This window comes from Podarcis filfolensis (assembly GCF_964270895.1).
Source record: "Podarcis filfolensis genome assembly, chromosome: 11".
Lineage (NCBI taxonomy): Eukaryota > Metazoa > Chordata > Lepidosauria > Squamata > Lacertidae > Podarcis > Podarcis filfolensis.
The window spans coordinates 62148587-62270482 of record NC_139613.1 but is presented as its reverse complement, the minus strand read 5'-3'; the positions used below and the strand labels follow the sequence as shown (position 1 = coordinate 62270482).

General features: G+C 43.4%; 2 protein-coding genes and 1 long non-coding RNA gene across 5 annotated transcripts; 2 read left to right on the top strand and 1 right to left on the bottom strand.

Moving 5' to 3' along the window:
- Window positions 1-3844: 3844 nt before the first annotated feature.
- PGM5 (phosphoglucomutase 5) lies at window positions 3845-102124 on the top strand. Of its 2 annotated transcripts, none has more exons than XM_083576904.1 (11): window positions 3845-4256; window positions 27381-27543; window positions 28532-28678; window positions 29561-29686; window positions 31135-31325; window positions 35940-36094; window positions 67358-67473; window positions 73086-73221; window positions 75467-75650; window positions 76468-76602; window positions 99374-102124. In XM_083576904.1, exons 1-11 carry the CDS (start codon window positions 3996-3998, stop codon window positions 99461-99463), a joined length of 1704 nt encoding a protein of 567 aa, XP_083433030.1. In that variant the 5' UTR covers window positions 3845-3995; the 3' UTR covers window positions 99464-102124. The 2 variants fall into 2 exon arrangements, with proteins under 2 accessions (XP_083433030.1, XP_083433031.1); XM_083576905.1 differs by lacking the exon at window positions 3845-4256 and adding an exon at window positions 17651-17865.
- LOC310745155 lies at window positions 76610-78046 on the top strand. Its single transcript, XR_014539995.1, has 2 exons — window positions 76610-77174; window positions 77452-78046. It is a non-coding gene; the product is annotated as an uncharacterized lncRNA (long non-coding RNA).
- A 2306-nt stretch (window positions 102125-104430) lies between the features above and the next one.
- Window positions 104431-109076, bottom strand: TMEM252 (transmembrane protein 252). 2 transcript variants are annotated; one of them, XM_083577224.1, is made up of 3 exons: window positions 109022-109076; window positions 108766-108919; window positions 104431-105187 (listed from the first exon to the last, which is right to left on the bottom strand). In XM_083577224.1, the coding sequence occupies exons 1-3, from the start codon at window positions 109059-109061 to the stop codon at window positions 104917-104919; spliced, it is 465 nt and encodes a 154-aa protein (XP_083433350.1). In that variant the 5' UTR covers window positions 109062-109076; the 3' UTR covers window positions 104431-104916. The 2 variants fall into 2 exon arrangements, with proteins under 2 accessions (XP_083433350.1, XP_083433349.1); XM_083577223.1 differs by lacking the exons at window positions 108766-108919; window positions 109022-109076 and adding an exon at window positions 107580-108685.
- Window positions 109077-121896: the final 12820 nt, after the last annotated feature.

Genomic DNA, 121896 nt, shown 5'->3' with positions numbered 1-121896 from the left:
ATATTGGGATTGCATATGCTATTGTTGCAATCACCTTTGCCTTGAAAACTTTTAACATTGATGGAATATGGAAAGCCCCATCTGAAAAGAAAAAACGCAGTAGCGCAAAGGAAAGGGCTTTAGCTCTGTTTAATACATATGCAAGATGGACCTTCCAGCCCATGTTGTGTTGGAGAAGGACTCCCAAGTATTGAAATTTAAAGACTTGGTCAATAGCTTTTCCGTCTATTCTCCAATTATAGGTTTTTCGACTCTTGGAGAAAATTAGGACTTTGGACTTAACATGGTTAATTGTAAGAAAATTTGATTTGCAGTAAACATTGAAAATTTTTAATGCCCTCCTAAGGCCGACTCTTGAGAAGGAAAGGATCACTGCGTCGTCTGCGTAGAGTAGAAGGGGGCAACGATATTGGGCAAGACGGGGGGCGTGGATCGTTTCTTGAGAATCTATCAGAGGCACCCTCATATCACTTATAAATAGAATAAAAAGGGTCGGAGCAAGGATACATCCTTGACGAACACCTCTATTGATAGTTACTGAATTTGAGAGGTCGCCGGCCGGAGTGATTCTCACCCTGGCGGCCGATCCGTCGTGCAATTTAGTTATTAGCCACAAAAGTCTTTTGTCTATTCCCCATCGGGCTAATTTTCCCCAAAGTAATCCTCTGGGGATGCTGTCAAAAGCGGCCTTTAAATCAATAAAGGCCGCACAAAGTTGGCCTCTATTTGGGGAGGAATATTTCCGGGTAAGGTGGTATAAAACTAAGACATGATCAACCGCTGACTGATTCGGTCTAAAACCAGCCTGTTCTGGCCCAATCAGGTTGTTCTCTTCGGCCCACTTAGTAAGCTTAGTTAACAAGAACCGTGCATATATTTTCCCAATTAATGACAATAAACTGATATTCCTGTAATTTCCAGGATCATCTGTCGAGCCCTTTTTATGAATTGGAACAATAATCGCCTCCTTCCATATTCTTGGTACCTTCCCACTGTTATTTACGGCATCAAACGTAGCGGCCAGGATTTTCGCCCACCAGTCTGCATGAAGTTTTATAGCTTCCGCCGGGACTAGGTCAGGACCGGGGGCTTTTCCGATTTTAAGATTAGAAATGAGTCCGTGGATTTCTTCCGGGTCAGTGGGTGGCCAAAGAGGGAGCTGCTCATCAAATCTATCGATTGTATTAATATTAAGGTCTGGTACGGCAAAATAGTTCCTTAGAAAGGATTCCCAAACTGGGGCCGGAATAACTGTTAAGGGGTATCTTTTAGATTTTCTGTTAACCAACAGCCAGAATTTTCGGGAATTACGGGTACTTGAGGCGCCCAGAATTAAATATAAACTACTAGATGCCTGCTTCTTGGGAGAAAAGCAAAGACAAACCTAGACAGCATCTTAAAAAGCAGAGATATCACCTTGCCAACAAAGGTCTGTATAGTTAAAGCTATGGTTTTCCCAGTAGTGATGTATGGAAGTGAGAGCTGGACCATCAAGAAGGCTGATCACCGAAGAATTGATGCTTTTGAATTCTGGTGCTGGAGGAGACTCTTGAGAGTCCCATGGACTGCAAGAAGATCAAACCTATCCATTCTTAAGGAAATCAGCCCTGAGTGCTCACTGGAAGGAAAGATCCTGAAGCTGAGGCTCCAATACTTTGGCCACCTCATGAGGAGAGAAGACTCCCTGGAAAAGACCCTGATGTTGGGAAAGATTGAGGGCACAAGGAGAAGGGGACGACAGAGGACGAGATGGTTGGACAGTGTTCTCGAAGCTACCAGCGTGAGTTTGACCAAACTGCAGGAGCCAGTGGAAGACAGGAGTGCCTGGCGTGCTCTGGTCCATGGGGTCACGAAGAAGAAGAAGAAGAAGAAGAAGAAGAAGAAGAAGAAGAAGAAGAAGAAGGAGGAGGAGGAGGAGGAGGAGGAGGAGGAGAAGAGTTTGGATTTGATATCCCGCCTTTCACTCCCCTTCAGGAGTCTCAAAGCGGCTAACATTCTCCTTTCCCTTCCTCCCCCACAACAAACACTCTGTGAGGTGAGTGGGGCTGAGAGACTTCAAAGAAGTGTGACTGGCCCAAGGTCACCCAGCAGTTGCATGTAGAGGAGCGGAGACGCGAACCCGGTTCCCCAGATTATGAGACTACCGCTCTTAACCACTACACCACACTGGCTCTCAGTGTGTCGGAAGAGTTGGACACGACAAAACGACTAAACAACAACAACTAACAGATGCTAATGAAAGTGGCGGATTCTCTCTACCAGACTTGAAATTATATTATGAAGTGTCCTGTCTCTGCTGGCTATGGGAATGGATGATTTAAAAATATGGATGTATTAGACTTGGAAGGGCATGATGATAATAGATTTGGTTGGCATGCATATTTATAGTATAGGAAAACGAAGGAACACAAAGGATTCCTGAACCACATTATAAGGAAATCAATTTATCTAGTATGGGAAAGGTATAAAATTTTATTAGAGAATAAAACACCATGGTGACTTTCCCCATTAGAAGCGATACCCGTTAAAGAAATTAACATGAAAGGGCAATGGGCAACCTACAAATAGCTGTTAACTGAAGTGGAAGATCAATTGAAATTGAAAAAAATGATGATATAAGGTACTTATTAACAGATTGGCTACAATATCACCAATTAAGTGACATATTTAGGAGTGACAAAGGAGTGGGCTTTGGGAAAGAATTCTCAAGGTTTGAAAAAGAACTATTGGAGAACAATGAGAAGTTATTATCAAAAATGTATAAGCTACTGTTAGAATGGAACACTAAGGATGAAGAAGTTAAAGCTGTAATGATACACTGGGCAAAAGATGTGGTAATAATATACAATTTAGCTTATGGGAGAAGTTGTGGAAAGAGGCCGTAAAATTTACGGCTTGTTGTACACTGAAAGAAAACTATATGAAAATGATGTATCGTTGGTATTTGACTCCAGTAAGACTAGCAAAAATGTATAAAAACACTTCCAACATGCTGGAAGTGTAAACATAAAGAAGGTACTTTCTACCACATGTGCTGGACATGTAAAACAGTAAAAGACTTCTGGGAAATGATATATAATGAATTGAAAAAAATGTTTAAGATAAATTTTATCAAAAAACCAGAAGCCTTTTTTTCTAGGGTTAACAGGAGACGAAATACCAAAATATTTAAAAAGACTATTTATTTATTTATGTATGCAACAACAGCCACAAGAATGCTACTCACCCAGAAGTGGGAGGAAGAGAAAGCCCCAACCAAAGAAGAGTGGATAACCAAGATGATGGACTGCGTCAAAATGGCAAAGATGACCGGGAAGATGATAAAAAATTAGTCAAGAGTTGAAAAAATTATAGAATATCTTAAAGACCATTGTAGATACTTGAAAACGTTAGCAGGATTGTTATAACATTTATAATGTAATATGATTTAAGGTAAAAAAAGGCGATAAAATGGATTAGAAAAACGTAATTAGATGTGATAGAAATAGGGGGAAATTGGAAACCAGGGGTGGGGGTGGGGGGAGGTCCGAGGGATTTAAGTAATCCCAGAAGTGTATAAATTAAAAATGATGTGGATGTATAAGAATATTGTTTTAAAAATAAAAATAAAATATTTTTTTAAAAAGGAACTTGACAATACATCCTTTGACCCAAGCGATATAAATAAAAGTGGAGGTCGTGTGAGTGAAGGCTTCGAAGGCTGGGCTTCTAGCCTGGAGCTCTTTTGTCGCAATTCACTGACAGGGCGGGATCCCCGCCAACCAACGGGCTTCACGCCGCCTCCAGTTCCCTCTCTTTCCGCCTTCTGATTGGCCGAGGCTGCTGCTGCCCCTCCGGCGCCCTTGTTCCGAAGCGGCCAGTTGCTTCGCTGGGCGCCCGGCGGAGCGGCGTCTCCCGAAGCGCCTCTTTCCCGCGCCGCCCGCAGCGGGCGAGGAGGGCTGTGCCGGCGGCGCTTCGCATGTGAGGCGCCAGGCCGGGCTGCGGCCGAGGGCGCCATGGAGGGCAGCCCCATCCCGGTGCTGACGGTGCCCACGGCGCCCTTCGAGGACCAGAAGCCGACGGGCGGCGGCGGCCTGCGGAGACCCACGGCCGTCTTCGAGAGTCAGCGCAACTACCTGCCCAACTTCGTGCAGAGCGTGCTGTCGTCCGTCGACCTCCGCGACCGCCAGGGGTGCACCATGGTGGTGGGCAGCGACGGCAGGTACTTCAGCCGGACGGCCGTCGAGCTGGTGGTGCAGATGGCGGCAGCCAACGGGGTAAGGGCGGCGGCAGCCTCGGCGCGGGGTCTGGAGTCAATGGGCGGCACCGTCAGAAAAGGAAGGGAGCCTGTCCGGAGTGAGTCGCTCGGAAGCGAGGGGCTCTTTGGGCGGGGCGCGCTGGCTTCCTCGCCGACGTGCCCCACACTTGCTCTCCCCGCTCGCCGTCGCGTACGGGGAGCGAACTCTGCGGCGGTCTGCCTAGGCAGAGACTTTCTCCCCAGGGAGCGGTTGCAGGTTCCCCCAATTTGCCTGCCTTCTCCGATGTCTAATGGCACCTCCCCATCTATGCCCTTGAGTCTGTTTAGGAGTAAGAGGCAGGTGGACAGACGTGGGATTTGCAAATGTGTGGAGTGCTTTTACAAAAGATTCTCAGCATTTTCGACATTTAAGAGGCACAGAAAGGTTCAGTATCCCAGGAGGAGATGTATCCTCATTTATTAATGCCCGACTTTAGATTTTGTCTCAACTCATCGTCTTTTGGAATAGCATATTTGTGTTTGAGGCAGTCAAGTCTCTCTGACCCTGTGCCTGCTTCCAGAGAACAGTGTTACTGTAAGAAGGTGAATATAGCTCTGGTTTGTTCCACTCAGATGGTGTCTGATATGTTTAACTTAGATTGCTGTAGTTTGGCTGCTTTTTATGCTAGAGAGAAATATTTAAATATATATATTTAATAGCATATACATTTGCCACTGGGATTTGGTGGTAACATTTTCGGAGTGGGAAACTTAAGAGAATATCATCTAAAGAGCTCTGGGCCTTCTGGTTTTTTGTTTTGTTTTGTTATGACCATGTGTTGCATGGTTTTTGTTTGGCACAAGCTAGCTCAGGAGCTTTACAATGCCTGTGCAGTTAACAAAAATAGAGCTTGATGTTGATGTGTTCCTGTGAGAGAATGTAACATTCCTACAGTTGGAGATGGCTCTAGGCACTCTGGTACTCACAAAAGCATTAAAAAGTATTAAAATTTACCCCTTTGCCTGGATGTTATTTTGGATGGTTGATTACCTCATGTCGCTTCTATGCCAAAGTCTCCACTTTTCCAATGACTTCAGCTTTGTGAGCTGGTTGTTCACTTTCAAAAATTCCCTTTCATCTGTGCTTCTATTAGAAAGTAGCCCAGACTTTCTAACAGCACACATAACATTGACCAAACCAGACACTGGGTCCTGTGTTTTGGTTTATAAGTTTGGTTTATAAGTTATAGTTGGACTTTCTAGGCTCAGTAGACCTAAGCTGAAGTTAGTATAGGGAGGTGCTCTTTTGCAGAGGACAAAGAGCAAAAAGGGCACAGTGGGCATCAAAAGGTAGGATAAGTGAAGGAAGGAAGGTTACTGGCCCCGGAGAGAGTTTCCATGGACCATTTGGAGACCCACTGTGAAGAGTTTTTGAGGCGCTTCAATGGTTAAGTTGTTCTTGATGCCATAATTGGTGCAGAAATATGTCAGGTGTCCAATGCTGTGTCTAGAAAGGTTTTGTGGGATCAATTTCAGTTGATGTGACCTGAGGATATTGTCAGGGTGTTTGCAGCAATACATCAGACCATACAGAATCATAGATTCTCTTGTCCTGTCCCTTATGATTAATAAAATCTTGCTGGCAGGGGATGGATCCAGGGTGTGGTGAACGCATCATGATGCAATGAAGTGCTGCCCACTGCTTTGAGAGAGGCAGTGGTGTTACCACATCTAAAGAAACCCAGCATTGGACCCACTCATCTGCAATAGTTATCAACCTTTTTTCAAGAAGGTGATTGAGAGGCTTGTGGCAGAGCAGCTGCTGGCATTATTGGATGTAACTCATTGTCTAGACCAGGGGTCAGTAAACTTTTTCAGCAGGGGGCCAGTCCACCATCCCTCAGACGTTGTGGGGGGCTGGACTATATTTGGGGGGGGGGAATGAACGAATTCGTATGCCCCACAAATAACCCAGAGATGCATTTTAAATAAAAGGACACATTCTACTCATGTAAAAACACGCTGATTCCCAGCCCATCCGCGGGCTGGATTTAGAAGGTGATTGGGCCGGATCCGGCCCCTGGGCCTTAGTTTGCCAACCCATGGTCTAGACCCGTTTCAGTCCAGGTTCAGGTTTTCTGGACCAAAATGGCACTGGCTACTCTGATGGGTGACCATCAAGAGAGGGGCAAGGAGGTGCAACCTTGCTTCTTCTACTCCATCTTTCTGCAGCTTTTGATACCATTGAACCTGGACCCAACAGATTATTTGTTTCTCTGCCCCTGCCCCTTCTGTTACATAAACTTTCCTTGTTCTTTACAATATCAGACCTTTGATGTTTTCTTTGCCATTCAACTTCTGAGCACTAGATGCAAGTTTACCAAGGCGTCGTTGGGAACAGAATCTCTGCAGAGCCTACAAGGACCTCCATAGCTTTGCATGGTAGTAAAACTGCACTGCAAATGGATCAAATTTTGTGGTTTTCAGATCTGTAATAATACTGGATACCAGTACCTCACATTTGGAAGTTACCATCTTATTAACCTTATAGTGCCTTAACTTGACAATCATTCCATCTCTGATTTATTTCAGCATTTTTTCTAAACTATTTTGCCCATAACCAGCATATGTTTGTAACTAGAACACAGGGGAAAGCAGAAAGCTCAGTGGTGAAGCACATTGCAGGTTCAGTCTCAGATAGGGCTGGGAAATGCTTCCATCTGAAATCCTGGAGAGCCTCTGCCTGTCAGTGTGTAGACCGAGGGTGGGGGATCCTTGATCCCACTGGCCTCTCCTAAGGCCCCACTCCTCCTCCTCAGCCCTCTTTTCCTCTTCTGCTGAGTTATAACCTCCAATGCGCTGAGTAGGGCAAGGGCTTAAATCTCCCCTTCCCACAATCTCTCTCCATGATCAGAGTTTGCGGCTCAATAGCAGGGAAAATGGCATGCAGCTGAGTCCCACTGCTGAGCTGATCATGGAGGAAGAAACAGAACAATCAAGACATAATGCTAAGCATGCAGTTGAGTGCGGTGCATGGGAAAGCGGCAGTGAATGTACTCTATTTGATTTTGTACTGTGCCAGGCCCCCAGAGCAGCCATTTATGTTTTGCCATTCCCCATGGCAGCCATTTTATGACTGGTGCCCACAGTACTCTCAAAATTCAAAATATGCCTACTGGTTCAAAAAGGTTGGTGTGCCCTGCTCTACAGCAACAGAAGTAGCCTTTGTAGTCAGTCACGGCCCATTTGTTTTAGGCCAAAGAGAGAAACAGGAACCAGATCATGCAGGTTTCACAGCTTGATGGTGCCTAGGCACTTTCAGTGGATCCTCTTTGCCCTTGCTTCTCCAGATACTTTGCTTTTTTACTGTTGCTTAGAAGCGCATCATAGGCACATTGGCCACGATTTTGCTGTTTGTATTCTCTTATTAAAAGATAACTCACCTGCACTTTTGCACTGTTGGGTGTTATATGGAATGTTGCTTATGTTGTGGGACAATTGAGAAACAGTTTTTGATGTGAATGGTAGCCATTCTCTGTGCCTTTGTTGTTTTATGCCTTTAAAAGTTTTTTAATATACCATGTTTGTACCACAAGAACTATGTGTGTATGAGCAACAATTGAAAAAGCTAAGGGAAAGCTTTTGGCAATCTGCAAAAAAAAAAAAAAAAAAATACTTATATTTTCTCCACCCTTTTAGTGGAGAATTTGGCAGAATGAAGACAATACTATAATAATCTAGAGGCAAGTGGCTTGATTTCAAAAGCAGCTTTAGGGACAGAAAACAGGTCATAAAAGGATAAAAAACTACTCCAAAACAATTCATAGTATACTTTTATTTTTTTAAAAAATCATATGTAGGTTCTTCAAAAAAGACACACACAAAAACACACAGAGATGCCTGAAAGTTTTCTGAGTTTGGGCTTGGAACTAGTTCCCAGTTTACAAACATATCCACTCCAATCCCCCCAAGCCCCTCCTCTGCCTTTAAATTCCTCTTATCAGGCAGTACAGCGGAATGATGATGGCAGTAAAACCAATGGTAATGCCCCTCCAGCTGCAAGAAGGAAGGTAGGAAATTGGATCTCTCCCTTCCCTTTCTGGCCAGCTGCTAGATCAGCCGGGGAAGGCGGCTGCTGCCATTAACTGGGAGAAGAAATGTTTCTCAAGGACCCTTGGGACTGTCTCTCCCCCGCAGCATGCCAGAAAGGAAGGAGAGGGTGTAGATCTTCCTTCCTTCTTTTACTGTGGATTGAGTGCCAACAGGGGAGATATGGGGGGGGCTAGGTGAGAAAGAGGGGACAGGAAACTTCTGAACTTAAATTGTTTTGGGAAATAAAGCAAGCTTTTCCTGACTTCTGCAAAAATAACTTGGACAGCAGTCCAAGCAGTTCAGTTTGATTTGGGCTGGGGGAGTTCATCTATCTCTAAAAAGAATAAAAAGTAGTTATTAGCACATTAAAAACTGGGAGAGCTCAGTTGGTAGCGCATGAGACTCTTAATTTCAGGGTCGTGGGTCCAAGTCCCATGTTGGGCAAGTGATTCCTGCACTGCGGGGGGTTGGCTCCATGGCCCTTGTGGCCCCTTCCAATTCTTAGATTCTATGATTCTGTTAAGGCCGTGATTTAGAGGGGAATGACATAACGACAATGGAGAATTACAAGAACTTTACTATCCACATTAAACAATCATATGAATGAGCCCTAGGTCTTTTTTTCCTGAGTGCTGAAGTCAAAGGGATCATCCTTTGATTTGTGTTTGAGCAACACCCCAAAACAAAAAGGGAGGAAGGAACAGAAAGATGGCTTCTCTGCTTAACCTAACTTTGATGTTCTTCCATTTATTGATCACCTATGCTTCCTCTTATCTTCCCTCCTTCTTTTCAGATAGTAAAAAATAAGAATCCTAAACTTTCCCAAGGAACTGTTGACCACAAACATGTTTCTTTCATCAGTCTCATCATTTGTATCTTTACAGCAATCCTGTCAGGTTGTTTGGCTGAAATGCTGTGAATGAGGTTTGAGGCTGAGTGTATGTATGTACCGTATTTTTCGCCCTATAGGACGCACTTTTTCCCCTCCAAAAATGAAGGGGAAATGTGTGTGCGCCCTATGGGGCGAATGCAGGCTTCCGCTGAAGCCTGGAGAGCGAGAGGGGTCGGTGCGCACCGACCCCTCTCGCTCTCCAGGCTTCAGGAAGCTATCCGCAAGCCTTGCGAGCCCGGCAGTGGTACCTCGGATTACATATACTTCAGGTTACATACACTTCAGGTTACAGACTCCGCTAACCCAGAAATATTACCTCGGGTTAAGAATCTTGCTTCAGGATAAGAACAGAAATCGTGCAGCAGCGGCGCAGTGGCAGCAGGAGGCCCCATTAGCTAAAGTGGTGCTTTAGGTTAAGAACAGTTTCAGGTTAAGAACAGGCCTCCAGAACGAATTAAGTTCTTAACCCGAGGTACTTTAATCAACCAACCAGAGTCCCAGCTTTACATGTAGATTCTGGAAAGTTTCTTTTGGCAGGGGCTTTGTCAGGATGTCAGCAGTCATCTCTTTGGTGCTGCAATAAAATAGTTCCACAAGTCCACTCTGAAAAATTTCATGAATGTAGTGGTACTTCACACCAATATGCTTTGTTCTTGCGTGGAACTTCTCACTCAGAGATAGCTTCATGCAACTTTGATTATCCTCTAGCAGCTTAACAGGTACCTTGCTCACCAACCCAAAGTCCTTAATGAGTTGATCCAGCCAGGCAACCTCTCTGCATGCTTCTGTAGCTGCAACATTCTCTGCTTCTGTGGAAGATAATGCTACACAGTTCTGTTTATAACTACCCCATGAAACAAGTCCATCCCTGAACATAAACATATATCCACCTGCGGATTTATAAGCATTGTCGCCAGCCCAATCTGCATCAGTATACCCAATCAAACTAGGATTGCTGACAGCTGGTAACCTTAACTTAGAATATATAGTACCCTTTAGATACTGCACCACCCTTTTAACTCCTGCCCAATCATACTCAGTGGGAGCATTTACTTTTCTATTAAGTATCCCCACAGTATTGGCTATGTCAGGTAACTAAATGCAAAAGTTTACCACTCATTGACTGATACTCATTGTTGTCTGGCAACGGGTTTGAATTCTGCTGATTCTTTAAGAAGTCGGTGGCCATGGGTGTAGCAACTGTGTTTGTGTCTTGCCTCTGCATGCTTTCAATGAGTTCATGGATCTTTTGCCTTTGGTTGAGAAGAAATGAGCTGTCTTCTTCTCTTTCAACTTGAATCTCGATGTAGTACTGAACTTCTCCCAGTTCCTTGACCTCCACTTTTTTGCTAAGATAATTTACAATTTGTGCATAGTCTCTTTCATTTGCTGTAGCAATAATCAAGTCATCAATAAATGTTAAAACATATGAGAATTGTCCATTACTTGACTTACTGTACAAGCACTTGTCAGCATGGCCTTCCTTGTAACCAAGCTGTGTCAGCATTCTATGCAATTTTTGGTTCCAGGCTCGAGCAGCCTGTTTGAGTCCATAAAGTCCCTTTTGCAGCTTACACACGAAATGTGCCTGATGTGGTTTTACAAAACCTTTGGGTTGACGCATATAAATGTCTTCCGAAATCTGACCGTGGAGAAAAGCAGTAGCAATGTGTTTCACCTGCATTTGCTTGGAGGCTGCAATACTCAGAAGCATCCTCACGCTGCTGTATCTCACGGTAGGTGCAAAAACCTCATCATAGTCTTCACTATATTGCTGTGAAAATCCTTGTACTACAAGACTGGCTTTGTAGCATTGCACTTCTCCTTCTGCCCCCTTCTTAACCTTGAATACCCATTTACCACTAATGGCCTTCTTGCTCAGTAAGAGTCCAAGTCTTGTTCTGATGCAGTGCATCCATCTCCTCCTGTGCGGCCTTCTTCCAGAGACTGGCTTGTGCAGCTGGCATCTCCTCTATCTCTTCCCATGTGGAAGGTTCCTGTGGAATCGGCGACCCTGCGAAGTAGGACAGTCTTATTGGTGGGACACCTTTGTTGGTTCTCGATGAGTGTCTGACCTCTGATACTGTGACCGCATCAGCTTCCTCATCCCCCTCCAACATTGACATATGTCCATCTGAATCTTCCTCTTCATCTCTGGTTCCGCCAGGAATCTGGTCCTCTGTTTCTTCTAGTGTGTTGCCTTTAGGAGGGGCTATGACACTGGAAGGCAGCTCAGGACTTTGCCGGGATATAGAAGGAAAGTACACAAGTTCTTTAATCTTTTCTGAGTCCTCAGAAAAATCCAGAACACTAGTTTTAGTATCAGCTTTGCTGTGTTCATGAAAATATACTGCATGGTGCACATTTGTCTTACCAGTTTGTAAGTCCATAATTCTGTATCCCTTGCCTCCAGAGGTGTACCCCACAAGGATACCTGCTTGCGCTCTGGAGTCAAGCTTGTGTCTGTGTTCTTTGGGGACATGGTAGTAACAGACTCTCAAACACACATATGTGCAACAGATTGGGAACTCTCCCATGCCAAAGTTCGAAAGGTGTGCACTTCGCCCTCTTTGTTGGCAATCTGTTCTGGAGATACACTGCTGTATTCACTGCATCTGCCCACAGCTTGTGTGACAGGGATGCATCCTTTAACATGCTTCTGGTCATTTCCACGATGGATCTAAACTTTCTCTCAGCTATGGAATTCTGTTGTGGTGTGTAGGCAATTGTGGTTACATGTTCAATTCCCTCCTTCGCCACAAGAGTCTGCATTTCACGTGAGCAGTACTCACCTCCATTGTCAGTCATTAGCATAGCTGGAGCTCTCTTGAACTTGCTTTTGACCATGGCTATGTATTTCTGGAACATTTCCAGTGTGTCACTCTTTTCTTTGATGAAGTACACTACACAATAATTGGAGAAATCATCAAGAAAAATCAGTATGTATCTGTCCCCCCCCCCCAGTAAGGGAACACTCATTTGTCCACATAAGTTACTGTAGACTATATCAAGCACTTTAGTGCTTCTCTGCTCTGTGCAACGTGGAAATGAAGGTTTTACAGCTTTCTCAGTAATACAACCTATGTATCAATGTTGGAATTGTGTTGCTAGCTGTTACCTGCAGTCCTTTTGCAAGTTTATCCTTCTGTAAGTCTAGAATAAGGGGCGCGGGTGGCGCTGTGGATTAAAATACAGAGCCTAGGGCTTGCCAATCAGAAGGTCAGTGGTTCGAATCCCCGCAACAGGGTGAGCTCCCGTTGCTCAGTCCCTGCTCCTGCCAACCTAGCAGTTCAAAAGCACATCAAAGTGCAAGAAGATAAATAGGTACCGCTCTGGCGGGAAGGTAAACAGCGTTTCCGTGCGCTGCTCTGGTTCGCCAGAAGCGGCTTAGTCATGCTGGCCACATGACCCGGAAGCTGTACGCCGGCTCCCTCGGCCTATAGAGCGAGATGAGCGCCGCAACCCCAGAGTTGGTCACGACTGGACCTAATGGTCAGGGGTCCCTTTACCTTTTAAAGTCTAGAATGACGTTGGTGTCTCTGTGTCCGAGCCTTCTATGCTACAACTGCAGGTTTGCCTCATCCTTCTGGCTTGAATGGGCCACCTTTGCGGATCTCTCTGAAAGATCAGCCTCATATACACCATTTATTAGTTTAGCTTGAACAAACACTTTACCATTCTTTGTAACCTTGCATTGTCCATTTCCAAATGTTATCTGGAAACCCTTTTTGGACACACTAATCAGATTGCAGCTGAGCTGTAGAGCATACAGGACTCTTTCCACTGTAGTATGTAAAATTTGATTGTCTATATTAAATTTCAAATTCACAGAACCAGCCCCTCTTGCTTGGACAATATTTCCATCTGCAATCTCAATTTCTGATCCTACCGCATCATTTATCTCATGTGAGCTGGCACCATTATCCAGGATCCACTTACTGCTTTTATTTTTACAATTCTGGACAGCTAAATTCCTTTCCTGTAGCAGCCAGGTGCATTCAGGTTCCCTCTTCTTTTCCCCTTTTGGCTGAAAAGGGAGGGGTATGTTTGTTTTGGGTACTCTACAGTTCTTAGCAATGTGGCCTTCCTTCTTGCAATTGAAGCAAACTACTATTTTCTGTAAGCAAACGTGATCCACCTGGAGGAGGAACCGGCAAGCCACTCCAGTATCCCTGCCAAGAAAACTCCATGGACAAAGACAACAGGCATATAAAAGTTATGACGCTGGAAGATGAGCCCCTCAGGTCGGAAGGCGTCCAACATGCTACTGGGGAAGAGCGGAGGACAAGTACAAGTAGATCCAGAGCTGATGAAGCGGCTGGGCTAAAGCCGAAAGGACGTTCAGTTGCGGATATGCCTGGAAGCGAAAGGAAAGTCCAATGCTGTAAAGAAAAATATTGCATAGGAACCTGGAATGTAAGAACCATGAATCTGGGTAAGTTGGATGTGGTCAAAAATGAGATGGCAAGAATAAATATTGACATCCTGGGCATCAGTGAACTAAAATGGACAGGAATGGGCGAATTCAGTTCGGATGACCATCATATCTACTACTGTGGGCAAGAAACCCGGAAAAGAAATGGAGTGGCCCTCATAGTCAACAAAAGAGTGGTGAAAGCAGTACTGGGATGCAATCTCAAAAATGATAGAATGATCTCGATACGAATCCAAGGCAGACCTTTTAACATCACAGTAAGCCAAGTTTATGCACCAACTACTGGTGCTGAAGAAACTGAAATTGACCAGTTCTATGAAGACTTACAACACCTTATAGAAGCGACACCAAAGAAGGATGTTCTTCTCATTATAGGGGATTGGAATGCTAAAGTAGGGAATCAAGAGATAAAAGGAACAACGGGCAAGTTTGGCCTTGGAGAGCAAAATGAAGCAGGGCAAAGGCTAATAGAGTTCTGTCAAGAGAACAAGCTGGTCATCACAAACACGCTTTTCCAACAACACAAGAGACGACTCTACACGTGGACATCACCAGATGGGCAGCATCGAAATCAGATTGATTATATTCTCTGCAGCCAAAGATGGAGAAGCTCAATACAGTCAGCAAAAACAAGACCTGGAGCTGACTGTGGCTCAGATCATCAGCTTCTTATAGCAAAATTCAAGCTTAAACTGAAGAAAGTAGGAAAAACCACTGGGCCGGTAAGATACAATCTAAATCAAATCCCTTATGAATACACAGTGGAAGTGAGGAACAGGTTTAAGGATTTAGATTTGCTAGACAGAGTGCCTGAAGAACTATGGATGGAGGCTCGCAACATTATACAGGAGGCAGCAACGAAAACCATCCCAATGAAAAGGAAATGCAAGAAAGCAAAGTGGCTGTCCAATGAGGCCTTACAAATAGCGGGGGAGAGAAGGCAAGCAAAATGCGAGGGAGATAGAGAAAGATACAGGAAATTGAATGCAGATTTCCAAAAAATAGTAAGGAGAGATAAGAAGGCCTTCTTAAACGAGCAATGCAAAGAAATAGAGGAAAACAACAGAATGGGAAGAACCAGAGATCTGTTCAAGAAAATTGGAGATATGAAAGGAACATTTCGTTCAAAGATTGCCATAATAAAGGACAAAAGTGGTAAGGACCTAACAGAAGCAGAAGACATCAAGAAGAGGTGGCAAGAATACACAGAGGAATTATACCAGAAAGAAATGGATGCCTCGTACACCCCAGGTGGTGGGGTTGCTGACCTTGAGCCAGACATCCTGGAGAGTGAAGTCAAATGGGCCTTAGAAAGCACTGCAAATAACAAGGCCAGTGGAAGTGATGGTATTCCAGCTGAACTATTTAAAATTTTAAAAGATGATGCTGTTAAGGTGCTACACTCAATATGCCAGCAAGTTTGGAAAACTCAGCAGTGGCCAGAGGATTGGAGAAGATCAGTCTACATCCCAATCCCAAAGAAGGGCAGTGCTAAAGAATGCTCCAACTACCGCACAATTGCACTCATTTCACACGCTAGCAAGGTTATGCTTAAAATTCTACAAGGTAGGCTCAAGCAGTATGTGGACTGAGAACTCCCAGAAGTGCAAGCTGGATTTAGAAGAGGCAGAGGAACCAAAGACCAAATTGCAAACATGTGCTGGATTATGGAGAAAGCTAGAGAGTTCCAGAAAGACATCTACTTCTGCTTCATTGACTGTGCAAAAGCTTTTGACTGTGTCGACCACAGCAAACTATGGCAAGTTCTTAAAGAAATGGGAGTGCCTGATCACCTCATCTGTCTCCTGAGAAATCTCTATGTGGGACAAGAAGCTACAGTTAGAACTGGATATGGAACAACTGATTGGTTCAAAATTGGGAAAGGAGTACGACAAGGCTGTATATTGTCTCCCTGGTTATTTAACTTATATGCAGAATTCATCATGCGAAAGGCTGGGCTGGATGAATCCCTAGCCGAAATTAAGATTGCTGGAAGAAATATCAACAACCTCAGATATGCAGATGACACAGCCTTGATGGCAGAAAGTGAGGAGGAATTAAAGAACCTTTTATTGAGGGTAAAAGAGGAGAGCGCAAAATATGGTCTGAAGCTCAACATCAAAAAAACGAAGATCATGGCCACTGGGCCCATCACCTCCTGGCAAATAGAAGGAGAAGAAATGGAGGCAGTGAGAGATTTTACTTTCTTGGGCTCCATGATCACTGCAGATGGTGACAGCAGCCACGAAATTAAGAGACGCCTGCTTCTTGGGAGGAAAGCAATGACCAACCTAGACAGCATCTTAAAAAGTAGAGACATCACCTTGCCAACAAAGGTCCGTATAGTAAAAGCTATGGTTTTCCCAGTAGTGATGTATGGAAGTGAGAGCTGGACCATAAAGAAGGCTGATCGTCGAAGAATTGATGCTTTTGAATTATGGTGCTGGAGGAGACTCTTAAGAGTCCCATGGACTGCAAGAAGATCAAACCTATCCATTCTTAAGGAAATCAGCCCTGAGTGCTCACTGGAAGGACAGATCGTGAAGCTGAGGCTCCAATACTTTGGCCACCTCATGAGAAGAGAAGACTCCCTGGAAAAGACCCTGATGTTGGGAAAGATTGAGGGCACAAGGAGAAGGGGACGACAGAGGACGAGATGGTTGGATAGTGTCTTCGAAGCTACAAACATGAGTCTGACTAAACTGTGGGAGGCAGTGGAAGACAGAAGTGCCTGGCGTGCTCTGGTCCATGGGGTCACGAAGAGTCGGACACGACTAAACGACTAAACAACAACACTATTTTCTGTGTGTCTTTGGGCCTTGCAAACTGTCTAGATGCATAATTGCTGTCTTTACTCCTAACATTTCTTTCTGGAGACTCAGCTCTCCGTCTGCACCCTTCCTCAAATAAGTGGTCAGGACCCTTCTTTGTGGTCCATTATACTAACAAATGCATCAAATCTTGGTCCTAGAAATGATGTCTTCATTTCCTCATCAAATGGTTTAGGAGTAAGCTGAATCTTTTGAATAATTTCAGTAAACTGTTCATATGCTGTGTGAATTCATCTTTAGAATTCATTCTGAGTCTAATACTCATGTATTAACATTCTGTAGGAGCTCTTCATGGTGTCTCCAAACATGCGCTCTATATCACTTAAAATTTGAGATGTACTATCTTCAAAATTTATCATTGAGAGGTGTTCATCGCGAAGCCCATTCAAATGATTAATCTGGCTTTACTGTTCTTTTCTTCCCAAGCTCATATCTTGATTAAATCACCCTCATCTGTGGTTGTAGGCCAGGGGCTTTTTATAGCTTCCAGGACTCCTTTTGTATCTAGGAGTGCTATTAAGCGTTGCTTCCAGTTCACAAAATTATGTTCATTTAGCACAGGCAGGCCTCGGCCTAGATCACTATCAACTAGCCATCACACTAGCCATCTCAAAAATATAAAACAGATCTTCACTGCCTTAGGTAACTGTAGCCTCTGAGGGAAGGGAGGGGGTTGCTTAATCCCCACTGGATAACCAGGAAGTAAAAAAAAATTATGCAAATCTGGGCCCATAACCCATGGTGGGAAGGTTTACTTTAGCAGAGTTAAACAATCCCCATTATAAGTTTATGCAGCGATCAGCTTGTTACTGACTCATCTGAGTTGTACTAATAAAGATGCCTTCCTGGATAAAAATCCCTTTGAATCTCTCTTAAAGAATGCACACACAAATCTGATTCATGTTAATATAAAACTAGTTTACTCTCAGATTCATGTAGGTTTACAGAGCTGTACCTGAAGGCAGGCTTAGGTTACATAACATGCTAATAAACTATACCAGAGGAAAGTTGGTCCTGAGGTGACTGCAACTGAGCAGTTATCTTTCAAAACTACCAGCAACCAACAAACTGGTTGTCACAGCAACCAGTTAGAACATGGAGGCCGTTAGTCCTCTGTCGGAATGTTGCAATTGACTGTAGCTTTAAATCCCACAATATCTTGATATATCACAATGTCTGAAATAAGGGTGAACTATGTAGAGCTGAATGGGGTCAACTGTTATCTAGGCAGAGAGAGGTGGAGAGGAAGAAGCTGCCAAACCTTGTGATGATTCGTGGACAGGGTGGAGAGGAGATGGAAAGCAGAAGAGTGAGGCGCTGGAGGGGGAACCTGCACCCCAACATCCAGATTCTCAACACAGGGCGACACAGACAAACGCATGCACATATACACAGAAGGGTAACAGGAATCGGGAGAAGCATTGACTGGCTTCATGGATTTTCCTACCGCAGTTCTGAGGGTGCAGGAGGAGGAATGCCTCCCTGGCCAGCAGCATCCTAGTGCATTTGCTTCCCACTTGGTTGTCTCCTCTCAGCCCCTCATGATGTGGTTTGACCTGGAGCCACGTGATTTGAGAGGGTGGGAGTGGAAGGGGGGGTGTCAAGCTGCCATCTTCAGTCCAGGTAGGGAGGAGAGGCAGCGGCAGGGGTGGGGGAGCAGCTCTGAGGTGAAGATGCACATCCGCTGAGGCTGCTGCTGCCTTCCTCCTTGGGAAATTGGGTGCCCTCCCTCAGTGCGAGGGGAAGGGATTGTGGCGCTGGGAAAGAAGGCGAGTGAGCAAAACAAAGAGATGGTGGTGCGCTGCTTGTCCTCCCCTTTTCCAAGCTTGGGTATGTGAAGTCCCCTTCCCTCTACAGATTTTAATCCCAGCAGCAGTGACTCTCCCCTTCCTGCCAAGAAAAGTCTCAGTTCAGCTGAGCCACCCCCCGGGAAGCTGTCAGTCCCCAACCCTTTTGTTAAAATTTCCCTCAAATTCTATTCAGATTCACCTGACAAGGTATTGCCAGGTCAAAACAGGTCATAATGTGGATTCAAAACCAGTTTTGGATGATATATTGATATATTTCCCAGCCCTAGTGGCTGGTTGAAACTGCTGAGGATGGGGGACAGAAGGATATCATGGAGAGTCTGGGACTGGGGAACAGAGAAGGATGACAGTCCTTCTCTCCTGCCCCCGCCTGTATTCAGCTCCTGCAGTTGGAAAAGCAGGACTCCCATTCCCCCTCTTTCCTCCCAGGGAAAGGAGTGCAGCACTGGGATCTGGGGGAGTGAGCATCAGCAACCCCTAGGAGCAGAGGAAGCAGAGTCAGAATCGGAGGGCATAGCCTGTTCACCCAGGACCTTGTGATGCTCCCATTGTAGGAACATCCTCCTCCTCCTCCTCCTCCTCATCACTTTTAATTTGTATACCGCCTTTCTATCTTACAATACTCAAGGCGGTTTACAAGCTGAAGAAACAAAGAATGTACACCTTATAACAATCTAATGCAACACAAAAATGTGATAATAAAACAGACACATCCTGCCCAAATTCAGTGCCTTGCCCCATCTTTAAAAGCATATGGGGGTGCATACCAACCTATTGGAACAACTCAGTTGCTCCATGCAATTCTGAACTCCTTACCCTGTTCTTGGACTTCTTAAACAGGGCAACTGCTTCTAGCCTGGCTGGCCCCACCTTTTCTGTCATCAAACCAGAACTTAGTAGCTGCTGGGACTTATACCTGTTGCTGAGCGTGCCTCCCTTTTTTGCCTTCAGTACTCTCCCCCAACAAATGGTTTACATTTAAGACTTTCTTTTTTAATCCTCTTCCACTGAGTTTACACATAACCTTAGATAAATGAATAGTTCAAGGCACTCTGAAGTTATTTCTATATTAAGCAAAAACAATGGGTAAATAAAGCTTTGAAATTATAGCTTTCTTAGTTGGTTTCTGCTTAACACCAATTTTTTGTTGTTGTAAGAATGGGTTGAACAGCCGCAATTCACACTATGTTTGGCAAGTGCAACCTACCAAGCCAAAGTGTTCTGAAGTGCACTGTACTCTGGCCTTTATTTTTAACATAGAAATCTGACGCGGTGAAAGCTGCAGGTCCCAGCAATCAGTCATCTCTTTAATCAAGCTGAAAGGCCACCGTGAAAGGCAGTTGCTGCCTGTTCTCTCTCATGCCAACTGAAGATCTAAGCATACAGTTTCAGATTCTTGCATCTTCATGGAGACTCCCAGATTTCCATTCATTGCTACCTGTATACTTCCATGTACAGTGGTACCTCGGGTTACATACGCTTCAGGTTACATACGCTTCAGGTTACACACTCCGCTAACCCAGAAATAGTGCTTCAGTTTAAGAACTTTGCTTCAGGATGAGAACAGAAATCGTGCTCCGGCGGCGCGGCAGCAGCAGCAGCAGGAGGCCCCATTAGCTAAAGTGGTGCTTCATGTTAAGAACAGTTTCAGGTTCAGAACGGACCTCCGGAACGAATTAAGTACTTAACCCGAGGTACCACTGAAGTTGAAAAGTTAATGGGGCCTAACCAGGACACTTGGATTGCCAATCTAGCCATACAGAGTTTGGCTGCGCAGTTTTTTGTGCATACCACATGGGATAAGTTCTTTCTCATTAACTTTAGTGTTGTTATGTTATTGACCAGGATAGCTGACAGCAGATTTTTCTTAATAATGTCAGGCTCTTAGCTGAATATCTGTACTTTAGAGCGCTACATAAACTAATAAATGGCTGTATTAAGAAAGGATGTAAATTAGTGTTGCAATATAATTTACTGGTACATTTTTGTAACGATAGTTTGATTTTAGTAGCATTTCTTCTTAAAAAAACTATTTGAGATTGGATGACCACTCGATGACACAAAATTTCTGGCCAGTTCTAGTCTTACTGCAAAATTAGTAGCTTTGGGTGGCCCAGATAAGCGCTAAAATGTGGATGCAAACCTCATACATATCAACTCTTTTTGCACATCTTCCTTACTGAATCAGAGTTGCTGGCATCTGTTTGTCTCAAAAGACAATGGAATGAAGTCAAAGCACAGGAGAATCACAGTGCCTGCTGTGGCTGCAGAGGCTAGTAACTTGTGACTGCTGTCCCCCGTGTTCTTTTTGCTGTATTAGCAGCACTGAAGTGACCTCCCTGGAGTGCAAGCCTGGGCAGTGTTATGGAGGTCCTGGACTGGCCAGACAACAAGACCCCTCTCTCAGCCTCACTGATAGGGTCCAAAGGAAAGCTTAGCTGCAGGAGTTGTTGGAAGGAGGTGTATGAGACACCATCTACCTGTCTTGGGGACTTGGATTTGTGTAGGGTTGACTCCTAGAATCATAGAATCACAGAGTTGGAAGAGACCACAAGGGCCATCGAGTCCAACCCCCTGCCAAGCAGGAAATACCATCAGAGCACTCCTGACATATGGTTGTCAAGCCTCTGCTTAAAGACCTCCAAAGAAGGAGACTCCACCACACACCTTGGCAGCAAATTCCACTGTCGAACAGCTCTTACTGTCAGGAAGTTCTTCCTAATGTTTAGGTAGAATCTTCTTTCTTGTAGTTTGGATCCATGGCTCCATGTCCGCTTCTCTGGAGCAGCAGAAAACAACCTTTCTCCCTCCTCTATGTGACATCCTTTTATATATTTGAACATGGCTTAACCTCCTCTTCTCCAGGCTAAACATTCCCAGCTCCCTTAGCCATTCCTCATAAGGCATCGTTTCCAGGCCTTTGACCATTTTGGTTGCCCTCCTCTGAACACGTTCCAGTTTGTCAGTGTCCTTCTTGAACTGTGGTGCCCAGAACTGGACACAGTACTCCAGGTGAGGTCTGACCAGAGCAGAATACAGTGGCACTATTACTTCCCTTGATCTAGATGCTATATGCCTATTGATGCAGCCCAGACTTGCATTGGCTTTTTTAGCTGCCGCGTCACACTGTTGGCTCATGTCAAGTTTGTGGTCAACCAAGACTCTTAGATCCTTTTCACATGTACTGCTCTCAAGCCAGGTGTCACCCATCTTGTATTTGTGCCTCTCATTTTTTTGCCCAAGTGCAATACTTTACATTTCTCCCTGTTAAAATTCATCTTGTTTGTTTTGGCCCAGTTCTCTAATCTGTCAAGGTCATTTTGAAGTGTGATCCTGTCCTCTGGGGTGTTAGCCACTCCTCCCAGTTTGGTGTCATCTGCAGATTTGATCAGGATGCCCTTGAGTCCATCATCCAAGTCGTTGCTAAAGATGTTGAATAAGACCGGGCCCAAGACAGAACCCTGTGGCACCCCACTAGTCACTCTTCTCCAGGATGAAGAGGAACCATTGATGAGCACCCTTTGTTAGAAACAGAAGTGTTAGAACCCAAAACTAAGATTTTGTCAAGGATGTATAACTTGCTGTTGAAACGGAATACTCAGGATGAAACGGTGAAATCTGCTATGATTAAATGGGCACAAGATGTCGGACATAACATTATGTTTGCTGACTGGGAACACTTGTGGACCACAGGTATGAAATTTACGGCATGTAATGCCTTAAGAGAGAATATTATGAAAATGATATACAGGTGGTACATGACCCCAGTCAAGCTTGCAAAAATATATCATTTGCCCGATAATAAATGTTGGAAATGTAAAGAAACTGGGAAATGATCTATAATGAAATGAAAAAGGTATTTAAATATACCTTCCTGAAGAAACCAGAGGCCTTTCTTCTGGGCATTGTCGGCCAATTGGTGCCAAAGAAGGACAGAACTTTCTTTATGTACGCTACAACAGCAGCAAGAATACTTATTGCAAAGTATTGGAAGACACAAGATCTACCCACCCTGGAAGAATGGCAGATGAAGATGATGGACTATATGGGATTGGCAGAAATGACTGGCAGAATCCGGGACCAGGGAGAAGAGGCGGTGGAAGAAGATTGGAAGAAATTTAAAGACTATCTACAGAAATATTGCAAAATTAATGAATGTTAGAATGATGTTGGATAGAAATTAAGTGGTTTCCAGCTGTAATGCTTTAAGAATATGGAAGAAGGGCATAAATAGGTAAAAAAAATAACTAAAATGGTGTTGGATTGGAAATAAGTGGTATTAGTAACAAAGTTAATAAGAATATGCAAAAATGAATTGATAATGGATGAAAATACTGAGTTATAAAATGTTAAGTTATAGAGATAAAATAAATGAAAGAGGGTAAGGATTTGCTGATTTGATTATTTAAATGGGAATACAAGAAGGGGAGGTGTGAGGAAGTCAAAGAAACAAGCAAATGAGTTTTAAATTATGAAAAAGAATTGTTTTAAATTTTTTGTATCTTTTTTGTGTGTGTTTACTCTTATTTTTTCTTGTTTTTTTATTATGTGTTTTTGTATATCTGTTTTTTGTAAAATATTAATAAATATTTCTTAAAAAAAAAAAAAGATGAGCACCCTTTGGGTTCGGTCAGTCAGCCAGTTACAAATCCACTGAGTGGTAGCATAGTCAAGACCGCATTTTACCAGCTTCTTTACAAGAATATCATGGGGCACCTTGTCAAATGCCTTGCTGAAATCTAGGTAGGCTACATCCACTGCGTTCCCTTCATCTACCAGGCTTGTAATTCTGTCAAAAAATGAGATCAGGTTAGTCTGACATGACTTATTTTTCAGAAATCCATGCTGACTATTGGTGATCACAGCATTCCTTTCTAGGTGCTCACAGACTGTTTGCTTAATGATCTGCTTTAGAATCTTCCCTGGTATTGATGTCAGACTGACCGGGCGGTAATTATTTGGGTCCTCTCTTTTCCCCTTTTTGAAAATAGGGACAACATTTGCCCTCCTCCAGTCTGCCGGGACTTCGCCTGTTCTCCAGGAATTCTCAAAGATGACTGCCAGTGGTTCTGAAATCACATCTGCCAGTTCTTTTAATACTCTTGGATGCAGTTCATCTGGCCCTGGAGACTTGAATACATCTAGACTAGCCAAGTATTCTTGTACTATCTCCTTAGTTATTCTGGCCTGTGTTTCCTCTGCTGAATCATTTGCTCCAAATTCTTCAGGTCGGGCATTGTTTTCTTTATCGGAGAAGACTGAGGCAAAGAAGGCATTGAGGAGTTCAGCCCTTTCTGTGTCCCCTGTTTGCATTTCACCATCTTCTCCTCTGAGTGACCCCACTGTTTCTTTGTTCTTCCTTTTGCTACAAACATACCCATAAAAGCCTTTTTTGTTGCTTTTAACCTCTCTAGCAAGCCTGAGTTCATTCTGTGCTTTAGCTTTTCTGACTTTGTGTCTACACATGCTGGCTATTTGTTTGAATTCCTCTTTGGTGGTTTCCACCCTTTTCCATTTTTTGTACACATCCTTTTTCAATCCTAACTCAGTTAAAAGTTCTTTAGATAGCCACCCTGGCTTCTTTAGGCACCTTCCATGTTTCCGTCTCATTGGTATTGCCTGAAGTTGTGCTTTTACTATCTCCCTCTTAACAAACTCCCAGCCATCATGAACTCCCTTTCCTTTTAGTATTACTGTCCATGGGATCTCACCCAGCACTTCCCTAAGTTTTATGAAGTCGGCTTTCTTAAAGTCAAGAAATTGAGTCCTAGTATGCTTGGCTGCTCCTTTCCGCTGTATAGTAAACTTCAGAAGAGCATGATCACTCGCGCCTAATGATCCTTCCACTTCTACCCCACTAACCAGGTCATCAACATTGGTTAGGACCAGATCTAAAATGGCTGTTCCTCTTGTTGCTTCTCCCACTTTCTGGACAGTGAAGTTGTCTGCAAGGCCAGTGACCTTATGCTCTTGGCTGAGTTTGACATCCAACAAATATCCGGGTAATTGAAGTCCCCCATTACTACTATCTCCCTTCCTTTTGCATGCTTGGCCATCTGTTCCAGGAAGGCATCATCTATGTCCTCCGTTTGGCTTGGGGATCTATAGTAAACTCCCACAATGAGGTCACTGTTATTCTTCTCTCCCTTAATTTTGACCCAAATGCTCTCACTTTGGCTTTGAGGTTCTAAATCTTGGATCTCTTCACAGGTATACACATCCCTGACATATAACGCCACTCCCCCTCCTTTCTTGTCTGGTCTGTTTCTCTGAAATAGATTGTATCCCTCCATTATTACATTCCAATCGTGGGACTTATCCCACCAGGTTTCAGTGATGCCTATTATGTCATATTTAGTTTGCTGTACCAAGAGCTCAAGCTCATCTTGTTTATTTCCCGTGCTTTGCGCATTAGTGTACAGACATTGAAGTCCATTAATCATTCCCCCATGTCTCTTATTTAAGGATTTTTTCCTCCCACCACTAGGTCTGCGTGCTGTTTGCTCCATTTGGTCTATGACATTTGGATGATCATCTTCATCAATTGATAGACTCCTACCTTCAGGAGCACTGTCTCACTCCCCCATATTAGTCAGTTTAAAGCCCTCCTGATGAGGTTTCTGAGATTTTTGGCAAAAACATTCCTCCCAACCGTTGTGAGGTGCAGCCCATCGCTTGCCAGAAGTCCATCTTCAAGAAACTGCAGTCCGTGATCTAAGAATCCAAACCGTTCCTGTTTACACCATTTGCGAAGCCAGCTGTTCACTTCCACTATTTTTCCCTCTCTCCCTGGGCCACATCGTTCAACTGGGAGGGCAGATGAGATGACAATTTGTGCATTTAATTGCTTCAATTTCCTGCTCAGAGCCTTGTAGTCTCTTTTGATTTTATGGAGGCTATTGCTTGCAGTGTCATTGGTTCCCACATGAACCAAGAGGAAGGGGTATTTGTCAGTGGGTTTTATGATTCCTTGCAGTCGTTCAGTTACATCTTGGATCTTAGCCCCGGGGAGACAGCACACTTCCCGAGACATCTTGTCAGGCCCACAGATCACTGCTTCTGTTCCCCTCAGTAGGGAATCCCCTATCACCACTACACACCTCCTCTTAAGTTTGGTCGGGGTTCTTCCGTGAGCCCTTTCTTCTCCCAAAGATGTCTTGCAAGGCAGCAGGTACAGGTTCTTCCTCAGGGTTTACTCCCATAGCCTTTCTCATGAATAAGTATAGTCGCAAGGCAGCAGAGGTTGGAGCCTCTATTTGTCTTGTTCCTCAATCCGACAAAGCCTGTCTTCACATGGAGGGGAAGTCCCTAACTCACCAAAGGGTTTGAAACCCAGTCGAAGTCATTTCCTGCGTTGTGGCTGCTGTCATGGCATGCTTTAAACCATATTATGGTGTTATGGCTGAGTAGGGATTTGGACTCTGGCTTCCTGTTAGATATGAAAAATGGTCCATCAAGACTTTGAGTCTTCTGGATCCTTAATAAAATGACCTTGGACAAGTTGGTGAATTAGGAAAGCTTTATTATGCTTGCAAGCGGGTGACCTGGTTACACAAAGTGTCAGAGGAGCCACACAGAATCAGGAAATTATACAAGTATTTAAAGGCTCGAAGTTCATTCTCCCCCTCCCTTACAGAAAAGGCGTAGAAAGTCCCCAGCGTATCTTGTTTGTTTAATTAGCATAACATCCCATTTCCCTTACTAATCATTGTACAAATATGGTCACACGCCCCCCTAGATAACTTTATTGACATATCAGCAGAACATTTTTATTGCAGACCACAAGCTACCCTAATTTCTATGCTCCTATCCACTGTATGTTAAATTCAAGCCACATCCTTACTTGATGAAGACAAGTGTTTAACCAACAGGCAATAGCACTGTATGTTTGTTTAACCAACAGGCATAGATGTGTGCATAGATACGTGTTCATGTTCCAACCGTGTAGCTACATCATGTGTACTTGCAAAGTTCTTGTAAAGTTCACTTTGTGGTTAGGCATCTGTTCTTTTGAAGTACCGTATTTTTCGCTCTATAAGACGCACCAGACCACAAGACGCACCTAGTTTTTGGAGGAGGAAAGCAAGAAAAAAAATATTCTGAATCTCAGAAGCCAGAACAGCAAGAGGGATCACTGCGCAGCGAAAGCAGCGATCCCTCTTGCTGTTCTGGCTTCTGGGATAGCTGCGCAGCCTGCATTCGCTCCAAAAGACGCACACACATTTCCCCTTACTTTTTAGGAGGGAAAAAGTGAGTCTTATAGAGCAAAAAATACAGTAAATAAAGCATCAATAATTGCTAATGCTAAGGTAAAGAATTGCTTTTAGGTTAGAAGCATCTTATTAAAAAATGGCCAAGCTATAGTTTACTGAAATGAGTACACTTAAATAAATGTTTGAATAAGTTGAATAAAAACATCTTATTCTAAAAGCAATGAAGAGGCAACAATTATCTCTGACACTTCCCAGATCTGCTTATGCCACCCTGGCTCTTGCATCACATCATTCTAGACAATGCTAGGTTGCAATAACTCTTTTCTAGTTACCATATCTTTTAATCTTATAATTTAGGACATGATTCTCAATCTGCACATTTTCTGATTTCAATTTTGTAAAAATGTTCATACAATTGTATCTACTATATAATAATATAATATATCTACAAAAGTTATAATCTGCAGAATTATCTCCTCACTGAAGTTATGTCTCACCCCAACATTATATTCTTTTAGATTCCAGGGTTTTAAAAAATACATTTTTTGTTGCAGAAATCATTTTTATGATTATGTTAATTAAGTAACATGAGAATCATTAAGTCTTATGACAGAGGTCAATGACAAAGCGCATAGAAGCCCATTACGCCCCTTTTCCTGCCACTTGTTGCTCGTATTACTTTATTTTTGTTAGCTGCCCTGTGACCATTTTTGGTGAAGGGTAATACAGAAATCTTTTAATTAATAAATAATTTAAATAAAATAATTTGTATACTGAACTTATAGATGGCACTGTTTTTTCGTTATGTTTGTTTGGTATCATTGAGCATCACTCAGTAACTCAACCCCATGCCAACAAAATGTGATCTTGTTCTTTTTATCTGGCTCGTCTAGATTGGAAGATTGGTTATTGGTCAGAATGGCATCTTATCCACCCCTGCTGTTTCTTGCGTTATCAGAAAGATCAAAGCAGCCGGTGGGATTATTCTGACTGCTAGTCACTGCCCAGGAGGACCTGGAGGAGAATTTGGAGTTAAGTTTAATGTTGCCAATGGAGGTATGTAATTTTAAGATTTATGTTATCAATTGTTTTGAAGAAAGCAGATTGAAAATAGACTTTTATACTTGTCTAAAAATTCAAAAATACTGTTTCTATATTTTTCTAAGCAGTCTAAGATTTTAATAGATTCAGTTATTTTAGTGGGTTGTATCCTAGAGAAACCAACAGGTGCTCAGTGATCAAATGTCCTGGAGGCTTTGCCAACTTCTTTTTAGATATTTTATACATGCCATTATTATTGTCTTTTGCACAATCTGGTGTCGTTTGAAACCTACTAGTATGAAGTCTCATTTTTATATACACGGAAGTCCTTTGGATGGTCACCCTACTTGGTCATGTAGGGTGTTGTGCAAGCCCATAGAAAATTGTATGACATTTATTTATCAAACATATACCCTTCTTTTTCTGGCAGTTCAGTTTCATGTAGTCCTGAATATGAGGGCATATTCTCATTTGCATCAATAGAAACATCCATTTCGTTCCGTAGGGCTCAAATCGATTTTGCTATGCCAGCAGATATATGCATGCATGTCAGTTTAGTGTATGAGAGGCTTTGTGTGCATGTGGCTTTATCTCACTGAATTGGGGTATTAGTTTTGGGGTCAAAGCTTCTTTGAATGCACTTGTATTTTCTTCTTTTTAGTTCCATGTAGTAGACTAGGGAAATTAACTATTGTTCACCAAATTCAAAGGGCTTAATTACATTTCTTAGGAGATCAAAGGCCAGAGACTTAGGCTGTTGACCCATTAGAATTCAAGACAATGATAAAAGGAAGCATTCTGTAGGCTACAAACATCTACAATATAACTTTCATGTACTGCTGATATGTGTGACACTATTTTAAGCTTGCATTGTTTCTCAGTTTAACACTATACCAAATCAATACTCTGATCCTGAGCATATTTTACTCCAGCAGTTTTTCTGAGTGTGTTCAAACTACCTATACTGTACTGACTTTATAAATGTATGCATTTATAATTGCAGGACCAGCTCCTGATGTTGTTTCTGACAAAATCTACCAGATCAGCAAAACCCTTGAAGAATATGCCATTTGTTCAGACCTGAGAATTGACTTATCTCGGCTAGGAAGACAAGAATTTGATTTGGAGAACAAATTCAAGCCTTTCCGTGGTATTGTATTCTTTGTCATAGCTTTGGTCTCCATGTTGTCATGTGAATATAATGTCTCCCAGCTGCTCAGCTCTTACAATGAAGTTAGATTGTCCATTCCAATCTTTAGGAGCGCTTTTCCCCTAGGACCGTTTGAGGGTTTCAGGAAATCTTTGATACACCTTATTATGCCATTTTGGAGTCAATGTTTCACAGGCTACATTCTACTCAGTTTTGATTATGGTAGGTTTTTGTTTTTATTACTTTAGGTTTCTAAATCAATTGTTTGTTTGCTTTTAAAACAACTGCTATTTTTATTTGTTGTTGCTGTTATTATTTTGTTCTATTTTAAATAGTGGGCAACATTTTTGAAAAGGGAGCATGGACATTTCTAACAGATATAAATACGATCCAGCCAGAATTAAGCACCAAATCCAATTTAATATGATGGGAAAGACATGAACATGTGCTTAACTTCACTATGGAAATCAACAGGACAGCAGTAATAAATGCTGGCTGGCTTGTGATACTTATAAATAAATGATTTTTTGCTGGAACATGGGTGTCACTTCATCTCTAATTTCATCCTAGACAATACGACTGCCCAATTTACCCTTGCCTGTGGTCCTATCTCTTGGGTATCCTCCTTGATTATGGCACCTTGCTTAGCCCTCACTTCACAAATAGGATTTTTGCTTACTCCTAGAATATCTAGAATATTGACAATAGGGGGCATCTGACATCACCCCACAATAACAGGAGTATTTTTGTGGGCACTTGGCTGCTGTATTTGCCTGAGGCATTGTAGAGGGATTAGGCCCCAAAGTTTCTGTGCCATCTATTTTCAGTTGCTGAAAGACAACATACACTAACTAGATATTTCTTGGACCTTTATTTGCACAGTTGAAATAATAGATTCAGTGGAAGTCTACCTCAATCTTCTACGGACTGTCTTTGACTTCAGTGCCATCAGAGGGTTGCTAACAGGGCCAAATCAACTTAAGATCAGAATTGATGCCATGAATGGAGGTAAGGAGGCCCATTTTTATACATGTAAAATGCTAATATAATGAAAATAAAATGTTGTTTCAAACATGAGCATGATAGCTAGGTAGTTGCTATGCAGTAATAATTTATACAGCAATCCTAAACAATGCTCACTAGAATAAACACATTAAACACATTGGGTGGTATTCAACTAATGTTTACTCTGATTAGATCTATCGAAATTAATGGGCCTAACTCATGTTCTTTCATGATACATGGGTCTACTCTGAGTAAAACTAAATTGAATACCACCCATTGGGACTTACTTCTGAGAAAACAAACAGGATTGCACTGTTAATGTTACAAGTACAGTGTTCAAAATGTTTCAAATATATTATCCAAGTAATCTTTACAACAGGGGTTGTCAACCTGGTCCCTACTGCCCACTAGTGGGCGTTTCAGGATTCTAGGTGGGCAGTAGAAAGTTCTACAGCACAAACTGAATCCTCCTTCCATCGAGCGCTGGTGGGTGGTAAGGAAATTTTACCATCAAGAAAGATGCATTAGTGGGAGGCAGATATAAAAAGGTTGACTACCCCTTCTTTACAACATAGCTCAGTATTCTTATCCCCGTGGTTGGGGTGAAGACGGAGACTGAGAAATCTCCTATGTCAGAGACAAGTCTGAGTGAAAGGAACTTTATGTAAAGATAGGATATTTCTTCAGATGAAAATTTAAGATTGAATTGAGTTGGCCCTGATCAAGAACAGTCATAGGAAGGGACAGGTCATATTGTATTAATAAACTCCATAGCTTTGCCCTGGGTATAAAAATGGAATGAGACAATGTCTTTTTTGTCTCGTTCCACAAAACTCTAATGTTATGGAATAAGGGCAGTTCTTAAAACAGAGAGTTTCTGGGAACCCCAGGTTCATGTGTGGAATATTGCCTTCAATAACTGCAGATTCAGACACTCTGGTGAAGTTTTCTTACTTGACTATGCCGGCTATGGAAGGTACATAATTGCTGGCCTGGTTATCCAGTGTCAAAGCTTTCTCATATGACTGTAATGTACAGGCACTTTTAAACACGTACTTTTCCACAAACACTCTATTAAGACTGTATCATGTGACTTTCTGCTCGTTTTGCTTTGGCGTTTGTTTATCTGAATAGAGATAAATGGCTTCTTATGAAGAAGGGATTTGAATGCTATCAAAAGGGTTATTTAGTAGAATTGTTAGACAAGTTGAGCACAACTGGATTCCTGTGCTTTGTGATATTCCAGTGCTCCCTTTCAGATTGAGAATATTTCTCATTCAACAGAAAACTGTCCTCTTTTTTCTGAAGCCTCTGTCATAACTTGTAGTGAAGTTTATGATGTCCTGTTTAATATAAATTCATCCCATTTCTGTTTGGTCAAAATGGTGGGTGTTCTATCTGGACATTAATTAAAATATGGTCCCTAAATTGGAAAACAATTCTTTTTGTAGTGATGGGTCCCTATGTCCGGAGAATCCTGTGTGATGAATTAGGAGCTCCTGCTAATTCTGCAGTTGACTGTGTTCCTTTGGAGGATTTTGGTGGCCAGTATCCTGACCCGAACCTGACATACGCCACTTCTTTGTTGGAGGCAATGAAAGGAGGAGAGTATGGCTTTGGAGCTGCTTTTGATGCTGATGGAGTAGGTATTGTGTAAGATCAGATTTGGTAGTTTAAGAGTTGTCTTTATTTGTTCAACTTTGACATTCACAGAGGGACTTTCAAGTAAATGCCTATTTAAAAATGTGGGAGAAACTGAAGATCTAGCTACCAGCTATGCCCTTGAAAATTCCTCTTCTGTTTATGAGCAGCTCAGTTTTTCAAAGATTACTCAGTGTTGAATCAATTCAACTTTAATTGCTTACAGAAAGGTCACAAGGTCACAAGTGAAAACTATCAACCAGCTCTCATGCTGCTGGAAATGAAAAATAATATTTCATATTGGCCTGAATATAACCTGCACGTTTCCCCCAAAATTCTGACCGTGAAAAGTTAAAGTGTGGCTTATATTCGCGACCTTACACTACCAGCAAAGCGGCATGACTCCCCCACCCAGAAGCAGCCGAGGTATTGTTTCCCCCCACCCCATGAATTTTAAAGTTGTGGCTTATTTGCGGGTGCAGCTTATATTTGGGCCAATATGGTACATAGATGTTAAATTCAGTGAGGCTTACAGTTTCGAACATGTACTGCAACCACAAAGTCTTTTTTTTAATGGAGGAACTAAATAAATGCAAGCTTGTACAAATATTACTTTAAAACAGAAAGATACTTTGGAGGCGAAGAGTATTTCGAAATGCTACTTTGGGGGCACACTTTCATCTTCTCTTTGAAGGGCGCAGTTCTATTCCCTCTAAGTTGCATCTCCATTTCAGGGGACAGAGTAGTGAAACTGGAATGGCTTCTTCAATCCAATTATTGCTCCCACTCTCCTCATCTAGCTTCTGATCCTTTCCCTTCTGGGTTGATCTGCCTGGAAAGACTTCCTGCTTGGTGGATGGAAGATTCCCAGGGCAGGATCTGATAGGCAAGAAGTGCTGGGAGTTCTCCCCTTTCACTACATGGTTCAAGCAGGTATAAAGGAAACAGTTGATAGCCCCACTCTTGAGTAGCAAGTTTGAGTAAGGGTCTAATTTCAAAATCTATCTCACAGATAAAGACCGTTTACTGTTTCCAAGCAGTGGTAGTTGCAGCCCAGCGCAGCTCCTGGAGAGCTGAGGGTGGTGGTGGTGGTGATAAAAAGACTTGCCTGTGCAGCAGGTTGATATCTCAGTTGGCCTCAGCCAGCCACAGGGGCTGACGGAATTGCCTTCAAAATTCAAACAGACCAATCCAGGCCCTGGTGGGTGGGGCATTGCTTTGACAACAGACCTGGCAGAGCCAGTCTTTGGTCACTTACGCCACTGGGACACCCCACCTGCCCACCTTATATGTTGTGGCTCTGCCTGGAGGTAAGAGGGCAGCACACATGTCTGGCCTTGCTGTAGAATTACTCGGTTGCCATCTTTGGGGCCAGGGAGGAATTTGCCTGCAGACAAATTGGGCCTGTCTGGAGGATTTCCCTTCCTCATAGCAGCTGTCACAACATTGGTGGAAAAAGGCGTTGGTTTTGATCCTTACTCAAAAGCTAGGAGGTGGGTTGGTGCCCCACCCCCAGATTCAGGATTAAAATTCAGGGTACCCCAGTAAAGAAGTCCAGGGGTAGAGTTCTGTCTGAAAGCCCAGGCGGGGCTAGTGGGCAGTAGAAGATTTCAAATGGTGACCTGGCAGGATTTGATTTGTGTCAAGGGGGGAGGCTTAACTCCAGGATTGACCCTGACGGAGTTATCAGCCAGCAGTTGTGTTGGCTGATTCAGGATACATATCCAATGCCTATGCCAAAACCAACTTACACCTGTAATCAATAATGTTTTGATCCCAAGCTTTTGATCCCAAGCTGGTGTCAGCCATTTTCTGCTTCTACACTTCCAAACCCCTCCCCTCAGTGACTCCTGGCCCACTGTGCTTGGGTCTGCAAAATGTTGCTAGTGAAATATATTTCTTTCCTGATTTTCTAGTGTAGAATGGTAGTGCCCTTTTATTTTAATCAAACTCCATGTGAGCCAATAAATAGACCATGATCCCTCCAGAAAAGATTTGTTTTAGGGTGAGAAAGAGACAGTATAATGTTATAAAATATAAAATTTATTATATTTTTTTAATATAATAATATTTTATTAGATTTTAACAAGAAAAAGAAAAGAAAAGAAAAAGAAAAGGTTACAAAGTCTTAAACAATAACAAAGTCATAAGTTCAACACAAACAGCATGAAAAAAGAAAAAACAAGAAAAAACAAGAAAAATAAAAATCCCTCTTTTCAATTTCTCACCATTTTTTTCTTTTTTAACTTATTTTCCTGACTCCCTCCCACCTCCCTCTTTGTATTCCAATTAAAGATATGTTCAGCAAATTCATACCTCTTACCTTACCCTTAATTATATATCCCCATATAATATCCTCATATTCTCATTTATAATCAAACCATTCTTACAAATTCTTATTTCACCTTATTACTCAAACCATTTCATTTTTACAATAATTTCATTAATTTTATCTTGTCCTCAAATCATTAAACTTTCAAAATTTAAACCACATTTTACTAAAGCCAATTACGTCCTTTCCAACATCTTTTAATGTTTCATTAGTATTAAACTAATTCCATAAATATAAGTTAATTGCAAAAGGTGTTTCTCATTCTAAGTTAATCCAGCATCCCTTTTCCTGGTTCACGGCAATGTCAGTCCATATATCATTATATCCTTGTCAATCAGGTGTCCTGATTGTCAAGTCTCTTCCAAGCCCCTTCTGCGAGTTTTCTTGTTCCTGTTTGTAGTTGCATACATCCTTGATCCCTGTTGAGTTCTTTCGCCTTTCCTTCTCTTTCTCCTTGGGGGGCCAATCACCGGGTACTTCCGTGCAGTAACATTCTTCATTTCCTTTTATCCAATTGTCCCATTCCCCGGTGTTGCACTCCCCAGTGTTTAATTTGTAATCCAAAAAATAATTGTTCCAGAAAAAATCTTCCACTCGTTTCACAGTCCCGCCAAAGATAAAAAATTTCTTAACTCCAAAGTTTAGCCAGTGTCCTCCAAATTCCATCCTCCAATATTGCAACCGTTGGTCATGTGAGGCTTTAATTCTCTGTGTCTTTTGAGATACATTCACAATCTCCTCCATCTTTCTCTGCCCTTGCAGTTGCCCTATTAATCCAGTATCCTGAGTAGATTGTTGTACAGTTTCTGTAGCTGCATTTTCCATTGGCACCTCTTTGCTGACTTTAGCTGCTGTATAGTCCATCTTTTGATTCATCAAAACCATTTTCTCCTCCAGCTGTCGCAGCCCATCATATATTTTGTTCAGAGCAGATAAAACTTCCTCTCTATTCATTTCTGTCAAGGTCAGGGAGCTAGTCCCACGGTCTAATTTTCCCAGATACAATGTTCTCTTTATAACTGAAAACAAACACACTGGCTGGCTTCCTCTAGGGGGTGTAGTTACTTTTTGGCATCCATCTTTAAATTGTATCCAACAAGGAAAAATTCCTTTCGATTTCCAAATATTTTATTTCCTTTCAATATAAAACAAACAGGCAGAAAGCAGCATTGGAATTATTTTTCCCTTTTCCAGTTCTGTATATCAATTTTTCTATTTTCAAATTGTAAATATCACCGACCGTTTCTTTCCTGTCATTCCGTCCCCAGGTTAGGGACAGTGGAAGCTTATTTTCTTAACTCTCTCTCTGCAGGATTAGAAAGTCAAATTTTCTCCCCCTTTCCTCCTGCTGTCTAGGGGGGTTTGATGGTTAAAAGTGCAGGAAACTTCAGGCTATCTGTTTTCCCGGCTTTTAGCTTGTAAAATCTTTGCTTTGATCTTTATACAAAGAACGGGAGGTGGACTTCCTTTTTGCACCTTCCCGTTTCAGGTCAAATTCAAGGCAATATTTTAATCCAAAATTTCCAATTGTCCTACTCACGGGTTGTTGTTTAAAATCCGAATTGTCATAGGAAGATGGACAGCGCTCTCCGACAACAGCTGTGCAGCTTCGCTCCGCAGAGGTAGCGATTGACTCTCAGCACCACGCCAACCCCCGTCTCACTCCGGAGCCCTTTATAGGGTTCCTTTGCCAAACAGGGGGGCGCAAACGGTGCCCGCCGAGTCCCAGGGCCGCAGGCTTCTTCCGCCTGCGGTTTTTAAAGGGTCCCCGCTTCGCTGCAGCGGTAGGACCCGATTTCCGCGGAGCTGTCTCCCCCTGAGTTAGAGGGAATCCGCCATTGTCGGAGGCGCCGCCTCCGGAAGTCCTAAAATTTATTATAAATCATGTTTCCCCTGATTTAAAATGTTCCCCAAATGTATTCAAACGAGTTAGAATTTCCCCTGAGTTTTGGAAACAACAACAACTTATTTATACTCCGCCCATCTGGCTTGGTTTCCCCAGCCACTCTGGGCAGCTCCCAACCAAATATTAAAAACACAATACAGCCTAGTCAAGCCTAATCAATAGAAATATTATTTTTTAATGGGAAGCATATACGTACATGTATCTCAGTGCTATGAGACTGGAGCCAAGGAAGAATTATGAGCCACCCTTTTGCTGGGTTGTGTGTGAGGGAATGTAGAAAGACCCCCAGCTTGAAGATGACCAATTTTACAGTTGTGGATGAACCTCTCTACTTATTTTTTCTGCCCTACCCCTAATACACTTTCTTTCTCTTCCAGGACCGCTATATGATCCTAGGTCAAAATGGTTTTTTTGTGAATCCTTCAGATTCATTGGCCATCATTGCTGCCAATCTCTCCTGCATTCCCTATTTCCGCCAGATGCCCGTGCATGGGTTTGGTAGGAGTATGCCTACTAGCACAGCACTCGACAGGTAAGGCAATAAGATTCACTAGTGTGACTGATTCCTCAGAGACTTCAGCATCGTTCACCAGAATGCCAGTAACACCAAAAGCAGCTAATTAGTGATACAGCTTTCAGTATAGACAGCAAAATATTCAAATAGGATCCCAAACAAGGATTGATGTACCCCCTTATTAAAAACCTGAAATTGTTGGTTCATTTTAAGAAGTATTGTGATTTGGATTTTTTTATTTTATTTGGCAAATATATGTAAAAGGAAGAATATATATATATATTTAAAAAATGTGATCTGCTGTGACTGTTTTCTGCCTGTAGTTTTATGGGCAGAACAAGTTAATCTTGATCAAAACAGTTGGCCAGCATCTCTCAGGTGAACTGGGCTAAGTATCTGAAAATCGTTACAACCTTCCTTTTTGCAGCTCCTTTTACCCAGAACAAGTCTATTTGCTGAAAATTGTTTTTGATTCATATGAATCTATAGACATGTACACTAACCTCAGCAATGTAGTGGGAATGATGTGCAGATCAGCTCTATTGCAATATTTCAGCTATTTCCTTCTTCTGAACAGTAGTCTAATCAACATTTCCCCCATGGTATTCAGAGGGCCTCATTTTTTTAAAAAAGTGAAAACTCAAAGCAAAAGCCTAGGTCTTGTCCTTCTGTCCACAGAAGAATAGAAGAAGAATAGAATATCATTTATTACGGCCATAGGCCCATACAGGTAAAAACAACACATAAATAACAGCTTGTGCCGTAAGGAGAAAAAAAAGCAATCGCTAAAACACTACTATAACAATAAAATACTATAAAATGGAAAGGCATACTACGCCTTAATTAGCTTGTAGAGCTCCTTGGCGTCGCTTTTGGGAAAGGACAGCAACTAGGAACCTAGCCACCTTCAGGGTCGTGTGGGTATCCTTGTCCTGCAAGATTTGGGCAAGGTGGAATTTTGGTGGGGTACCCTCTAGTTTCTGTATGATTGATCCCAACAAATTTGCCCGTAGCACATTAAACAAGGGGCAAGTGAACATAATGTGCTGGAGCGACTCCGGCGACACCTTATCACATTCGCACACGGCGGGGGCTTGACCCTTTGAGAACCTATGTCTCAGGGCATTGGAGGGAAAAACGTTAAACCTCGCTTTGGTGAAGGCCAGTCTATGTGCAACAGTCGAAAGGGAGGAGAGGTATGATGGAACGCAGTAAGTTAAAGTGATACCAATGTTCTGGGGCGAACAAACACCTCCCCCCAGCGTATAATTTCGCTGTAAATCGATGTCATCCAGTCTTTGGCGGATCAGTCTCTGAGCAGTGATTTGGTCTAGTTTTAGGGAATCTGAGGGAGAGATTCCATAACTCAGGAGTTTGGCATGAATTCTGCTAGTCCAAAGGCTGGAGAATTCATCTCGCCATAAGCATTGGGCAAGGTAATGGTTTGGTAATCTATGCCACAATGATAACCAGTAATTGAAGACTTGCTTCCACAGGCAAGTTTCTAGGGATGCGACCTTCAATTCTAGTCGCATGGCTGCGTTGCTTACGCACAGGGGGAGCATTAGGAGCCGACGTAGGAATTGGCTTTGCAGAGTCTCAAGGGGAGCAAGATCTGTCATCACGGCCCAGAGCGGGGCAGCATAAGCAAGCACGGCAACCACTTTTGCCTTGAACACCTTTAGGGCCGAGGGAACATGCAAAGCTCCGTCCGAAAAGAAGAATCGGAGGAGCGCATATGACAAGGTTTTGGCCTTATTAAGTAGGTGTTGAATGTGAGCTTTCCACCCCAAATTGTATTGAAAAATGACTCCTAGGTATTGAAATTTTAGGACTTGCTCTATTTTTGCCCCACCAAGCTTCCATTTGTATAATCTCCGGCTTCTGGAGAAGATCAGGATCTTGGACTTGGCATGGTTGATGGTTAATTGATTGAGTTGACAATACGTGGCAAAGATCTTCAGAGCTCTGGTTAGTCCAACACGTGTATAGGATAGAATTACCGCGTCGTCCGCATATAAAAGGAGTGGGCAGCGGTAATCCGCTAGTCTAGGCGCGTGTGTACTTGGAGATGAGTTGACTAGGGGTGCTCGCATGTCGCTGATGAATAGGTTGAATAGGCAGGGAGCCAATATACATCCTTGGCGCACTCCCTTGTTTATTGGTATCGAGTTTGTAAGGTCGCCCGCTGGAGTGAATCTCACTCTGGCAAGGGTACCTTCGTGGAGCTGGCTTATGAGCCATAAGAGTCTTCTATCAATGCCCTGTTTCGCAAGTTTCTCCCAAAGAATATTTCTAGGAACGCTGTCAAAGGCTGCCTTTAGATCTAAGAAGGCAGCACAGAGGTAGCCCCGGGGGGGGGGAGGAGTACTTCCGTGCCAGATGATAAAGAACTATCGCATGATCGGTTGTAGAGCGTTTAGTTCTGAACCCTGCTTGTTCATGGCCAATCTGGTTAGTCTCATCTACCCATCGCAATAATTTAGTCATCAAAAAGCTGGCATAAATTTTCCCTATAATCGAAAGGAGGCTGATGTTACGGTAGTTTTCCGGCTCCGTTGGAGAACCTTTTTTATGAATTGGTACAATAATGGCCTCCTTCCATGTTTTGGGGATGAGACCGGAAGCGTTGATTGCATCGAAGGTTTTGGCCAAGATGCCGGCCCACCATTGTGGGTGTAGTTTGATGGCTTCAGCAGGGATCAGGTCGGGCCCAGGGGCTTTGCCCGGTTTCAGCTGAGCTATTAACTTGGCTATTTCATCAGGATCGGTGGGAGGCCAAATAGGTAGGTGGGTAAACAGGTGCATCAGATGGTCGGAGGGAGCATCTGCCTGTGAGAAGCATTTCTTCAGGAACCGTTCCCATGTCGGTGCAGAGATGACTGTCCTTGGGGAATTCCTCCCCCTGTCCACAGAAGGTTTTTCGATATTAACAGAAGTGGAGGAGAGGCAATTTTTGCAAATTTCCTCTGGTACTCTTGCCCCCTCCTAAAATATAATTGAGAGGATCGGCGAACCCTCCAGAATAGGGTTACCAGATGTCCCCGGTTCCCAGGGACAGTCCCCAGATTTGCAAATATGTCCCCAGACAAATTCCATCCCCGGAAAGTCCCTGGATTTTATTAAATGTCCCCGGGAAACGTGGCAGCAGCAGTGGCAGTCTCAGCAGCCTGGAGCCAGCAGACTTCATTGAAAAAAAATCTGGTAACCATAGGCTAACTGGAAGCAGGAGAGAAGTTTAAGTGGGGAGGGAAGGAAAAACACTGAAGTGACAAGAAGCACGCGTGAGGGGAAGGAGGTGGCTAACTGGATTCAGGAGAGGGGAATTTAAGGGGGGGAGGAAAGGAAGGCAAAAGTTCTTCCCCCCCCCTTGCCAGCCCCCCTCTCCCTCCCACCTGCATGTTTTCCGGCTGCCTGCGCATCCCTGGCAGGCTTCCCTGGACGCAGCAGCAGCACCGGAGCATGGAGAGGAGGAGGAGGCGGTGGCGGCTGTCAGCTGCACTCCTGGCCACCGGAAGCTGAGCCGGGTGGGCTGGAGCCTGCGTGCAGTGCAGCTAGGAAGGAATTAGCAGGAAGGACACAATCCATTCCCCTCCGCTTGCCATGAGGGCTGGGGATTTCCCTGCTCTTTGTTGCATTTGTCTGCCACCAGTCCCCTTGCTCAGCACATCTGCTTACTATGAGGTGATGCTGCCGCGGCCGGCGCAGAGCAACAGAAGGGGAAAGGATCGTGTCTGCCTGCTAATTCCTTCCTAGCGACGTCACCTCGCAGCAAGCAGATGCGCTAAGCAAGGGGACTAGTGGCAGACAAACGCAACAAAGAACAGGGAAATCTATTGTGTTTAGCATGTGTGCCTGGTGTGCATCTTGTTTTGTTGGCGCTTGGTTGCGGGTACATGTTGTGTGCCTGTGGTTTGCTGAAGGAAAGGGGAGAGCTCTGTTCGTGCTTATTGCCCATGGTTCCGCGATGGCTTTTCAGCCGATTCCCCACACCTCACTTTCAACGCATCCTGCTATGTGAGTTTGCACCAGGGCTTCTAGAGAGGAGCAGCGCGCTGCGCTTGGCATCCCAATGCTCATGCTCATCCCTCCCCTTTATGCCCCTTTCCTCTTTGGGCCACGCCAGCCGCGCTCGGATTCTTTTGAACGCGCCTGCGTGTTTCTTCCACTGGATTTAATACATTGCATGGTGGGTTGTTGTTTTTTTAATCAACCAAGCTCAGTTTTAAAGCAAACTTTGATCTGTGGTGTTGCCTTTTTTCTTATTTTTTAAAATATATTTTCTCTTCCCCCCCCCAAAAAAATATCATTTTATTTATTTATTTATTTATTTATTTGAAAAGTGTCCCCAGATTTATGTAAAAAAATCTGGTAACTCTACTCCAGAACAGTGTGAAAGGTGGTGCAGGGGGAACTGGTGACAATCACCTCTTTCTGTGAGCAGAGGCCTCTGCTAGATCAATCCCTCTCCTGTGAGCAGGAAGACTCCTTCCATTCATGGAAGGGCACAGTTGGATGCAACCCTAGGCAAACAAAATGCTCCTATGATCAAAACTCTAGGCTTTACTTGGTTTTTATGGTAAATTGCAAATAGTGTCTATAAAGAAAAAAGTCAATTCCAGATTAATTTGGCAGAATAAACTGACACAGGGAATTTCCCAGTGTGGATTGTGACTTCTGTTACTTGGAAATCAGATCACCATCTGAGGATGAGTGCAGATTGATGTAGAACATGAAATAACTAGTTGACTCAGTAGGCTGTTTCTCTTAATCCAGACTGTAAAGAAAAATAAATGATAAGAATTTTAAGTGCCATTATTCTAATTCAGCAGTGATGGCTGTATTCAACTATGTTTTTCCAACTTGTTTATAAATATTCTGACTTAATTAAAACTGCACATTGATTTTGTAAATGTTGGTTTCTGAAAATTTTGTAAATGTTGGTTTCTGAAAATGTTATGTAGCTAAGACAGATTTATTTATTTATATTTTTAATTAAGATAATACAGCAACAGTTTTCATTAGGCTATAAAAAGAAGGGAGATCTGTGCATGCCCTGCTTATCTACTGTATTTTTCGCCCTATAGGACGCACTTTTTCCCCTCCAAAAATGAAGGGGAAATCTGTGTGCGTCCTATGGGGCGAATGCAGGCTTTCGCTGAAGCTTGGAGAGCGAGAGGGGTCGGTGCGGATAGCAGCCTGCTGCTGGGAGCACGAGGCGCACTGAAGCAGAGCGCCCCGTGCTTCAGGCAGATATTCACAGCCTAGGGAGCCCTGCGGGAGTTCCTGCAGGGCTCCCTAGGCTGCGGATAGCAGCCTGCTGCCCGGAGCGCAGGGCGCGCTGAAGCCGCGGCTGGGGGGGGGGATAATTTTTTTTTCTTTATTTCCCCCCTCAAAAAAACTAGGTGCGTCCTATGGGCCGGTGCGTCCTATAGGGCGAAAAATATGGTATATCCAGATGTCAGTGCTGGTCTTTCCCGCACAGGGTGTATACGATGGGTTGCAAAATATTCCATTACATCTGGTGGCTGTTCTCAAATAATCTAGCTTCTCACTAGAGTAAAGCACCAGTCACAGTGACTGAACAAGCATGTGAGGAACCATCTTGCTCTGTTCATATTTGAAAGAAAAGATAAGACATTCTCCCATCTTGTCTATTTTATCCGAAGAAGCTTTGCTACAAATTCTGAAAATTTCATTCCTCACATGGAAATGTTGTTGCCAGTACTTTGGTTTAACAGGAGGGCAACCTGTAAGCACTGCAGCAGCACATTTCAACACCTCCAGTGAATATTGTCTAGTCACAAACCCCCAGTGTTTGCAGCATGCCAAAGTTAGCAATAGCATTGCAGTCCTGGTTTGAAGTACTGTAAGTATTTTCTGTTCAAGTGTTCATTGAAGTGATGTGAAATTGAAATGAAGAACACTATATTAAGAACAAGCTATCAAAAAAAATTAATGATTGGAGGCCGGCCAATTCTTATTTTTAAAGAAATTCCAATCAGGATCCTGCGCAAAAGGGAAGGATACAGACAAATAATAAGTGTCCTGAAAAGAAATGTAATACAGTATAGATGGGAGTTCCCAGAAGGAATTTCCTTCTATTACAAGGACAAAAGATTTAAACTGACAGACACGCAAGAAGTGAAAAAGTTTTTGAGAAGATATGAAAAGGAACTTGGAAAAGAAGAATATATATATATATATATATATATATATATATATATATATATATGGATGTCACATAGAGGAGGGAGAAAGGTTGTTTTCTGCTGCTCCAGAGAAGCGGACACGGAGCAGTGGATCCAAACTACAAGAAAGAAGATTCCACCTAAACATTAGGAAGAACTTCCTGACAGTAAGAGCTGTTTGACAGTGGAATTTGCTGCCAAGGAGTGTGGTGGAGTCTCCTTCTTTGGAGGTCTTTAAGCAGAGGCTTGACAACCATATGTCAGGAGTGCTCTGATGGTGTTTCCTGCTTGGCAGGGGGTTGGACTCGATGGCCCTTGTGGTCTCTTCCAACTCTATGATTCTATGACCTGGAGGAAGAGAGATAAGCATGGAGGAGAAGAGAGGAAGAAAGGGAAGAGAGGCTGAGGGGATGGAGAGGAGAGGGAGAGAGGTGGAGGAAGACGGAGAGGAGGTGGAGACGGAGGAAGGGGAGGAGGAGGAAGACGAAGACATCACTGGAAATAGAAGTACTAGAATATAAATCAGGAAAATAGGGTAAAGTGAACACTAGTTAAATATAGCAATGACTCTTAAGTTTTTGTCCTGGAATGTGAACGGTTTGAATGAAAAGTCTAAGAGAAATAAAATTGAGAAGGTTTTAAAGAAAAAGAACATTGATGTGATTTGTTGCCAAGAAACACATGTAGCCAAAAAACACAAACATATTTTAATAAATAAAAAGTTGGGAACAGAGTTCATTAATTCAGATACTAAAAAAAAAGAGGGGTAGTGATTTATGTGAAGGAGAAATTGGAACCTAATATGTAAGGATGAGGAAGGAAGAATTCTAGGAGTACAAATTAATCATCAGGGAGAAAAACTCAATGTGGTGACGGTCTATGCGCCAAATACAAATAAAATGGATTTTTTTTAAAGAAATTGGAACAAATATTATTAGATCTAGAGAATAATAAATTGGTTTTACTTGGATACTTAAATGGAGTGCCAATACCAGAATTAGATAGAAGTACGAAAAGGAAGAATTTGAACCAAGGGAAACTACCAAGATCGTTTAATGACCTTGAGGAAAACTTAGATTTAATAGACATATGGAGACACAAAAATCCAATGACGAAACAATTCACTCACTTCAGCCACATCAGAGTTGGAGTAGGCTGGATCAGATATGGATCTCAAGAGAATTAACAATAAAAGTGGTGAAATGTGAGATACAACCCAGAACCCTATCTGATCATGGTTCCATAGTGTTACAGTTAAAATGTGAAACTCAGGGTACATACAGATGGAGAATGAACGATTATCTATTTGAAAATGAGGAGGTGATTGAAAAAGCTAAATCCACCTTGAAAGACTACTTTGATTTAAATATTAACAAAGAAACAAACATGGATATAGTTTGGGATGCCAGTAAGGCAGTTTTAAGAGGTTTCTTGATTCAACAAAACAGTTATAGGAAAAAGGTGAGAGAACAAAAAAAAGAAGAGATACTTACTCAATTAAGAGAATGTGAAAAGAGTTTAATAGTGAAACTGAATGAAGAAAGAAATAAGCAATTGTATAAGATGTTACATACACAATATTCAATATTAATAAATCAAGAGGTGGAATGGGGAATTAAGTCAATGAAACAAAAAAAAGAGCTTCCTTAAATTTTATGAAAAATTATATAAAAGAGAAGAAGAAGACGTAACAGAAATAGGAAAATATTTAGAAGACAACAGAGTTAAATGTTTATTGGAGGAGGAGAAAAGTCTATTAAACAAACCGATAAAAGTGGAGGAAATTCAAGAGGCGATAAAGAAGATGAAATTAGGGAAAGTCCCGGGGCCTGATGGTTTATCGGCCAAGTATTACAAAGTCCTAGAAGAACTCTTAGCTCCGGTGCTTTGTGAAGTAATGAATGAGATTTTAAGAGGAGGAAGAATACCAGATTCCTGGAAAGAAGCATACATTACACTAATACCCAAACCAGACTCGGATAAGCTTAACATTAAGAATTACAGACCGATTTCATTATTAAATAACAACTATAAAATCTTTGCAGAAGTAATGGCGAATCGGTTTAAAAAGTGTTTAGTCAACTTCATTCATAATGATCCAGCCGGATTTCTACCCAATAGGCAATTAAAAGACAATATAAGACACATAATAAACATTATCGAATACTTGGAATGTAAAAATGAAATTCCCGCGGTATTAATGTTCATTGATGCCGAAAAGGCTTTTGATAACGTATCCTGGCAATTCTTAATAAAATGTATGGAAACAGCAGGGATAGAGGGCACATTCCCGGAAGGAATAAAAGCAATTTATTCGTACCAAAGAGCTAAATTAATTATTAATAATAAATTAACTGACTCCTTTGAAATTTCGAAGGGTACAAGACAGGGGTGCCCTCTGTCACCTCTTTTGTTTATTATGGTGTTAGAAATAATTGCAAATAAGATAAGGAAAACTTCAGAGATACGTGGAATAAGAATTGGAGCAAAAGAATATAAACTGAAAGCATATGCTGATGATTTGATGTTGTCGTTAGAAGATCCACAAAAAAGTGTTGGTAAAGTGTTAGAAGTGCTTGAGGAATTTGGAAAGTTATCCGGCTTTAAATTAAATAGAATAAAAACTAAAATGATGACTAAAAATATGAAGGAAGAATTAAGAAATCATCTTGAATTACAGACTGGGATTAAAGTAATAAAAAAAGTACCGTATTTTTCGCCCTAGAGGACGCACTTTTTCCCCTCCAAAAATGAAGGGGAAATCTGGGTGCGTCCTATGGGGCGAATGCAGGCTTTCGCTGAAGCTTGGAGAGCGAGAGGGGTCGGTGCGCACCGACCCCTCTCACTCTCCAGGCTTCAGGAAGACATCTGCAGCCTAGGCAGCCCTGTGGGAGGTCCCGCAGGGATGTCTAGGCTGCGGATAGCAGCCTGCTTCCCGGAGCATCGGGCCCCCTGAAAGCAGAGCGCCCGGCGCTTCGGGAACATATCCACAGCCTAGGCAGCCCTGTGGGAGGTCCCGCAAGGATGTCTAGGCTGCGGATAGCAGCCTGCTTCCCGGAGCGTCGGGCGCTCTGCTTTCAGGGCGCCCGGCGCTTCGGGAACACATCCACAGCCTAGGCAGCCCTGTGGGAGGTCCCGCAGGGATGTCTAGGCTGCGGATAGCAGCCTGCTTCCCGGAGCGTCGGGCGCTCTGCTTTCAGGGCGCCCGGCGCTTCGGGAACACATCCACAGCCTAGGCAGCCCTGTGGGAGGTCCCTCAGGGATGTCTAGGCTGCGGATAGCAGCCTGCTTCTCGGAGTGTCGGGCGCTCTGCTTTCAGGGCGCCCAGCGCTTCGGGAACACATCCGCAGCGTGGGGAGCCCTGCAGGAGTTCCCCGCAGGGCTCCCCACGCTGCGGATAGCAGCCCGGCGCACGGGGCACCCTGAAGCAGAGCGCCCCGCGCGCCGGACATACATCTGCAGCGTGGGGAGCCTTGCAGGAGCTCCCCGCAGGGCTCCCCACGCTGCGGATAGCAGCCTGCCGCCCGGCGGGCGGGGCACCCTGAATCAGAGCGCCCCTCGCGCTTGGCAGACATCAGCCAGCCCCACAAGCTCGGGGGACAGCAGGGAGGCGCAGCGCCGCCATCCCGCTGTTCCTCGACCTGGTTCAGTTTCTCCGACCTGCTTTGGGGGGGAGGAAATAAAGGAAAAAAATTTTTCCTTTATTTCCCCCCCAAAAAACTAGGTGCGTCCTATGGGATGGAGCGTCCTATGGGACGAAAAATACGGTAAAATACCTGGGAATTTGGCTAACTATGAAAAATATAAATTTAATGGAAGATAACTATACAAACACCTGGAAAGAAATAAAGAAGGACTTGGATACTTGGAACAGGATAAAACTCTCTTGGTCGGGAAGAATGGTGGCATTTAAGATGAAACTGCCGAAATTGCTTTTTCTATTCCAAAATATACCGATAATCAGTGGAACCTCAGTATTCAAAGATTGGCAGAAAGTACTCTCCAAATTCATTTGGCAAGGAAAAAGTCCGAGAATTAGATTTAATTTACTCACGGATCAAAGAGATAGGGGAGGATTTGCGGTTCCAAATTTGAAGCTATACTATGAAGCCTCGTGCCTTTGCTGGATCAAAGAATGGATTGTTATAAAGAACACAGACCTGTTGGACTTGGAAGGTTTCAATATCAGATTCGGCTGGCACGCATATTTGTGGCACAATAAGGAAAAGGTCCACAAAGGATTTTCTAACCATATTATTAGAGGGCCATGGGAGAGAAATAAAAAATTACTGGAAAGAAGCACTCCCTGGTGGTTATCGCCAATTGACATCTTAACAACAACAAAAATAAATATTGAAGGAGAAAGATGGACTTATGAAGATCTGTTAGTAAAAACAGAAAAAGGATGGAAGATCAGATCATATGAAGAGATAAAGAATAAGCTAACAGGTTGGATTCAGTTTCATCAAATTAACGCTTTGTGGACCGAAGACAAAAAGATTGGGATGAACGAAAAAAAGATCCAGATTCCAGGTAGAAATATTGGAAGGCAAATCAAAACTCCTATCCAAAATGTACAATCAGTTGCTAGAATGGGATACTAAAGATGTGGGATAATATTTGGAGGTTGGAGCTGCTCTTAGATACAGGAGCTGGTGCTTCTTTGTAGATTCCTTCTTAATGTTGATTTTTGTGTTAATTCAAAGCAGTTAAAACAATTCCTGTATAGAGTCCTTGGTGTCCCTGAATTTTCTCAGAGTTTCTTAGTCAAGCAGACTAAATTTTTCTTGAGCCCTTCTTTTTCTTTATTGCTATAAAGGTATTTGAAGTCTGAAAAGGACTAAATTTCATCAAACCTTTCCCCAGATAAATGAAAGACTAGAAAGTGCTGAGTGTGTGGGCAGTCCTGTTTTTAGTTAATATTCACAGATGGAAGTAGAATAGCAGTTAAACTTATTTCTGCTGTGGCCTTGCATACTGAGAAGTAATTTGGTAATTAAGTTATCATAACTCTGCCTAATGTCCAGTACAGTCATACCTCGTGTTGCGTTGCTTCATGATATGTTTTTTCAGGTTGTGTCCCGCGGCGACCTGGAAGTACCGGAAAGGGTTACTTCTGGGTTTTGCCGCTTGCGCATGCACAGATGCACAAAATGACGTCACATGCATGCACAGAAGCGGCAAATTGTGTTCCGCGCGTGCGCAGATGCGGGTTGCATTCTTTTCTGGTTGTGAACGGGCCTCTGGAATGGATCCCATTCACAACCAGAGGTACCACTGTATTAAAGCTACTGTAATTATTAGAGATAGTCATAGACATGGGTTATGGAATATAAGTTTTCACAGGAGTTAAAACTAGTAACAAAGCAACATGAATTGCAATTTTAAAACTCCTGGTTATGTGAATTATGCTGTTTTGTGTGAAGGATGCTGTTTTCTTATGAATCCCCTTGCTTCTAGGTACGATGGTGGTAGAGTTGTACAGTGCAGACCATCTTCGAACTTGCCTCTGTTGCTGGGGAGCAACAAGAGGAGAGAGCTGTTGCTTTCATGTCCTGCCTGTGGGCTTTACATAGGCATCTGGTTGGCCACCTGATGTGGGAACAAGATGCTGGATTTGATGGGTCTTTGGTTCTTGCTATGTTATATTCAAGCTCTTGAAGAGAACCACTGGCCCGGGGGGGGGGGGGGCTCATAGCTTCCAGCTTGAAGCAGCAGGTTGAGACACTTGGTCTGGCCACCTCACTGGTTGCAGTAATCCTTATGTGCCACCTGCCCAGAGGTCCCAAAGTGCTATCTCTTGCATTGCCTGGCTTTTTGACCTCACATTGTTAGCATTCTTTTATTTTTTTCTTTTCTCTTTGCTCAAGATATAGGAAGTAGCTTTATCTTGCATCTGACCAAGGGGACACTGGCTCAAGGAAGCTTATACCACCAATATATTTATTAATGGTTTAAATATGACACAACTCTTAATATTTATGTAACATGTGTCAGGAAAATAAATAGCTCCTGCAGACATACTTTAGTCAGTCTTTTAAAAAGTCTCTGTACAGGGTGTTATCTCTGTTCTGCAGAACAGAAGGGGCCTGTCAACATTTTATTGTCTTGGAATAAGCCCACTATAGTTCATGAGCTTTCTTTACTTTGATTGAATGTAAAATATGTTGGAAACGATGGGATTTATGAGCCATAGTCACCACCTTATTGCTGTTCATGGCATTGATAGCTTAAAAATAATCTGTTTTCAGTTAAGTTGAGAAAAATGAGTATGTGGAATTCATACTCAGCTGACCCAGATGAAACAGGATGACCTTTTAAAAAAACTATTGCTGAGCAACTTATGTAGCACATCTCCCTCTTCCTTGTTTTCCATAGGAACATTGCAAAGTCAGGCACCAGAACTATTGTCAATATGCAGTGCATGTGTGTTTAGTTCCACACAATAGGAAGTAGGAACTATGAGCCAAGAGCTTTTGTTTTTGGAAAGCTGCTGCTAAATCACAAATCTTTGTTGGAAATGCTTGAATTTTCTAGTTTTTCCCACAATAGCACACACTGTTCCTGCCTGTGTCCTTGATTTGTAGAAAACATGTGAATGATGTTTCAAAAGCTGACAACTGCTGACACATGGAAAAGTATTTTTTTTGAAGGATTTTAGTAGTTAGAGCATTTCATGGGGAAAAGTTGCACACCATACTGAAAATTACACTGCAAGATAAAAGTGGATAATCCCCATGTATGTTTCCTGAGCTCCTGAGAAGGAAGGGCAGTATATAAATGTGATAGATAATAAATACAATCATAGGACTTGCACATGGTAGTAGTGCAGATGTGATCCTCCACATGCAAAAGTAAAGATGGCCTGTTGGTCTTGTCACAAGAAATCTTCATCATTTCTATCATGTAACATAGGAGAATGGCTAGAATCACTTGAAGGGGGAAAGTCTAAGCCGTCTAAGAACATTGTTCTAAAATTGAGCAGGTTGTGTGTGCAGAGAAGCAGTAGCTCTCTGTTTATTGTCTGGATATTGCTATTTAAAGGACTGTGGCTGCCCAGCACAGAAAACCATCTGCTGCGAGTGTTGCAGAATTAGCCCCCTGCTTGGCAGGAAGGCTTCTTCCACTGGGCCTTGGGCAGGGCCCTGGCAGACTGACTGACTGGTGGCAGCCTTGGAAGTTGAGGCAGCCAGATGACCTTGGTTGGAGGACTGCTGGCTTGGGTGGCTGTTATTCCCCATCTGTTTAGAATGTTTTCAAATGCTTTTAATGGTCTTAATTATTTTTAACTGTTTTTAACTGACAACTTATTTGTGGTCAAAGTCAGGTCTCTTTGTTGGATGTGCCTGAGAGGAGAGGAGTGAGGGAGAGCAGGGGGCCCCAATCACAGTGGTTCAAGGTAGGGGGAGGTATGGCATGGGGGGCAGGCCGAGTAGGGGGCACACAACACAGGCAGTTGGTGACTGTGCCATGTGCCAGCCCCTCCTCCAACCCGGGCAATTGCAGTTGTCCTATCGGCCAGCCCTCAGGTCTGTGGCTGCTGTTGCTGAATGCCAGGTCCTTGGCTCAGTCAGGGAGACCACTTGCGCTCTTGACCCTTGCCCCTCTTGGTTGATAAAAACCAGCAGGGAGGGGATAGCTGGCTGGGCCAGGGAGATGGTTATTGCCTCTTTACGAGAGGGGGTGGTCCCTGCCTGCTTGAAGGAGACAGTGGTAAAGCCACTTCTCAATAGACACTCCCTGGATTCAGAAAATCTTGCAAACTACTGGCCAGTTGCTAGTCTCCCTTTCCTGAGCAAGGTTCTAGAGTGGGTGGTTGCAGACCAGATCCAGGCACTCTTGGAGCAAACTGATTTTCTAGATCCATTTCAATCAGGGTTTAGCCCCGGTTTTGGCAAAGAAGCTGCTTTGGTCACCCTGTATGATGCCCTCTGTTGGGAGAAAGACTGGGGAAATGTGTCCCTGTTACTTCTCTGCGACCTTTCAGTGGCTTTTGATACCCTCAACCATGGTATCCAAATTAGGGGTGGGTGACACTGCTTTGCGGTGGTTGCAGTCCTCCTTGGATGGTCATTTCCAGAGGGCGTTGCTTGGGGAGTATTTTTCAGCCCCGTGGAAGCTTTGATGTGGGGCTCAATTCTCTCCCCTGTCCTGTTTAACATCTACATGAAACTGCTAAGTGGGGTTATCTGGAGGTTTGGAGTACGTTTGTCAGCAATATGCTGATGACACACAGCTCTACTTCTCCTTTACATCTGCAGGTGAGCCAGTGGAAGTGCTGGGCCATTGTCTTGTCTTGATAATGGACTGGATGAGAGCCAACAAAGTGAAGCTCAATTCAGATAAGACGAAGGCACTGTTAGTGGGTGGTTCCCTAGACCGGATGGCTGGGAGGTTGCCTGCTCTTGATGGGGTTACACTTCCTCTGAAGGAGCAGGTTCATAGCTTGGGGTTGCTGTCACTTGAGGCTCAGGTGGCATCAGTGGCACAGAGTGCCTTCCTTCAGCTTTGGCTGGTGGCCCAGCTATGCCCCTATCTGAACAGGGATAGCCTAACTACTGTCGTCCATGCCCTGGTAACCTCAAGGTTAAATTACTTCAATGTTATATGTTGGGCTGCCTCTGAAGATGGTTCAGAAACTTCAGTTAGTGCAGAACTCAGCAGCTCACTGGGACAAGACCATTTGAACGTATTACACCAATCCTGGTCCGACTGCACTGGCTGCCAATTAGTTTCTGGGCCCAATTCAAAGTGCTGGTTTTGAGGTATAAAGCGTTAAACAGCTCAGGACCGCAATACTTCAAGGACCGCCTGTCTCCATATGAACCTACCTGGACCCTGAGATCATCCTCTGAGGCCCTACTTCATGTGCCGCCTCCTTGAGAGGTCCAGAGGGTGGCAACACGAGAACGGGCTTTCTCTGTAGTGGCTCCTTGTTTGTGGAAGGCTCTCCCCAGGGACGTTTGCTAGGTGCCTTCATTATACACCTTTAGGTGCCAGGCAAAAACGTTCCTCTTTAACCAGGCCTTTGGCTGATTGACATCCAGTGCCCTTTTAATGAGCAATGTGTTGCAGAAGAGGGCATTATTGGGTTGTTCTTTTTTAAATTTTTATTAGGTATTTAGTGTTTTTATATAGCAATTTTATCTTGTGAACCACCCTGAGACCTGCGGGTAAAGGCGTCTCCGCTATGCGTGTGTGACGGGGAAACTGTTGAATCTCTTTCACATATAATGTTCAACTGTCCCCTACATAGCATAGCCAGGGCTAAATTCCTGGGTCCTGCTTTACTGCGCTTGGTTGGCAGGCCTGTTGAGTCACACGCCGCACTGCTTTTGCAGGATACAGATCCTTCTGTAACTCTGCAGGTGGCGAGATTTCTGAATGCGGTTATCTCACACTCAAAAACCACCAAAAAACAACAACAACATCAAAACTAATCGGACTGTTATGATGAGAGTGCATGTCGGAGTTCGTCTTCAGTTTTCTTTTTCTGTGATCCGTCCCTTGGAGCTCTCCTGGCCCCAAGCTGTCACTTGGCTCTGCTCAATGACCCACCCTTGCATCGTGGTGTTCACCTTCTGTTGTCGGATATATCTGTTTTTATGTCCCTGTGTTTTTATGTTTGTACATATTTTATGGGCTAATAGCCGTAAATAAATTGTGTGTGTGCGGGTAAAGGACAGTATACAAATTAAATTAATAAATAATAAATAAATAAATAAATGATAAGGAGTCCAGCTGTAGGTTTTAGCACTTTTAAGCCTCAAAACTATTAAGATCTGAGGGTGGAGTTTTCATGTACAGCCAAAGAAGACCCACCCCATAGAATAACAGCTTCTTCTGACGCAGCTTTTTGAAGGCCTAGTCTTAGCTTAACTTTGATGCACAACACAAATGTGCATGCTCACATGGTTCTGCACTGCTGTCATGATTTGTTCTGAAGAGCTTGCAGTTCCTGTGGCATTTATACTCGCTTTGATGCAATGCCAAACTCTATGTAATTTCCTCTTCGCAAATCTTCTGTACGCAGGAATAGGAATTATCCCCATCAAATAAGGCTTAACACACCTGCTCCCGTTTGCATAGTTTTATGGTTAATAGTGTTTTTGTAATGAAGCTCATAGAAAGCATTTAAAAATCACGTAGTTGAAAATTCTGTTGAATCAGACTCAGAAAACTCTCAGTAGATTTAGATAACTCACAGGTATTGTATTTTAAAATTTTCTTCTGGAACTCATTTCTCCACAGCAGCAAAGTCTTTTCTCAACACTACCAAAATGAAAGTTTCGAAGTTATCATTATTTACACAGGCCCATCTAACTTGGCACTGGTTTTTTTCTTAATTCCTTTAGTATGAATGTTTCTGTCTAGATACGATGAAGCACTGTAGTGAAACAATTTGATCTTCATGATTTATTTTTTCTGAAAGGAGACAGGAGGAACCTATCTATGCACAGGAAAGCATAGGATTGGGCTCAAATAGTTGGCCTTTGAGTCTGGGGACATTTGGCCTGATTATCGTTCTCTAGTATTCTGCAGACTATCAGTAATTCATTCACAGCACATGGGGAGCATTTCCAAGCCAAATTTGTATGTAATAAGCTTGCCATGGAGCTCTAAAGTAATCTGCCTGGGGTGAGGCTTTGAACATTTCCATTAAAGGAGATAAAAAGAACGAAATATACCAAAAAGCTTCAAAGGGACACAAATGTAACTGGGCATATGAGAGGAGGTGTTTCCATAGATGAGGCGTCTTTTAGGCAAGAGGGACATGTCCCGTGGCCTTGTCCGGTGGGAAATGCTAGTCACAATGGAGCAGAGGAGGCAGGGCCGTCTTTAGCATATGTGGTGCTGGGGTGCAAAGATCCACCCAGCGCCCCCAAATTTAGGGCAGCCTGGAGGGAGGGAAGCTTTCAGTGTGGTGGGCAGCGGGTTCCCCAGGCAGGAAAGTAGCATGCGCGGCTGGCAGAGGTGACCCCCCCTGGCGCCAGGGGAGGGGTTACAGCATGGCCCTTCATCAGCCTAAAGAGTCCGTCTGTTGGACGAGTGGGCAAAGGAGCCACCCCTTCCCACAGGCGGGCTCTGCAGGTCAGGGAGGGGAGAGGCTGAGATGTTTTTATAGAGGAAGAGGTGGGAGAAGAGTTCCTAGGAGAAGAAACGCTTGAGGTGAGGCAGGCATCCCTTGGTTTATGAAGAGCGCCCTCTGCTACGGGGCAGCCCCCCTCCACTACTCCCATGGGGCCACCCCTAGAGGCCGCTGCAGCCCAACCTGCGTGCCGAGGCAAGGCAGGGCGGGGGCGCTACGTACCCAGCAGCAGCAGGTGGTGCATCTGCTTGTATCCCCTTTTCTGCTCCTTGAGCGCCCGGTTGATGCTTCCTCACTCGCCTCGCCTCCTTCTCCGCCTCCTGCTCTCCCAAGGTCTCTGCAGCGCCAGCGGCTGCTGCTTCGCCGCCGAGCCTGACTTGGGCTTGCCCTGAGGTGCTGCCACAGCTGTGAGGGGTGGCAACGACTGCCGCCCCTTGTCCTTCTCCGCAGGAGCCGCCCCGTTGCCTGCAGGAGCAGTAGCAGCCTGTCCAGCTCCACCGCGAGCACCTTCCCGCCACCACCTTTCTGCCTTCAGATGCTGCCACTTCTGCCACCGCCGCTGCTTTTCCCCATGCTCCTCTCGTCCTCCCCCAGCCAGGGCTCCGCGCAGTGGCGGCTGAGCCGGGGCTCCACCGTGGCCGGCAGCGGAGATGACTGTTGCTTAGTCTCCAAGGTGGTAGTGGTGGTGGCGGCGGCACTGGAGATGGAGATCTTTGTAATTTGTTCTTTATACTGGATATGTTCCGTGTATAGTTCTGTTGTTGTTTGTATGGTTATGTGTTAGTTTATACATATGTTTATGATTAATCCAATGCTATTTATCTAGAAAAAGAGGTGCCAGAACTCACCATGAAACCTCCTTTGTTCTCTTATAATGGCAATGGTGCCCACCTGAGAGGTGCTAGAATTGAGTACCAACAAGTTATGAGTGAAAAAAGCCCTGGTTAAATTAATGCAATTAAAATAATAATAAAAAAAAACAATTTCCACAACTTCTAACAGCTGCAGGGGGACAGGAAGTGGGTGTTGACTGGGAGATAGATTGTAAGGGCTGCAGCCAGGCCACAGAGGATTCCCCTCAGAATTTGGGTGAGTGCCTGGAAACTGAGCTGTAGAGGAAGAGAGAGGAAAGACAATTATTGCTTAACTCTTTCCCCTCCATCTGAGGCCTGAGTGGGAGCCTTACCCAACAATCCTGTGCTCCCTATGAATTCTGTGGTCCTCCTACAAATTATTTTAAGTCACCAAACTGCCATTTGGTGATATTGGTTTCCTTAAATTGAGATGTTTGAAAGAAATGTTCTAAACTGGTGGTTGTACTGAAGATGGTCCCTGAGAACCTTTTATTTCCTTAGTAAACAATTGTGCTAAAATCTAGCCGATCTAACCGGAAGAGTCCGCGACCAGAAGGAGGAGGAACATTACAAAGAATGGAAGAAATTTAATGATTATTTAGTTAAATTTGTTAAGCTAAAATAACTGGAAATAGCGTCCAGATACTTAAAGGGCTTAGGATTGTATCTATGTTAACTGATAAAATAATATGTTTAATACAAGAAGAAGAAGATTTAAAGATGTTAATGTTTGATTTAAAGGGTATTAAAATTGGGATTTGGAAAACCGTTATAAGGATATGCAATGAAATTCAACTAAGGGGAAACGAGGAAGTTGTTTTACAAAGTAAATAACTGTTATTTTCAATAAGATTATGATTTATGTCTGTTATGTTTTGTTTGTTTTATGTTTTTGTTTGTCATTGATATTGTAAAAACTAATAATTTTTTTGCAAAAAATAATAATAAATAAATAAAATCCAGAGGGGCACATGCCAACTTTCCCATACATATTGCAAAATCAAAAAGCAGTTTATTTGGGAAAGATTGAGGGCACAAGGAGAAGGGGACGACAGAGGATGAGATGGTTGGACAGTGTTCTCAAAGCTACCAACATGAGTTTGACCAAACTGCGGGAGGCAGTGGAAGACAGGAATGCCTGGAGTGCTCTGGTCCATGGGGTCACGAAGAGGCGGACACGGCTAAATGACTAAACAACAACAAATCTATTTATTATTTGAAATAATTATCTTTTTCCATATCCTTTTCAGCTCAAGACATCTAGGTCTCGGTGTTAGATACACACACAGACACACTCTTTGTTTTGGGGTGGTTTTTTGGCGGGATGGGATTCTACTGATATGTTTAATACACAGGAACTTCCTGACCTAAATGGGGAGGAAGGAGATACTATATGAATGCTCTTTTGGCACAGGAGTAATTTCCCACAACTTTAGGGGCTCCATTGAAATAAAGTGAGTTTTATTATTCCAGGAACTAATTTAATAGAATACCATGGTTCCTCTGCCTAGCTGCTTTTATTTCATAGCCTGGAAAGAGGCGTGAGGTGGGCAGACAACCACCCCTTACCACATGATTGGGACAATCCCATGTTTTGGTATGCAGAGCTGTTGCATCCAGTTTGGTTCTTTATCTTTCTTCTGATCCAAACACTCTCACCACAGTTAATTCCGTCTCTCAGCTAACCAAGTCAACCAAGATGGTGGTGGGTGGTGATGATGATTTTATTTAGATTTCTTATCCTCCCTTCTCCCTAACATTGTATATCAAGAGTGAACCAACAGGGATAAAGAGGGGGCCAACTAACTTGGTTGCCTAGAGCTTAGCTTGTCTTCCAGGTGCCACAAGAAAGCTGCAGAGAAAGTGCAGGACAGTGCGCACCCCGGGAATGATCTCTTTCAGTTTCTGCCTTCTGGAAGAAGGTACAAGGTTATAAAGACTAGGACTAGCTGCCTGAGAAACAGTTTCTATTCCAATGCGATTTTGGTTTTAAACACAGTGTAAGGCAGTCTCCAAAGGAGTGTATTGTATTTAATTATGGGGTATCAGAGTTTTTAGGGGCTAACCAGGTTGGGATAGCTGGGATAGCAGGCTTGTTGGGTTTTTAATGTCTGGTGTAGATTTTTTCAATTTCGTTGTTCTGTATGGGACAGTGACAATTATTGTATCGTATCGTATCGTATCGTATCGTATTGTATCGTATGGAAGTTACTTCTGAGTAAACCTGAATCGAATTGTGCTGCAAGTCAGGATTAATGAATGAAGTGATTTATATTGTGACATCAGTGAACCTGGAATTTTACCAACAATAAGCCAATAAATCTGGAATCCAAAAATAGTCATTTGCATCAAGGGAAGGCACCAGATCAAGGATGTACTTCAGAAGACAATGAGATGCACCAGCTGCTGCATTGTATACAGTGGTACCTCAGGTTAAGTACTTAATTTGTTCCAGAGGTCCGTACTTAACCTGAAACTGTTCTTATCCTGAAGCACCACTTTAGCTAATGGGGCCTCCTGCTGCTGCCGTGCCGCCGGAGCACGATTTCTGTTCTAATCCTGAAGCAAAGTTCTTAACCTGAAGCACTATTTCTGGGTTAGCAGAGTCTGTAACCTGAAGCGTATGTAACCCAAGGTACCACTGTACCTTCTTCCAGCAAAGGTCTCTTTTCCTTATGATTTTCTACTGTTACTCCTGGTTTGCAGTCTTGTTCAAAATGTTCTCTTAGAAGCCCTTGGTCAGTTTGGTCCATGCTGTCAATTACTTTCTGATATCTTTTTGAGCTTAGCTGTTCTTCTTGGTCTTAGAGGTCATCCTGAATTTTTCAGTCAAAATCCAGTTTTCCATAAGACTGATGGCAAGGTTTCTCCAAGTGGAGCTCTTTTGGAAATGTAGGCAGTGGATATGTGAACAAGGTCAAGCTGAGTTCCCACAAGTTGGCCTGTGGGGTCGCTTGCTTGCGCACACTATTCAAGACTGTTTACTCTGTAATTTCCTGTCATTTGGCAAAGGGGCTGGATTAGATTGCCTCTTTTGCTTCATTCCTGTTGTACGCTTCCTCAGCTCAGTGCTTCCAGTTATCGGTCCTATTTACGAAGGCCTAAGATCCCAGTGCTTTTTCAGTTCATAAATTTGAGACGATGGAAGTAACAGCTGTAACACTTGACCATTTATGGGGGATTGGCAGTTGTTTGGTTCTCCTCTGAGTGTATAAACTTTATACCTTTTAAGGGAACACAGTAAATTCAGAGTGAAGATATCCAGAAGCCTAAACTTGCCACTGTTACAGTGTTAATAGGGTCAAATGAGAAGTACAGGCATGAGAATCCAGCACTTAGAACAGAGAGGGAAAATAAACCTGAAAGTTCTTATCTTACTTCAGAAATTCTAGGTATGATCAGAGGGATTGCAGAGTGAAATGCTGCTTGAACTATTGCTCACAAATTCCTGGTGGTTTAAGACACTATAGAGAGAGGATGCTTGGGGCAGAGAGAAGGAAATGTTCATGATTGCTTCCCTTGAAGGATTCTACTAGAAGTAATAGACTAAGACTGCAGTCCTGTGCATAGACATTGGCTATGAATCTCCATTTAATTCCAGGCTTATTCCCATAAGACATGCCTGATGTCTTGTGGTCATCCACACAGCATAGTTCTGTGCTGCTACCATAGACATTTGCGGTGACTTTATGAAGATGAAGAAAGTATGAAGAAGCTTACACACCCTTGAATCTTCCATGTTGCATGGGCTGCGTACCACCTCCCCGCTTTATCTGACTCCCAGATAGACAGGACAACAGGACTTTGGATCTAACCAGGCCACAACTTTCTTGATTACAGATGTAAAGGTTTCGGCATAGGCATTGGGGATAACTGTTGACAACCAGCCTGCCTGCTGGATGTATACCTTTATTGGGGTCAAGAAATACTGGAGCGAAGAATGGAAGTATTGAAATAAAAAAGCTTTTCTTTTTAAGTATATTTTCATTTTAGTTTCTCTGAACTTAAAAGATGCAGCAGATTTTTATACAATATTTTGACTTCTTCTGCTTTAAGAGGAGTTAGTATTATTGTGTAGTTGTTGGTGTCAGTTTTTTAAAACACACATACCATGCAGCCTACATTGGAATTTCACATATACAGTGGTACCTGAAACTGTTCTTAACCTGAAGCACCACTTTAGCTAATGGGGCCTCCCGCTGCTGCTGCGCCGCCGGAGCATGATTTCTGTTCTCATCCTGAAGTAAAGTTTTTAACCCGAGGTACTATTTCTGGGTTAGTGGAGTCTGTAACCTGAAGTGTATGTATAGAATCATAGAGTTGGAAGAGACCACAAGGGCCATCAAGTCCAACCCCCTGCCAAGCAGGAAACACCATCAGAGCACTCCTGACATATGGTTGTCAAGCCTCTGCTTAAAGACCTCCAAAGAAGGAGACTCCACCACACTCCTTGGCAGCAAATTCCACTGTCGAACAGCTCTTACTGTCAGGAAGTTCTTCCTAATGTTTAGGTGGAATCTTCTTTCTTGTAGTTTGGATCCATTGCTCCATGTCCGCTTCTCTGGAGCAGCAGAAAACAACCTTTCTCCCTCCTCTATGTGACATCCTTTTATATATTTGAACATGGCTATCATATCACCCCTTAACCTCCTCTTCTCCAGGCTAAACATGCCCAGCTCCCTTAGCCGTTCCTCATAAGGCATCGTTTCCAGGCCTTTGACCATTTTGGTTGCCCTCCTCTGGACACGTTCCAGTTTGTCAGTGTCCTTCTTGAACTGTGGTGCCCAGAACTGGACACAGTACTCCAGGTGAGGTCTGACCAGAGCAGAATACAGTGGCACTATTACTTCCCTTGATCTAGATGCTATACTCCTATTGATGCAGCCCAGAATTGCATTGGCTTTTTTAGCTGCCGCGTCACACTGTTGGCTCATGTCAAGTTTGTGGTCAACCAAGACTCTTAGATCCTTTTCACATGTACTGCTCTCAAGCCAGGTGTCACCCATCTTGTATTTGTGCCTCTCATTTTTTTTGCCCAAGTGCAATACTTTACATTTCTCCCTGTTAAAATTCATCTTGTTTGTTTTTGCCCAGTTCTCTAATCTGTCAAGGTCGTTTTGAAGTGTGATCCTGTCCTCTGGGGTGTTAGCCACCCCTCCCAGTTTGGTGTCATCTGCAAATTTGATCAGGATGCCCTTGAGTCCATCATCCAAGTCGTTGATAAAGATGTTGAATAAGACATCTTTAACCTGAGGTACCACTGTATTTGCTATTTAAATAAGAATACACATTTGAACTTCCTTCAAAGGAGAGCCAAATAATCCTATACTGCAATACTATTTTTTTTTAATAGACACAGACTTGTTTCTGAATAAGCATGCATAAAATTGCCCTGTAAATACAGGAGGCTTCTCCTATCCTACTGGAATGTTTTACTTCTTTAAGCAGCTGAGTTTCAGTACTGATGCATGAGAGGTGGTTGGGTGGCAGCTCCCTCCTCCTGGCATGGGTGCTGTCACTCGCTGGCATTGGCACTCCTTAGGTGTGCTCCCCTGACTTTGCCATTGCAAGTGTTGGAGCTGCCAGTACAAGGAGGGCAAAGCTCCTGCTTCATGCCTCTCCTTGCTGCTGAGTTGAGCCCCACTATCACAAACTGCTTTTGAAATGCCACTCAGTTTCAGAAGCAGTTTGCCATGCACTGATGTGGGCGATGTTGTTCAAGGAAAATATCAATACTAAAATTTCCTTGGGCTCATATAACAAGTTTTGCTACTGTTTAATAACACCATAAGTGGACCACAAGCTTTTTTTGATGATCCCTGGAACCTCATGCAGTTGCCTCATTTCCCCATTCTATCAAAGTTCCTTACTTCCTGCTCCTTCCCCACCCCACCCCTGCTGGAGCTTTTTAAAGTAGTTTCCTCTTTTTGTGTGGTTTCAAGAGTAATTGGAAAGGCAGTATTCTATGCGAAAAAAATCATTTGATATTGTGCGGGAGAGGAGAGAAAAATCTGGTTGCATGGATTGAAGAAATGATGTTTTTCTGCCAGCTGTCTGAGAAAAAGTTGGTAGATTTCTGGTGTGCATGTGTACATGTAGATAGCTGTACCGCGTGTAAGTATAGCACACTAAAATTAGAAAGGAATTACTTTCACTTGCTTTCCAGCTGTATTCTGTTACACAAAAATAAATAAAAATCCTCTGCATACTTATTTGCAGTGCTTTCCCCCCTTAAAAACTGTTTAGGGGTACAGTACTCTCAATTTCCTACTCATACTGAAATACTGGCCCTCAATGAGGCCAAACTTAGATTCACAAAATATTTAGGGATATGTGTACCCCTGAGCTCCCCTGAAAAAGCACTGCTTATTTGAGAGTAACTTCATCAAACCCAGTGGGATTACTTCTAAGTAGACGGCATAGCACTGGGAATTCCAATCTTTAGTAGCAATGGTGAAAGTTTGTTTGGAGGTTCTAGCAGGGGAGCACAGCTATCGTATACCCTTGACCAAAGAACAATGCACTCCTTTTATCTGGGATGGTTGTCCTCTTCCACTGAGTGCACAACTTCGGGAGGGACGCACATGGAGTGATGAGGGAGGAAGGGGACACCTGCCTGGCCAGCCAGATCAGTCAAATCAACCCTGGTGATCAATGGGGTGACAGATGTCGCAGCCAGATTCCCCTCACATCCAGCAATGGTGAAAGTTGAAGCACGGTGGTCTTTATTCTGGATTAGTTGATCTGGAACACTTTTGTCTGACCATCATTGGCTCTAGCTCTACTAAATGCTGCCATGCAGCCCCAACTGCCCACCCCTATTTACATTAAATAGAAATTATTTCCAAGTTTTAGTCTTTATGCCTGCTGGCTTTTTAGGGCTACTCTGTGTATGGGCTCCTGCAGCCTAGAAATATATGTCATTATCATGCAAGCAAAGCTACAGACAGGAACTCACTGCATTTCTCTGTAACGCTGACAGTAAAGATAAGTGTTCTTGGTAGATTACCTAGTACATACACAGTACATTCCAAGCATCTTATAAGAGTGAATCAAACACTTTGTTCCATTCAGCAAGAAGAGGTTGGAACATAATCTGCTGCAAACTGTTGTGTGTGAATCTTTGTGTATATATAAGCAGTATAAACTTTTGAAGTAGCATTGAAGCAGAGGGAGAAAGCAAGTTTAATGTCCCCCTCATATAAATAATGTACTAAAACAAGTTAGTGGTTTTGTGCTTACAAAAAATGGCAATGTTTAATGTTGGAAATTTTTGTAGACATGCTTTATAGGACCCTGGTGTCTTTAGAGAGTATTTATTCAGATTTGTTTCTCATGTGTACCAGGAAAAGACATGTGGCAGGCGAATGCACCAGCTAGCCCAGCTTTGCAGAAAGAAACAGTATGACTTAAATCATGCTTAACTTCCTCTCACTTGGCGCAATGGAAGAGACAGTGATAGCAAGTACAATGTGGTATCATAGAATCATAGAGTTGGAAGGGACCCAACCCTGTGCAATGCAGGAATTTCAACTAAAGCATCCAGGACAGATGGCCATCCAAACTCTGCTTTAAAACCCCCAGTGAAGGGTTGAACATTCCACTACTGAACAGCGCTTGCCGTCAGAAGTTGGAATCTTATTTCTTGTAACTTGAAACCATTGGTTCAGGTCCTAGGCTCCAGAGCAGAAGAAAACCAGTTTGCTTCATCTTCCATGTGACAACCCTTCAGATATTTGAAGATGGCTATCAATTCTCCTCTCAGTATTCTCTTTTCCAGATTAAACATGTCCAGTTCCTTCAGCCGTTCCTCATAAAGCTTGGTTTCCAGACCCTTAGTTGCCTCCTCTGCACACATTCCAGCTTATCAACACCCTTCTTAAATCATGGCACCCAGAACTAGACATTGTATTTCAGATGTGGTCTGACCAGGACAGAATAGAGTGGTACTATTACTTCCCATGGCTGTTTGCTAAAACACAATAAACCAAACCAAACTGAACTTCCCTTGATCTTGACACTATACTTCTGCTGATGCGGCCTAGATTAGCATTAGGTTTTTTAAAAGGTTTTTTTATTGGGTTTTATAAACAATAATAATGTTACAGAAATAAGGATACCAAGTTCTCTCATGTCATTAATGAACATATCAGAGTGCTCTGTAAATGATAGTTAAAGCCTTTATATATCAACCTTTTGTGCTCTTCCACACTTGCCCAATATTCCTGACCCTTCTTTTGGATTCTTTTAGCTTCTTTTAAATTCTTATAGACTTTTATATTCACCTTCTGTTTTAGTACCTTTTAGCTTTACAAAACACGTTTCAGATTTTAAATGACTGTATTGCACCCTTTTATGCTGGTCTATGACTGTAATAAAGATTTGTATTGTATTGTTCTGCTAGTCTCAGTTCCATTTCCCTCAGGTTTTGTTGTTGGATTGTTGTCATCTTGGGGGAGTGTTGTGGTCTCAGTGCTGTTCACCATCTCCCTGGTTGGTGCTGTCTTGATCTCCCTGATGATCCTGGTTTGAGATCTGCTTGGTGTCCTCTTGGAGTGGTGTTTGTTATAATTAATAGTTGTTGTGGTGGTGGTGGTTCCTGGGTGTTGTTGGGTTGCTGAGCTGAACAGGCGTTGTTGACTGGTGGCTTTTACAGAGCGTCTGGATTAGGCGGCCATTTTTTAGCATCTGGACTGTGTTTTCAGAGCTTCTCTGGAGTTTCTGTGGTTCCTCAGCGGTGTTGGCAAAGCAGGGGGCAGACAAACAGACAGTCAAGTAGACCAACAGACAAACAGTTGACATAAAAGGGTTAAGGGGCAGAGATGCAAGAGACAGAGGGAGTGGGGCCAGAGGGAGGAGGGGGGTTATTGTGGATATCCCTGTGCATACACACCTACACACTCATGCGCACAATGGGGGGGGAGTGGGGTCCAGTTAAGGGTGGGAAAGGGGATTAGGGATTCATAGTAGAGAGTTACAAATTAAGACTGGCAAGGTTATGTTTAGGAACAGAACAAAACAAAACAAAGGCAAAAGGGAAAGCGGAAGAGGAAGAAAAAGGAGGAGAGAGAAAAAACAAAAAAGGGAGGGGAAATTAGAGTAAAATATAAAGGAGAGAGAAAGAAAGAGGGATAGAAAAAGGGAAAGAATAGTATTAGTAATGATAAAAAAAATTGCAGTGGTGGTCCAAGTTATAGTATGAGGTAGGTGGCCACAAAGTGTGTGGGGGGGTTACTATTGAAAGTAATTGGGGAGATATATGTGCGTAGGTCTGTGATTTTTATTATTGCTATTATTATTATTTTAGAGGAAAGAAAGAAAGAGAAAGCAAAAAACAAAAAGGAAAAAGAAAGGAAAAAGGAAAGGAAAAATATGAAGATGTTGAGGCGGTGGTGCCTGAAAATAGTATGTGTGTGTGTGTGTGTGTGTAGCTAGCTATCTCAAATGTTCAAAGTAAAAAGTAAAATAAAATAAAAAATATGTAGAAAACCTCTCTGAGAGGGGGAAAATAATGTGTGTGTGTGTGTGTGTGTGTGTGTGTGTGTGTATTCTCTTTAAAGAGAAAAAGGCAAAGAAGGGGGGAGGGAGAGAAAAAGAAAAAAGGGTGAGGAATGGGAAAATAGCAATAGCAATGACAATAATGAGAAAACGTTTTGTTTTAAAAGAGGATGGTGATAGTAATAGGATGGCGGGGGGGGGGAGGGCTCCCCAAACAAACAAACAAGCAAACAAACAAAAAAGGACTCAGATTTTTATGTCATTCTTTTTTTCCCTATTTAATTTAAAAAAATGAGAGATAAAAAAGTGAATAGTAAAAGATAAAGAAAAGAAAAGAAAAATAAAGAAAAGAAAAAAGAACAGAAAGTCAGGGGTGAAGCGGCAATCCCAGGAAGTGGCCTTGTGTTGGTTCAGGGCTCTCTTCTGGGCGCCGCCATTTTAATTCTTAACAGAAAAACTTGAGGTAAAAAAATTGGGGGGGAGGAAAAAATGTGTTAATAAGAAATATTTTTAAAAATTAAGGAAAGGGAATTAAGATTAAAAATAAAAATAACAATGATGGCTGTGGCGGCAGTGGCCCTCCTCAAAAAGAGAGAGAGGAGGTTTTGAATAAAAACCAAAATTTGGGGGGGGGGCGCTGCACTCTCTTTTCTTCCAGGGTGTCCTCCTTGTGCAGCCTCCCTCTGGGCCCTGGCCTGCTCTTGGCACACCAGCCACTGGGCAGGTGGGCTCGGGTCTGGTTGTTCATTGCCAAAATCAAACATATAGAAGAACTAGATCAGTTTTGAGTGAACCAGGGACATGTTCTGGGACAATGTTGTTGATGCTTATTTATTTCACTCCAAGCCCAAGATATTCTGAATCCTGTACCATCACCTCCATAGCTGTCTACAAATCACTTAGCCAGTCATGTGGTGCCTTCCAGCCCTAAGTGCCCCAAGAGTAAAATGTGTGCCAGTGAAGTACTGGCGTATATTTTGCAGAGGTTTCTGGCTCTCCTCTCCCATGTCAACATAAGGGTTTTTTTAAATATGCAGCTGACACCTGGAAGATGGGAAAGCCAAAACTGAGAAAGATATGCTTTCTCAGTTATTATTTTTAAAACCAACTCTCTTTGATCAGCATAAGATTTATTTTGGTCTATTGTGTGCTCTAGCTATGTTGCAAAAACAACATATAAGATTTGGAGATAATCATTTCGGGGGGGGAGATGTCTCTACATATATCTTTTGTTTAGGGAGAAAAAGGATATTGAGACTTACAATTCTTGGCTAACTCTTGAGAACTTCCTGAATCACAGGGTGTGTAACACTTTATGCAAAACTCAGACAATTGTGTGTAATGGGAAGAAAATTAAAAGAAAATAAACTCAACTTATTTCAATGGGAGACTTAATTAACTCTTTGCCAATGAAATCAGTGGGGAAGTTTTAAACATACTTAGCTTGGACTGGATCATTCCTGGGATATATTTGGATGTTGCAATGAAAATGTGTAACTGCTTTTTCTCGGAGCACATTTTGACTTCTTTTAAATGATCTTCCTAACTTGAGTGGATGTAGTTACAAAACCTAATCTCACCTTTAGATTCCGCCTTTGCCTGGAAATCTCTATGGAGATTTTCCCATTTACATTCAGTTTCATAAACTTTGGAATTTAACATCTAAACGGAACCAAAATAAAAGCTTGGATCATTGCCACAAGCAGTTCAGCACAGGAAGATCAAGGAGAAGCTAGTGACCATATTGGGATGATTGCCTAAGGCTTCATAATCCATGGTTTATGAAGCTGTAGATAAGCACTTGGGCCAGGCATGCCTCCTCACGTCTTTCGTCCTCTCCTCCTCTTGTGTTCTGACTTCACTGCAAATATTCTAGTTTACGTTCAGCCAGAGTTCCCTGACTCCTTTTTATTTTTGTTATTATTATGCTTTATTTACCATAGTTACATCCATACATCAAAGACATAGTCTGTAAATCAAAACCAAAAAAAAAAAAAAATTTTTTTCCCTTCCAGTAGCACCTTAAAGACCAACTAAGTTAGTTCTTGGTATGAGCTTTTGTGTGCATGCACACTTCTTCAGATACACTGAAACAGAAGTTACCAGATCCTTCTATATAGTGAGAAGGTGGGGAGGGGTATTACTCAGAAGCGTGGTGGGAATGGGTGATTGGCAGATAGCTGTGATGAGCCTGTTGACGACTCTTAACGACTGCAATAGGTCTTACAGGAGAAAGCAAGGGGTGAGAAGGAATTATTTTTCACCTTCTCACCCCTTGCCCTCCTATTGGAACCAGTCTGAGCCTTGATCTCTTAACTCTTCAAAATTTATTAATTTAAACTGGTTCTCTTCCTCTATTAATAATGATTTATAGACAGGCCAATTTCTGTTTGTGTTTTTCCTTTTAACGGCAAGAGCTTCAGTTGGGGAGATCCATCATGGCACCTTAGGCTCGAGAAGGTCCTTATATTTTTCCCAAACGATGTAGAGGGAATTCCTGATGACGTGATTCAAAAAATTCTTATGAACTTTTGAACTTATGAACTTTAACCTTTCCGTAGCCCAGGTATGCATGCCAGCCAAACCTGTTTTTGTACCCCTCCAGGTCCAACTGTTCTGGATTTTTGAGTGTGCACCACTCCTTTAACCAAGTGAGACAGGCGGCTTCATAGTACATTCTTAGGTCTGGCAGAGTCCCCTGATTCGGACACAGCAGGGAATACTCACTTAATACAAGCAAGGATCTTTGTGCTGAATCCAGCATGTCACTGGAGGACTGAGGAGCACCCACAGTGCTGAACCATGGCTTTGTAAACCACAGTTGGACAGATTTGCCTGTATCCCACATAGTCACCATTTTCTGTACCAATAGCTTTGAAGAAGGACTTGTCTTCCTAATCGTAACATATACTGTACCTCCGTGTTCAAATGTTCAGTGTTTTATCTCCTCCATATGTCTTTTTTATGTAACTTGATTTTAAATTTTTCATGTCATATTATTCCTTCATTCAGTAGCTTCAATATTTTTACATGGTGTCCTTTAGAAGTGCCAAATAGTAATCATTTGCTTTTATGTCAGTGGATTTTGCTTGCTATCTGTAGTGCAAACACAACTCTATCCCATTCAGTAGACTCTTTGGATAAAGAGTGCTCAATTCTCAATAATGCCATTCTTAACTTAGAATTTTAGTTTCTGATAATGGAAACATAAAATGGCCAAAGTAAATGGAATAATTTATAATAATAGATTTAAAGCTACACATTAGGTTCTGCAGATGAGTTTAAATACCTTTGATGTCAGTAGCTGAAAATAAAATATGTGATTCTAAAATCTGAATGTTGTGATTTTGTATGACCATTTATGGCTGCCATATAACTATAATGTAGTTGTTGATTTGAGTATTATAAATCATGCACAAATTGTGTCAAAATTAAGTCCCACTGAGTACAATGGGTATTACTTCCATGTAAGTTCACATACATCAGATTTCAACCTTAGTCTGGGATTTGCTAACAAAACTATAATCCATAATAAGGCATCGTATGTGGGAGTAGATCAAACACCTCACCTTGATAGAATAAGTTGGCATCTGTGCATGCAAACCACTGGACCATCATGATGATGTGGTGTTATCTGATGTCTTTTTAGGGTGGCAAAATCAATGAAAATCCCCGTGTATGAAACACCAGCAGGCTGGAGGTTCTTCTCAAATTTGATGGATTCTGGTCGATGCTCGCTTTGTGGAGAAGAAAGCTTTGGCACTGGTGAGACAACATATGTTCTGTGAAGCAAAACTATATCAAATGCAATTCCATTATGGTTTATTGAGGACTGTACATTTTAATCTAAACCTGCATTGTGACAACCAAACGAAATGCTTCTTAGCAACCACTTGTGGTGGTCCTCTAGGGTCTCATTTAAACTTTGTAGTTTCCTGCCTGTATTGGAAAAAAATACATAGTAAATGGGCTACTTAATCTTGGTGGCTAAAATTTGTGAAGGCTTGCATTAGTCCATAATCTGAAAAAAAATCCATTCTATTGCGTAATTGATCAGGAATCTGTCAAATGCCCTTGAAAAGCTCAAGCTTTTAGATATTTTCAGAAGTACAAACTGAAAGAGACAGCCCATATAAATTCACTGATATGCTTCTCGCTAACTGTTATGGGTAACCAGCTTGCCATTCCCATCCTATAACACCAAAAATGCCTGAAATCTAACCTTGGTCTTTCAATCATTTATTTTTTAATGCTTTGTTTACCAGCATTAACATGCAATGAAAAATAAAAATTTTACACATGAATTTAAAAGCACCCATTTCCTCGCTTATTAAGCATGCCCACACTTCAGTAAAATCAGTGTGTATGTTTTGTTGTTTGTTTCCAGAAAATATTTTTTTTAGTTCAGATGAGACCTGTTCATAAGGCTGCTGCATTCATAAGACTGCTGGGTTGAAGCCTTTACATATATTCTTATGATATGTATTTGGCTTTGCATTAGTCACAGTAGCAAGATGAAAGTCAAAGTCTCAAACTGATGGTATTGTAGTGTATAATATGCCTAACATGTTTTAACTATGTGTCTGCTTGGAATCCTTGGGTGATAGCCAAGTAAAGAGTCGACCCACTAAAATCTTAACTCAATTGATTTCATTGGGTTTACTCAGAGTATGACTAATGTTTAATATCACCCTGTGTCTCGGGGTTGGCCCCTGCTGATTCTGCATTCTGAGTTCTGTATTTGAGAGGATTTCCCCATATTGAGTGGGCTGCTTCGTAGTCAAGCCAATAAGAAAGAAGGGCTTTCCATCTGTCTGTGTGTTTACATCTCAGGGAGGTTGTAAGGTTTGTTCTATCTCATCACACCAGAGAAAGTAAACCTCAGCTACCACAGGAAACGTGGTAAGCACATCAAAGTGCTAGTAGATAAATACTCCGGCGGGAAGGTAAACGGTGTTTCCGTGTGCTGCTCTGGTTTGCCAGAAGCGGCTTAGTCATGCTGGCCACATGACCTGGAAGCTGTCTACAGACAAACGCTAACTCCCTCGGCCTATAGAGCGAGATGAGCGTGCAACCCCAGAGTCGTCTGCGACTGGACCTAACGGTCAGGGGTCCTTTACCTTTACCACAGGAAACACAAGCTGTGTAGAAGCTTTTCTTATTGCAATAGGAGAGGACAGCTTTTGTTATTTTTAAGTAGCTGTCAATAGTTATTTAGTTAGTAAAATTTTATATTAGCACTTAATTAAAAATATCTAAGTAGTTTACATATAAGTATGTGTACTGAACTGTAAACATATGCTAGGTTATATAAAGAACACTTTAGAGATTGAGATGAGCAGTAATGTATAAATTTAAGGTGGGGCTTTCCCCTCCCATGATTACTTGTTGTAGCAATATGAGCTTTTTCTCTTCTATGTTAGCATCTGGTTTTCCCAACATTTCCTTATGTTTGGCAACTGATCCAAATATCAGTAATAAATTCTTTACCAACATTGGACAATAGAGGCAGACTGTGGCAGTTTCATGCCATGCTGGTCTAAACTTTCTAATTGCCCCAAAAGTGATTTGCCTTTCTCTATGATTAAATGTCCCCTTCATGGATCACTGCCTTGCCGTGGCGAAGGGGCTTGAATAACTCAGAGAAGCTAGACATCCTGGAGAGTGAAGTCAAATGGGCCTTAGAAAGCACTGCTAATAACAAGGCCAGTGGAAGTGATGGTATTCCAGCTGAACTATTTAAAATTTTAAAAGATGATGCTGTTAAGGTGCTACACTCTATATGCCAGCAAGTTTGGAAAACTCAGCTGTGGCCAGAGGATTGGAGAAGATCAATCTACATCCCAATCCCAAAGAAGGGCAGTGCCAAAGAATGCTCCAACTACCGCACAATTGCACTCATTTCACACGCTAGCAAGGTTATGCTTAAAATTCTACAAGGTAGGCTCAACCAGTATGTGGACTGAGAACTCCCAGAAGTGCAAGCTGGATTTAGAAGAGGCAGAGGAACCAGAGACCAAATTGCAAACATGCGCTGGATTATGGAGAAAGCTAGAGAGTTCCAGAAAGACATCTACTTCTGCTTCATTGACTATGCAAAAGCCTTTGACTGTGTCGACCACAGCAAACTATGGCAAGTTCTTAAAGAAATGGGAGTGCCTGATCACCTCATCTTTCTCCTGAGAAATCTCTATGTGGGACAAGAAGCTAGAGTTAGAACTGGATATGGAACAACTGATTGGTTCAAAATTGGGAAAGGAGTACGACAAGGTTGTATATTGTCTCCCTGCTTATTTAACTTATATGCAGAATTCATCATGCAAAAGGCTGGACTGGATGAATCCCTAGCCGGAATTAAGATTGCCGGAAGAAATGTCAACAACCCTAGATATGCAGATGACACAACCTTGATGGCAGAAAGTGAGGAGGAATTAAAGAACCTTTTAATGAGGGTGAAAGAGGAGAGTGCAAAATATGGTCTGAAGCTCAACATCAAAAAAACGAAGATCAAGGCCACTGGGCCCATCACCTCCTGGCAAATAGAAGGGGAAGAAATGGCAGCAGTGAGAGATTTTACTTTCTTGGGCTCCATGATCACTGCAGATGGTGACAGCAGCCACGAAATTAAAAGGCGCCTGCTTCTTGGGAGAAAAGCAATGAGAAAGCAATGACAGCATCTTAAAAAGTAGAGACATCACCTTGCCAACAAAGGTCCGTATAGTAAAAGCTATGGTTTTCCCAGTAGTGATGTATGGAAGTGAGAGCTGGACCATTAAGAAGGCTGATCGCTGAAGAATTGATGCTTTTGAATTATGGTGCTGGAGGAGAGTCTTGAGAGTCCCATGGACTGCAAGAAGATCAAACCTATCCATTCTTAAGGAAATCAGCCCTGAGTGCTCACTGGAAGGACAGATCCTGAAACTGAGGCTCCAATACTTTGGCCACCTCATGAGAAGAGAAGACTCCCTGGAAAAAACCCTGATGTTGGGAAAGATCACAAGGAGAGGGGGACGACAGAGGACGAGATGGTTGGATAGTGTTCTCGAAGCTACCAGCATGAGTTTGACCAAATTGCAGGAGGCAGTGGAAGACAGGAGTGCCTGGCATGCTCTGGTCCATGGGGTCACGAAGAGTCAGACACGACTAAACAACAACAACATGATTAAATGTCCTGTAAAGCTGTACCCAAACAACAATGTCAGCTTGTTTTCCTTAGTAATAACATGTAAACTGTAAACTTTCAGAAATGTAAAGCCTAGATTTATAATAAAAAGGAGACTTCAGCCTGGTAAATGAAAGTACCCTTTCTGCTGTAAAAGGACAACTGGGGTTTTTTTGGGTGGGGAGGATGTGCCACTTGGCTGTTTTCTCAGGCTTGCTTTCTGACAGCAGATCCTGGAGGTCAACCCATGCTATTGGAACTTATTCCTTTTTTGTAGCAGCAGAAGGGAGTTTGTCAGATGAATTTAGTAAGTCGTGGGCATTACGAGCAATGACTTGGGCTTTGAAAAAGAAGGTGCAGCAACAGCCATCACTGCCCAAAGTTTCATCAGCAAACTGTTAATCATTGTTAAGAAAGCCATGCACATGATTTATATGTTTGAGCTAATCCTCCTTGGCAGCAACAGGAATATTTTTTTACTTCATTTCCAAGCTTATGCAAACAGCAGACAGGTCCTTGTGCAGTAAATTGAATGTGAAGAAGTCCTAAATAAGGAGAGAGAAACGGAGCCATGCTTCTTATTAACTAGTGATATATTTTGGATAACCCAGCAACTCATAATTGAGGATTTGTCCAGGCATGTGAGAGGAGGGATGCCGAGTCTGGGGGCCAAGAGGAAGGCATGAGAAGGAGTCTGGTTGAAAAGGGAGGTATCTATGGCAGGCTAACACAGTACTCTAGATCAGGGACACACTCAGGTATTCTCAAGAGCCACTAAATAGGGGCCAGGACATCAGACACACAAATTGTCATCCCCCCAAAACAGAAAGTTGCTGCCATTTTGATACTGAAGAGGCATTATTCATCTGGCAGTGGAAGGAGTCAAAGAGTTGTAAACACCTCTGAATGGCACAGAGGAAGCTGCTTCAACTGTGAAAGAAAGGGGAGGACAGGAGAATTTTGGTGGGAAATCCAGCGTTTTGCCTCTGATACATTCAACATAAGACATTGGTAAGATATACAACAGAGAAATAGAGATGATACAGGATGATGCAAAAAGTGATGAAAGACAGAACAGTAGATTATGAGCATGAAAGCAGCAGCAGAAACCTCAGGAATAAATGACATTGCACAGAAGTATAGAAAAAAGAATTATCAGTTCAAGAACTTAGTGTTTGCATTCTGATTTTTCATAACAAATGCGAATTCTCTGCATTGTTCCTTCATTTCCAATTGTGTGAGGTCTTTGCATATTATATGTTAATTTTTCATGCACTCTTGTGTTTTGAGGAATTTGACTACCGTGAGCAGAATTTTCCTCCATCTGGGTGGATTACAAATACATCAAAGCTTTTTCTGAAACAAGACCTCTGTTACCTAACAGTAATTCTTACCTAACAGTAACAGTAATTCTTACCTAACAGTAATTCTTAATTCCACAGTCAGGCAATACTGTACATTTATTAGGATCAACCAAAATGTCACAAAATAGTGAGCAGAACACAGTGATAAACATATCTATTAATTTGTACCCTCTGTTTGATGTTTCTGAATCCATCCTAAAAGGTTGTTGCCTTCTTATCAAACAACTTTGGATCAAGTTGGGTTGTTTTTTTAAAAAACAAAAATGACCTGAACAATAGGAACACAACTATAGGAACACAATAACAGAGGCTGTACAGATGTGCCATTTTGATTTAACTTCTTGGCCTAAAGTATTATACTTAACAATAGGTAAAGGGTATAGGGACCCTGACCATTAGGTCCAGTCGTGACCGACTCTGGGGTTGCGGTGCTCATCTCGCTTTACTGGCTGAGGGAGCATGACTAAGCCGCTTCTGGCGAACCAGAGCAGCACACGGAAACACTGTTTACCTTCCTGCAGGAGTGGTACCTATTTATCTACTTGCACTTTGACATGCTTTCGAACTGCTAGGTTGGCAGGAGCAGGGACCGAGCAACGGGAGCTCACCCCATCACAGGGATTCGAACCGCCGACCTTCTGATCGGCAAGTCCTAGGCTCTGTGGTTTAACCCACAGTGCCACCTGGCCCTTTTTACTTAACAATAGTATAGATCTTTTCCAGGGAACAGAGCCAAGACTCTAATCCCCCTTATAAAGTGAATTAACAGCTACTATACACCAGAACCTTTGTTTTCCATCTTCAGCATTATATTTTAACATGCAGCGTATTTTTTTATATTTTTCTCTTAGGATCTGACCACATTCGAGAGAAGGACGGACTTTGGGCTGTCCTAATTTGGCTGTCAATCATAGCAGCTCGAAAACAGAGTGTGGAAGAGATTGTCCGAGAGCACTGGGCAAAATTTGGCCGCCACTACTACTGTAGGTGAGAATGGCTGATCTATAGAAGAGTCAGTTGCATAATGCAATGAATTTTGTGTGTGTGTTTGTAGAGAAGAGAGTACAGTGCCTGTAGGACCGTATACTCTTAACAAATTATAAATTATAAAAGTAATCATTCATATGTAGAGGTGATTATTGTCAAACCACAACCCACAACTTAAATCTGCTACAGATATATGCAGTGCTGATTTGTGTTTTGGTAAGGAGAAAGTGGGGCCATTGTAAAACTCCTGCAGGCAGGCATGGATTCGGCATGAATTCTTTTGTAGATTACAGCCAAGGCATGGAGTTTGGTTTAGAATCTTTTTTGGAAATGGATAGGGTAACAATGCCTTCAAAAAAAGCAAGGCCAAACAAACTATTTTAATGTGAATGGTATGTTTATAAAACTAGAAATTTTATTAATAAGTCATCTTGTGCCTTTGGGAAAGCAATGTTTAAGAAATGCTTCCATAATTCTAATTATAGGAGCTGTGGCAGAACAAAAGAGTTACCGTATTTTTCGCCCTATAGGACGCACTTTTCCCCCTCCAAAAATGAAGGGGAAATGTGTGTGCGTCCTATGGGGCGAATGCAGGCTTTCGCTGAAGCCTGGAGAGCCCCACCGCCAGCCCCACAAGTTCGGGGGACAGCGGGGAGGCGCAGCGCGCCTTTCCGCTGTCCCCCGACCTGGCTTGAAGGCTGGCGGCGGGGAGAAGCATGCTTCTCTCCGCCGCCAGCCCCATAAGCTTGGGGGACAGCGGGGAGGCGCAGCGCGCCCAGGCTTAGCTTCGCTCAGCTCTCCGCAAGCCGTGGGAGCCCGGCCTGGGCTCCCACGGCTTGCGGAGAGCTGCATGTTCTGGGGTCGGGGGAAGCTCGGGCTTCCCCCACCCCAGCCCCGCGCCTGGGGGGGAAATAATTTTTCCCCCTTTATTTCCCCCCCCCCCAAAAAAATTAGGTGCGTCCTATGGGCCGGTGCGTCCTATAGGACAAAAAATATGGTACATGCAGTCCTTAGCAAAAATTGTAGAACTCTTTAGGCACTTATTGTGTAAAGAGATTGTGGCCAGCACCAGAACCACCATCAGCTCCTGATAATATTTTGCCCTCTGAGGTCGCTTAGGTATCCCTCTAATACACCCCCCCATAACTCTAATAAGCTGATAACTTGCTGTCCCCAGTCATACAAGTAAGTTAAAATTGTCTCCATTTCAGATATAATTTTCCAGCCAATGAGATTATGCCAGAAATTAACATGTAAAACAAGGAATAAAGTCATTTGTCCAAACTGTACTTGGTTAATGTGGATGAAAGCATGGTGATTTCAACCTCCCTGTGGAAATTTATGGAAAGTGTGACGGCACACTGAGTGGGTGGGCCCAGCTGTGAAACTACGGTGGATAAACCCAAGGCTCCAGAGCCAGAGGTCTGTTTTTAGCCTCTTGCTCAGAGGCTTGGAGGCTCTAGTGCTGGGCAGAGTTTGGGAGGTGGCAAAGAGCCTCCTCAAGGTTTGTGTGTCAAGAAGTGACCTTATGCCTTAGCAACTTTCTCTATGCATTTTCATAGATTTGTAGCACATTGGTTTCATTTTTCCTGTCAACTTATTCTCCATTAAACCTTACAAGTAGGACCTGCAACAAAATGTTGCAGTGTGTAGTTCTCCTGGTCAGGATGCCAGCCAGCCACACCCTATCTGAGTCCCCTCTTTCCCCCTCCATGCAACCCCTGTTTTTCATTTCCCCCTTTCCACAGTGAGGGCTTATCCACACTTCTGTTTGCCCTGCCACTTCCCCCACGGAAACTTGTGCATTAGTGCTGAATCAAAACCAATGGCAGTGGGGTTTTCCGCAGAGGGCCTTTTGTTCTGATTTAGCGCTAAATTTCCAGGGGGAAGGCAAAACTGTTTGGATCCTGCCTAGAAAGCACGGGACAAGCGGGAAACCGCTCAGATGCAGGCTCCCTAGGTGCGGGGCAAGCACAAGTCAGCATTTCATGCCAACTGAGCATGCTCAGTCTTCAGGTCTTGGCTCCCAGCTCCTCTCCCCTTTTTTCTTTAACAATTCAGCACTTCTACAAACCTTCCTCTTGTGCATGAATGCTGCTATTTTCTCTACAGTCACACTTGAAGGGTGAGTTTGCTGTTAGTATTAAGCATTTGGTGTAGACTGACCCTTGCCATGGAGACACAGGTTTTTAATATGTTGCCATGCCACATGTTTTTGCTATTCTTTTAATTCCTTCAATTCAAGATTTGATTATGAAGCTCTGGATCCCAGGACAGCATATTTCATAATGAGAGACCTGGAGGCTTTGATCACTGACAAATCTTTCAGTAATCAACAATTTGCTGTTGGAAGCAATGTCTACAGTGTGCAAAAAGCAACCAGCTTTGAATATGTGGATCCCGTTGATGGGACTGTGACCAAAAGACAGGTATGAAAGGCAAATAAAGATATGTGGTATGAAGGGAAGACCGCCCCCAAATTGGATGAAGGTGCATTTCACCACAAACAGAGCTCTTTCTCAAGAAGCTGTCTGCACCCAGTTTTCATGAATCACTTCCCCAGCTCCATGCATTATAGCACATCCTATTCAACAGTTTTCTGACTCTCAGAGGAGTATATTCAGGGGGAGACAGTCTGCTGTAATGGGGAGGGAACAGAGAAAACAACTTCCACCAGCCCAGATAGTCTTAACTCTGGATCCAACCAAGTAATTTGTACATGTAAATAAAAATGCTGTTAACAGTAACTGAAGCTGTAGCTAGCACATGGATAGTTTTCAATTGCATAAGTTGCAAATTAGTGCAGTATATTCTGACTTAGTATAGAATTATGTTAAATGACTAAATATAAGAAAGTTTAAGTATTCTTATCCCTCCCCTATAACTTAAGCTAATTAATATAAAAATAATAGACAAATTACAATAAAGCAAAAGAACTATGGGAATATGCATATGGGAATATGCATACTGAAATTTATCATTCCAGAACACCACAAAATCTATGCATGTGTTTCACTCTTGTTCTTTTTTTCATTCTGCTGTGATATATTAATTTAGATAAAGTAGTTATATTCCATGTTTTGTTGAACTTATTAGAGTGGAGTTGTTCTCTTTTTCTAGTTAGCCACTGTACAAATCTTGGCAGCTATAAGATTAATGAATATTCCTTTGAAGCAGCTGTTAGTTGACAGAATGTTCTCAAAAATTCTGTTTGCACCATCTATAAACTGTATTTACTTTTGATAGGGGCTAAGGATAATTTTCTCGGATGCATCCAGACTCATCTTCAGATTAAGTGCTTCTAGTCATGTGCGAGCTACTCTCAGGATCTATGCAGAAAGCTATGAAAAGGACCCCAACAAACACGACAAAGAACCACAGGTAAGTGCAGTTGGAGATTTCTTTTCCTAAAAATTGCATGCCTTGTAGGTGAGAGGAGGCCCCGAAGGAAATCAGATGGGTTGGACTTTCCACTGTATTGCCTGTGACATCTGCATACAGTTTGCATTGGCTGTGAAGAGGACCAGCGATGTGGATGAGCTGTTCCTGGAGATCAGATAGCACAACCACACCTGAAATGTAGAAGTTCTCAAATTCCATTTGTACATGCAAATAGGAGCATTGTTGCTGCTTAAAGCATACCCATATACTGACAGTTCCATGTGACAGTTCCATTTCTGTGAAACCATTCCTTTATGCACTTGCCAAAATGAAATCCCAGTTTTGTGATTTATGTTGGCATTGTGAAAATTACCAAGATTGAGGACACTGCTTCACACAGACAACGAAGGGGCATAGGAAGTAGCCTAATAACAGGTCAGACCACATATACCAGATTGGCTACTCTGAACATAGCTGTCAACGTTTCCCTTTTTTAAAGGGAAATTCCCTTATTCCGAGTAGGATTCCTCGCAAGAAAAGGGAAAAGTTGACAACTATGACTCTGAATGGCAGTGGGTCTCCAGAATCTGTAGCAGAGGTCTTTCACATTGCCTGCAACTTGATCCTTTTTAAAGTAGAAATGCCCAGGAACCAGGGACATTCAGCATGCAAAGTACCATATTTATTTGAATCTAATGTGCCATCAAATCTAATACACTCTAATTTTCACAAAGCAAAAAAGGTGCACATTAGATTCGAGTAAATATCTCCCAGCCCTACTGACTACCCCAAACTAACTTGTCTTGCGGGGGGGGCCTCCTTTTTTACAGTCCCCGCCCCGCCACCCAGAAGCTCCTTTGCTGCCCAGGTGTGCTGAGGACTAGCCATGTGGCTGGCATGCTCAGGTTGCCCGAGCTCAGGTGTCTGCCTCATACCCGGCCCAGCACCTTGTCTTGCGGAGGAGCCTGTGGCACTGGTGGGCAGGCTGGCTGAGCTGCGCTGAGGCTGCAGGGGGTGGGCAGGCAAGCTGCCTCCTGGCACCTTTTGCCCTGTGCCTGGACTCACCATGGCAGCTGCATCCAGAAGTGTCAGGGAGGATTCTGAGGAGCAATGGACAGAAGAGGAAGACAGGGAGATGACACAGGAGGCAGAACAGGGGGCGGAGAGCAGTCAGGGAGAGTAGGGGCTCAGGGATGCTGGAGAGCCCTGCAACCACCCAGAGGCTCGGGAAGGAAGCTCAGGAAGGGAGGGGGCTTTCAATTCAGTACAGACAAGGAGGGAAATGAAACATAAGGATCAAAGATGGCTCAAGCGAATCCCACGCCTACTTTGTTGGCGCGGGAATCGTAGGAAGCCCCTCCCCTAATCTGACTCAACGGGTTCAGACACGTAATTTTGAACTGTAGCTGTTCTTGTATATGTGTAATAAAGACTGTAAATATCACTCTGATTGTGCTGGAGTGTTACTGCGAAAGGGAAACACCAGCTTTGCAAGAAGCCCGCTTTCTATTCCTCCTCTGCTTCTCCACCACTGACCACAATGTGGATCCCTTGGGAAACTACATGGCAAGACTGCCTGGCTGGCCGGGTCCAAGGGGACTCACTGCAGCCTGCTTCTTGACAGCATCTGCCCCCATGTCCCTCCAACGGAAGAAGCTACCAGGCTGACTCATCCAATCCCCCAGCCGGGCCCTGAAATGTGGCAGAACAAAGTGGGAGAGCAGGCGCACATGCCAAGAAAACAGGCCTCACAGCGCCGGCTTACCTTTCTCTCTCGCAGTGTACAAACGCCAGGCCTGCCTGCGTAGAGGATCTGAGGAAGGAGGGAACCACACTCTGGCTCACCCCGCTAAGGGGTCGGGGGAACTTTCCCCTTGTGTTGCTTTCACTGAGGGAGAGAGGGGTTTTCTAATTATTCCCCTCTGCCTTGCTTTGGGTGCTCACTAGAAACCCTCCCAGGAGCAAGGAAAACGGTAACAGCTCTTTCCCATCCCTGCACACTTTAAGCAGTAACTCAGTGGGCTATACAGCCCACTTAACTGCAGAGTAAGTCCAAGACCTACTTCTGAGTAAATTAGGATCAGCACCATGCACTACCATATTTACTCAAGTCTAATGTGCCATCAAATCTAATGAAAACCCTAATTTTCAAAACATAATTTGGCAAAAAAAAAAAAAGGTGCACAACTCAAGTTGGTTAGAGCAGTTTGCTGATAATGCCAAGGTCACAGGTCCAATCCTTGCAGCTGCATATTCCTGCATTGCAGCGGGTTGGGCTACATGATTCCAACTCTACAATTTTATGAAATATGGCATATATTCCTCCACTACTGCCACAGGAGAGGAATATTCTCTTCTTGCCATATGGAAAGCCTTCATGTGGTTGCATTTTAAGTACCAGGCATCCTGCTGTTGGAATGTATTAACTGGACTTGAGAACTGCCTACACGAAGGAGGCTAATCTCTTCACATGAGCAATCAAGTGAAGAAAGGGCAAGATAGAAAGCAATATCACAGACCGCATATGGAACTTATAATGTTCAAATCATGCAGAAAAATTAACATTCCCAAATACTTGGATTTTAAGTTGAGCTTTCAAATAAAGTTTTGTGTTTATTTTTTCCCACCTTTTCTACGGTTACTTGAAGTTATACATAGCTTGATGGTTATATGGATGATGTCAGGCTTCAAGGAATCAGTTTCCTCTCCTGTGGCAGTAGATAAGCAGAACAAAGGAAAAGGAGTCTTCTTACCAGTTAGAAACTATTATTAGAAACTATTATTAGAAATAATCACAGCGAGAGAACAAAAAACACATCTCCTAGTAATGGCAGTGCTCCCAATTAAGTTCACTCCCCTCTCCGTCCCTACTAATATACATCACTCCTACGTCTTGTAATCTGAGCTTGGAGCCTCTGCGCTTTCTGTTCTGTCACTTTCTGAGCTCTTCGGGACTTTGGGGAAGGGGGGTGGATACTATCCAGAGACTGTGAATCTGTTAACTCTCTCTCTTCTAGTGTTTCTTCTGCTAGCTGTTCCCCATTCAGTATTTCCCAACCTCTGCCTTCTGAACTATGTCCCCCTGCAAACCGCTATTCCAAATCTATATTCTCTTCCTGTTCCTGGGAAGATTCAGGATCAGGAGGAGGGAGAGGCTCCCACCATTCTTCCTCAGTGCAGCCTTCTTCAGCACGATCCCTGACAGATGATCAGCTTCACTAGACTGGTATATAAATTGTGGTTTCTGGGTCATCATTACCAGTTAAGGCCATTGCCTGTTTTAGTCTGTGGGAGCAGAAACAGAAAAGTCACATGGCATCTAAAAGTCTTAACAGTTTTATTTTGTTATAAACTATAATGGGCCAGAATTCACCAAATTGGAAGCATAGTTTTTATATATGCCATGATAATAAAGAAGATGAGTAAGGATTTTTTTTTCTTAACTAAGTTCAACCAAAAGGCCTAGTGATGCAAAAAAAATTATGCATATAATAAATGAAAAGGAGACCCACTCAAAAGAGGACAATGCCCAGCTAGTAAATCGAAAGCAAGATGAATAGTGTGCACTACGTAGCTTTGCTTGCTAATACAAGCATTTATGCATGTTCAATATGTGCGCATTTGTGCATAAGCACATTGCGCCAAACCTGGAAGTGACCCAAAAAGGGGCAGGGTGGAGGTGGGGGCAATACGGTGTGTGTGCAGGCATTTTCAGTGATGTTTCAAATACATGATTTCAGTTAAATGTGCAGTGCCTTGAAAAGTAACCCCCACATAAATGGGGGTTGCCTGTAGTCAGGGTTGTTTGATTGATATTCTCTGAGTGGGAGCTAATGACTTGAAATATCTCTTCCTGCCTAAATGCAGAACCTTACATTTGTCCCTATTGAAATTCGTTTTGTTAACTTGGGCCCAGTTCTCCAATCTGTTGAGGTCATTTTGAATTCTGATTTTGTCTTCTGCAGCAATAGCTACCCCTCCCAGTTTGGTGTCATCTGCAAATTTGATGAGCAGCCCCTCAATTTATTCATCCAAGTCATTTATAATGTTGAACAACAACAGTCCCAGGACAATACCCTGCAGCACCCCACTTTTTGCCAGGATGACGAGGAACCATTAATGAGTACACTTTGGGTTTATTTAAATAAATTATCCTTTAAATCTATTTAAATAAATTATCCTTACTTATCCTTACAGTCAACATGGTTGAGATCAGGTTGTACATCACTGGCTAATTGGAGCTAATTTCTTCTGCTTCTTTCCCTATTTCCTGAATAGAAACTAAGAAAGTTTGTACTGGTATGCTGTAAAAGATTTTAGGCCTACAAACAAAAATCTTTACTATTACAAACATTTGCTTTTTGCTTATACAACTTAAGTCATGTAAAATTACATCTATGTGCACTTTACACAAGTTGATGTTAATTAGCGTCTTCATTTGTGACATGTTTCCATGGTAGAAAGGAATACAAATATGTCAAGATTTATGTGCTGATGAGAAGCTTAGCTGCTTCCCCTTTCTATTCTTCTTTGCTAGCATGCAAATCTAAATTAAAATTCAACATTTTTAAAATAACTTTCTGGCAAGCCAATTTGTCTGCAGAATTACTTAGCTAATGCATCCCAGTGATTCGCCACAATAATATTACAGTTGGGAAACATGAATACCAAAGTCCAAGCAAGTTCTGTATTCCTTGTAAGGAAGAAATGTGAAGCAGCTTTGAGAGTCCTCTTGTATTTATAAACAAAATCTGCTCTGTTCTAAAGAGGAGGGAGCATTTCAGCAGAGTGCAGCCAACATCTGCAAGATCATACTTGCTTTACAGTTTTGTCAACTGGTGAGAAACTTTACAAGAATATCCTCAGGCGATGAGAGGGCAGTGTAGCACCTGAAATTTGGGTTTATCCTTATCTGCAGAATAGCTATCATGATTTACACCTTTGCTCTTAATGTAGATACTAAGAAATCGATCAGATGCTTTAAGAAACTATAAAATGCTAGTTAGCATAGAATGCTGATTACTGAAAGAAAGTGTGTTAAAAGAAAGCAGCTTAATTATCTGCTGCACATAGGACCTTTTCTTTCAAATTGCTGCCTCCCACACTTTCCCCTCCCTCCATCCAGATTTTATCACAAGCCCTTCTTTTGGGAATATATCTGATATGAGAAAATCTGGATTGAGGGGAGGGGAAAGTGATTTAAAGGACAACATAATGTAGACAATGGAGCATTCATGAAGGTACACAAAACTATCCACATTAGAGAACAGTATGAATGAGTCCATAGAGAGGCAAGGGAGGCAGCAGCATTAAAAAGAGAGAGGAGCCTGGAGCGTGAAGCAGGTCGAAAGTAGATTCTTTTTTAATCTGCTCACTAAGCCAGTGCTTTATATAAAAACAATAAACCAACATGAAAATTTGTATTTAAGTATGTTATCTATCACAAAATAAACATTTAAATACATATTTTATCTCAATATGCACATTGCTAAACATATTTGCATTATGGTATCCTTTTTTTCTATTGAGAACTGCATCACAAAATTCAGAGAAGTAAAATCCAAAGGATCTTTATATTCTAATACACAGATTAGGTCAGTTTCATGCTGAAATTCAGAGAACTCTTAATTTCTTAAGCATCCCCAGTGGAAGGGAGCTCTTCTTTAAGTGTCTGCTGTGAACTGGAAAATCGTCCTTTGCACCAGGACACTGGAGTCACAATGTTATTCTCTAAAATTTACAGTGCCTGGAACCTTTAGATATCAAACTGCAGTTTGTTTTCTACAAACATAAATCACCATATGTCTATGGTTTATGATATATATCACCATATATATCACCACTGCAGCTTGATATCTAAAAGCTAAGTGTTCCAGACACTGTAAATTTTAGAGAATAACATTGTGACTCCTGGTGTATAATTATGGGCATGGATAAGTTCCTTGTGTCTTTCTGAACTCCAAATGGTACAGAGATTTCTGGGGGAAGGTTATGATGGGATAATGCAGGCATTGACAAGCCATGGGTTCCTGCAGAGCGCTTGTAAAACAGGGTCAAAAATAAAAAACAAATAAGAAGCTTGGGAGGGAAAGGCAAGGAGAAAAAGAGCCACCAAACCTAGCTGGAAATTCTTTTTAAAGTATTATTTATTGACAGAGGGACTTGACTAAAACAAGGGGAGGAAATATGTATCTGCATTGTTGGTGGGATTTCTCCTTTACTGCCATAACTGGTGGGTACAAAAATGGGGGGGGGGCACAAAGGAGTTATTTTGTATGTGGGGTCTAAACTTTGATGGAGGCACTTCCAGCTTCCGACGATGAGATATGGTGGCCTCCCAAGAGATCAGACAGCCAGTCATGCCAGTAATTCAGGGTTAAATGAGGGTAATTAACCCTGACCACCCCCAGGGGGGGCTGCGCGACCCGCAGACCGTCCATTATTTGTGCTCCGCAACAAGATGTGGAGGCAGGGGGATGCTGGGTGATGTCCAGACATGAATATGGCAACTCTCCAAAGTCAGTCTCATCAGCCAGGAGTCCCTGTTTCTTAAAAATTAAAAGATTTGGGGGGGGGGGACAGGTATGTTCTGGCAGGAAAGAGTTAAAAGAAAAATCTGCTAAACTACACAGTCGTTGGAGGCTGAAATATACTCAGAGTCGCAAGGTGATTTCATGCTCTTTATTCAGCTCATAGTGGTGAGGAGGAATGAATGAATGAATGTCCTCTCAAAGTATCTGCTTTATATACATTATTTACACAATGGGCTGCACATGATTGGCTAATTCCGGAATTCTACTGTAAGCCAATCAAGTTGTGGATTCACTTCTATCTGGAGCATGATTGGGTGGTTCCTGCCAACCAATCATACTGCTGCATTGTTCTAGGACCAATCAGACTGCTGCATTCTGAATCCTATTGTTCTAGGACCAATCAGACTGCTGCCTTTTGGATCCTATTGTTCTAGGACCAATCAGACTGCTGCAGTTTGGATCCTATTCAACTCAGTACATAACACCCCTCCCCTCTGAGTTCCAGTCCTGCCCGGGAGGTCGCATTCATAGTCCTCGAGGTACGCCGGTGGCCTACGTGTGCGTTGCGGCCTGGGGTGTTCCCTGGTCCGGGGTTCAGGTTCTGGCTCATGTTCCAAGGATGCTGGCTGTGATGGGCCTGTTTGGTCTGGTGCAACCGGCTCGCTCAGTCGTGGTTCTGGTTCCGGTGTCCTTTCGGCCTCGCGGGTCCTCTCTGTATTTACTGATTCTGCCTCTCCTGCTGGCCCCTCCTGCTCTATGGGCCTCACTGCCCCTCTGTTCCCTTGGGACTCCTCTGACCTTTCCTCCTCCTGGTTTTCTCCCGGGAATCGTCGCCGTATCTGGTCGCAGTGGCGGCGCCAGCATTGCCCCCCATCCGTTAGCACCTCGTACGACACGGGACCAGTGACCCTGGTGACTGTGGCGGGTACCCATGCTGGGCCTGCCCCAAAATTCTTTGCGTACACTGAGTCCTGGGCCTCGAAGGTCCGGGGGTTCCTGCCTTCCCCCACCACTACCTCATCCTGAGCTCTATCGGGGTGAAGGCGGTCCAATCTGATTGCAAGGCACCGACCCATTAGTAGTTCAGCGGGGCTCCGGCCAGTCGTTGAGCTGGGGGTGCTGTGTTGTGCTAGGAGGAATGTGGCAAGGCGGTACTCCCAATCCCCTTGTGTCATGCGGCGAAGGGTGTCCTTGGTGGTCCGCACCATGCGTTCTGCTTGGCCATTGGTGGCAGGGTGGAATGGCGCCGAACGGATGTGGCGGATGGCGTTCTGCGCTGTGAAGGTTTGGAATTCTCCTGACGTAAATGCAGTTCCGTTGTCTGAGACGAGAGTGTCAGGGAGCCCGTGGGTTGCAAACAGCCTGCGTAGTACCCGGATGGCTGCGGACGTAGAAGTGGACGGTACCAGTGCGACTTCCAGCCATTTGGTGTAGGAGTCCACCACTATGAAGAATGTTTTCCCCTGAAAGGGGCCAGCGAAGTCCACATGCAGGCGTGACCATGGTGCTCGGGCGGATTCCCAGGACTGGACTGGGGCCCTTGGGGGATCTGGGCGGGATTCTTGGCAGGCCTGGCAGTGTTTGACCCAGGCCTCTATCTCTCCGTCGATCCCCGGCCACCACACATAACTCCTGGCAAGGGCCTTCATTCTTACTACCCCTGGGTGTGTCTCGTGTAGGGCTGTGAGGACCCTTTTGCGGAGGGGCTGGGGAACAACGACCCTCCTTCCCCATAACAGGCACCCCTTGTGGGCCGACAGTTCATGTTTGCGGGTTGTGTAGCCGGCGAATTCTGGCCCGGGGCTGCTGCTGGGCCATCCCCTCCACACCCAGTCCAGGACCCGGGAGATGACCCTATCTTTCTTGGAATGGTGTGCAACTTCTTGTGCCTGAATGGGGCGGTCGGGAAGCAGCTCCAGGCTCATAACCTCTTGTGCAGGTGCTGGGTCGGGGCCTGTTTCCGGTAGTGGTAGCCTGCTGAGGGCGTCCGCATGGCCCATCGCCTTCCCAGGGCGGTGAATCAGTGCATACTGGTAGCTGGCAAGGAAGATTGACCACCTGAGGACACGAGGAGACAGCACTTGGGGGGTCTGCTTTTCGGGGGCAAACAAGCCAAGCAAGGGCTTGTGGTCAGTCACCACGGTGAAGGGCCGCCCGTACAAGAAATCATGGAATTTTTTTACTCCCTTCACGATTGCCAGACCCTCCTTGTCGATTTGCAAGTAGTTCCGCTCGGTTGCGTTGAGTGTCTGGGGAAAGTATGCCACCGGTACCTCTCTTCCATCCGGGAGTTGGTGTCCCAGGACAGCGCCAATGCCATAGGGTGAGGCGTCGCATGCTAGCACCACCGGCAGCCTCTCGTCGAAGTGTGCCAAGACCGAGTTTGAGACAAGCAAGTCCTTGACTGCCTGGAATGTGGCCTCCTGGCGCTGGCCCCACACCCAAGGGGCCCGCTTGTCCAGGAGTCTGTGTAGGGGCTCCGCTACCGCCGCCTTGTGGGGAAGGAAGGAATGGTAAAAGTTCAATAGTCCCAAGAAGGCCTGAAGTTCAGTCTTGTTCTTGGGCGCTGGGGCATCACAAATGGCCCGTACCTTGTCCCCAGTCGGGTGGACCCCTTCTGCGTCCACCATAAATCCCAGAAAGTCCACCTGAGGCACTCCTAGTAGACATTTTTCCCGCTTCACCTTGAGACCCGCCGTCTGGAAACGGTGCAGAACGGTGCGGAGGCGGTCCTCAAACTCCTCTGGTGTGGGCCCGGCAATCAACACATCATCGAAGAAGGGGGTGACGCCAGGAATCCCTTTAAGGAGAGAGTCCATTAGATTCTGGAATATGCCTGGTGCCACGCTGACACCGAATTGCAGCCGCTTTACCCTGAACGCTCCTCTGTGCGTCACAATCGTCTGTGCCTCTGCTGTGGCCTCATCTACTGGCAGTTGTTGATATGCTTGGGCCAAGTCCAGCTTGCCAAAAATTTTCGACCCAGCCAGGGTGGCAAGGACATGGCTGACCACTGGCACTGGGTATGCATGGGCCGTGAGGGCCTTGTTTATGGTACATTTGTAGTCTGCGCAGATGCGGACAGAACCATTCGGCTTGACGGGTGTGACGATTGGGGTTTCCCAGGGGGCATTAGGCACCGGCTCCAGCACTCCTTGCTCCACGAGTCGGTCCAATTCCTCGTCTATACGGGGTTTCAGGGCGAACGGGACCCGGCAGGCCTTGAGCCTGACTGGTCGTACTGCGGGGTCAAGCTGTAGAGCAATGGGGGGCCCGTATACTGTCCCAATTTCCCATCAAAAACCCCCGGAAATTCCTTGCATATGGCGTCCACGTCCACTTGTAAGGTAGTGTGGTTCACCCCGGTGACGGCTAGCCCCAGTGGTCCAAACCATGCCAATCCCAGTAAGCTAATGTAGGGGCCCTTGACCACAAGCAAGTCCAGTTGCCGCGTCCGCCCTCGGTATTGCACCCTGAAGGTCCCCACCCCCATTGTGGGGACCTTACGTTTCTGGAAGTCCCGGAGGGTGAATGGGGCCGGCCTGAGTTTGGGACCCCCAGTAGGACACAGTTTCCTTAAGGTCCTTGCCGAGATTATGGATAGAGTTGAACCCGTGTCAAGCTCCATGCGGCATGGGGCCCCCTCTATCTGTACCTCTACATAAATTTTCTCTACGTTGGGGTGGGGCAACTGGTATACCTGGAAGTCCGTGAGCTCCGTCGAGTTGCCTTGGTGTGTTGGGCCCCGGGACCTGGGGCTCTTGGATTGGTCATCTGATGCCTGGCGTCGGGTGGGCCGAGCTCGACACACCCGGGCGATGTGTCCCAATTTTCTGCACTGCCTGCACTCTGCGTTGCGGAAACGGCAGGTCCTCTCGTGACTGTCTCCACAGCTTGCGCAGTTCCCTGCTTCTCGTCGAGGCAGCTGTGGTATGTGGGCTGCTTGAGTGCGCTGCTGTACTCGGTGCACCTCCTCCCTGTTGGATCCTGAGTCGTCGGTGAGGTCTTCGTGGTGGACCCTCGGTTGGGACGGCTGGCTCGGCCGTGCCTCTTGCATCGACCTCTCGGCAGCTTCCGTTGCCAGGGCCTCCTCCAGAGCGACCTGGAACGTTAGGTCCTTCTTAGCGTAGAGGCGCCGTTGCAGCTTCTCATCCTTCAGGCCACCGACGAGGCGGTCACGAAGCATGTTCTCCAGCTCTGAGAAGTTGCAGAACCGGGCAGCTTGGCGGAGAGAGGTCACAAACCCAGTTATGGTTTCCCCAGGGGCTTGCCGCTTTGCATAGAAGGCATTTCAACGAGCCACCACAGAGGGCTGTGGCGAAAAGTGCCCCTTCAGCTGTTCCATTATTGTTTTGTATGGAACAGTAGCGACGTCTTCGGGTGTAAGGAGAGCCCGGGCGATTTCAAACGTCTCCTCTCCGCAGATGCTGAAGAATATTGCCCTCTTCTTGGCGTCTTCTTCATCGGTGACCCCTTTGGCTTCTAGGAGGAAGGTGAAACGGGAGGCGTATGCTTCCCAGTCTCCAGATGCTGGGTTGAACGGCGAGAAGCTGCTGTCGGTTGCCATTCTGAGTTCCTTGTGTCCCGGAGCTGAAGCCTGGATACACGGTGCGAGGCAGCGGTGCGGCAGGTGGCAGTGCTGCGGTGCTGTGTGTGGCAGTCAGCTCAGCGGGATCCCACCCTCGTCGCCAGTGAAATATACTCAGAGTCGCAAGGTGATTTCATGCTCTTTATTCAGCTCATAGTGGTGAGGAGGAATGAATGAATGAATGTCCTCTCAAAGTATCTGCTTTATATACATTATTTACACAATGGGCTGCACATGATTGGCTAATTCCGGAATTCTACTGTAAGCCAATCAAGTTGTGGATTCACTTCTATCTGGAGCATGATTGGGTGGTTCCTGCCAACCAATCATACTGCTGCATTGTTCTAGGACCAATCAGACTGCTGCATTCTGAATCCTATTGTTCTAGGACCAATCAGACTGCTGCCTTTTGGATCCTATTGTTCTAGGACCAATCAGACTGCTGCAGTTTGGATCCTATTCAACTCAGTACATAACAGAGGCCAAGTTCCAGACTTCAAAAAGACTCCTTTCTTGTCGTCTTGATGAATGAGGTGAGCGGCTGCCATACTTTTGTATTCATTATAGCTGCTATTTCATGATTTGGCGAACCTCGTCAAGAAAGAAATAATTACTCAAAGGAAACACAGGAGGCGTAAAATTAATTGGATGTATCGGAATCACAGTCCTCGGCGGAAAGCCCCAATCAAAAATTGGCAGAGCAAGATCAGATATGATCGCTTAGGCTGAGGAAGATGGTGGCGGCGACTATGATGCAGTTAGAAGAATGAAAGGAGGTCAGAGATATTTTGTATTTGTACTACAAAAACTATGAAGGGGGTGTACTTTAAAAAAGATGCATTTGCTTGCATGGAATATTGTTACATATAGATTGAAGAGAGTGCAGCGATAGACTCTGGATGCCTGCCAGCTGTCCGAGGGCCCTGGAGGGCCGGTGTGGGTTTTTATGAGGAAATCTGAAACAATCTTTGTGTTATGTACTGATTGCCAAGTACATCCCTACAGTATATATGAAACATCAGCATGCTTAGAAAGATTAAAGATGTCACCAATTAACTTCAAGCCTGGATGAAAGCCCAGAGCCTCCTTAGAGCAAGAATCAGCAGGAAAAAAGGAGGGGTAATCAAAAGACGACTTGTGTTTTTAAAATATTAAGACTGAGAACAATATGGAAAAATTGCCCCCTACGTGACTATAAATAAGGAATGGTAAAATAAAATGAGAGAGAGAGAGAGTTATACCAGCGACTGTTGGAGGAGATGAACAATATCAGCAGAAAATAAAGGATGGATATTAGCTCTTGAAATACAGAACACGGGAAGTCGCTATTGAAATTAATTAATTTGGACTATATAATTGGATGTATTGTTTTTTGTTTTTTGAATTTGGAAAGATTTGTTAATTTGTTATCAATATGAAATTATTTTTTTTAAAAAAAAACTTTGATGTATTTAATGTATTTATGGTGTTATTCCCGATGCTGCTGCTTCTGGTGCTTCTCAATAGCCATTTAATTGAGGCACAGAAAGCATTGGTTTCTGTGGGATTGAGTGGGATGCCTGCATATTCCAGAAGTCCAATTCCTGCTGAATAGAGGGTGGGAAGTCCTTTTTTTATCCCTGCCAGTAGGAAAGCTTAGGGTGTACATTCAACCTTTTTTGTCGTTCACGGCCATCTCATATTCTCAGGCAAAATGGGGAAAGTTTTAGTCAACGTATTGTGGAAACACTTATATGGCATTGCCTTCAGTTTGCATGGTAAAACTAAATATTTTGCCATAGTTTTTCAGTGCACAGGATTTCTCTAATTTTAGAGTATTCCAATGTTTATTTCAAAAGTGCACTGCATAGTTACACATGTTTTTCTAGGGCATTTCCTTTCACAATTCCAGCAGTTTAAAAGTTCGGTCCTGTAAAGATTTCACATGTAACATTGGAGAGAGCCCCCACTTGGACTGAATACAAGATGAAGTCTTTGCAGAACTAGCATGTGGCTCAAACCTGTGGTTGTATTTCTTTTCCAGGGCAATCTCACTCCATGAGATTGTCCTGGAAAAGAGAGCATAGTTCTTAACCCCAGCTTAGCAGAGATGGTGTGGTGTCTTGGTGTGTGGTTATGATCCAGGTTGTCAGTAGGGTGTCCAGATTAAAGACAGCTACTGCGCTTAAAATACTTGTGTAGAAGTGGGAATTGAGCTGCACTTTCTGAAATTGCGACTTCACAATGGAGCCCTTTCCTCTTTTTCACTTGGCCACCCGAGTTACTAGCAGACCGTATGCATGAACAGTGATGGTGGTTCAGTGCAGCTGAGGCCCATTCTCCCACATGCACCTTCTGCTCTGGCAAAAGGAGGACAGCAGAATGGAACCCAGCACCAAAAGAATTTAAGTCATCATTCTCCCAATTCACAAACTGGCTCCCAGCCAAATTGTTGGGTTCCCAGCCCCCGTCATCCCTAGCCTGCATTCCTAGATGATGGAAGTTGTAATCCAGCAACACTGGAGGGTCACAGATTTGTTATCCTGATCTAGAGGGACTACATATGCAAGTAATATAATTGACTACACATAATTGCTGCTGCACCACCCTGACCTTGACTCTGCTTGGTGCAGGTTTTGCTAAAACAGTAAATTGTCATAACTTGGGATTAAACATGTCGGTAGTGCTGCTAAGTAGAATTGTTTTCAGTGTGGACACCATTTAACTCAAATGGAAATGCGTCATGGGAAGAGACAGGACTAACTACTGCTTTTCACTCCAGACATACCTGAGGAGACCTGTAATGCATTTGTGATAACTTTGCAGTCTGTAAAACACACACACAAATCTGGACATATTTCCTGTCTAACAAACCTCTGGCAACAGAGTCAATTCTTTTTCAAATGATTTATTTTCCAAAGTACTGTGAGATGAACAAGAAAACAATAGGAAATGTTCTGCCAACGTGAAACACTGAAATATTTGAGACATTTTGACCCATCTAATTAAGACTAGGGAAAGAACTCTTGTTTAAGAGGCTGGGCCAGTTAAAGGACATTTCCATGTTAATTGATGAAAGCAGGATTAACAGGAGATAGAAAGTGAAAAATTGAACAGTGAGATAGTTTTGATTTTATGGTGTCCTGTTTTATCTCTATCTTACATAGGTTAACAACTATGCTTGTTTCTTCTTTCAAGACCTATATCCAACAGAGACTCATTCTAAGGTCTACACACTACAGGAGTTTCCAGCTCTGTTAAATGGCCCTTCTCCTGTGCCTTTAATGTAGCACCTTGCATGTAGAAATTCAAGCAGCACGTTTTCCCATAGCACTATATCTCTATGCCACTTTACAAATTCCTATGTAATTACTCTGTTTAAATGCACAGCACCATCCCCAGTTTATGTTTTTCAAAAAATAAAAAGGTAGCCTTATCAAAAAACATGCTGTCTACATTTTGTGAACATTACGTAGAATGCCTTCAAGTCTCCTATTTGAAAGGTCTGATCAGTTAGGTTTTTCTAAATTCTAGAGCTATTGCTTTACATTAAATGTCTAGAGACCTCAGTTTCCCTAAATATTTAACTCTGCCAAGAATTTCAGAGACTATAGAACACTTTCCTGTAAATTTAAATTATGTACAAAGACTATTATGAAGCTTCTACAGAGTAGCACTCTTAACTGTATTCAGATGCAGTTAATAAAGCTGAAATACACAGTCTCTGTGGCATTTGGTAGAAACAGCCAGATACTGTGTTGCATTCAGAATTCTGGATTAATTTGCTTTAATTCTAAAGTGTAGCTTCCTTACATCGCCCTTTTTTCCATTACCTCTTACTTGCTTAAGCAGCAGTTTAAAAAGAAAGACAAATTATACTAGTTTATCAATGACAGTGGGAACACTGATCCTTTCTAGCACATTATGGAATTATTAGTTTTAATGGTTTCATCAATAAAGTGTGCACAAGTTCACTTCCATCAAAAGAGGGGAAATAATCATTCTCTGAGATAAATGAAACCTGGTCAAAATGCAAAGGTAATTGTGTTATCTGTGTAGCAAGCAAATCTCAAAAATAGTTGTGAAACTCACTAAAGATAAAATTCAGTCTATGTTAGAAATAGACAGAATTAGTGTAGCTTAAATTAAAACCATGAATGTATGTGTAATGATTTCAATAGCCTTGGGTGTTGTTTTTGAATTTTCTGGCCATTGCAAGTGGAGCATGCACTGATACTTTTGTTCTCCATGGATCTAGTGAATCCCCTTTTATAGCCATCTAAGCTGTTGGCCATCACAACAACTCTGCAATCCAGTTCCATCAATTATTTATTTTTGTGTTCATTTTTATTTTAAAAAATAAACACAAATGCTCTGTCTTTCTTTACTTGTCCAAGGAGACTCCCAATATTGTTACAAGACTAAAACATTATTATTATTATTATTATTATTATTATTATTATTATTATTATTATTACTGTTATTATTATTATTATTATTATTATTATTATTATTATTATTATTATTATAAAAAAGCTTTGTTCAGACTGTGTTGTACAGGTCTGAAGGTCCTGAGTTGCTGGAAGATAATAAAGGATTTTAAAAATAGGAATAAAACATTAAAACTTCAGCGAACAAAACAAAAACTAAGCTGCAAAGAATAGCAAAATACAAAACAGTCTATAAAAGCAAAATCTATGAAAACAACACCAGAAAACAAAACAATGAATAAAATTGACACATCACAGTGACATAAAAGCATCTTCCCCTACTATTAAAACTAGTTGTAGGATGAAGGCGATTCTAAGAAGAAAGACTTTTCCCATCTGCCAGGATTTTGTAAGGGAGTAGGCATAAGGGAGTTACTACAGGATGAAATGTGCTCTGTAGGAATTAATGGAGTTGATTTACCAACCTAAGCGAGGCAAAGACCCACCTGCACACAACCATCATTCACACATCCATGGTCATAGTTAGGTCCTGTGGAGTGCAACCCTATCTGACACAGAATTAATCTTTGTTCCTGGATCAATAGCTCTGACTCTAGCTTCTGCTAGATTGGATCTGACTTCTTGTTTAAAGGTTTACCAACCAAATTAAGAACTGTGATATATATTGGGGGAGCATCCAAAACGTTGAGCTTTTCTAAAGAGATCAACACACCCCACCCCCACCCCTGTTTGTTGAGCTTCTTTGGGGAAATGCTGGGGAAATATGCCCCCCAAAAGAGGACATTGGGGGGCAGGTTTCTCCTTGGGGGGGTAGAACCTCAGTTAATTGAATAGTTTCGTTGCTTTTCAGTAATTTTTGTGTTACTTTGAAAATAAGTCTCTTGCTCATTTTTCAGCAAATCTGAAGTCCTAGGCTATAGTCCAGCACAAGCATCATTAACACCACTGAACTCTGTTCATGACTGTATCTCATTCTGTGCTAGATTTTGGTCGTGATTCTATATGTAAGTTTGAAAGGTCTCTTTATAATGGATTGAAAGCTACAGGTCTGGAGCCTGCTAAATAGCGGAGACAGAGCCCCTCCATGTCCTAGGGTCATTTACTAGCCACAATTGAGGTATGAACAGGACTTTGGACTTGAATGCACTCATAATTTCATTATATGTCTTTATCAAGCCAAACCATGACTATGCTAAATTTAGTTGTGTCACACTGGGCCTGATTTGATCTTGATGTAAAGGAGAACAGAATAATAAAGTGATTAGCATGTATCTTTGAATCTCTATCTGAACTATTTTTAGTTGTATATTATTGTACTTTGACTTTTTCAGTATTAATTTACAAACTGTAAAATATATTCATGGGTCTAAATAGATGCACCGTCCAGTAAAACCAACAGAGCATGTGTTGATAAAAGTTGTTTCCCCAGAAAGACTTTGTTTGGATATGTTGCTACCTTACTAAAGATTTGGACTTTGTTTAGTCAGTTATTTAATTACCCACAATTACCGTATTGGCCCAAATATAAGCCACACTTTTTTTCCAAATTCCATCAGTGAAAAGTTAAATTGAGGCTTATATTCGCGACCTTACAAAAATCCAGTATGTAGCCAGGAGCATGGGGCAAACAGTGCTAGGAGCGTGGCAAAGTGACGACGCCCCCCCCCCCCGCGCATAGTCCCCCGTCCTCTCCCCCAAGGCTGGGAAGGGAGAGAGCAAGGAAGGGAGCGGCCTATATTGGGTATTGTCTCCCCCCCACACACACTTTTATAGTCAGGCCAATATGGTAATCAGGTAGTGGGTTTGGGTTTTTTATTAAAAACATTTTTTACAAAAGGTTGGAAGAACTGTGGCAGTTTGTGTCATCTTTGATGAAAAGCAAGAGGGGAGAAAGAAAGGCGACCACTTCTGCAGTCCCTTCTCTCCCACACTGGAAGCAAGATGGCGTCTTCTGCAGTATTTGTGTGTGTGTGTGTGTGAATCTAAAAACAACGTATGATATTCTCTTTAGAACCATTGTTTTTTAATATAAGCACATTTCTACAAATGTAATAAACTAGAATGTATACAATTAATAGACTAAGAGGATTTTCTTTAATAAAATGTCAGTGCTATAAAAACATACTAGCTTTCCCACAGCATTCCTTAGGGTGCCTGGATAGACATCCTGAAGCCTGTAAGTTTGCTGCCTGAATGGGCTGCCCAAGGCATTCATTTGCAAGGGTTCTACTTGCAGCTGACCACCCCAATTTTAAAGTGCTACCCGCCCTGGAATGTGGTGTCTCTTTACATTCCATATGCAACAATATTTACACAGCAAGCAATCTCTCCCTATGATTTCCCTCCCAAGGAGTCCATAGTTAGGCCGGAATTCCTGATCCTTTGGGTCCAAATGCCCACCAGATATCCACCCCTTCCTGGGATTTTATGGGGCCCCTGATATATTTGAGAGAGCTGCATAGGCATTTGTTAGACCCAAGTGTTTTTAGTTCTCACATTACAAAGACCACAGTGCCTAAGGAAGCAAGTTAAGCCAAAAGACAAAGCGTATTTTTTTGGAGCTCAGCATCTATCAAGATTTTTCCAAGGTCTGATTTAGGGTTGTTTCACTTGAAGCTAATCCATTCAGATTAAGAATGGCATTTATAAATGAAAACAACCTGTCCTCCATCTTTCTATGACGTGAGCCATATGAATGAATGAATGAAATTTATTACAGTCCCAGACCAGATGCACATACCGTGCTAAGCGAACATAAAACACAATAGAATTAAGTTTGAATTAACAACCAAATATGACAATAAACAAGGATGCAGGTGGCGCTGTGGGTTAAACCACAGAGCCTAGGACTTGCTGATCAGAAGGTCCCGGTTCGAATCCCTGCGACTGGGTGAGCTCCCATTGCTCAGTCCCTGCTCCTGCCAAGCTAGCAGTTTGAAAGCACGTCAAAGTGCAAGTAGATAAATAGGTACCGCTCCGGCGGGAAGGTAAACGGCGTTTCCGTGTGCTGTTCTGGTTCGCCAGAAGCGGCTTAGTCATGCTGGCCACATGACCCAGAAGCTGGATGCCGGCTCCCTTGGCCAATAAAGTGAGATGAGCGCCGCAACCCCAGAGTCGGCCACAACTGGACCTAATGGTCAGGGGTCCCTTTACCTTTATGACAATAAACAATACGAATATGACAGCCATTAGAAATGTGGTTTAGGTCTTAATCTAAAATATTATCTAGAGTTTGTATCTGAGGCCTTAGTCTTTGTAATAGCACAGCTTCTTCCCTGAGTTTTATGGCAGCTGCGCAAAATTCGGCCACCATTAGCGTGATCTCTAGGTCCCTATCCTCTATGAGGGATTTTAAGCATTGAGGTTCAGACCCACCTGGAATCTTCTGTATAACAGAAAGACCAAGCGAATATCCTCATAAAATCAACATCATAGCAAGACATGAGATACGGTTTCCACCTCTATCAGGCCACAGGGGCAGACTCGCTCCGCATATGATTTACCTACATATCTCCCCTGCAATAAGGCAGATGGCAGCATGTTGAATCTAGTGAGGGTGAACGACTGTCTATATTTAGATATTTGTAATTTTGACAGATAAATTTCTGGGGCAAAACCATTGTCTGATTGCTGAGTGCTTATTCATTTCACTCATATGACACTGAAATTCTACATCCCAGATTCATTGGCAAATTGTTGCTCTGGCTTTCTCGTAACCTGTGACTATCAGTGCCTGTGACGAAAACCCCAAGCCTTTTAGCTTTTCATAAAATGTAGTTTTCCATTTTGATTGATAGTGATTGATAGGGTTAAGGATGCCAGCCTGACAGGAAAGAAGAGTTTTATCCAGTAATGGATCTTCAGGATCCATATACGAGCACTAACAGGGATTTGACCGACCTCCAAGTGGACAGCTATATTAGACATGTAAGAAGGGATCTCTAGTAGGGAACGATAAAACTTGGTTTGAAAGGTTTCTAAGGGATCAAGGTTTTGAAAGCTGCCATAAGGAGCCATAAGTCAGTGCCATATGAAATTGATACTTGAAACTCTTTAGCCATGTATTTCTTTTGAAGTTCATTTCAGTTATGAGACCTTTCATTTATGAACAAACCACCCTGAAGCAATTGCCACATAAAACACCATAAATCAAAATATAAACTTACTGTAGCACTTCCACTTTTCTTGATATTCTTCACAGTTGTGTGTAGGCCGGTGTGTAAGCTGCCCGCTTCTGATTTGTGACAAGATGGAGTGTCTCTGGCCAATATTATACAGCTGCAGCTGTGTTTCTTTTCTACTTAACTAAGAGAGGCTAATAGTCCACATACAAAGTTCAGCTGGCTGGCAGCAGATCCCAGCTCCACAGAGTGGGAATGAAATCCTATAATAATTGTGGCATTGAATTAATAGGGTTGCTCTGTTGGGTGTATAGTAATACACCCAGTTGGATTTTGTGAGAAAGAGTGATATCAAAGGAGAGGAGACAAACACTTCATGTCTTGCAGATGGTACTTCAAGTAATCACAACTGGCTCATGCTATAAAGTCTTCTCATCCCCAGTAGAGCTTGCAAATGTAGGAATTAAAAAACTGGCAATGGCAAAGCTTGGAGATTACTGTTGTTGTTTTCCATTTAATCATCCCTGGAGACCATATAGTTTGTGTATTTGCATGGGAGAATTCCCACAATTTGTTCTACTATTCAAAAAAAATTGAACCCTTTCCCCCCCGGAGGACAAAATATGGTTAGTTGTTTTACAAGCCTGTGTCCTGCATGTTGATCATAAAAGTACTTGGCAGATAAAGTGGTATGTGTTGTTGGTAGTGGAGGTACCCTGCCCAATTGCACAAAACCTTTGAAAAGCAAACCAGTGAGGTGTTGCTGGCATGATATCCTCAACTTGATTCCATGCAATTCCTTGCTAGCATAATTGACATCGCATAAGGACTGTCTGCCTTTTTCGCACCTCCCACATTTGTGTCCTCAAGTTACATCCCAGCTTGCTGTTCATCTGGGGCCAACTTGGCATTTTGATATGATACCCAAGCCTTCTCCTATATTATACACAAGAGCTGTGTTTCTGGCAGAACAAAACATAGAGAGCATTCTGGGTCACAAATAGAGCCCAAACAAATAATGTAGCTAGCTGTAGTTCAGGCTGTATATGTGGTGCCATACACCTGCTCTCATTGGCTTTTTGCTACTGAAAATCCTTTCCTGATTTTAACATGAATTACAAAAACCCTGGTAGCTCAGATCTGTATCTACACTTTGAGCACAAGCCAGAGAAAGGCGGAACACTTTAGATTGCTAAATTACATGGATTGGAATTGCTGAAACACTCTTAGCAGTGTGATCCTTTTCAGCAGACCTTGCATCTTAAGTGAATTAGACTAGAATAATTACTTACAGTTTCTGGAGTTCAGAGGCTTTATTCATGGAGGAACTATTTTTGAGATGAGTGGGAGGGAGGGAGAAAATAACAGGCATCTTGTCTAAAGATGTTTTTTTAAGAAGCGGTTTAATGACCGCCTCTTTCAGCGGGTCTGGGAAGGCTCCCTCACAGAGGGAAGCATTCACCACCCCGCAGAGCCCATTGCCCAGCCCTTCCCGGCTCGCTTTTATCAGCCAGGATGGGCTAGGATCAAGGAGACAGGTGGTCGGTTTCACTTGTCCAAGCAGCCTGTCCACATCCTCGGAGGTAACAGATTGGAATTGATCCCATGTAACAAGACTAGACAGAACTCTAGCACTCTCCTGCCCTGGCCCTGCTCCCATGGTGGAGTCTACCTCCTTCTGAATCTGAGCGACTTTATCTGCAAAAAACTTTGCAAAAGCATTGCAGGAGATCTTGGGCTCCCTACCAGGCCCTGGTGGTGCAGGTGGTTCCAATAGATTGCGAACCACCTGAAAAGTCTCCTGCTGCTGTTTTCTGCAGATGCAATAGAGGCGGCGAAGAAGGCCCTCTTTGCCGTCGCCATTGCCACTTGGTAGGCTCGACGTTGAGCTCTAGCCTGTGTCCGGTCTGATTCAGAGTGAGTTTTCCACCACCGGCATTCTAGCCGTCTCAGTGATTGTTTCATCACCCTCAGCTCCGGGGAAAACCTCGGGGCTGTCCGGGCTCCATGCAATCGGAGAGGGCGCTTCGGAGCCAAACAGTCAATAGCCCTGGTTAACTCCGCATTCCAGCGGGCCACCAGGGAATCAGGTGAAAGGCCATCAACTTGGGATAAAACATCCCCTACCACTCTCTGGAAGCCAATTGGATCCATTAAGTAGCGGGGGTGGACCGTGCGAATCGGTCCCACCTCCCTGCAGAGGGGAAGGGTCGCGAAGAAGTCCAGTTGCACCAGGAAGTGATCTGACCATGGCACTTCTTTTGTTTCACTTTTAGTTAATGTCAGATCACCAACATCAGTAGAGGTAAACACCAAGTCTAAGGCATGTCCGCGGCTATGAGTTGGGCCAAATTTATTCAGGGACAGCCCCATGGAGGCCATGCTTTCCACACAAGTACTGGCTAGATTGCTAGGCAAACAGTGCCCTCGTGTGGTTTAAAGTAATGCATACATTAACGACAAACTCAAGAGAAGGAAATGCATTTGCTTTTCACCAACAATCCTATGTGGATATAGGATTGAATCCTAGGTAACTTGCAAGTGTGATGGAGTAAATGGACTCTTTATCTGGCAGGGGAAATTTGTAATATTTGGCATTACAAATGCACGTCTGCCCTTGTGGAGCTGTGTGTTACTGTAATTTTATGTAAACACACTTTGTATGTCCATGAACTTCCTGCTCTTTTATGCTGTAATCCAAACTGATAGGCCCATGTTGTATGCACAGCCCTGCTGGCTGACTTGGAAACTGCAAGCACTTGCTGTGCCAGCCTGCAGCTAGAGCAGCAATCAGCCCAAATCAGATCTGATGCTGTCACAGGATGGTAGGGAGGCTGGCTCTGCATCTGCAGATCCCAGGCTAGCTCAGTCCATCCAGAGCACCCTAGTGGAACACAAAAATCCTCCGGTGGCGAGCAACAGTGTGGGTGGAAGCCCAACTCACACACACCATTGCATTACAATGAGGATTTGGATTGCAGTGTTAGCATATGAGCCACCACTGATTAAAAAATATATTAACAGAAAGGCTTTTTAAAAGTGTAAATTCATTATTATGTCTTCCTTTAAGCCATTTTTCTTTTTTCTTTTTTTCTTTAGGCTGTACTGAGTCCTCTCATAGCAATTGCGCTGAAAATATCCCAGATTCATGAGAGGACAGGTCGTAAGGGTCCTAGCGTCATCACCTGAACCAAGGAAAGATCGCTAACCCCGGGCCAAAATTGAGAGGGGAAGGGAGAAAGAAGACTTGTCAAATCATATTCATTTTTTTGCCTTATATTATTCGAAGGGTTTGAGGGAGGTGGGAGGGAGCAAAATTCAGTGCTGATCACTAAGACAGCAGTGCATTTGCTTCTGTGCTATGGCTTCAGCATATTATTGTACACATAAATAACCAAAGAGAGAAGTTCAATTTATATTAAGACTCAGTTATTGCAAAATGCCAGTGTGGCAGAAAAATCTCGTGCTCTGCATTTGCAAAGCAGGAGCAGGCTGCATACTCTGCAATCTAGCCTTTTGAGAATCCTCAGCTTTAATTCAAAAAGAAAGTACTCATGGTAAGTATGGAAATGTTCTGTCATGCTTTGAAAAGGCTCAGAAGCAAAAGGAGTTGTTTTCCAAACACAATTTGGGAAGGGGCAGTTCACTATTTTGAACTAGAAACAAGGCTGTCGGTCACTGCAGCTGACTGGAAGACTCAGCTGCTGAGAGGTGACTTTCAGTGCCCAAGATGCACCACACAAAGCAGTGTGTCAATGAATGTGTGAAAGCAATGCCATATATGCAGGAGCTGCACATGGGGATGTTCTAATCCTTACTGGCATGTGTAGCCCAACCCTCTGCATGTATCCTTAGGGCTGTGTAAGTATGCATAGTATTGCAGCTTTAAGCAGATACAGTGGTACCTCTGGTTATGTACTTAATTCATTCCGGAGGTCTGTTCTTAACCTGAAACTGTTCTTAACCTGAAGCACCCCTTTAGCTAATGGGGCCTCCCACTGCTGCTGCCGCCACACGGTTTCTGTTCTCATCCTGAAGCAAAGTTCTTAACCCAAGGTATTATTTCTGGGTTAGCGGAGTCTGTAACCTGAAGCGTCTGTAACCTGAAGCGTATGTAACCTGAGGTACCACTGTACTTTATTTGCCTGATTTATCATGAATAACAAGCACTGTTTTATACACTATTTGAAACCTGGCATCTACTATACTCATGCACAGTTTGTGCAATTGAGACTTTTGAATTTAAAATGTGAAGGAAGAAAATAGACATCCATCCAACTCTTTGATGAATGAAAGTTCCCCTTTCCCACCCAGCCCCCTTCCCAACCTCCCTTCTTTCAAAAGATATACCAACTATGTTACGGTTACTAAACAATCCTGAAGGAGGCCTCCTTCTTTAGTATTTAGCCACTGCAGCTGTCTTGGCAGAGACCCTTGTCTGTCATTAGATTTTACACATTTTGAAAAGACTGCTGGCACGCTCCCTCCCCCCCACTTTTAAATAAATGAGCTATTATAAATTGGATTCAAAATATTCGGATACTGTCTCCCAAGATGAATTTGTGTTCCACTTCTTTGCGTTTGAGTAATTGGCAGAGTTTGACTTTACTACGCTGGAAGAGTCATGGGATCCCTTCAAAAAGCCATGCTGCACATTCAAAAGACTGTCTCTGCCTGGAGTGTTCAGTTATCACATGCTGATTTAACAGAGTTCTGGGACTAAACTGGCATTACAGTGGTACCTCTGGTTACAAACTTAATTCGTTCCGGAGGTCCATTCTTAACCTGAAACCATTCTTAACCTGAGGTACCACTTTAGCTAATTGGGCCTCTCACCACCACCACACCGGTGGCACATGATTTTTGTTCACATGCTGAGGCAAAGTTCTTAACCCGAGGTACTACTTCCGGGTTAGCCGAGTCTGTAACCCGAAGTGTTTGTTACCGAAGGCACCACTGTACTCTCTGGTTATAGAAGTGCATAATAGCTGAACACTCAGAGACTTTTCCAACATACTGTTTTGAACTTGCGAAAACTAACTTTTTAAAGGGGTCATATGCCCTCAGATATTGGAAATATGGTGGGGTTAATCCTCTGAGATTAGGGGAAGAACAATTCTGGGCAGATAAGATACATTAGCGAAATGTTGAAGTCCTGGTACAACATCCTCATGTTTCATGCTTATGTGATTCCCTTAAATGCCAGCACAAAATGAAATGAAGGAAGTGATGTATAGTTCTAAGCAGGGCTTTTTCAGGAAGAACTCTCCGGAACTTAGTTCAGGCACTTCTCTAATTCACTTAGCTGTCTGAAAGCGGACCACATGCTTTATCAGAGGGTCATAGCATGACATATCATGGAACAGATGCAGCAGAGGAAAGAATGTTTGGGTACACCAAATGGTTCTTGTGGCTACGGAAGAACATGAAGGCTCCAGCCATGGCGCACGACACTGAAATGATAAGAACTATTTGTGCATGTGACTCCTTTGAATGCTTTTCTTTGCTTGTCATTTGTTGAGATGAGTTTGTGATATTTTAGTAGCCTAGTAATATTAATTGCAATTGCCAAATGTTCCTTTTTAGTGCAATCTGAGTGATCTTGTGCTTTCAGAAAGGGATTTGGTTTATTCTGATATTTGTCAAAACTTACTATGACATTGAATAAAGTGAAATGCCATATTTTTGCCTTGCATGAAATTGCTGATAATAAGACACAGCTTGGCCTAATGCAGCACAGGTTTTTTTTAGCTGTGCCTAAGTAAATGAAGCACTGATTGTTTTCTCACTTCTAAAAGCACAGTGTTTTATTGCAGTATTATTAAACATCTTTTTTTGTAAATCTAAAAACGTGTTATGGTTCCTGTCTGTATAGTACTTGTACATCCATAGCTCATCATTCTGTAGCAAGTTGTTTATTTGCTGTGCTGTAACAATGGCCCTCTATATATCGACTCAGACACACACATCCATCTCCCAAGTGCCGCAGGAGCAGAGGGGATAGTGAGCCAGACAGGAACTTCAGAGCCATCACCGTGCCTAGCTTAGGAGGAAAGTGAAGCACATGGAGACACTTGCTTGGATCAGGGCCTGGCTAAAAGACAAGAAAGGTGGAGTAGAGCCTCCAGCTCCTATATAAGCTCCCAGTCTGAGCAGCTTCACTGCTAAAGCCATAGCTTCTACTGGACCCGCCAGGCCTGGGCAACGGACAACAGGTCTGCTCAATATCACATTTTAGCTGCTTCCTAGTGTGAGAATGAATTTAAATGTTCATATGGTATAAGAGCTTTGGGGGATTTGCTCATGGATTTCTGGAGCATTGCATTTACTAAGTTGCTTTCACTCTTAATTTACAGTGCTGTCACAGGGATAACCTGACTGCTCACTGCTATAGGAACTTATGAGACGAATCTAGGAACATGGCAAACTGCCTTCTATTGAAGCAGATTGTTGTCGTTCTAGCCCAGCATTATTACACTGAGTCTGTGTAAACACTGCTAACTTAAAGCCCCATAGTAAGTGGCAAAGGGGCACTTTAAAAAAATAGCCCTGTGCTTAAGAGCACACAGATGCAGAGCTCCTGCGCTGGCTACTTGGGCCTCATGCATCCAAACCATTTTCTGTCCCACTGAGCCAGGGACCTTTTGTATTACACCCTGCAGGCTCATCCAACTTCCTTTTGCATCACGCCTTCCAGGCATGGGTTTGCTCTTATAAGCGGAACCGCTGTTTGCTGCTTGTTCAGCGGTAAAACGTAGGTTTTCCCAGGGAAAGTGGCAGGACCAAAATATACCAACACTCCAACACAGAGATTTAAAGGCCAGACTTGTGCCTAGAAAAGCGGCACAAAAGGAAGCCTGGATGAGCCCTAGGTTTGCATTTCCATGTACATCAGGTTTTTTTAAGGTTATTATTGCACAGTCTATCAGCTGCTAGCCATAGACCTATTTTTGTCAAGTTTTTACAGTCTTACAACCCTATTTATTAATTTGTACTTGAACTAGGGACCTTGTGTAATGATGTTGGAACTCAAGGGAAAGCCTCCAAAGTAAGAATTCTACCTGCATTATTCTGCTTGGGAATTTTTTGAAACATTGACAAGCTATTGGTTCCCTGGACATTTTACCTTGATGCATGTAGTTTTGGAAGAGGGTTGGAAGGGCTGGAACTCTTGCATAGTGGTAAGATGAAAGAAGATGCAGGAAGATACAGGAATGCCTATGAAAACATTCCACTAAAGGGCTTTGCAGAATTTCTTTATTCTGCTAAACTTCCTTACCTCATGAAGTAGAATTATAAATAATCGTACCATATAAGGTTTCGACTTACTGAGCATGCTCAGAAGGAATGTGGTTGGTAACTGGAGGTGAAATCTAATCCTGCAATAAAATTCTAGCAGACCACGAGGAAGCTCCTTTGTCTAAAATGGTATCTAGTATGCATGCTTCCCACTGTAGTAACTTTAGAGCAATCACAGGGTTAAGTGCCTTATAAGGAAATGGTGTAAGAGGAACTGTGTACGTACTTTGGATAGTAAATTTAAACTTCCGTGCAGAAATAAATATTTTGGACTACTTTTTCAATCATTGTCTCGTGGTTTTTGGCTGTCCATGAGACAGAGCAAATTATTGCTTGCAACAATCAAACAAATGCCACTTTTCTTTGAAGAGTTTTCAAGTACAAAATTTATTGTAAGAAAAACAAAAATGCAATGCAATATTAAACATTATGTAAACCAGTTACCTCAGTAACAGTACATCATGGTAAAATAACAAAAGCTAACTGTGGATTATTGATCATCCTCCAAAGTTAGCAATGATTGTTTTCTATTAAGTTGATGTCAAAACTCCACAGGAGATGCAAAAAAAGAAATGTGATTTAAAATACTGCATATGGACCTAGGGTGCATGAATGCAATTTCTCTCGCAGTGCAAGTGTCCATGGCCTTCATTCTCCAACTGGCCATTTAAATCCATGTGCTGTCAACTCTGTTTAGGGAGCCCCTCTGCCGCCTCGCCCATTTCTGAGAGGCAGTTGCACTGGATAAACAGGTGTAGGGAAATTGCATAATTGGAAACTGCTGGTTGACTTCATCATACAAATGCCCTTTCCCCAAAGCAGCAGCAGAGCTTATTCTCTCTCTCTCTCTCTCTCTCTCTCTCTCTCTCTCTCTCTCTCTCTCTCTCTCTCTCTCTCTCTGTGTGTGTGTGTGTGTGAGTGCATGCCTCATTCAACAGTGCTTTGCTTGGGGGTTTCTTTTGTCATTCCTTTGAGAAGGCCCCTCCCTCTGACGGGCACTTCCTCCTGCTACTGTTGTTGATCTTTACAGGACAGGAAATGACAGCAAGGCCTGACCCTAGCATAGGCAGAATGAAGCTACAACAATGTAAACAAACATACCCAGTTATTGCAGCTAGCCAGCAATACTGGACTGGACTCAGCAACATTCTTCAAAACTTTAGCAACTTTACTCAGGCTTTCTGTCAGTTACTGCAGTTACTGTCTTCACTCCATTGCATAGAACAGTGCTTGCCTCTCTTCACTTCGACTACACTTTGAATCCTGTGCATTAACCCCAGCCGCTCTCCCAAAATAGCAGGCACAGCTTATCTCCGCCTCACGTCCTCTGGCAGGCTGTTCCCTCAGCAGCTGGCCTGTGACACGGATGTGCAGCAAGGCTCTTCACGCGTGGTCAAGTTATGTTCTGCAGCCTGCCGCACGGAGACTTCATACAAAGGCGGCCGCTGTTCCTGAGGGCTGGCTTCCTCCAGGAATTCCAGGCTGCTCTCTGTGTAAAGAGGTGGAGGTATGTTGTACATGTCCTTGACTTGCTCCTGGGGGCAGATGGGCAGTGCAAAAGTCTGCTTTTCGGGATCAGTGCTATCTTCGTATGATGGTGGGTAGAAGTCAGGCCTGCACAAAAAACAGCCGAGACAAAAAACCACACACTGCTTAAAATGGTTCTGTCTTGAAATCCTGACAGTCTCTATTCACTGTTTATAAAAAGAATAGTCTGCAACCACCTGCGGCCCATATCTGCTCACCACATTCTCTGTTCTACTCAAAATCTAGACAGGTAGGACACCCCTTACCACCATTTTCAAGAACCTCAGTCAGGCACCAAAAGGATCTAAAGTAAGTGAAGAGGAGTGGGGGCTGAGGAGGAAGGAATTGGGTGGGAAGTTTTGTGTTGTAGGCCTTCAGAGCTCTGATATGTTAGCAGTTGTGGGGGGACCACCTCCCAAACCCCTAGATTCAATAAAGGGTTAGAATCTGAGCAAACTGATAAATTCCTGAATATACCCAACTCCCTTCCTCCTGAGGCCAGCCTGGAAATGGCTCTCTGGGGCTGGATTGTTGAAGAAACAACAGTGATGATGGCCTTTCAAGGGAAGATCCTTGAATCTTTGAAACCGGGATTGCCAGGGTTACAGGCAGCACAGGAAAAAGTGCCTTTTGCAGGCAGCTTTTGAAACCCAGGGTGACAGGTCTAATGATTTCTGGAAAGAAGAAGCAGACAGTGGGGAGAACTCCATGCATGTTGGCTGGGAGAAGCTGCACTGAGAAACCAGAGAGCCAGGCTCTGGTCTGGACTCAAGCTTGAAATGTAATGTTCTGCACCCCCTCCGTTGACAACTTTAAGCTGTAAACATGTGCCTTAATTTTAAGAAGGAAACAAAAACCCTGGTTAAGTGGCAATACACTGCACTGAATCTCGTGAACTGCAAAGATTGGGGTGTCCAGTAATAATATATTCTTATGACAGTGTGATAAAGCTTGACCAAGGAATGGTGATCCTTACATTTGCTCAGTTGATATGTCCCTTTCTTCTGCCCCTCTTTGTGAACAGAAAATGCGCATTCTACCCAAGCTTATTTCTGCAGGGTGATTTATTTTGCAGTGCAGGGTGCAAGCTCTTTTGAAGTGTTCAATCGTCATGGTTATCTAGACCATGGCATGTGCCACGTCCTTTTTATAGAGCTTCTGCTTTGCCTATTGTTTATGGTCCCGTTACCACAACAGAACAGGAAGTGACATTTGTATCCATGACCCACTAACAAACTCTGCCAGGCTGGAGGCCAACTTAATTAAGGTCTTCACTCTCGGAATGGCAGAGACTCTTACCCAGAAATCTCAAAAGCAGCTTGAGCAGATAAAAGTGAGCAATTTTAGCCTTTGTTGAACACCACTAAAACAAAGAGCTCAGCTCCATGCAGTGCAGCATGTTCCTGATCTAGAGAGACTAAGCAAGCATATGCTACCCTTTTCCCAAGGAGCACAATGTGGGTCTTTTTAATGCTCATAACAATCTCTAGGTAGCTAGACCACCCAGCCACAGCCATCCAGTGATTTTGGTCTGTGCAGAGAACAGGATTTGGTCTTCCTACATACCAGCACTCCTCACAACACAGGACTTTGCATAACAGAGCACTATATGTGGTGGCAAATATTCCAGACACTATAGCCCATGGAGTCACTTGATATTGCCATCTATATACACTTATATAGGAAGCTATAGGAAGGAAAGACTTGTAGACATACAATTAATAAAATACTGCACTAGCAGACTCAGGGTTCAAAGTAATGAGAAGGAAATGAATTTGGTGCATATGGCAGTAATAGCAGAGACAGAAGGAAAGCTGCAGAACATACTTAAGAATTCAGTTTTGCAGCCTAAAAATAAATGACAATAAAATAAAGATTTTTAAATGGCAAGTAGAAAACTACTTGTTGCAGTGTGTGTATGTGTGTGTTTTGAGTAAATGCAAAAGAATTAAGTAACTAGGAATCCAGATAACAGAGGAAGGTAGATACAAGCTAAAAACTAAAAGCAGAACATACATGGCAAAATTGACATTTTTAAAGAAGAAATGCCTGATGGCAGGAGGTGTAAGCTTACCTCTCAAACACAATTTTTATATAAAAACATATGAAACATATATATGACATGTGAAAAATAGAAGAATGGAAACTAGTCTGGAAACATTTGAAATGTGACATTGGAAAAGCATGTGTAAGGTGGGTTAGATAGAAAGGGAAGCCAAAGAAGAAATATTGGTGGGCCGGGACAAGAACCAGTGCAAATGATGAAGACACAATCATGTAGGATGGGCTACATAATAAGAAACAGTGAACTACTCAATGATATAATTGAACATAACACGAAAAGAAGAAGGTCAAGGACCAGATAAGTTTAACAGAGCAAACTGAAGAGGAGTATACCATAGGCAGTGCTGTAAAGTATTTTATGAGAAGTGGAAAGGAATCAAAGGCCAATCGTTGGAATGCAATACATGGAACATACCTGTCTACGGTACTAATCTGTGTCTCTTGAAGTCTGGGACTTCCATGCATAAGGCTGTGGAATAAGCCCTTGTGCTTACTAGCTTCATGATAAGTGCTCCAGAAAATCCCAGAGATGAGAAAAAAGAAACCCAAGGGTAATAGGAAGTAGGCAATAGGCAAACTATTGCACTTGCAAGCAGAGGCACTTGTAGAGAAGCAATAGGCTCCTAGGCAGATGAAGGCAAAGCCCAGCAAGAGCACAAGCAAGCGGAGAAATGAGAAGATGTTCTTGGACATCTTTGCAGATTGCCTCAGTCTCAAGTGTTGGGTAGGTTTGCTCCAGCACTCCGTCAGAGTTTTATAGGCTCAGGGACCCAATTGGCCTTTGGACAAGGAAAAGAAGCAGGTAGTATTATGATACTCATTAACCATTTGCAGCTGCCGTAATATCTCAAGAGATTAATTTATAATCAAAACACTGCTCAGGAACTGACAATAAATGCTTCCTGTACTCTTCTGCTGCCAGCATAAACTCACAAACCTTTCCTGCCTAGGATGCTAATGGCCAGTGACTGGAACAGAAATGGAAGACTCCTTGGGCCAAACCAAACAATTTGTTAGTGTCCTATCTGTGCCTTAAGTGCAGGAAACTTTTAACACATATTACCAGCAAAGGGTGCGTATAATCCTGCTAGTATTCATTCCACAGTTGTAATTTGCTAGCAGTTTGGTCACATTTTAGCTATAGGAAGACACTGAGCTCCTCTAAGCAACTCTACTTATGGAGCATTCATCCTGATCTTTATATGCAGAGCTTACACAGAGGTCATACTATACCCGGTCTTTATTGAGCATTTGTTTTGATTTGTTTTCAGGGAGGCTATACAACAATGAGCAGCTCTCTTCATTTGCTCATTCATTCATCCCATATTTTTCAATGCATTGCCACATCACTTTCCAAACTGTCCCAAAGTCCATTTTACTTCTAAAGTGGATTTGTTGCACAAGGGCAACCGAACATGGCCATAGCCAGGCTTGATGTTGAAGGGGAGGGGTAGAACCGAGCTGTTAGTTAAATATTTTTATTTATTTATTTGATTTTAGGGGGCAGCTGTCCCCTGCCCCCCTCCCCGGCTATGCCCATGCAACTGAGCACTTAAATCCCCTTTGATTACACAAACCAAAATTCACAGTACAGTACTTGCTTGAAACACTCCTGCAAAATAGTGGCAGTCTGGAGGCACCCACAGTTGAATTCAAAGCCTGCAACCTCTTGATGATTTCCCAGTAGAGCTAAGGCAGTTGATAAAAATGTTGGAAGTGGGATCTTGTTCCTGTGGCCATCATTGCACACGCTACCTGGAAAGCACACAGGAAGGAATGCACAAAGGCATCAAGGCCACTGAGTGAAAAGATACCACCCAACCACCAGTCACACCATAAAACTCATTATAAATCAACCTCGTTCCAGTTCTACTTGTGCCAACTTCACTGTTGTCATTTGTGATGCAGGGTCCGCCCCTATGAACTTGACAAGGAGAATGGAATGTACCAGTTGCCCAACAACAGCAGTAAATATATTCAGGAGAGCTGAACCTTCAGTGACGCGAGTGGATGAAAGTCCTCAAATCTGTAGAGTCAGAATTGAAGCCACGGTTCCTTTGCAGCATGAACGTCAATAACAACAAAACATGACACAGCAACTAAACAGTAATAACCTAATTTGTTAAATAGCTGCAGCTATCATATTGTTATGAGTTTGCAGGTGCCAGACTCCCCTAAATTCCTGGGTCCAGTAAGTGCTAGAATTTAATCAAGCCTCCTGAACCCCTGGATCCAGCAAATGTTAAAATATAAGCCCAGCCAGTTTCCTGATGAGGTAATTGAATCTCCCTGAGACCTCTGGGTATAGGACGGTATATTATTATTATTATTATTAATAATAATAATAATAATAGCCTGGGAGATGAGCCATTGGGAAAGCAAAGGAAACTCAGGAGAGGAGCTCTGGGCCAGACGGCAAATGGGTGGGGCAGTATTAAAGCCCATATGCTGCCTGCAAAACATGGCGCTCAGGTTGAGGGTGGGTTGCAAGAGAAATGGAGCACTAGAAATGACCCTAGGAAGGAGGAGGTGTGGAACCCTCTGGAAAACCCTTGCACAGTGCAGGATTTCGAAGAGCTACTCAGTTTTGCTAGCATTCTCACACACTGCCTCAGCCCCTGCCTTGACCCAAGACTCTCCCATTACCCTTGAGGCCCAGGAGCAGAGATGGTAGTGGAAAACCCAGACCCAGCTGCCAGTAGGCTTCACCCTCAGGGGTCTACTCAAGAGAAAAGCCAGAGAGGAACCAGGCATACAATGTAACCTGACAAAGGAGGGCCAAGTTGTTGAGACATAAATCCCTTGGCCTCTTCTGTAAGGAGTGGGAGATATTGTAATAGTTTTTTCTGTGTTGGTCAGCATTACTTGGCTCTGGTATCTAGTCTATTTCCTGCTGTTGGCTTCTCCCTCAGCTTGGCTTTGGTGCCCCTCCAGCATCAATATGCTTCCGCTGTGGGTCCTGCTTCCATGCCAGCTAGATATTGCTCCTGCTCAAGTTCCTGCTTGCTTGGTCACCAGGTTTGAGGAATAGATCAGAATAGACCAGACCCAGCCTGGTTGCTGGGATCCCACTGCAGTGTTGCTCCTCCCTTGGCACTGTAAAATAAGCTCAGCTAGGGAGGAAAGTCTTGAGGGGAGGATTCTGTAAAGAATCAATGGATGGGGAAGGGCTAAGTAACCCTCTCTGAAAACAGCCATGCAGAAGCAGCTCACCAGGTGGGCAGAGCTACCATGAAAGGTTTCCAGGAGGTGTGTCACTGTTGCTTTCAGGAAGTGGGGGGTGGGTGGCAGGCAGGTCAGTGTGTTGCAAATGCACTCGCAGAGCCAATCTGGGACTCCTGCCGTGTGTTTGCACTGCACTGACTTCCTTGCTGCTTTGCTCCTCTTGCTCTGGTAAGCAACAGTGACCCACCGGCCAGGAAGTTGATGTATCAACCTCCACTCCATCCGGTGAGTCCCTGCTGCATCCCTGCACTGCAATTAACTGGCAATTGTATATAGTTCTGACCTTAAGTTGCTTTGGTGTTCAACCCCCACCAGTCAGTTGGGCCTTTAATCTTCATTTTTGTAGTAATGACATTCTGCATTGCTGGAAAAAATAAGCGCTAGACTGAAAATGAAGCTTCATGGTATACCTTTGCTGTTTAGGTCAGCCTGGCCATCTCCTTCTAACATGATAGCTAAACAATAATGAAAGGTTGTTAGGGTGCTGATTGAAAAGAATCCAACTGTCTTATTTTGTATGAAATAAAAAAGAAATTACCTTGAGATTTGTACTGGGAACTTCTTTTATCAGAAGAGCATATATTTTTTTTCTAGCTTGCTGATAAAAGTGAACTCACTGAGCTTGTGACTCATTCTTATATGTAACTTGTAAATGGTCATAAAATAATGTCCCTGATTACTTTGAGAAAGTCCACACTGAAGTTTATTTAGTGGAGTAAATCGTAGTAAAACTTGTTGCACACACACACTATATTCTATACCCTCTTCTCAGCATTGTAAGAAGGTCAACCACACAGGCAGCACCCATATTCAGCTTCTTTGGGAATTAAGCCACTGGAGACTTTGGTGTTTTGTGATAATGTGGTTTATATACTTGTAGTATAGGCTGAGCATAAACAGAGATACAGCTTGATTCCAACAGATTTTCCAAAGTTCATTGCTTCCCCAACAGGTTTCTAGGGCCCCCAAATGCTGTTAGCTTCCAGAGACTAAACCTCTCTCTCTCTTTGACTTGGTGTCACAGAGAGCCTGGTGACATGACGTCCAGCCAGAGAAGAGGGGAGAAAAACATGCCCTCTTTTGCCCCCATGGCCCTCCAGATGCACCTCCAGCTATTCAGTTTATGGTAACATATTGCCCCAAGCTTACATAACAAAGGGATTCCCAGCAGACTACAGTGTATTTACTTAACCAAAGACCTGAACATTTTATAAGTCATTTTCCTTGAGTCATTTTCCTATAAGTCATTTTCCTTCAGTCTCTCATCTATAGAAATAGCTGGTATGGAAGGGACCTTGAAATCACCCAGCTCAACTCTTAATCCCATTAGTACAACACCTGTTTCATGTTTATGGTGATACAGTAGGTTGTACTGTATAGTACATGGGTAGGCAAACTAAGGCCCAGGGGCCAGATCCGGCCCAATCGCCTTCTAAATGCAGCCCACGGACAGTCCGGGAATCATCGTGTTTTTACACGAGTAGAATGTGTGCTTTTATTTAAAATGCATCTCTGGGTTATTTGTGGGGCATAGGAACTCGTTCATTTTTTTACCCAACATATAGTCTGGCCGTCCACAAGGCTGAGGGACAGTGGACCGGCCCCCTGTTGAAAAAGTTTGCTGACCCCTGGTATAGTACTTCTACAGTCACATTTACTGGCAGCAATGAAGAGCCGTGCACTTAAACTCAGCCACCTTGCCTGCTGAAGAATGGTGCCCCTACTTATTTAAATTGCCTGTCTCTTGTAGAACTGTAGGTGCATAAAGGGAAGGATAATTATATAAGAACATAAGAAGCTGCCCATTGTATTGTCTGCACTGACTGGCAGCAGCTCTGCAGAGTTTCAGGCAAGAGGCTCTCCCCGCCCTAACTTCTGCATGCACAGCAGGTGCTCTTTCAAGGAGCTGCAGCCTTTCCCTTAGTGCTAAGGTTTGTCCCTACTAGCCCTTGACATAGAATGCATCCTCCAAAATGTGACTCAAGGCATTAATGACCCCATTTTAAAAGGAAACATAACTTCTTGTAGTTGCAAATTCTTGTGTGGCTTCAAGACCTTGAACATCCCCAGCATTCTTTGAAATGCTGGAGCTGGCTGCTAGACCATGGCGTCTGCCTGTTAAGCAACACAATTTAGCCCAGGGTGGATTGAACTCTTCCAAATCATGCACAGCCCATCACACATTTATATATTTTAGCAGGGTAACAGATTCCTTTGTAAGTGACAACAAACTGTGGTCCTGATTCTATCAAGTTCAGGGCAAGGGCACTTCGTGCAAACATAGCATCAGTTTCTGGCAGCATTTGCATGAGAGCCACATGCAGGGAACAAATTATGGGGTGCAGTCCTCACCTTCCTGTACTGATTGGATCACTCATCTTTTATCTTCTGGGATGCTGCTGCAGCTCATGTCTTAGGCTTCTGCTGGATGCAGCACTGTTTGGAGAAAGAACTACTTCCTTCCACTCTTGGTTACAGGCCTCTGCCTCAGGGCCCTCCATTGGGAGGGTGCCCAGGTGTCCTACTTTACAATCCTTTAAGGTAGGGGTGGGGAACCTTCAGCCAGTCTTGGCCCACAAGGCCTTTAAAAAAGAAAATCACGCCAACCTGCCAATCTTGTTGGGAACTTGTACACATAGACAAAGCTCACTGCAGGACTATTTTAAATCGCTTTCATATTTTCAAAATAAAAAAAATCCTTCCAGTAGCACCTTAGAGACCAACTAAGTTTGTTATTGGTATGAGCTTTCATGTGCATGCACACTTCTTCATATTTTCAGTGACTTACCTTAACCCTCCCCAGCCTCTCACATCATGAACATTTGCTGTGGGTGAATGCCAGCATTGTAGAGCCCATAGCCTCTGTTGAATGATGGTATTACTCAAATAAAGATTACTGTTAAGATTATCTGCACAGCCTTTTGACCTCCTCACAAAAGCCCTGTTGAAATCATTAGGGTGTTGAGTACACACTGCACTCACTGACACTTAAGAAATGTTGTTGCACTTATTGACTTCTTTTATTTGCCAGCAATAAGATCATGCAGAAATGACACCTAAATGGACAGATCAGAGATTAGATATAAGACTGGTCTGATGATGCTTGTTTAATATTGAGCTATATCACTGTTTTGTGGGAGGTAATCAATATTGCATAGCAACCTGTTGACTTTTATGGCAGTGTGATTTTCTGGGATAAGGTATAATTCATAATAGAGTGTTAGGGGAGGGGTAGTCATGCTCCTTCTGGGGTTGTTTGTCCACCTTCGGTGCCTACCCTGCATACAGCTCTCACCTGTGACTCCTGGAAGCTGTCAGCACACAACAGTGGTCATATCCCAGGAAATGGCTTTGACTGGCCTGCTAAACCATGTAAGGGTAGCCAGTGGGTCTCAAATCCTCCATGAGTTAGAAATGTCCCCTGCTTGTGAAGACAGGCTCCAGCAGATTGAGTGGGCAAGACCAAGAGTGGGTCCAATGGTCAAGAAGGCACATGCTGTAGAGGGAAAGGAGGGGCAGATGGGGCTCATCCACCTGAGAAGGTGGCCCATCTAGGAGAAGGAAAACCCTGGTCCTAAACCACTGCTGCCTTGTGGCTATACTCATCTGTGAGAAAGACTTTGGGAGTAAACTTTTCTTTGGGAGAAAAATCTGTACCTACTGCCTTGCAGGACATCTTCAGGAGAAGAAAAGGCTAAATAAAGAGTAAACCCTACACAAATCCAGAGTGAAGTCCCTAAGATGGTTGCATGGTGTCTTATACGCCTCCTTTTGACAACTCCTGCAGCTAAGCTGGTGCCTGATGTCTTGCTCTGCTTTCCTTTAGACCCCATCAGTGAGGCTGAGAGGGAGGTCTTCTTGACTGTGTAGCCCAGGCTTGCATCTCAGGGAGGTCACTTTGGTGCTGCTAACAATGCAGGAGGCAGCAGCCAGGAGTTACAAGTCTCTGCAGCTACAGCAGGATTATCCAGTGGTTTGTCTTTGCCCACAGAGACACAAGCCACTGTCTTTCAGGGCAGATGGATGCCAACAAGTTTCCACCATGGAATTCAAGAGTAGCATGTCTCTCCATTATATGACTCACGACAAGTTTGCTGAGCAAATTAGGCCATTGGTCTTGAGCTTGTGGCTTGAGACTCACTGCTGAGCCACAGACACAGCCTGACCAAAGGTGGGTCCATAGAAATGCATGGTTAAATTATGAAACCCATCTTGTAAAATGCTTGTTTGGAATAAATGTGGATCTTCTAAAACTATGAAACCTCCTATAGAAAAATGTACAGAAGGGGTTCCCCCAAGAAATCTTTAATTGCATATGTTTCCCACATAATTTTTAATTCCATATCACTGCAAATATCTGCAGTAGAAACATCCCAGTGATGTGCCCCATTTCCCTTTCCCACACATGCATGAAGTTTTCTTGTGCTGTATCCACAGAAGACAATAGCCAGATGTGAGTTTTATTTTATAAGTCTTTCAATCCATCTCCTATGTGGAATTACGATAAATGGAATGGTCAACAAAGAGCAAGCAAATCCAAACAGTGGTTCTCTCACTATGACCATCCACATTTTGTTGGACTACAGCTCCATCATCCCTGATCAGGAAGCTTGTGGGAGCTGATGGAAGCTGGAGTTCAAGAGCATCTGCAGAGCGACAGGTTTCCAGTCCCTGTACTATTGATTGGACACTGAAGCCCCATCAGAAGCCTGTCAGAAAAGACCTGTTTAAAGACAAGACAAAACAGAGAACAATGTGTGGCTTAGAGAAACCCATAACTAAGTAAGAGAAAAAGAGGCTGGACCAGAGCAGAAATGAGCTTTTATGTGAAGCTTATTAAAAAGCTGTCTGGCAGAGACTGGGTACCTTTAACAACCACACAACCCGATCAGCTACGCAGAGCTGGCTAAATTGACATACAAATTGCGGGACAAGGACAACTGTGACTTTAAGGAAGAATGGGAGCTTTTTATAACTTATCTAAAAAGACAACAAAATGAATTGGACTCCTTGGCAGGTTTTGAATAAACATACACAAATTTATTAGTTGATAACATGGTAAGGATAACATAATGTAAGGATATGTATAATTTTATAACATGCAGAGAATAATATGTGCTGAGAAATCAGAGAGAGGAGCTGAGGGCAGTCTCGGGGGGGGGAGGGAAGGTTTGAAGGGGTGTGTGGAAAAAGGGGGGAAATAATGAATATGATATGTTTTGATAATCTGTTATGTTGAAATTGTTAATAAAACATTTAAAAAAGAACCACAACCACACAACCAGCAGCATTTCAACAGTGTAGCGTGTGGGGCTAAGATGGCAGCCATTCCAGTCCCAACACTCCCCCAACCCTAAAGCTCCTTGCATGATGCTTGTGAGCCACTTTGCGCTCTAGCCAGCAAAGGCAGGATCCAAATGCAATTAAACAACTATAGTTATTTTCTCCATCACTTGATCACACTAAAAGTTGTGCCTATTTAATTTCTGTCTGTGACGCAGCTGTTAAAGGTACCGTGTCTCTGAAGGGGAAAATTGGATAATAAGCGAATAAAAAAGGAGGTCTTGCTTCTATTGGCTTTCTAATGCAAAAGTGAAATCTATACTGGCAGAAATGCTCATTAGTGAACAACAGTCAGATATGTGAGCGGATATTATCATAAGCAGCTTTAAAAGAGCTCAAAGGCTCTTTGAAGACTCATCTGTGAAAGGCCAGCAGCTATTAGCCAATAAGTAAGGACAAGAGAAAAGGGATGGTCTGTGATGTAGCGCCACCTAGTGCTTGAAATGCTGGTACTTTCCTGCACTTCATATTCCTCTGATCACACTTTTCCATCGTCCCAACCAGGTATATATGCAGCTGTTACTTAAGGCATCTAATGAAGCAGACTGCAGTCCACTAAAACATGTGCCACAATAAATGCATTCGTCTTTCAGGTGCCACAAAACTCTCTGCTGTTTTTACTGCAAGAGACTACTAACATTGGGAATCGCTTGTGCTGAGGACATGGACTTTTCCAGACTCTGGGCCTGCTTATAGCTTGTCATCTTTATTATTTTTTATTATAATTATACTGTCTCTTCCCGCCCATCTTTCTTTCCCTCTCCTTTCTTGCTTCCCTTTTCTCTTTCTCCTCTTGTAAATCTGATGTTCCCCTTCTTTCTCTCTCAAAATGATGGCAGTGGAACTAATAGTATGACCCATCTGACAACCTAATGGTGGGGGGGTGTCACAACCTGAATACTGCCAACAACAGAAGTTTACCTTTAGTGTTCAAAAAAGTTCACTGGTGTGAAATCCAGTGGCCCTGGGGGGTCAAATGCCCCGTGTTGTTGATCCAGCCAAATTTGTCAAGGTACAAATGGAGTAAGACCAAGACAGGGAATCTGACCAGTCAGATGTTGTCTGACTGCAGCTCCTGCCAACCTAGCAGTTCAACACCAGTGTAAGTTCACACCAGTTAAGTTGATAAATAGGCACTGCTGTGGTGGGAAGGTAAATGGCGTTTCCGTGCGCTCTGGTTTCCGTCACAGTGTTCTATTGCACCAGAAGCGGTTTAGTCATGCTAGTCACATGACCTGGAAAGCTGTCTGTGGACAAACGCTGGCTCCCTGAAAGCAGAGATAAGCACTGCACCTCATAGTTGATTTCGACTGAACTTAACCATCCAAGGATCCTTTACCTTTACCTTAACCTTACAGCTCCTATCATCCTTGGTAATTGGCTGGGACTGATAAGAACATCTAACATCTGGAAGGCCACAAGTTCCCCAATCCTGGATTAATGGAAATATGAAAACAAACAAGGCTGATATATCTCCATCCATTAAGGCTCTTTATCTGTTAGTACTAATGGGAAAGAAATAGGAAGAAGACAGTTCCAGTCAAACCTCTAGACTATAATAATAATAATAATAATAATAATAATAATAATAATAATAAAATTATTATTATTATTATTATTATTATTATTATTATTATTATTATTATTATTTATTTGTACCCCGCCCATCTGGCTGGACTTCCCCAGCCACTCTGGGCGGCTTCCAAAAAAATATTAAAATCCTCTAATACATCAAACATTAAAAGCTTCCCTAAATAGGACTGCCTTTCAGATGTCTTCTAAAAGTCTGATAGTTGTTGTTCTCTTTGACATCTGGTGGGAGGGCGTTCCACAGGGAGGGCGCCACTACCGAGAAGGCCCTCTGCCTGGTTCCCTGTAACTTGGCTTCTCGCAGTGAGGGAACCGCCAGAAGGCCCTCGGCGCTGGATCTCAGTGTCCGGGCAGAACGATGGGGGTGGAGACGCTCCTTTAGGTATACTGGGCCGAGGCCATTTAGGGCTTTAAAGGTCAGCACCAACACTTTGAATTGTGCTCAGAAACGTACTGGGAGCCAATGTAGGTCTTTTAAGACCGGTGTTATGTGGTCTCGGCGGCTGCTCCCAGTCACCAGTCTAGCTGCCGCGTTCTGGATTAGTTGTAGTTTCCGGGTCACCTTCAAAGGTAGCCCCATGTAGAGCGCATTGCAGTAGTCCAAGCGGGAGATAACCAGAGCATGCACCACTCTGGCAAGACAGTCTGCAGGCAGATAGGGTCTCAGCCTGCGTACCAGATGGAGCTGGTAAACAGCTGCCCTGGACACAGATTTAACCTGTGCCTCCATGGACAGCTGCGATTCCAAAATGACTCCCAGGCTGCGCACCTGGTCCTTCAGGGGCACAGTTACCCCATTCAGGACCAGGGAATCCTCCACACCTGCCCGCCTCCTGTCCCCCAAGAACAGTACTTCTGTCTTGTCAGGATTCAACCTCAATCTGTTAGCCGCCATCCAACCTCCAACCGCTTCCAGGCACTCACACAGGACCTTCACCGCCTTCACTGGTTCTGATTTGAAAGAGAGGTAGAGCTGGGTATCATCCGCATACTGATGAACACCCAGCCCAAACCCCCTGATGATCTCTCCCAGCAGCTGCATATAGATGGGGACAGAACCCTGAGGCACCCCACAAGTGAGAGCCCAGGGGTCTGAACACTCATCCCCCCCCCACCACTTTCTGAACACAGCCCAGGAGAAAGGAGCGGAACCACTGTATGACAGTGCCCCCAGCTCCCAGCCCCTCAAGACCCAGAAGGATGTTATGGTCGATGGTATCAAATGCCGCTGAGAGATCCAGCAGACTATCTGTTTCTTGCGCTGTACTTTGCAAACACATTTCCCCCACTGAGTGAACAGGCCACATTCTCATGTTACAAACCAGGAAGAGAATTATCCCTAATGAGGATCAGGTGAAGGAAACTGGTTAACTAATAATGTATAGCAGTTGCCAGATGGCACTGGCCAAAGTGAAACAGCAGCATTAAAAATGCTTTGGAGAGCAGTTCTTTTTAGGAAGCCCAGTATGGAATAAATCCAACACGATGTTCTACTCCATGGGGTTTGACGTTTGGAATTGTGCAATTGGTGACATACTCCAAGTTCACTGTGTGTGATGCTCCCATTAAACCTTTGCCTTTTTCTTTTGACAAACACTCTTGTTTAATCAAACACGGAAGTTATAGGTGCTAGGTTTTGAGCATGCCTAGAAATAAATTAGCTAATCTAGAGGCTCCTGCTCCTAATCAAGGTTGTGGAAAGACAAACAAGGCTTCTTTAGTATTGCTTCATACACCCTGATGAGCTTGGAAATAGGGCCGTCTTTACCTGGGGGTGCAAGGGGTGCACCCGGGCACCAAATTCTGGGGGGCGCCCACCACTGAAGGCGCCTAACAGCTGTTGACTTAAGTGGGGCGGCAGCCGGAGCAGCACGTGCCGCCAGGGTTGGGAGAACCCGCATGCCACCGCACTTCCCCCAGCCAGTGCCGCTTCCCATCTCCAGGCATGGCGGGCTCAGCAAGGCTACAGCGGCAGACTCCATGCCAGCCTCTTCTGCTCACCAGCTGCGGTTAACCCTCGGGCTGTGGGCGGGCAGGCTGGTCTCCCGCCTGCTCTGCGTGCCACCAGAGGCCGCCCCCTTGAGCGGGAGAACATGTGCACGGGACGGGCACCTTTTCTCACAGCTGGCGAGGGAATGAATGGACAGGAGGGTGCGAGGGAGGGAGGGAGGGAAGGAAGGTGTCCTCTTGGAGTGGGGCTACTGGAGTCAGGGAAAGGGCACCGCCGGGGGAGACGAGGCAGTACCCGAGCGTGCTCCAAACCCCTCTGGAAGGATACGGAGGGGGTAGCATATCACACCACCCGTGCCCTGTTTGCAGCTGGGGCAGCAGCTTCTCCCACAGCCCTGCGGGAGCCCCAGAGACCACAGAAGGAGACCACAGAAGAGACCACATTACTTCTTTTTTAAAAAAGCAAACAAACTTTTTTAAAAAATAACTTTTTTATCTCCCCCCCCCCCAAAAAAAGTTTCCACTGCTTCTTTGAAAAAAATCTGGTAACCTTACTCTAGATACCAGTTACTGGGGCACCCAATCAGGGAGAGATGGTTGTGGTTGTGATCATGCCCTGCTTGTCCTCTTCCCATAGGCATCAGATTGACTGCTGTGGAAACTGGCTGCTGGACCAGATGAAGCTTTGATATGATCAAGGAAGGCTTGTCATATGCTCTTAGCATTTTAAACTTTCCTGTCATTCACAGAAAGGGTTGCAGAACTTTAAAACAGCAATAATATATTCACAGTAAATAAACAGAGCAGGTAAAAATATAAAGGTAATGTTACCAACAACCGTGGACTAATTATCTCCAAGTGCATGGGCAAATAGATGGGTTTCAGCCAGCCATCAAAATCTCAAAAGTGTCAGCACTCAGAGTACTCCTAGGGAGAACTTTCTATAATGTGGCACCACTACAGAGAAGGCCCTGTCCTGTGTTACCACCTGATATATTTCCCATATGCCGGACTGATGATAATATGTTCTTAAGGTCTAGAGATGTATGTGTGGGAGGAGGCCAGCTAATCTGGTCCAAGGCTACAAAGAGCTTTAAAGATCAACACCAGGTCTTTGAAGGGAGCCCAGAAATGGCCTGAATGCCAGTGCAGATAAGAATGCATCAGTGTAATATGATTGAAACATTCAATCCAATCTTGCAACCCTATTTTGAACTAACTGAAGTTTCTGAGCCATTTTGGAATCCATATTGCAGCCCCATGTCCAATACATTTCAATAATCCAAACAGGACACTACCAGGGCCTGGAGAATTGAAGAAAGACTATATCAGTTAGTAAAGCATATCCAGAGAACACAAACTGTTTCATGAACTTCAGGAACTTCTTGTTAAAGATTACAACATGGTTAACCTCTTAACCTAGCAATGTGTGCCTTTTTTCTAAGAAGGCAGGTCAGTCAAGGAGGAGATGCAGTGTGTTTGGCATACAGACAGGAGCTGGTGCAATACAAGGGAGACTTTTTTGGGAAAGAGGAGCATGTGGTTTTTACGGAGATCCAGCTATGATCACCCAGTCTCTGGACTGCAAAAGTCCACCCACGGCTCTCAGGCACTGATGAATCTCCTTTCTTGTAACTTGAAGCCTCTGAAAAGAGGAGGCTGAGAGGCAATATGATAGCTATCTTCAAATATCTTAAGGGCTGTCACAGGGAAGATGGCGCAAGCTGGTTTTCTCCTGCTCTGGAGTCTAGGACCTGAACCAGTGGTTTCAAGTTACAAGAAATAAGATTCCGACTAAAAATCAGGAAGAATTTTCTGACAGTAAGAGCTGCTCAACAGTGGAACAGTGTCCCTCGGGAGGTTGTGGACTCTCCTTCCTTGGAGGTTTTTAAGCAGAAGTTGGATGGCCTGCGTTGCAGGCCTGCACTGCAGATTCCTGCATTGCAGGGGGTTAGACTAGATGACCCTTGGGGTCCTTTCCAACTCTACAATTCTATTTATTTACATACAGCTGAAGAGAGGTCACATGGAGAGTTAGCAACCAAGTGTCCAAGTGATTGCAATCCTTTGTCACAACCAAGTTGTCATGTGGTAAATGAAAATCAAAATGATCAATTCCCCCTGTTTTACCACAACAGTGTTAACTTCTCTTAAGGCAATGGTAGTATTATGGCATTCTTGCAAGCGCACAAGTTTCAAAATGGGATGGGCTTGATGTTGAACCTGTGTGGAAAGCCGGAGAATTGGACCTGGAAGAAACTTGCCCTCCAGTCCCAAAGTTTGAAAATCTGCTAAAAACCTTCTGATTGACCAGTGGGGAGATTCTGTGACTTTTCAGGTGTTGCCAGACACCAACTCCCATCAGTCCAAGCGAGCACAGTAAGTGGTCAGGGATGAGGAGAACTGTAGGGCCGCAGGTTCCTCATCCCCATGACAGACCTTTGAATGGAGTGACCATGACTGTAGGAGGCCTGAGTGACTAACCGCATCTATAATTATAGTGTGCATAAAGCAGTAGCAGGGACACACTGCACAGAAAATGTGTACAGCAGAAATAGTCAACCTTTTTATACCTACTGCCCACTGATGGTAAAATTTCCTTACCGCCCACCAGCGCTCAATGG

What these genes read in the sequence shown, in the direction of transcription:
- PGM5 (XM_083576904.1), top strand. Translation starts at nt 3,996, where the DNA reads ATGGAGGGCAGCCCCATCCCGGTGCTGACGGTGCCCACGGCGCCCTTC. An exon ending in GTTTAATGTTGCCAATGGAG is followed by an intron (nt 27,544 to 28,531) that starts GTATGTAATTTT and finishes TTATAATTGCAG; the next exon opens with GACCAGCTCCTGATGTTGTT. An exon ending in ACTAGCACAGCACTCGACAG is followed by an intron (nt 36,095 to 67,357) that starts GTAAGGCAATAA and finishes ATGTCTTTTTAG; the next exon opens with GGTGGCAAAATCAATGAAAA.
- TMEM252 (XM_083577223.1), bottom strand. Translation starts at nt 107,857, where the DNA reads ATGTCCAAGAACATCTTCTCATTTCTCCGCTTGCTTGTGCTCTTGCTG. An exon ending in CAGATTAGTACCGTAGACAG is followed by an intron (nt 105,188 to 107,579) that starts GTATGTTCCATG and finishes TTTTTTGTGCAG; the next exon opens with GCCTGACTTCTACCCACCAT.